The 144,179-nt window shown below is 41.4% G+C and overlaps 1 long non-coding RNA gene across 8 annotated transcripts; it reads right to left on the bottom strand.

Annotated features, from left to right (window-relative positions):
- Positions 1-10,403: 10,403 nt before the first annotated feature.
- Positions 10,404-67,880, bottom strand: LOC140725709 (uncharacterized). 8 transcript variants are annotated; one of them, XR_012098426.1, is made up of 7 exons: positions 67,661-67,872; positions 67,140-67,329; positions 42,508-42,673; positions 39,649-39,810; positions 31,231-31,410; positions 23,114-23,300; positions 10,404-12,858 (listed from the first exon to the last, which is right to left on the bottom strand). It is a non-coding gene; the product is annotated as an uncharacterized lncRNA (long non-coding RNA). The 8 variants fall into 8 exon arrangements; XR_012098427.1 differs by lacking the exon at positions 42,508-42,673; XR_012098430.1 differs by lacking the exon at positions 31,231-31,410 and having other exon boundaries at positions 23,114-23,297.
- Positions 67,881-144,179: the final 76,299 nt, after the last annotated feature.

Genomic DNA, 144,179 nt, shown 5'->3' on the forward strand with positions numbered 1-144,179 from the left:
AGTGAAGAGCATATATTTGATTGTGGCATTCAGTCAGTTGTAACTTTAATAAAGCACTACTTGTTTGCTAATGTGGTTTGTATTGTACTATGAAACCAAAACACCATGACTTCAGGAAATACACAAGAAAAAACACTTGGTTACTGTTTATGGGCCTGTCCACATTGTGGAATAACCATTGTCCAAGTCGAAAATTAAAGTCAAGTTTATTGTCATATGCACAAGTGAAAGAATACTCAGCTGCCACTTTTATTAAGGTATTTTTGCTGTTGTAGCCCAACCACTTCAGGATTTGACGTGTTGTGTGTTCAGAGATGCTCTCCTGAAAATTGTTGTTGTAACGCGTGTTTATTTGAGTTACTGTCACCTTCCTGTCAGGTTGAATCAGTCCGGCCGTTCTCCTCTGACCTCTCTTGTTAACAAGGCATTTTTGTCTGTAGAAGTGCCACTCACTGGATGTTTATTGTTTTCACACCACTCTCTGAATATTTGAGAAATTGCTGAGTGTGACAATCCTTGGCGATCAACAGTTTCTGAGTTACTCAAATCACCCCATCTGGCACCAACAATCGTTCCATAGTCAAATTCACTAAGATCACATTTCTTCTGTTTTCTGATGTTTAGTTTGGACAACAGTTGCACCTCTTGACCATGTCTACATGCTTTTATGCACTGAGTTGGTGCCTTATGATTGACTGAGTAGATATTTGCATTAACGAGCCAGTGTATATGTGTACCTAATAAAGTGGCCACCATGTGTATGCACAGGTGCAATGTAAAAATTACCTGCAGCACCATCACAGGCGTATAGCACCATATAAGCAGCAATCATAAGAAAAGCAAAAAGTGAGACTAATTAGTACAGACTTTTTTCAAAGAAAGTACATAATTAAAACAAAAATACTTACCAATTTTAATTCAAATTGATCAAAATGATCATAGCACTGCTAAACTCTAGTGATTCAAGAAACAAAGGGAAGTAGTTATCCTTGAAGCTGGTGGTGTGGTAACGCAGGCTTCTCTATCTCTTGCCTGTTGGTAACAGCGAGAAGATAGCATTGTCCATGTGGAGGGGATCTTTGATGATGGACAATAGCCAAGATGGTCGGGACCTTTGCTGATGAATGTTGCCTTCTTGAGGCAGTGTCTCCTTGTAGATACTAATGATGGGTGGGAGGGATGTGCCTGTGATGTATTGGGGTGAGTCCACTGCTCTGCAGCTTCTTATCTCCATGCATGTTCAGATTGCTGGACTAGACCACGATGCAACCAGTCAGGATAATATAAGGAGGTCAGCAGGATGCTGGGAATGGCAGAGCTGTGGAAGTAAGGGTAACAATGGCTGTTCCACAAAGCCTGCCCTTGCTGCAATCCCATTGTTGAAAACTTCTAAAGCAGAAGCTCCTCAAATATTTCTATTGTGCACCCACTTTCAGATTTACCATACGCCCACTGACGTACAATCTATTTCTTTACTCCTTAAATGCTAATTATTATTATAGTTTTTAAAAAATGTAATGATTGATGCATTTTTCTTCCAATCAACATCATTTAATAAATAACAGAAATATTTTATCTGCTGTGTAGTCAATTGCACTGAAGAAAATAACTTAAGGGAACTATATGTGCTCTCTCCCAATCGAATGAGAACAACATCTAATTCATTCTTCATTATAGTTTTATTCTTTTAAGTTAGGTCCAGATGCAGTTTTGTTGTTCAGATTTGTCTGAGTGTTGGTTTTAAAAATAGTGTGCTCTGTACTTCCACAAATACAGGCTTTATTGTAGAACATAGATCACCACAGCACAGTATAGACAGATAGACAGACATATTTTATTGATCCCGAGGGAAATTGGGTTTCGTTACAGCCGCACCAACCAAGAATAGTGTAGAAATATAACAATATAAAACCATAAATAATTAAATAATAATAAGTAAGTTATTCCAAGTGGAAATAAGTCCAGGAACAGCCTATTTGCTCAGGGTGTCTGACACTCTGAGGGAGGAGTTGTTAAGTTTGATGGCTACAGGCAGAAATGACTTCCTATGATGCTCAGTGTTGCATTTCGGTGGAATGAGTCTCTGGCTGAACATACTCCTGTGCCTAACCAGTACGTTATGGAGTGGATGGGAGACATTGTCCAAGATGGCATGCAACTTGGACAGCATCCTCTTTTCAGACACCACTGTCAGAGAGTCCAGTTCCACTCCCACAACATCACTGGCCTTACGAATGAGTTTGTTGATTCTGTTGGTGTCTGCCACCCTCAGCCTGCTGCCCCAGCACACAACAGCAAACATGATAGCACTGGCCACCACAGACTCGTAGAACATCCTCAGCATCGTCTGGCAGATGTTAAAAGGACCTCAGTCTCCTCAGGAAGTAGAGATGGCTCTGACCCTTCTTGTAGACAGCCTCAGTGTTCTTTGACCAGTCCAGTTTATTGTCAATTCGTATCCCCAGGTATTTGTAATCCTCCACCATGTCCACACTGACCCCTTGGATGGAAACAGGGGTCACCGGTGCCTTAGCCCTCCTCAGGTCCACCACCAGCTCCTTAGTCTTTTTCACATTAAGCTGCAGATGATTCTGCTCACACCATGTGACAAAGTTTCCCACCGTAGCACGGTACTCCACCTCATCTCCCTCACTGATGCATCCAACTATGGCAGAGTCATCATAAAACTTCTGAAGATGGCAAGACTCTGTGCAGTAGTTGAAGTCCGAGGTGTAGATGGTGAAGAGAAAGGGAGACAGGACAGTCCCCTGTGGAGCCCCAGTGATGCTGACCACTCTGTCTGACACACAGTGTTGCAAGCGCACGTATTGTGGTCTGCCAGTCAGGTAATCAATAATCCATGACACCAGGGAAGCATCCACCTGCATCACTAGACCCTTCAGCTGATAAACTGGCAACATTTTAATCTGCTCTAAGATCATTTTAACCCTTCCCTCCGAAATATTTTTCATCCTACCATCATCCATCATCCATGTGCCTATTGAAGAGTCTCTGCAATGCCCTGATGTATCTGTCTCTACCATCAAGCCTGGTAGAACACTCCATTCACTCACCACTCTCTGTATATACAATGTAGCTCTGACATCCCCCCACGTGCATTCCTCCAGTCACTCTAAAATTACATCTCCTTGTATATTCAATTTCCGCACTGTGAAAAAGTCTCTGGCTATCCCTCTTATCATCATATAAACCTCTATCCAGTCACCTTTCAGCCTCCTTCAGTCCAAAGAGTAAACCGTAGCTTGCTCAACCTATCCTCATAAAATATGCTTTCTAATCTAGGCATCATCCTGGTAAATCTCCTCTGCACCCTCTTTTAAAGCTTCCACATCCTTCCTATATTGAAGTAACCAGAAACAAACACAATATTCTATGTGTGGTCTAACCAGGGTTTGTTTTATAAAGCTGCAACATTACCTTGTGGATTTTGAACTTGTTCTTCCAACTACTGACGGCAAACACACTATACACCTTGCTAACCCCAGGTATTCACGTACTCCTATTAGGATGTGTACTGCATTTCAGATATTTGCTCAGCTTAGTTGGATCCACACTCAACTCCAGCTGCAGTTAGTAAGGGGTCCATTCAACTCAAGATTTGACATGTAAAAAGAATTAGACTGGTACGGCACTTTAGAACCATACTGATCAAATACTGTACTGTCAGAATGTAAAAACGAGGAAATCTGCAGATGCTGGAAATTCAAGCAACACACACAAAATGCTGGTGGAACGCAACAGGCCAGGCAGCATCTATAGGAAGAAGCACTGTCGACGTTTCAGGCCGAGACCCTTTGTCAGAACTAACTGAAAGAAAAGATAGTAAGAGATTTGAAAGTGAGAGGGGGAAGGGGGAAATCCAAAATGATAGGAGAAGACAGGAGGGGGTGGGGTGAAGCTAAGAGCTGGAAATGTGATTAGCAAAAGGGATACAGAGCTGAAGAAGGGAAAGGATCATGGGATGGGGGGCCTAGGGAGAAAGAAAGGGGGAGGGGAGCACCAGAGGGAGTTGGAGAACTGGCAAGGATGATGGGCAGAGAGAAAAAAATAGGAGGGGGGAAATAAATATATCAGGGATGGGGTAAGAAGGGGAAGAGGGGCATTAACAGAAGTTAGAGAAATCAATGTTCATGCCATCAGGTTGGAGGCTACCCAGACAGAATATAAGGTGTTGTTCCTCCAACCTGAGTGTGGCTTCATCTTGACAGTAGAGGAGGCCATGGATAGACATTAGACTGGGAGACCATTTCGCTGAACACCTATGCTCTGTCCACCAGAGAAGGCAGGATCTCCCAATAGCCACACATTTTAATTCCATGTCCCATTCCCATTCTGATATGTCTATCCATGGCCTCCTCTACTGTCAAGATGAAGTCACATTCAGGTTTGGAGGAACAACACCTTATATTCCATGTGGGTAGCCTCCAACCTGATGGCATGAACATTGATTTCTCTAACTTCCATTAATGCCCCTCCTCCCCTTCTTACCCCATCCCTGATTTATTTATTTCCCCCCTCCTTTTTTTTCTCTCTCTGCCCATCACTCTGCCTGTTCTCCATCTACCTCTGGTGCTCCCCTCCGCCTTTCTTTCTCCCTAGGTCTCCCATCCCATGATCCTTTCCCTTCTCCAGATCTGTATTCCTTTTGCCAATCACCTTTCCATTTCTTAGCTTCACCCCACCCTCTCCTGTCTTCTCCTATCATTTCGGATTTCCCCCTTCCCCCTCCTACTTTCAAATCTCTTACTATCTTTTCTTTCAGTTAGTCCTGACAAAAGGTCTCGGCCCGAAACATCGACAGTGCCCCTTCCTATAGATGCTGCCTGGCCTGCGGCGTTCCACCAGCATTTTGCATGTGTTGCTGTCAGAATGTGCTGTCTTTGATCAGGATTCATGATCAATCATCTTTCAGGTGGATGTTAGAGATCCCAAGGCAGAAGAGAAGAGAAGTTCCCCCTGAAGTTCTGGCCAATATTTATCCATCAATCAACACAGCTGAAAGAGATTGTTTGTACGATATCACATTGGGATTTGCTACGTGTAAATTGGCTGCCCTTATAACTGTGATTACATCGCCAAATGGTTTTCATTCATTAAATGCTTTGGGATGACTGGAGTCCCTAAAATGCACACCATTAATGCAGGTCTTTCTTTCTTTTATTTTGTTAAACTATGGTTAATCAACACAAATGGCAGTGACGTACACCCACAAAGTTATGGCACAAATATCTGTGGTGGTTGGATGCTGGTACTCCACTGCCAGAGTTGTCAGAGCTTTGTCCATATTATGTCTGATAAAAATAGGCTTAAAACATAAAGTGATCCTCTCATGGACACATGCAGACCATAAATTGTACACGGCGCTTTATGCTCTCTGAAGTTTTTTTTTTGGTGATTTATCATTCATGCTTTGCTTGTTCTCCCACCTCCGCCCCCAGAACCTGCCAATCTTTGTGTCTCCCTCCTGCAGACCCCTGTCAATGACATGCTGAATATGTTAAGACTTGTTACAACAAAGAAGGTTGTTAAGAAGTTAATGCAAGTTTTAACATGTAACATGCTGTACAATTCTGGTGAATTGAATGGAGACTTAAATAACTTTGCAGAGCAACTTACTTACATTTAGCAATTTAGCCAGCATCGAATTTATTTACAGCTATTTTAACATCAGCAACTATCTTCACACATGGACACATGCATGCACATATGTGCACAACACATACATGCCAGAACACTGCTCAAGTACACACACAAAAAACACTTATACAGAGGATTAAATGCAAAGCAATATTCTATCACCTGTCACATCAGCAACAACATGAACTGTTATAGAAAGAGACTTGCAGTCAGCACTTACTTTTAACAAACGTCAATACAATTAGCTGAACTTGACCTAATCCCAGGTTATTCCTGGTGTGCTAGTGTAGGACAGCTGCCTTTACTAACACTGGCTTCCCTGCTATGCAGTCTGCTGGGGTTCTGACACGTTACCATGATTCCTACCCTCTGACTCAATCAGAGATTCCAGCCTCCCTTCTTGCCCCATGCAACCACACAATTAATGAACTCTGCACGTGACTTAAAGATGTCAGCATGGAGCAAGTCTTAAACCCTACTGTGAAAAGCTCCATTGTTTCTATCACTTTGATTGACCCTTTGTACCTTTGAACTCCAAAATCAATATGGTTACCTAGGAACCATCTTTTATTAATATTTCTTAGAACACAATTGCCTAAATACCTTTAGTCTCCTAAATGACTTCAATTAATAACTATAATGCTATTCAGTACTGCCCGAAACAAGGATTTAGTTGAAAATTCCCCTGATGGAAATTGCTACAATTACTCAAACTGCAGGGTCAAATATATCTTTCATCAAGTTACCCATGGTTTAATTTTAAACTAAAATGTTTTATACCTGCTTCACATTTATCTCATCCACTCTTCAAATTTTATTTCTCAAAGAGCATCAGTATTCAATTGCTTTGTGTATTTGTGAATAATATTGTGAATCTGAGATAAGAAATACAGAAATTTGAAGTAACAGCCAAGAAAAAACATTGTCTGAATTCAATTCTAAGAATCATGGGCAATTTTGCAATCTGCAAAGGTATTTTGTTATGTTTAGAGTAATTTTGATTGTGGTTGATGATGTAAGATAGGTGATGTGACACCTTAGGCATGTCATACATCTCAACCACCTTCCATTTCCATTTGCCAAATCAGAATGGATATACCATGGTGAGTATTCTAACTGGTTGCATCACCATCCGGTAAGGGTGATGGGGGAGGGTGTGCTATTGCACAATATCAAAATAAGCTGCAGAGCGTTGTAAACTTAGTCAGATCCATCATTGCACTAGCCTCCATAGTATCCTCACGGAGTGGTGCCTCAAAAAGGTGGTGTCCATCATTAAAGATGCCTACCACCCAGAATGTGCTCTCTTCTAATTGTTCCCATCAGGAAGGAGGCACACACACAACAATTCAGGAGCAGCTTCTTCCCATCTGCCATCCGATTTCTGAATGGACATGACCGTTACGTCACTACATTTTTAAATTTATGTTTTGCACTACTTATTTAATTTACCCTTTTAATATATATACATTTACTGTAATTCACAGTTTTTTTTTCTGTATGATTATGAATTGCATTGCACTGCTGATGCAAAGTTAACAAATCTTACGACATATGCCGGTGATATGTGGGTTTTTCTGTTAAATGATATGGTTTACAATTGTTCAGAAAAACAATGTGAATAATTATGCTTTAACACACGAGGCAAAGTTGAGATGTGAACATTGAAAGTTCTGAAGAAACATTGAGTGTGGGTCTTTTGTCTCCTGTACCTATGAGAGGAGGACATGTCCAAGATGATGAGAATCCTTAATGATGGATGTCACCCTCCTGAGGCACGACATCACTTTCTGAATATGTCCCCGATGGTGGGCAAGCTGGTGCCTGTGATACAGCACTCCACAGTCTCCATACCAGACAGTGATGCATCCAGTCAGAATATTCTCCATGGTACATCTGTAAAAATTTGCGATAGTATTTGTTGACATCCCAGAAATATGGACTGAGAAATCTTTCTAAAGAAGATCGAAGAGGAGGAGTTAAGTACAGCCCTACATGGAATTGTTCTAGATATTGTTGATAATCTTGTTGGGTGGGCTGCTCACAGACATGATCTACACTTTTCGCCATCTCCACTTGGGGTACATTATGGGCATTGGTCCTTAACATCTTATTTATGTTTTATTTATTCACTCAATGATCATCTGACTGATCTATCCTCAGTTATCAGCGAATGGAGTGATTGTTAGGCCATTGTAAGGGGGGGAGTTAGAAGCTGTTGTGGGATCTGGAGCGTTACATGGGCTACACCAATTAAGGATGACAAACTTCCTTTGTTGAAAGATTACAAAACTAAGTGAAATTTTGCAATTAACAATTTGAGAGACATCAAATTCATTATCATGTGCATAAGTATGGTGTGATATCTGCACAACAAGAAGCTTCCTTGCAGCAGCATCACACATACTGCAGGTTCAGGCAATGTGCAGAATATAAATTATACAATGCAGCGAAGAAGTAAATAAAAAATGGTGCATAATTAAGTCCTTGAATGCAAATAAAAGACAATTAGAGAGCATTGTCTCCATGGTAGTGCAAGAATTGGTCTATACTTTCCATTGCTGGAGAAAATCAGCAGGTCAGATCTAAAAAGGGAAATGATTAGTCAATGAGACCCTTCACCAGAACTGGAAAGGAAGTGGGAGTGGGCAGGAGCTGAAACGAAAGTGTGCAGGGTGTGGGAGGGGCATGATCTGGCACTGGGGGGGTGGGGGTAGGTGAATCTAGATGAAGGAGGAAGGTGATTAGGGACAGGATTGCAGGAAAGTGGGAAAGATGTGGGAAGCGGGAGGTGATAGGTGAAAGAAGAAAAGTGCTGATAAAGATGGAATCTGATAGGAGAGGAGAGTGGACCATGGAATAAAGAGAAAGAGATGATGAATCAGAGAGAGAAATGTCTGGGTGCTGGGCAGGTCATAAGGGTAGGCAAGTGGAAAGGTAAGACCATAAGACATAGGAGCAGAATTAGGCCATTTGGCCCATCATGCCAGCTCCACCATTTCATCACGTCTGATCCAATTTTCCTTTCAGCCCCAATCTTCTGCCTTCTCTCCGTATCCATTCATGCTCTGTCCAATCAAGAATCTATCAATCTCTACCTTAAATATACATAAAGACTTAGCATCTGCAGCTGCCTGTGGCAAACAATTCCACAGATTCACCACTCTCTGGCTAAAAATATTCCTCCTTATCTCCATTCTAAAGGGACATCCCTTTATTCTGAGGCTGTGTCCTCTGGTCTTAGACTCTCCCACCATAGGAAACACCTTATCCATATCCACTCTATTAAGGCCTTTTACCATTCGATAGGTTTTAATTAGGTCACCCCTCATTCTTCTGAATGGAGTGAGGGCAGATGTGCAGAATATAGAGGAGATGCTGGTGAAGGTTGCGTTGATAGCAGAGGCAGGGAAATCCCCAATTTTTCTGGAAAACAGAGGAACTCTTGGATGTCCTGGGATGAAAAGTCTCAACCTGAGAACTAGGGAGTAGAAAGGTAGCCTGACCGTGTGGGATCTCAGGCTTCTGTACCTCCTGCCCTGATCGCAGCAGCAAGGAGAAGCCATTACTCGGATGGTGGGGATCATTGACGAATGCTGCTACCTTCTTGGTCAGCGCCTCCTATAGGTGGAAGGCTATGCTTGTAATGGACCAGGTTGTGACTAATAAATTCAGCATCCTGTTGTGTTCCTGTGTGTTATTGTATCAGGCTGTGACACAATCTCTACTTCTATATCACTATTGCTTTACTTTCTTAACCTAGATTTACTTAGTTATTTGAATTTAAACTCCATGGTTGTCTTGGTGTGATTTGAACTCATGCCCCTAAATCAATGGCCCAGGTCTCCAATCATTAAATTAGCATCTTACCCAATATGCCGCTGTATCTTGAGTATCCTGAGTACTTTCCTATATTTCTCATTTGCCCTTCCCCAAGTAGAAGATAATTCCATCAAATTTCTATTTGACAGAAGACTGAGTTCCTACGGACTGAGCATCAGGACTGGAAAAATCAAGGAAATTACAGAAGTGTTTTGGCTTGTGATTCTGATCAAGTTAATCCTCTTCACATTGGCTGTTATTGGCTTCAGCATATCTTTTGACTAACTTAATCAGAAATCATTTGGAGTTTATTTTAGTGAAGACAGTGAAGAAATTGATAATGTTACAATTTTACCCAGAAGGAAGTATTTTAATTGCCCATGAGCCACAACATACAGACTGTAGATAAATTCAGGGGTATCTTACATGAATTAAACAAGCAACGCACACAAAATGCTGGAGAAACTCAGCAGGCCAGGCAGCATCTATGGAAAAGAATACAGTCGACGTTTCGGGCCGAGACCCTTCAGCAGGATCTGGGGAGAAAAGATGAGGAGTAGAGTTAGAAGGTGGCGGGAGGGGAGGGAGCAACACGAGGCGATAGGTGAAACTGTGATGGGGAGGGGTGAAGTAAAGAGCTGGGGAGTTAATTGGTGAAAGAGATACAGGGCTGGAGAAGGGGGAGTCTGATAGGTGGGGATAGAAGGCAATGGAAGAAAGAAAAGGGGGAAGGAGCACCAGAGGGAGGAAATGGGCAGGCAAGGAGATAAGGCAAGAGAGGGAATGGGGAATGGTGAGGGGGTGATGTACCATTACCAGAAATTTCCTAGTTCTTTACTTCACCTCTCCCCCTCCCAGGTTCACCTATCACCTTATGTATCTCCCTCCCCTACACCCACCTTTTAACTCTACTCCTCACCTTTTTTTCTCTCCTGCCGAAGGGTCTCAGCCCGAAATGTCGACTGTACTCCTCCATAGGTGCAATCTGGCCTGCTGAGTTCCTCCAGCATTTCGTGTGTGTTGCCTGGATTTCTAGTATCTGTAAATTTTCCCTTGTTTGTGATTGGAATTAAACAGTTGATCTTTTAAAGTTAGCTCTAAGCGTAATATAACATCAACAAATATAACTTCCATTTATTTGCAGTAACATTTCTTAGTCACAAATTACTAGCTAATTATCATTTCACAATAGCAAAAGTCACTTGCATGAAAATACAGCAGGACAAGCTATATATATGTTTTTAGTCAAATGTGACATAGGTAATGGCAAGATGGATATCTACTGTTGGGTAAGGCTGAAGAATGACTTGGAAATTAACTAAAACTTTTCACTTTGCATTCAAGCATAAGATAATAGGATGGGCACAATGGAACAGCAAGTAGAGTGGCTCCTTCACAATTCGGAGACCTGGGGGCAATCCTTTCTTGGCATGTTCTCCGTGTCAAGTTTGTAGATTCTCCCTGTGGCCACGTGGGTTTCAAAGGTATCTAGCTTGGTAGGTTAATCGGCCATTGTAACTTGCTCCTGGTTTGTAGATTACTCATAGAATCTAGGGGGAGTGTGAGAGAATGTGGGAAGAGTAACAAATGGAAATTAATGTAGGATTAGTGTTGGTACGGATTCAGTGGGCTGAAGGGACTGTTGGCATGCTGTGTCTCAGTATGATTCTATAACACTATCTCATATTAAAAAGTAATAAAGGGAATATGAACAATATTTTCCAGTGTTCATAAACATGAAACCAATGAATATTGATCTGATGTATTACATATAAAATATAGTCATATGGTAAAAAGCAGAGCTGTGTGTGTGTGTGCCTCTTCCATTAGTGCTTTCCATATTATGAAATGTAGCATCAGTGAATATTGTCCTTTTGTTCTAGGCACAAGTTTTTGTCCCTTTAATCTTCACTCTTGTCATCTCACGTCCTGAAGCGGCCCGCATCCTGCTGGTTGGCCGAGTGGTAGCCTCCCACTGGGACTTTTATGCTGCCAGGTGTCATCGCTTCCACATTGAGCTGATAAACACTAAGTATTACTTGTCAGGAAGAGCATTTGCATTACGGCCTTTGCCTCTGAATCAAAAGGTATTACAAAGATGTCAAAGACAAGTACCTAATAGTGACTAAGCAGTTTCCACATTTCATCATTTCTGTCTTGACTTCTAGGCTGGTTGTATTGGCCTCCTGCAGGTAAGTGTAATAATTTCAGCTTCAGAGCCAGGATCATTCCACACCTTTTTATCATAAAAGGTGGGATTGGCCATTGTCTCTGATTGTCCATCAGGTCTAATCCCTACTCTGCATGAGGTATTTTAGCATAATTGCAGTGAAAGGAATGAAATGTGCATTGTGCTGTTCCAAAATGATGCAGCCCCTTCTTGATATAAAAAAAAGATGGCCTTATTTAATGCATTAATTCAGTAGTTACATGTTTCTCTAAAGAAAAATACATTAAGCCAGTAGTCTTTTCATCCTTTGTGGTGTATTAGATGCTATTGCTCCTTCACTCACTGAGCTCCGAGTGGCACTGTAATATGCACCATTAGTATTAACTCGCATCAAAGGACAAGCAACTAATACCGGTGGCTGGTACAAAGGAAACTTTTAGCTTTTCCCACCCTGCTGTTTCCCAGATAATGTCATGTGAACAGAGCAGCTCTTTTAATGCATGTATTTCAGAAGGGGGGGAAAAAAATAAAGTTCACGCAGCAGATAATAGAGAAATGTGTTTTGTTGATTTTTCAATGGCCCTTGCAGGACCGGAATATTGCCAGGATGCATTACATTAAACGTGAGACAGACTGCAGTGGGAGAAATAGAGAGGGAGTGATTGGGACTGAGAGAGAGAGAGAGAGAGAGAGGGGGGCTTAAGAGAGGAGGAATGAATAAAGAATGAAGGATTGAGAGAGAAGGAGAGAGTGGAGAGAGAGAATGGGAGGGATAAAGAGAGAGAGAGTAGGTTAGAGAGAAAGAGTGAGTCTGGAGAAGAAAGGAAATGAGAGAGGATGATAAGCTGATGAAAGAAAATCATATGAAATGTAAGGATTTACGATGAAAAGCCATTAATCTGAAATACTGGGATAACATTGATAGGGAATGCTTGCAGTGTCAATCTGCATGCTGCTGACATTTGTACCTCCACACCATACTCTACCAGGACATTTTTTTAAAAAATCCTCTCCTCCTCCAAGCAATGAATGGGAAAGTCCCAGAGTTGTTCGTCGAGCTTCATTGGCAATATCACGACAAAGCCCAGTGGCAGATGATGAACTCACTGAGTCTCCCAGCAGTTATTCTGGGGTATCTGCCCATGAACTTGAAACAGGTTAGATCTGACACAGGAAGGGTGAGTATATTCACGACTTGATAGAACCAGCTGAGAGAGAATCAGGGTAAGAAAAGAGAAAAAATGAACATTTTGAAATTATTGGCTGCAATTTATTCCTTTTTACTATAATGCATTTGTTTTATTTAAATTATTTTATTATTTTAGGTTAATAGATAATTGTGGCTATGTTTTTATTGTTCAGTTAATTTTTAACAGTTTTTGATTCTAATCTTCATCCCTATTGCTTCAGAAAAAAGTAAAATTACTCTGATCTGGTCAAAAAGCAGATGTACATGCAAAATATATGTATACTACAAAATGCTGTATGTATTTCTTAAGAGAAAATTTGGATTCATAACTGTAGCACTAAGGATTAATTTGCATGAGGAAGAAATCCACTTTTGTCAGGCTGGCAGTCCAGTACCCACATCTAGTTCCTTTCCAAGTGTGCTGACTGCTGGAGTATTGGACTGAAAGCAATGAAAACCTTACCAAGGTGAGGAGAATTGCCCTGCAACCATTTAACTACCAGTTGGTCATCAATGTGTCATCAGAGTGATTTGTGCAGGGAACAAGACACTTCCTAGATGTCTGTTGGCACGTGGCCAAGTGGTTAAGGCGTTTGTCTAGTGATCTGAAGTTCGCTAGTTCGAGCCTTGGCTGAGGCTTGAGTGCGTGTCCTTGAGCAGGGCACTTAACCACACATTGCTCTGCGACGACACCAGTGCCAAGATGTATGGGTCCTAATGCCCTTCCCTTGGACAACATTGGTGGTGTGGAGAGGGGAGACTTGCAGCTTGGGCAACTGCCGGTCTTCCATAAAAAAACCCTGGAAACTTTCCAAGGTGAGACTAACGGAGGACACATTTGGAAAGAGGTGAAATCATCGGACAAAGTCAGCATGGATTTGTGAAAGGAAAATCATGTCTGACGAATCTTATAGAATTTTTTGAAGATGTAACTAGTAGAGTGGATAGGGGAGAGCCAGTAGATGTGGTATATTTAGATTTTCAAAAGGCTTTTGACAAGGTCCCACACAGGAGATTAATGTGCAAACTTAAAGCACACGGTATTGGGGGTATGGTATTGATGTGGATAGAGAATTCGTTGGCAGACAGGAAGCAAAGAGTGGGAGTAAACGGGACCTTTTCAGAATGGCAGGCAGTGACTAGTGGGGTACCGCAAGGCTCAGTGCTGGGACCCCAGTTGTTTACAATATATATTAATGATTTAGATGAGGGAATTAAATGCAGCATCTCCAAGTTTGCGGATGACACGAAGCTGGGCGGCGGTGTTAGCTGTGAGGAGGATGCTAAGAGGATGCAGGGTGACTTGGATAGGTTAGGTGAGTGGGCAAATTCATGGCAGATGCAATTTAATGTGGATAAATGTGAGGTTATCCACTTTGGTTGCAAGAACAGGAAAACAGATTATTATCTGAACGGTGGCCGATTAGGAAAAGGGGAGATGCAATGAGACCTGGGTGTCATTGTACACCAGCCATTGAAGGTGGGCATGCAGGTACAGCAGGCGGTGAAAAAGGCAAATGGCATTCATAGCAAAAGGATTTGAGTACAGGAGCAGGGAGGTTCTACTGCAGTTGTACAAGGCCTTGGTGAGACCGCACCTAGAATATTGTGTGCAGTTTTGGTCCCCTAATCTGAGGAAAGACATTCTTGCCATAGAGGGAGTACAGAGAAGGTTCACCAGATTGATTCCTGGGATGGCAGGACTTTCATATGAAGAAAGACTGGATCGACTAGGCTTATACTCACTGGAATTTAGAAGATTGAGGGGGGATCTTATTGAAATGTATAAAATTCTAAAGGGATTGGACAGGCTAGATGCAGGAAGATTGTTTCTGATGTTGGGGAAGTCCAGAACAAGGGGTCACAGTTTAAGGATAAAGGGGAAACCTTTTAGGACTGAGATGAGGAAAAAGTTCTTCACACAGAGAGTGGTGAATCTGTGGAATTCTCTGCCACAGGAAACAGTTGAGGCCGGTTCATTGGCTATATTTAAGAGGAAGTTAGATATGGCCCTTGTGGCTAAAGGGATAGGGGGTATGGAGAGAAAGCAGGTACAGGGTGCTGAGTTGGATGATCAGCCATGATCATACTGAATGGTGGTGCAGGCTCAAAGGGCCAAATGGCCTACTCCTGCACCTATTTTCTATGCTTCTATGTTTCTACTAATTATGTTGGACTTGTGGTAAACAAATAACCTGTTTACCACAAGAGAATATTGTAGTCGTTTTTGTTTGTCCAGCCTCTGGATGGATGCCAATAAACTGGGAAGAATGCAGAGGAGATTTACCAGGATTTTGTCAAGCTTTGGGGGACTGAGGTGAGGATATGTTGAGCAGTATGGGACATCCTTCAGAGAAGCATAGAAGAATGAGGGGTGATCTTATAGAGACATATAACATCATGAGGGACATGGATCAGGTGAATGCACACAGTTTTTTGCCCGGGGCTGGGGAACCAAGAATTAGAGGGCATAAGGTTAAGGTGAGAAAAGAAGAATTTAATAGAAACCTGAGAGGCAACTGTATCAACCAGAGGATGGTCAGTAAATGAATGAACCTGCAAAAGAAATGGTTGAGACAGGTATGATAACAAAATTTAAATTGTGCTTAGACAGGTACATGGATAAGAAAGGTTTAGACGAATATAGGGCAAACGTGAAAAAGTGGGATTAGTTTATATGGGAATCTGGGTCAGCATGGACCACTTGGGCTGAAGGGCTGTATGGCTCAATGGCTCTATGGTGCAAGTTTAGGTGTTCACCTCTTTAACACGAGCATAGTGTTCCATCAGAATGAATGGATCAAATTAAAGTATTAGAACACACAATTCATAATTTCAGAGAAAGCTGACACCAACTGAACTAAAATGGTGCTCACAGAATTTGTTTCTCCGCTTTTGAAATGGGAAGTTCAAAGTTGTAAAGGGAACTTGAAGCCCATCCTTTCCAACACTGAAGCGGTGGTCAGGTCAACTTCCATTCTTGCAAAGTTAGTTACGCTGATGCGCATAATAACTGAGATCTCTATTCCCTCTGGGTCCAGACAAGAGTCAGCCAATCTCTGAATGAAACAGGGTTCCATGCAAATCTTGACATCTGCCATTGAGGATGTGGATCCAGAATTCAACAGTGCTTTAAAGCTGTTTTAAAACATACCAGCCATTAGCCCTTAATTATCCATGAGCACTTGGCCCATGAACTTCAATTGGTTATCCATCTTCAAGAGGATACTGCTATAATCCCACCCCTGCCACTTTACAAGAGCCTATTTATGGCTGGTCAACCTGTTAACCAGCCCATTGTCCTCATAGCATTTCAAAGCATTTTTTTCTCCATCCCAAACTTGCCAAAAGTCAACCTACAGGATCAGGGGACAGGGGAGCAACTTTTTGCTAATCGTTATTGTCACCAAGGAATTGTTGCTTAGTAGTTACAGGGTAGTAGAGGTCACTGGAAGACTGGAATTATGTGTTTACACGAGGCTGATTTGTCAGTCTACTGTTGATATTAATCCCATGTTTTATTCTCTCCATCTTTATCAGATTGATCTTGGAGTAGATTAAAAGGTTGGCACAATATGATGGGCTGAAGGGCCTGTATTGTTCATTCTCTTCACTTCCCCCCCTGGAATCCATCACTCATTTGCACATTAGGAGCAACTTACAGTGCCCCTACCAGGCCAATCATCTTTAGTGTGTACGATAAAACACGTGTGGTCTTGGGGAGAACGTGCAACCTTCACACACAGGACTGAACATGGGTCTCTGACTCCGTGGGGTTGCAGCAACAAGCCCAAATTAATAATGGAGTTGATCAGCAATGGAGACTTGGGTTTATTTTCATTCATATTCCCCAATGGGGCCATTGACGTATCAGTCTTTCACAGTCATTGCTACTTGTCTTGGAGAAGATGATAAGACGCCGATTACTCTTGTACTTGAGATCTGGTGGTGAAGACCCAAACAGACAGACCTGGCTAAGCTCATCATGTGAGGATGGAGTGTGAATGAGTGCTCATGCAGCTGCTCTTATTAGATGGTAAAAGCCAGGCTTTTGAACTCTTCTCGGGCTTCCAGCTGGGTACGTGAATAGATTATAGCCAATTTTTCAGTTAGCAAACTCTGGCATCTTCATCCCTGATGAAGATAGCAGAGTTTATCATCATTGACATCGTTAGTATACATCATCATTGGTTCCTTAAGGTTGTTATAGCTGTGGGGGTTAGCAGTGATCAGCTCCCACTATCTACTAAATGCTCCCAATGGTGTGCATCTCATATAGCCTCTGGCCTTCACTTGTAGATCAGCTACTAAGCCCAGCAGAGCTATTTCTGCTGACAGGAGAAGGGGCAAAGGCAGGTTACTGGCATCTGAAAACCAGTTGCTCCGGAAAGATAGGGCTCATTACCTGTGCTTGGTAGCTCACCCAGGAGAAGGAAAACTCCCAATCCTCTGTGTGCTGCCTTGCGGCTACACCCATTCATGGGAAAGGCTTTGGGAGTAAACCCAAAGAAAAAAATCCAGAGCTGGACTCCCTAAGGCTGTCCAATGTTAAGTTCAATGCTGATTGGCAACTCCCCACGATGCCACTGTATCAGCCTCGGTCATTCCTTGGGATTCATCAGCCTGGTGAAGGGACGGGCCTGCTCCATGGGCTCTCTATATTATACTACAATGGTTTGCATATCACATAGGCAGCTAGTATTCAGTATCCATGATCACAGTTATGAAAATACATTCAATACTGACTATGGCAGTGAACCCTCATGTCAAAAGTGAATATCAGTTTTCTGTCAATCTGAGGTAATTACAGACCTCAGGTCAAGGTGGCACCTGTGTACAATGCTCCCTCAGTCAGCATCTTCTGGATAGACCATGAGTCTTCTTTTACATTTGTTTTTCATCTTGACTGTGATTCTGGATGTGATTTGCAGTTCGGAGATCTTTTGGGTGTTCCTGCGCTCTGCAGTCTCTGAGAGGATTTCGGGAGACAGAGGCAGCGTGTAGGAACTTTTTGGCAAAAAGACTGCGGGATGGGGCACTAGCCGATGTTCTACTCCACTTTGCCGATTAAAGCTTCCATCATTCACAGATTAAAGTGACGAAGGAGATAGAAACTTCAAAGTGAATGAGGAAGGTGAGTGCCGGCTGCCTGCCTTTTGATCACTGGTGGGATCACTCTGCTCTGGAGAGGGGAGACTGCCTTTTGATCACTGGTGGGATCACTCTGCTCTGGAGAGGGGAGACTGCCTTTTGATCACTGGTGGAAATACTCTGCTTCTGAGAGGGGAGACTGCCTTTTGATCACTGGTGGGATCACTCTGCTCTGGAGAGGGGAGACTGCCTTTTGATCACTGGGGGAAATACTCTGCTACGGAGAGGGGAGACTGCCTTTTGATCACTGGGGGAAATACTCTGCTACGGAGAGGGGAGACTGCCTTTTGATCACTGGTGGGATCACTCTGCTCTGGAGAGGGGAGACTGCCTTTTGATCACTGGTGGAAATACTCTGCTTCTGAGAGGGGAGACTGCCTTTTGATCACTGGTGGGATCACTCTGCTCTGGAGAGGGGAGACTGCCTTTTGATCACTGGTGGAAATACTCTGCTTCTGAGAGGGGAGACTGCCTTTTGATCACTGGTGGGATCACTCTGCTCTGGAGAGGGGAGACTGCCTTTTGATCACTGGGGGAAATACTCTGCTACGGAGAGGGGAGACTGCCTTTTGATCACTGGGGGAAATACTCTGCTACGGAGAGGGGAGACTGCCTTTTGATCACTGGTGGGATCACTCTGCTCTGGAGAGGGGAGACTGCCTTTTGATCACTGGTGGGATCGCTCTGCTACGGAGAGGGGAGACTGTCTTTTGATCACTGGTGGGATCACTCTGCTACAGAGAGGGGAGACTGTCTTTTGATCACTGGTGGAAATACTCTGCTTCTGAGAGGGGAGACTGCCTTTTGATCACTGGTGGAAATACTCTGCTACGGAGAGGGGAGACTGCCTTTTGATCACTGGTGGGACCACTCTGCTATGGAGAGGGGAGACTGCCTTTTGATCACTGGTGGAAATACTCTGCTACAGAGAGGGGAGACTGTCTTTTGATCACTGGTGGAAATACTCTGCTACGGAGAGGGGAGACTGCCTTTTGATCACTGGGGGAAATACTCTGCTACGGAGAGGGGAGACTGCCTTTTGATCACTGGTGGGATCACTCTGCTACGGAGAGCGGAGACTGCCTTTTGATCACTGGTGGGATCGCTCTGCTATGGAGAGGGGAGACTGCCTTTTGATCACTGGTGGGATCGCTCTGCTATGGAGAGGGGAGACTGCCTTTTGATCACTGGTGGGATCGCTCTGCTAAGGAGAGGGGAGACTGCCTTTTGATCACTGGTGGGATCACTCTGCTACGGAGAGGGGAGACTGCCTTTTGATCACTGGTGGGATCGCTCTGCTATGGAGAGGGGAGACTGCCTTTTGATCACTGGTGGGATCGCTCTGCTATGGAGAGGGGAGACTGCCTTTTGATCACTGGTGGAAATACTCTGCTACGGAGAGGGGAGACTACCTTTTGATCGCTGATGGGATCGCTCTGCTAAGGAGAGGGGAGACTGCCTTTTGATCACTGGTGGGATCACTCTGCTATGGAGAGGGGAGACTACCTTTTGATCGCTGATGGGATCGCTCTGCTATGGAGAGGGGAGACTGCCTTTTGATCACTGGTGGGATCGCTCTGCTAAGGAGAGGGGAGACTGCCTTTTGATCACTGGTGGAAGTACTCTGCTACGGAGAGGGGAGACTACCTTTTGATCGCTGGTGGGATCGCTCTGCTAAGGAGAGGGGAGACTGCCTTTTGATCACTGGTGGGATCGCTCTGCTACGGAGAGGGGAGACTGCCTTTTGATCACTGGTGGGATCGCTCTGCTACGGAGAGGGGAGACTGCTTTTTGATCACTGGTGGGATCGCTCTGCTATGGAGAGGGGAGACTGTCTTTTGATCACTGGTGGGATCACTCTGCTACGGAGAGGGGAGACTGCCTTTTGATCGCTGGTGGGATCGCTCTGCTATGGAGAGGGGAGACTGCCTTTTGATCGCTGGTGGGATCGCTCTGCTATGGAGAGAGGAAAGCCTGACACTGTGCCTGGAAAATGCTATCCAGTTTTTCTGTGCTTTGGATGTGGACTTGGACTATAGCCTTTTCTCAGTCTTACATTTTTTTTTATTCTACGTTTTTCGCCTGAACTTTCTTGCTTTTTTGGTGTACAGGGGAGAGGGATTTGGGGACCAATGTGCCTGTACCATTTTTGTTTGCTTTTTTAATGCAGGGAGGAGGGATTTGGCATTTGATGATCATGCTGCCATTCTTTTGGTTCTTAGTTTCATGGCTATCTGGAGAAGAAGAATTTCAGAGTTATACACTTTGATAATAAATTAACCTTTGAAAGTAGTTCTGCGGTCAACTAGTGCCAGTGGGATGGAGACTTTGATGTAAATACTTCTGAATGTTGAACTTGGTGACAGACTCCTGTCAATGGACTCTACTGCAGAGGACGTTCACTAAGTTTAGACTAAATGTAAGAGTATGTTACTTCTCTAGAAATTACTTGCACTTCCAATGATACTTTCACTTATTTATAGTGTAATTGTTACAGTTTTTTTTTGCAGAATTGCTTGTTTTACTTCTTAAACTTTAAGATTGTTGTTGAATTTCAGGGAAATTGAGAAGCATTCAAAATATTTGACAGCCTAGACCGATGGTGTGGCTTCACTGTTAGTCAAAAATTTACATTACTTGATCGTGCCCTCCAGATTGTGCAGAGTTTTGTCTACCCAGTTGTAGGGGGGACATCATTAAGTTGGAAAGAGTGCACAGGAGATTTACAAGGATGTTGCCGGGATTTGAAGGCCTCGGATATAGGGAGGGGTTGGGTAAGCTTGGACTTTTAGTTCGTGGAATCCAGAAGACAGCCGTAACCTTAGAGAGATGCATAAAATCATGAGTGGCCGAATAGGGTGAATGCACAGCCTTTTATACAGCCTTGGGGAATCAAACACTAGAGAGCAGAAGTTTAAAATGAGATGGGAAAGATTTAAAAGATGCCCGTTGGGCGAATTCTTCATACAGAGGGTGGTGTGTATATAGAACAAGCTGTCGGAGGAAATGGTTGAAGCAGGTACAATAACAACATCTAAAAGTTCCTTGGGCAGGTACACGGGACGTGGGCCAAATGCAAGCAAGTGAGACTAGCTTAGACAGGCACTTTGGTTGGAATGGGCAAGTTGGACAGAGGACCTGATTCCATGATACACTCTGACTCTGTGACACAGGGGGCTCAATGGGGCCAGAAGCTTTAGCGTAAGATGTTCATCTTCAGTGCATACTCACAAGGTGAGTATAGGAGAGTTATGTATTTTGGAGGCGAGTCCCATTCAGCAAAATACTGCTGATGCATTTGGAGCTGCACCAAGTCTGTAAGGAAGAGTCCTGTTTGTATTTGGTGCTTCTCACACTCAAATAAACCTGCAGGGTTCTCAAGGGGTCCGATGGACTGGGCAGGTGGGGCAATTGTTATAGTTTCATGTATTCCCACTGCTGTCTGTAAGGAGTCTGTACATTCTCCCCGTGACCATGTGAGTTTCCTCCCACAGTCCAAAGATGTACCGGTTAACAGGTTAATTAGTCATTGTAAACTGTCCTGTGATTAGGCCAGAGTTAAATCGGTGGTTGCAGGTTAGCATGGCTCGAAGGTCAGACAGGGCCTATCCTGTATCGCACCTCAATAAATAAATAAACCCAATTCTCACAATGCATCAGGTTCATTTTACACCGCCTCTTCAGAGAGGGCATCTGAATTCACCAACAGCCTACGGTGCACAATCCTGTGTGCGTTGAACTGCACAGTTCACGAGTTAGGGTAAACTGGCTGCGATGGATCACGATTTCATCACAAATTCAAAGGCGTAGCAGCAAATGTGGGTGGCAGGATGGAGATTCCTCCCTACCAAAGGGGGTATAAGATGCTCCTTCCCTTCGCTAGACTGACGATCACCCTTGGACAAGGTGTAGCCTGCTTGGCCCCCCACACCCCCTCCAAATCAGGGTCAGGTGAAGCCACAGAAGCAGGTTCTGGAGGATCGTATGAGCAGCTGGTGCATATCACAAGTCCTGCTTATGTGACCACAGATACCAGGCAGACAATCTCTGAAGAGTATTTATAATGGCTGGAGTCACCCATCTTGGAAAGACACTGCCCAGAAGAAGGCAATGGCAAATCACTTCAGTAGAAATATTTGCCAAAAACAGTCATGGAGACCATTTATGCCCATGTCTTACGACACGGCACATGATGGTGTTGATAACGGGCAGCAAATGAGAGGGGTTTTCCAGGCTTTGAGATCAGCTGGACACAAATGATAATTCCACCCAAATGAAGATCAGTATTTAATAACTTGCTAGTGCCTGTTTGATACCCTCCGCACAGTGGACTGGGAATGACTTGCCCTCGCAGTCGGTACTTAGCGATTTTGCCGACGAGCACGAGACTTTCCTGTAATCCGTCAGGACCATGCTGGTGCTGCAGGCTTGCCTGACCCAAGTTCATTTTCCAGCAACATTTCAATTCAATATTAAAATTAGCTTTACATTAACAAATGTAATGAGCCTGCATTAATCATGTGGCTCTCCTGTGTAATCTGACAGAGAATTTGACAGGAAACCAGCAGTACCATACGGTATATTGACATTCAGTCTTTTACTGCATGCTACATAATTAACAACCTGAAGTCAAATGTCGTGTCCCTAGAAAATGTCATTTTAAACTCTTCAGCATACTCCTAACAGTATTGACTATATTTTTAACATTTCTCCGAACAAAATGTCACACCTGATGGTTTAATCACTAATTGACTGGAACATCCCTTAAGGAGCAGTGACGTTAACCTTGTGAACTAATGAGACCCAGAGGGACGGCCTGCTTGTTAGTTCACAAGCTTTTGTCTGCTGCAGCGGGTGAAAATCCTGTCCCCACCTCAGGGAGCTCGGCTAAGCCAATAACCAAAATCTTTTGCAAATGCGGCTTCACTCCCCAGCCCCCAATCGGAAGTGCCTTTCAATCTGAGGCGGCTCAGGACTGAAGGGAATTGTTTTTTGGGTGTCTCGCTTGATTGAACTGCTCAAAACAATGCCAGCTGGTCTCTCTAGGTCCAGCGCTCTGTAGGGCACACAATTCCTGCCTGACAGATGTGTTTCTCCCTGTAGCTAACACCTCTGCTGCTTACCTCATTTGTTGTGGCCCTGCTTTTGACGTGGCAAGGCCCACGCAAGGTTGGCATTACGTCGCCAGTGTCTCCTCGACGCACGAGCTGTCCTCTGACACAATGGTAGATGAGTCTTTTGCCGGGGCCTCGGCAACAGTGTTACGCTGTGCTGGTGAAACTATCGCTCGTCTGAAGCAGGTCTGACCTGCTGAGTGTGAACAGAATATTTTGTATTTGTTTTGGATTTCCAGCATCTGCAGTTCCCTTGTCATTTTTGCCCCTCCCCCCGCCCCATCCCATTCCATTCCCTTGAGCTGACACAGAGTTTAATACTCCCTTATTGTCCAGCCTTGGAAGTGTGTGTCTTACAGTCGGATGGTCTTAGTACACAGATACTGGTCCTTTGGCCCAGCTCCCAATTACATTCCCACTTACCAACACTTGGATGTTATATTTTATTGCCTGGCCAATTCAAGTGTTCCACGATATTTCTGCAATTTTATGAGAGTACCTGCCTCCACTGTCCCCAAAGGTTCTGCATTGCAGAAAGCAACTACTCTCTTCAGAAGGTTTGCTCCTTTGCTGTCAATTCTCAGCTGCGTAGGTAAAAGTTCTCTGCCTACTTTTGTTCAGTCCCCAAGGGAGGGCGAATCAGAATCAGGTTTATTATAAGACCATAAGACAATAAGTCATAGGAGCAGAATTAGGCCATTTGGCCCATCAAGTCTGCTCTGCCATTTCATCATGGCAGATTTATTATCCCTCTCATCTCCATTCTCTTGCCTTCTCCCTGTAAACTTTACTGAACTTACTAATCAACGAACTATCAACCTCCGCTTTAAATATACCCAATAACTTGGCCTCCAAGTCATCTGTGGCAATGAATTCCACAGAATCACCATCATCTGGCTAAAGAAATTCCTCCTCAACTCTGTTCTAAAGGGACATCCTGATATTCTGAGGCTGTGCTCTCTGATCCTAATAACGTATTCTCCCCATACCCACTCTATCTAGGACTTCCAATATTCAGTCAGTTTCAAGGAGATTACTCCCTCCCCATTCTTTTATATAATTTATTCATAATGAGAGATTCCATCCAGCCGGGACATTTCCTCTTCACCTATCTGCAGTCAGGTTAAGAATGTACCACCAGGCTCAAAGACTGCTTTCTACTTCACTGATATAAGACCATTAAATAGTTCTCTAGTACTGTACATGAAGTTGGATGCAACCCAACAATCTACCTGCACCTTACTGTTCACCTGCAATGCACCCTCTCCGGAGATGCCACCCCCACCCCCCCCCCCCCCACTATTGTACTACCCTGTGCCACCCAAAGCATCATGGAATGAACCGATTGGTATGTACAGTATACAACAAAATTATTTTTCTGCATTTTGATATTGTGACAATGAAAAAAAAAACAATTCCAATCTTATTCTCCCCATAGTCCGTTAGTGACCTGCTCACAACACACACACTGTCACTTGAGGGCACACTTCAAGTGCGAGGTAGTCCCAGCATTAATCACATTTGAGATTAGTTACTTTGTGAGATCAGGAGCCGCATATTGCCACCTTTACTGCACCAATTTGTTCTGTGCAAGGTGGTCAATCTGTTCACTGGATATGAACGACTCGATGACAACCTTTTGACCCCCTCCCCCCCCCCCCCGACACACATCCCACATGCCTCAGGGAGGTGGCACAGCCTCCTCCCCCACACCTGAGAGCTGCTGTCAACATCACCCACCCCACACTCCACAAACCGCTGTCACCCCCAACTCCCACCACCACAGAGCACCTCCCTCACCTCTTTCCTCAGGTCACACCGTACTCCACCTCTGATTCTCCTGGACTCCCGCCCCACCATCGGACTTCTCACTATCTCCACATATTTACCAGTTAGTCGACTGGTGTCACAGCAACAACCGTGCACTCAACGTCAGCAAGACCAATGACCTGATTGTGGACTTCAGAAAGCTAAGATGAGGGAACACGAACTCATCCTCACAGAGGGATCAGAAATGTAGAGAGTGAGCAACTTCAAGCACCTTGGTGTCAATATCTCTGAGGACCTAATTGATGCAGCTACAAAGAAGGCAAGATAGAGGCTATATTTCATTAGGAGTTTGTGGAGATCTGGTTTGTCAACTAAAACACTTGAAAACTTCAACAAGAGAGCAGTCTGACTGGCTACACCACTGTTTGGCTTAGGAGGGGGGGCATTGCACAAGATCAAAGTAAGTTGCAGAAACTTGTAAGATTAGTCAGCTTCATCATGGGTACAAGCGTCTGTAGTATTCACAACATCTTCGACCAGCGATGCCTTAGGAAGGAGGCGTCCATCATTAAGGACCCCAATCACCCAGGACATCAGAAAGGAGGTACAGAGGCCTGAAGATACACACTCAGTGATTCAGGAACAGCTTCTTCCCCTCTGTCATCTGATTTCTAAATGGACATTGAATCCATGAACATTACCTCACCATTTCTTTATTTCTGTTATTTTTTGCACTACTTAACTATTTAATAGACATATATATTACTGTAATTCAAGTTTTTTGTTCTCTATATTTATTTATCATGTATTTCATTGTACTGATGCTGTAAAATTAACAAATTTTACAACATATGCCGGTGATATTAAACCTGGTTCTGGTTCTGATTCCTTCATCATCTGCTTGGCAGACTCATCACTGACACATGTCATAAAATTGATCATTTTGCAGCAGCAGTACGGTGAGAAACACATAAAAAATTACAAACACACGAGATTCTGAAGATGCTAAGAATCCATAGTAACACGTGCAAAATGCTGGAGGAACTCAGCAGATTGGTCAGCATTTTATGGAGAGGAATAAACAGTCGACATTTCAGGCTGACATATAAGGGCCTTCATAAAAATTGCTATAAGTTACAAGGAGAAAAAAAATTCTAAACAAAAATTAAGGAAGTACAGGAGTGTGATCGATCAGCTGGTTGAGTGGTGTCGCAACAACAACCTTGCACTGAACCTCAGTTAAGACCAAGGAATTGATCGTGGACGTTAGGAAGGAGAAGTCAAGGGATCACATGCCAGTCCTTATCAAGGGATCAGAAGTGGAAAGGGTGAACATTTTCAAGTTCCTGAGTATCAATATCACTGAGGATCTATCCTGGGCTCAACACTGATGCAGCTATAAAGATACAACAGCGGATATATTTCAATTGGAGTTTGAGGGGAGCTGGTATGTAAACAAACACTCTAGCAAATTTCTACAGATGTACTGTAGAGAGTAATCTAATTGGTTGCATCACTGTCTGATTTGGAGAGGCCACTGCACAGGACCAGAAAACTGCATAATGTTGCAAACCCAGCCACCTCCAGCAAGGGCACCAGCCCTCCCAGCATCAAAAGGTGATGCCTCAGAAAGGCTGCATCCATCATTAAGGATCCCGATCAGTCAGCCATTCCCTCTTCTCATTGCTACCAAGAAGTTGGAAATACAGGAACATTTGAAGACACACACTTAATGTTTTAGGATCAGCTTCTTACCCTCCAGTAGCAGACCTCCAAATGAATATAAATACTCCTGTACCTCCTCGCTCATGGTAACAATGAGAAGAGGGCAAGTCCTGAACGGCTGCCAACTTCTTGAGGCCCAGCTTATTGAAGATGTTCGTGTTAGTGGGGAGGCAAGTGACCATGACAGAACTGGCCAATTTTACAAGACTCTGCAGCTTCTCATTCTGGGCATTTGCACTTCCAGTCAAAATGCTCTCCACAGTGCCCTTAGCATTTCCTTTTTTTCCAGAATTGATTAGAGAGCTTAAGGTAAAAGAACCCTTCAGGGAAGTGACCATAATATGACTGAATTCACCCTGAAATTTGAGGAGAAGCTAAAGTCAAATGCATCTGTATAACAGTGGAATAAATGGAATTACAGAGGCATGACTGAAGACTTGGCCAGAATTACTTACAAACATTTGTAGAAAAGAACATTAGAAAGGATGGCAGCAGAGCAGCGAAGGCTGTAATTTCTGGAAGCAATTCAGAAGGCTCAGGATATATCAATACCAAAGAGGAAGAAGTATTCTAAAGGAAAGATACGCAACCATGGCTAACTAGAGAAGTCAAAGCCAACATAAAAGCCAAAGTGAGGGCTTATAATAGAGCAAAAAATAGTGAGAAGTTAGAGTATTGGGAAGCTTTTAAAAACCAACAGATGGCAACTCAAAAAACCATTAAGCAGGTAAAGATAGAATACAAAAGCAACTAGCAAAAGTTTCTTCAGATACGTAAAATGTAAAAGAGAGAGGTGAGAGTGGATATCGGACACCTGGAAAACGATGCTAGAGAGGTAATAATGGAGGACAACAAAATGGCAGAGGAACTGAATAAGTATTTTGCATCAGTCATCACTGGTACTAGCAGAATGATGGGAGTTCCAGGTGTCAGGGGTGATGAAGTGTAAGAAATTACCATTACTAGAGAGAAGGTTCTTGGGGAAACTGAAGAGTCTGAAGGTAGATAATCACCTGGACCAAACATAGTACAACCCGGAGTTCTGAAAGAGGTGTCTGAAGATATTGTGGAGGCATTAATAATGACCTTTCAAGAATCACTACATACTGGAATGATTCTGGAAGACTGGAAAACTGCAAACGTCATCCCACACTTCAAGAATGAAGAAAGGCAAAAGAAAGGAAACTATAGACCTGTTAGTCTAACTTCAGTGGTTGGGAAGATGTTGGAGTCGATTATTAAGAATGAGGTCTCAGGGTATTTGGAAGCACAGGATAAAATACGCCATAGTCAGCATAGTTTCCTCAAAGGAAAGTCTTGTCTGCCAAACCTGCTGGAATTCTTCGAAGAAACAACACGCAGGATAGACAAAGAAGAATCCGTTGCTGTTGTGTATTTGGATTTTCAGAAGGCCTTTGACAGGGTACCATTCATGAGGTTGCTAACCAAGCTATGAGCCCATGGCATTACAGGAAAGATTCTAGAAGGGAAAAAGCAGTGGCTGATAGGCAGGAGGCAAAGAGTGGGAATAAACAAAGCCTTTTCTGGCTGGCTGCCAGTGGCTAGTAGTGTTTCACAGGGGTCTGTGTTGGGACCAATTCTTTTTACGTTATGTGTCAATGATTTGGATGATGGAATTGATACTTTGTTGCAAAGAATGCAGATGACATGAAGATAGGTGGAGGGGTAGTTAGTTTTGAGGAATTAGAGGGGGAACAGAAGCACAGATGGATTAGGACGATGGTCAAAAAAATGGCATATGGAATATTGTGTCATGAAGGGTACTGTCGCACTTTGGTAGAAGAAATGAAAGGGTTGGCTATTTTCTAGATAGAGAGAATTAAAAAAAAAAAGAGGTGCAGAGAGTTGGGAGTCCTTGTGCAGAATTCTATAAAGGTTAATTTGCAGGTTTTGTCTGTGGTGAGGAAAGCAAGTGCAATGTTAGAATTCCTTTTAAGAGGACTAGAATATAAAAGCAAGGATGTGATGTTGAAACTTTATAAAGCACTGGTGAGGCCTCACTTAGAATTTGTGAGCAGGTTTGTGCTCCTAATCTTAGAAAGGATGTGCTGAAACTGGAGAGGGTTCAAAGGAGGCTCATTAAAATGATTCCAGGATTGAATGGCTTGTCATATGAGGAACATTTGATGGATCTGGGCCTGTATTCACTAGAATTCAGAAGAATGAGGGGTGGCCTCATTGAAACCTATTGAATGGTGAAAGGCCTTGATAGACTGGGTGTGGAGTGGATGTTTCCTTTGGAGAGTCTAAGACTAGTAGATACAGCCTCAGATTAGAGGGACATCCTTTTAGAATGGAGATGAAGAAGAATTTCTTTAGTCAAACAGTGATGAATCTGTGGAATTCTTCGCCACAGGCAATTGTTGAGACCAAGTCTTTATGTACATTTAAGGCAGAGCTGGATAGATTCTTGATTGGTCAGGACATGAAGGGATTCGGGTGGAAGGCAGGATATTGGGGCAGAGAGGAATAATGTTCAAAGAATCGGTCCCAGCACAGACCCCTGTGGAGCACCGCTAGTCACAAGCAGCAGGTCAGAAAAGGCTCCTCTTATTCCCACACTTTGCCTCCTGCCGATCAGCCACTACATTATCAATACTAAATTCTTTCCTGTAATACCATGGGCTTGCTGGCGAACGTGCAGTCTCTGGTGAATAAAATCGATGATCTCAGAGCCAGGGTGCTGAATCAGAAAGACACTAGGACCACGTGTGTCCTTTGTTACACGGAATCCTGGTTAACCCCTTCCATACTGGATGCAGTGATTCAGATTGATGGGTTTACTATACATCGTCAGGATGGATCTATAGAGTTTCTCAAAAGCAGAGGTGGAGGAGTATGCCTCATGATCAACTCTTCTTGGTGCACAAATATATCAGTGCTGCCCCAATCCTGCTCACCAGACCTGGAATATCTAGCTGTAAAGTGTCATCCTTTTTACCTATCACAGGACTTCTCTGGGGTCATTCTAGTAGCTGTGTACATTCCACCTCAGGCCAATGTCAAGCAGGCTTTAGATGATCTGAGTAATGGGATCAACATGCACGAAACAGCACACCCTAAAGCCTTCACCATCGTTTTGGGAGATTTTAACAAGGCCAGTCTGAAAAAATCACTAAGCAGTTTACCATCAACAGATCACTTGCAATACCAGAGGAAACAACACATTCGACCATTGTTACACCACCATCAAGAATGCCTACCGTGCTATTCCACGCCCTCACTTCGGGAAGTCTGATCACCCGGCTGTATCTCTACTCCCTGAGTATAGGCAGAGACTGAAGACTGCAGCACCAGCAGTGAGGACTAAGAGGGTATGGACAAGGGAAGCACAGGAGTGCCTACAGGACTGCTTTGAATCTGTAGACTGGACTGTATTCAGGGATTCATCTTTGAATCTGGATGAGTATGCTGCAGTTGTGTGGTGAACTACATATACCTGTCTGGACAAGCCCCCTGCTGACTGCTCCTGTGGCTCCTCCCACAGACCCCTGCTGGCAGCTCCTGTGGCTCCTCCCACAGACCCCTGCTGACAGCTCCTGCTGACTCCTCCCACAGACCCACTGCTCCTGTGGCTCCTCCCACAGACCCCTGCTGGCAGCTCCTGTGGCTCCTCCCACATACCCCCTGCTGACTGCTCCTGTGGCTCCTCCCACAGACCCCTGCTGGCAGCTCCTGTGGCTCCTCCCACATACCCCCTGCTGGCAGCTCCTGTGGCTCCTCCCACATACCCCCTGCTGACTGCTCCTGTGGCTCCTCCCACATACCCCCTGCTGACTGCTCCTGTGGCTCCTCCCACAGACCCCTGCTGACTGCTCCTGTGGCTCCTCCCACAGACCCCGATATAAAGGCGATTGAGGCCTGAGCCCGGCCTCTCAGTCTCCAGGATGTAGTATGGTGGTCAACCACTGCTTGTTCCTTCTTCCAGTCAATAAAAGCCGATATCTCGCCTTTACGTCTCAGAGAGAGTTATTGATGGTGCATCAAGTTGTTACCAACTTCATTAAAACCTGTGTGGATGAGTGTGTGCCTACAAAGACTTACTGTACATTCCCAAACCAAAAGCCGAGGATGAACCAGGAGATATGTCATCTGCTGAAGGCTAGATCTATGGCATTCAAGTCTGGCGACCCAAACCAGTACCACATAACCAGGTGTGATTCACAGAGGGCTATTTCAAGGGCAAAGAGACAATTTTGAACAAGGTTGGAGGTGATATCAGATGCACGGCAACTCTGGCAGGGACTGCAAGACATTACTTCCAACAAAGCGAAACCCAGTAGTATGAGTGGCAGCAATGCTTCACTATCAAATGAACTCAACACCTACGCACACTTTGAAAGGCAGAACACAGCTACGGCTGTGAAGATCCTGCTACACCTGATGACCCTGTGACCTCCATCTCAGAGGCTGAAGTTTGACTGTCTTTAAAGAGAGTGAACCCTGAAGGTCCCGATGGAGTACCTGGTAAGGCTCTGAAAACCTGTGCCAACCAACTAGCGGGAGTATTCAAGGACATTTTCAACCTCTCACTGCTACGGACAAAAATTCCCACTTGCTTCAAAAAGGCAACAATTATACCAGTGCCAAAGAAGAATAATGTGGGCTACCTTAATGACTATCGCCCGGTAGCACTCACATCGACAGTGATGAAATGCTTTGAGAGGTTGGTTATGACTAGACTGAACTCCCGCCTCAGCAAGGACCTGGACCCATTTCAATTTGCCTATTTCCACAATAGGTCAAAGGCAGATGCAATCTCAATGGCTCTCCACGTGGCTTTAGATCACCTGGAAAACACAAACACCTATGTCAGGATGCTGTTCATCAACTATAGCTCAGCATTTAATACCATCATTCCCACAGTCCTGATTGAGAAGTTGCAGAACCTGAGCCTCTGTACTTCCCTGCGCAATTGGATCCTCAGCTTCCTAACAGTCTGTGCGGATTGGTGATAACATATCCTCCTTGCTGACAATCAACACTGGCGCACCTCAGGGGTGTGTGCTTAGCCCAAGATCTACTCTGTGTATGCACATGACTGTGTGGCTAGGCCTCAAATACCATCTATAAATTTGCTGACAATAGAACCATTGTTGGTAGGATCTCAGATGGTGACGAGAGGATGTACAGGAATGAGATATGCCAACTAGTGGAGTGGTGCCGCAGCAACAACCTGGCATTCAATGTCAGTAAGACGAAAGAGCTGATTGTAGACTTCAGGAAAGGTAAGACGAAGGAACACATACCAATTTTCATAGAGGGATCAGAAGTGGAGAGAGTGAGCAGCTTCAAGTTGCTGGGTGTCAAGATCTCTGAGGATCTAGCCTGGTCCCAATATATTGATGCAGTCATAAAGAAGGCAAGACAGCAGCTATATTTTATTAGGAGTGTGAAGAGATTTGGTATGTCAACAAATATACTCAAAAACTTCTATAGTTGTACCATGCAGAGCATTCTGACAGGCTGCATCACCATCTAATATGGAGGGGCTACTGCACAGGACCGAAAGAAGCTGCAGAGGGTTGTAAATCTAGTCAGCTTCATCTTGGGCACTAGCTTACAAAGTACCTGGGACATCCTTAGGGAGCGGTGTCTCAGAAAGGCAGCGTTCATTATTAAGGATCTCCAGTACCCCAGGGCATGCCCTTTTCTTACTGTTACCAGCAGGTAGGAGATACAGAAACCTGAAGACACACACTCAGTGATTCAGGAACAGCTTCTTCCCCTTTGCCATCTGATTCCTAAATGGACATTGAAGCTTTGGACACTACACTTTTTTAAAATATACAGTATTTCTGTTTTTGCACATTAAAAAAATCTATTCAATATACATAATTGATATACTTGTTTATTTATTATTTATTATGTTTTATTTTTTTATTATGTTTTATTTTATTTATTATTTTTTATTTTATTTACTATTTTTTTCCTCTCTCTGTTAGATTATTTATAGCATTGAACTGCTGCTGCTAAATTCACAAATTTCATATCACATGCCAGTGATAATAAACCTGATTCTAATTGTAGCTAATTTAGCAGCTGATGTGTGGCACCTTGTCAAAGGCCTTCTGAAAATCCAAGTACACAACATTGACTGATTCTCCTTTGTCTAGGCTGCTTGTCAATTCTTCAAAGAATTCCAACTGATTTGTCAGGGAAGATTTTTCCTTGAGGAAACCATGCTGACTAGCAGTAGGCAGCTTTCACTCCTAGGGGATCATGGGTTTGCGCCGCTGGTGGACTGTGTCCAAGCCTGGACGGGAAGATTTGGAGAACCAGCTGTTGCCCATGCAGCGGGTTCCCCCTCTCCACGTCACAGATGTAGTCCAAGGGAAGGGCAAGCGCCTACACAGCTTGGCACCAGTGTCATCGCAGAGGTTGCCAGAGTGAAGTTGTAAACATCAAACTGCCTTAGGGACCCCAGCTCTAGATTTCTTTCTCGGGGTTTATTCCCAAAGCCTTTCCCATGGGTGAGTATGGTTGCAAGGTAGTGGATGTTTAAAATCAGAGTTTTCCTTTCCTGGGCAGGCTGCTGTCCAAGGCTGACGAGCCCCTCCCGCTCGAACATGCTGAAGATGGCTTATTTTGTCATGTGCTTCCAGGTACCCTGATACCTCATCCTTAATAATCAACTGCAACATCTTCCCAACCACTGAGATCAGACTCACTGGCCTGTAGTTTCCTTTCTTCTGCCTCTCTCCCTTCTTGAAGTGTGGAGTTACTTCTATCTGTTGCAGAACTGTGAAGGTCTGTTCAGGGGAATGCAGGAATAAAGGAAGGGTAAGAGCTGACTGGCACTTCTATAGCTAAGTCTGCTTTCTCAAGTTGTGGGCATCACTGGAAGGGGGATGTTTATTGTCTTTCCCTTGTAGTCCATATTCTTTTCAGTGATCTTGATATAACCCAATAAATTGTTAATCCATCATAAAGGGGAATCAAGTTGGAATAGAAATTGGAATCAGTTTGGGTCAGAATTTTGTCTTCTTAATTGCTCAAGCATCAACAGCAAGACCAGCATTTATCACTTATCAGAAGGTAGGTATGAGCCACCATCTTGAAAAGCCACAGTCTTTCTGCTGAAGGTATTCTCACAGTGCTATTACAGAGAGAGCTCCAGGACTGGAGTCAATGATAATGAACGTTTGGCAATTTATTTCCAAGGCACAAGCGACGGTAACCCTGCAGGTACGCAAGGCTTCAAGACTGGAATTTGAGGCCTAGCGTTTGGGGTCCCATCATCAGAAAGTTTGGCGTTCGAGGTCCCGGCCATCGGGGAGTCCACCATTCATGTACTGGAATTCATCGTTCTCAACCAGGATCCTCATTCATTGTCATTGGCAAGTCCTGGGGTTGAAACTAAAGATCGAAGTTTGAAGGTCAATCGGAAGTCCTGAAGTCGAGGCTTGATGGACAGAGCCCAGAATCTATGGTGAGTCCACCTGGAGAAGATGAGGACTAATGTCTTTGAGTCCACTGGAGAAGATGAGGCCCAATATCTGTGAGTCCATAAGTCCACTGGAGGCTGGCAGCCAAAGAAGGACTTGCCTAGAGTTGGAGGACTGTCTATGTGTGTTGGGAAGGAGGAACAGGGCTTGTTTTGTGGTTGTTTCATTGCTTATTATGCTCTGTGTTGTTCTGCCAAACATTGTGGGCATGCTATGTTAGTATCTGAATGTGTGTACACATATGTGGGCTGACCCCAGCATATCCTTATGCAGTGTTGCTTGTTAATGCAAATGGCATATTTCACTGGGGTTTTCATTGTGATGTACATATAAACTGAAGTCTGGATGGAGTCTGACTCTGAATCTGAAGTGAGGAGGGAGTGATGTTCCCATATGTCTGCTGTGCTTGTGCTTCTTTATGGTAGAGTTTAATGTTGTGGGAGGTGTTATCAGAAAAGACTCAATGAATAACTTCTGTGCATTTTGTTTCTAGTACACAGTGCACTCAGTTTGAGTGGGTGGTGGAGCAATTGCTTAGGGTAGTTAACGTGATGCCAATCAATGGATGGTCTGACCTGCGTAGCTGGTGCTGTTGGAGCTACATTTATCCAGCTAAATCCAAGGCACTCTTTCACACTCCTGCAATTTGTGGAAGTGATGCCCATGTTACTGGAGAGGTTTAGACTTGTACCAGAGGTCATTCACTTGGCATGGGGTAACCAGTCACAGATCTGTTGTGGTAAACAAAGTACTAATGTGTCTGGTCCAGTTGAGTTTCTGATCAACGGTGATCCCTTGATGTTAAGTGTGGCAAAACAAACAATGATGAAGTCATTGAATGTCACAGGTTAGTTGTTCGACTCTGACATGTTGGAGATAGTCATTTGCCTGATTGTTCACGTGTGCCATAAATATTACTTACAACTTCTCAGCCCACGGCTGCATGTTGTCAAAGACTTGCTGTATGCAGACTGGATATCCTCATTATCTGAGAGCTCGAATGGAGATGAGCATTGTCAAATTGTTGACAAGTATTCCACTTTTGACAATATGATGAAGCAGATGAAGATGTTTGGGCCAACACTTCCGTGCCAAACTCTTGCAATGATGTTCTCTGTAGAGATTTGGAAGGATTGACCTCTGGGTTAACAGTCATTTTCCTCTGTGAGGCTATTGGAGTGTTTTCCCTTGATGCCCATTGAATTCAGTTTCAGCAGCCAGTCAACACGGTGAGTTTGTAATGAACAATGTAACGTTTACTGATACCACTTTTATAGTTTCCAGACAGTGTCCTCAATCTGCTGTGTGGAGTTTGAACCACTGTTCTCTGGACTGTGGCTCCTTCACATCTTGACCATTGAGTGCCATGATGTGGAAATGTGATTTCTTGGCTTAAAGATCAAGAAAAGATGATTTGGAAATCCCAATAGACTTAAAAAATTTGGTACTGACATAAAATAGATAATCTGCAGATGATCTCCTCGTTTTCAGATTTTATCATCTCCCTTTTATAAACCTGTTCAACATTTCTTAAGATGTACCTGCTCATTATTTTACATCATTAGTATGAGAATACTGTAGTTACTGGAATGCAGGAAAAAGTAAGAATTTTTTAAAACACTGGATAGATTAAGTTTTGTTCACAATGGACAGATTTGCTTATTCACTCTGATGAATTGAAGAATTTATAGAGAGGCTACAGCTATGACTGATGCAATAAATTTTCATCCCAAAGGTGCCTTTTTTCACATTTTTACTGGAAGTATTGTATAGCTCGACATCAAGAGCAGTAAAGATGTTTTCAGCTAATGAATAACAGTTTTAACAGAGCAGGAAGAACCCTCCCTCTGAGAGTAGCAGTAATGTAGTGAAATTCATCTCTCTTCCGTGGTCTTTCTCTTTAAGTGGGCTTCTTGATTGTGTGAGGGGGAAACCAGCAATAATATACATCCTGTTTAGAGGAAGATACACTTTATAATATGAATAGCTGACCAGCCCATGACCTTATCCTTCGGGGAGGGGGTGGGGGTAGAAAAGTCTGTGGTAATCTGAAGCAGGCACTGTGCCCTTGATTGAAAGGACATGTGTGAGCACAGGGTTTATCACTGTGTTGCATAATGCACAAGTCATTTCAGGATGATGTTACTATTGCTTCTATAGTCTGGTAAAAACAGGCATTACCATGTTGGTCAACAACGTTGTGAAGGCAGATACTGAAATACTTATATAATGTAGACCATAAGACGTAAAAGCAGAATTAGGCCACTCGGCCCATTGAGTCTGCTCTGTCATTTGATCATGCTTGATTTATTATCATCTGAACCCTGTTCTCCTGTCATCTCCCCTTAATCTTCAATGCCCTTACTAATCAAGAACCTAACAACCTCTGCTTTACATATACCCATTGACTTGGCCTTCACAGCCATCTGCAGCAATGAATTCCACAGGTTCACCACCATCTGGTTAAAGAAACTCCTCCTCATCTATAACGTAGTACCTTATTAAGCAGTGCACTAGTTGTCATAACGTAATGGTTAAGTTAATGGGTTAGCACCCTCAGACATAGGTATTGATACAGAAACATGAGGACAGCATAAGTCAGCAGAGAATTTAAAATCTTAATTTTAATAACATTGAACTTACAAAGTGTCAGTAAAGTTTGGGTGCTGGTGTGGAGATATGTCTTAACCAAAGGAGGCATAAGATAATCCTTTCCTCCACCAGCCTGCAAGACACCCTTGGTGTAGCACCTGATTAGCCCCCCACCCCCCGCAGTCAGGGTCACGTGAAGCCATGGGAGCAGGCTGTGGATGGTTGTATGAGCAGTTGGTGCACATCACAAGTCTTGGTCATGCAACCACCGATGCCAGGCAGACAGTCTCTGAAGAGTATTGATAATGGCTGGGGTCACCCACCTTATAAAGACACTGCCCAGAAGAAGCCAATAGTAAACCACTTCTGGAGAAAAATTTGCCAAGAACAATCATGGTCAAAGGCCATAATCGCCCATGTCATAAGACGTGACACATAATGAAGATGATGATGATCGGTAAAGTTGACCATGAAATTGCCAGTTCTCATTCAGACCCAACTGGTTCCTGTTGGAAAGGAGGTCTGCTGTCCTCATCAAGATGTCTGTGACAATGAGGTCGACATCATACTCCTAGGTTCAGTAGCAGTTACTGAAGATACTAATACTGGAAACACCAGCAATATCCATGTCCAGTGAGTAAAAAATAAAATACAGGAGCTGGGCAGCAATACCACTCATTCCTTTTTGCCTTTGGGGAGCAGATACTTTTCACTTTATAACAAGCTGTGTTTGTTTTATAATTATTAAAAAATAGGTAAACATTACAATTTTTCAGCTGATCATTAAGGATACAGGCATGATAAAAGAGATAGCAAGACCAAATTTTCTGATTTGCTGAACCAAGTTCCAATAGGTCATACTTATATGAATCCCTCACATCAGAGAACCCCTATATCCTTCAGAAGAAACAGTTAAGCATGATAATCCTAGACTTCAGTGCAAATTTTATCTTGACCAGACAATTTGCTGGAAAGTAGCAATAACAGGCAACAACATGATTCATACATTGAGAGTAGAGACACCCGATCAGGTTGGTGATCTAAGAATATACCATATGTAGATGGGTACAGAGCTATGTACCCAAGTTTGGTAATGACAAAACAATAATTTGCTACGATTTAAACTCATGTCTCTGGATCAATGATCCAGGACTGAGTGTGCCGAGGTTTAAACTTTACCATTACGCTGTCACAATAAACCTGGTGCACAGTTTACAGACAGACAGACAGCCAGCCAGACATACTTTATTGATCCCGAGGGAAACTAGGTTTTGTTACAATTGCACCAACCAAGAATAGTGTAGAAATATAGCAATATAAAACCATAAATAATTAAATAATAATAATAAGTAAATAATGCCAAGTGGAAATTAGTCCAGGACCAGCCTATTGGCTCAGGGTGTCTGACACTCCAAGGGAGGAGTTGTAAAGTTTGATGGCCACAGGCAGGAATGACTTCCTATGACGCTCAGTGTTGCATCTCGATGGAATGAGTCTCTGGCTGAACGTACTCCTGTGCCTAACCAGTACATTATGGAGTGGATGGGAGTCATTGTGCAAGATGGCATTCAACTTGGACAGCGTCCTGTTTTCAGACACCACCGTCAGAGAGTCCACTTCCACCCCCACAACAACACTGGCCTTACGAATGAGTTTGTTGATTCTGTTGGTGTCTGCTATCCTCAGCCTGCTGCCCCAGCACACAACAGCAAACATGATAGCACTGGCCACCACAGACTCGTAGAACATCCTCAGCATCGTCTGGCAGATGTTAAAAGGACCTCAGTCTCCTCAGGAAGTAGAGACGGCTCTGACCCTTCTTGTAGACAGCCTCAGTGTTCTTTGACCAGTCCAGTTTATTGTCAATTCGTATCCCCAGGTATTTGTAATCCTCCACCGTGTCCACACTGACCCCTTGGATGGAAACAGGGGTCACCGGTGCCTTAGCCCTCCTCAGGTCCACCACCAGCTCCTTATGGTACGCTATAATACACTATATGGTACGCTAGCTAATTATACAAATACATATTTGCAAGCAGAATTAATAGAAGTTTTAAATGTCAAGGAAATATTAATAGATTAAATGAATGTACAACAAATTGGCAAATGAATTTACATATTGGCAAGTATGAGGTTAATACATTGTCCTTGGAGAAAATGCAGCATAATTTACTAAAATCATATTATGTGTCCCAATTCTGAGGAAAGATTACTGCAGATGGGTTTGAATTCCCAGGTACTTAGAACATTAAGAACTGGTTTGATCAACATTTTCAAGATATTAGAGGGCTAATTATGACAGAGAGCAAAACAACAAGTATTTCTGCTTTCAATAAACACAAAATACACTGCAGATGCTGGGGTCAAAGCAACAGGCACAACACGCTGGAGGAACTCAGCAGGTCGGGCAGCATCCGTGGAAATGAACAGTCAAAATGTTGACTGTTCATTTCCACGGATGCTGCCCGACCTGCTGAGATCCTCCAGCATCTCTGCTGTCAATGTGCTTAAGAGTCGGGTGAATAACCAGGAACTGTAAGGCAGCTCTTTCAAGTCTTAATTTGATCTAAATATAGTCACAAAAAATAATACTGGAAGTAAAGTAGGAATAACAGATTTCTATGGTGCAGAATGACTGAGAAAAAATCTATTATATCCTGAACTGTCTGAAAAGTTAACTGCAATATATCTAAAATCAAATGTCAAAGAATTTTTTAGTATTTGCAGTATAATAATTTAATAATTTAAATTTAATAATTTGATGGCAGCAATGACTGGCTTTGTGGCTGTGGACTCACTTTTGTGAACTTTAGTTTTGATATTATTTGCTGACTTTTATTGTAAGCATGAACTTTTTTCTGCACTTTGGATGTCTGAGTCTTCTTTTTTAATGGGTTCTTTTGGGTTGCTTTGTTTTGTGATTGCCTGTTAGGAGAGAGGCAAATCTCAAGGTGGCATATTGTATACAAACTTTGAAAATAAATGTACCTTGAACTTTGAGTTATGTAGTCCACTTAAAACTCTTGAAATTACAACGCTGTTTTAAACCAGCTTCATTATTCCTTTATGCTGGAAAATAAAGTTGAATACATCCTGTCCTTTCCCAGAGGGAGAGAAGGGGAAAATCAGGCACAAAGATGGTGAAGGGTTCTGAAATTGAGAAAAGAATGGTTTTAGTTGAACTGTAATGCTGTGAAGAAAGGATACAATGTTCTCCACGTAGAGTTAGGTGGGATGCAGCTGGTTTAGTTTGGGAATGGCATTCATAATGTGACTGAATTCCAACAAGATTTTTGTTGGATACAGCATCAATACAGAGCCGAGGGGAACCCGCAGATATGCATTATTTTGGTTGACTGAATGATTCCAAGAGAACTAAATTCAAATGGCAATTGTCCTTCATTTTTGGTCTTTTTTTTTTGTTAGGTAAAAACAAGAACAAGAAATCTTTCGCTCACCAATCTACAATAAATCAGAATTTGGGCAGTGTGGCTTGCTGAAATCACTGTTCCCTCTAAGCTGCATGGTGCAAAGCCACGCAGTAACCGCAATGCTCCCGTGCACTTAGCCTTTGTTGCCGCACAGCTGGAATTTTCTCAAAATTTAAACATTTAATGTGTCGCGCATTTTGCAGGCCCTGTGAAAATATCCTGCTCAAAGTCCATGTGACTGTAAAAGAGAATTAGAAGGAACATTGGCTGGGATAGTCTATTTTTAAAGACAATTATTAAGCAAATGAACCTGGAGAATATACACGCAACTACTAATCTATTATTGCTACTGAACTATAACTGATTGAATGCATATGTGTTCATTATTATTTGGAATAATTAGCTTGAAACTTTCCAATATTTAACTGAAGAACCGAAGCCCTCTCTGGTAGAAATAAAACATCTTCCACTGCACTATTTTAAACTGCTCAGGATTTCCCTTTCATGTCTACACTTCCAACAAATTGTCATTGGAAGTCACTTGGTTATTTATTTAATTTCTCTTGTGAGAGCCTGCTGTCAGTAAATTGATTGCCTATGTTTCTTACATTCAGAAGTAATTGCTCCTCAGATTATTTCACTGGTTACAAACGATTTGATCTGTTCCAGCAACATGAAAGATACTTTCTCAGCTCCAAACTTTATTTTGCCTTTTTTGCCATTTTCTCTGCGCCAGGAATTGAAGTTTACAGATGCAATCAGAGCCACTGATCCTCTCAGACAATGAAGGCAACATTTTGCAACATATTTTACATCACTGCAACGCAACTGCTGATCTTACGGTCCACGCGGTTTACACAAAGCTTTGCAGCAGCCAGCTGTAAGATCGGAGCTCAGTTCCTGCTACCATCTGTAAGAGGTTGGCATGTTCCCCCACCCCCATGACCTCTTGGGTTTCTACCAGATGCTCCAGTTTCCTTTCACTCTCCAAAAATGCACTGTAGGGGTTAAGGTTAGAAAGTTGTGGGTATGCTATGTTGGTGCTGGAAGAATGGCAACTTTGTGGGCCCCCTAACACAATCCTCACTGATTAGATTTGATGCTAATGATGCATTTCACTGTATGCTTCAACATGTAGTGTAGTACAGCGTGATCACTCGAGTCGAGTGTGATGTTCTCCTAACAGTTATCTATTGGTGGGTCCTCAGGTGGCTGTAGGAGCTGATCTATTATCCACGTGTTGTACAGAGTGGGAAAGGGTAAGTGGTGGCTGTGGTTAGTGGTTGGGTTTTTCGGTTATTCAGTCTGTTTCAATGTACATGTGACAAACAAAGATCATCTTTAACTCTTTAGGCACAGGGTGATAAACTTTTCGGACTTCTCTCACGTCGCTGGAAGTAATTCTAGCTTTATCCTCCACAAAAGGTCATTACATCAAGCCCCTGCCCCACTCAAATTTACACTAACTGACATCAGCATGTCTTTCCAGAGAGTGGGTCTCATAACAGACAGCTTCCCAGCATTTACAGAAATGATAAACAGGCAGACGTGCCAAGAGAAAGGCTGGAACTAGGCAAGAAGGTGTTTCACAAGGTCAGTGGGGACAAGCCGGAAAAGCTTTGGTGATTATTGGGTTTTCACCAGAAATCATCTCTTTCAACAGGTTCGACGAACAAGGTAACATTTTTGCCTCAAAATGAATCCTTTTAAATTACATTATTTTCTTGTGAGTCTTTCTGGGAAGTAACAGAGTGATTATCAAGTGGGAAATAGAATGAACTAACTGATTGTGATCAGGATTAGAGACTGTTGTTAAGCTAGGACAGAAGCCTGCTAATAACTGTATTTAATGTGGAGCAATTTGGTGAAGATACTCTGGGGCAAAAATTGAAATTTTGAACCTGATCACAAATCGACGCTAATGACCGAAATCAGTGGAAAACTAAAAATCCAGGACCCTCCTCTGAGTTGTTTCAACTTTAATGAGCAGTGCACCAGATTCACTTAGTTCTAACAATGGAAGAGTAGCTCAGAGGAACAGTACTATAGACAAACTTGAGAAGAATAGTCCTGCCAAAGGGTCTAAGCCCGAAACGTCGACTGTAATATTTTCCATAGTTGCTGTCTGACCTGCTGAGTTCCTCCAGCACTGTGTGTGTGCTGCTTGGATTTCCAGCAGCTGCATATTTTCTCTTGTTTAGAGAAGAGCAGTTATTGACATATTCTTAAGTGAAATATGTCTTTTTAACAGATCAAAGAATGCATTAGGCAGATTAACTTCAAATGAAAATGCACTGGCATTTAGCAGTGAGGTTTCATCGTGCATTGGGAATTGACTTGCAAAAAAAAAAAAAGTTCCATCTAATCAATCTGTGACAGGCTCTGATATAATGAAGCTCGGGTTTATTACAATCACCTGAACCCGGATGTTCCTCTCCAACTCCCTGTTCAAGCCACTCGGAAGTTGACTTATAGGAGAGGGACCTCTTGAGTTGTAAAACTGATGAATGAAGAATGTAGCCCACATAAGCTGTCTTGCTGTAAACTAGGCTCCATGGGGGGAAATTGTATCCATGTGCTGCCTGCAATAAAATGGTAAAGCCATTCTTTATCACCGAGTAAAGCTTGCCTGTACGGCAACCAGATAAAATATGACAATTGCTACAAAAATTTGATATTGAGTTTACTACTAAACTTTAAAGGTTATAGACGGTGGTAGCTTGCCATATACTGTACTTAATGCATATAAACATGGCAAAAAATACACTGTAGATTGAATATAGTGTTTCTGGTTACTGAGAATGAATACAGAATTTTTCATGCATCTGTTGCGTTGAATAAAAATTCTCTTTTTTTAAAAAATGCCGGAAGAGGAATGCAGAATATTAGTGCTAAAATTTAATGCTTCAATATCTTTTAATATAGATTCAGATTCAGATATATTCATTACCCGCACATTGAAACATACAGTGAAATGTGTTATTTGTGTTAACAACCAACACACCCAAGGATGTGCTGGGGGGATCCCGCACACACATTCCAGCACTGACATTGCATGCCCACCACGCAATGTCCAGCAGAAACACACAAACAACAACAACAGGAAAATAAGCTCCTTTCCCACCCTCCTCCTCGCATATGCAGACACAAAGAGGCCCCCAACCCTAGGACAGGCCACCTCTGGGCAGCCTGGGTCTTAAAAGTTTTAAGATGTTTGAACACAAATATGCCAAACTGTCTTAGTTGCTGGTTTTTTATTTCAAGTGCTGTAAGATTAGAAGATGGAAACTGAAGTGTACACTTTCTTCTTGAATGACAACTTCCTTTGAAGTTTATTTCTGATATCAATATAATTAGCCATTTCTTATGTTTTTCTTATTAAATCAGGACAGTGATCATCTCCCTTGTTGCTCCAATACAAAACCAATTTTCATGAATCCCTGTGAAAAGTAATGCCTTGGCTTCACTTCCCTAATCATTCTTGATGTCTTAGATGTGAGATTAACAGTTCACTCTGTAGAAATAAAGGATATGAATCTCAAATCTAACTCTTGGTGACACAAGTTGTAGATTTATTTTAAGAGGACAATGGTGTATTTTTATATTCAACTATCAGTTAACACCTGACATCATGCCTTATCTTCTCCAAAGGCAGTAGATTAAAATAATTCCCAAAAAGGAGTAAGTAACAGATAGCTGACAACAACTCAATCTCAAGTGTAACCCTTGGTTCAGCTAGCAGCTTAATCTAAGGGATGATAGCCCCCGGCTTGGCCAATCTTAAGAAATCTCATTTGGGTGGATGCTGTGCCATATGTTCCCTATTACAAATCAGTACCATGAAATAACAAACAGTACACAATATGCGATTAAATGACTGAGCTTTATAATTCTTAATTTGACTATATGGTTAGTAACGAAACAAAAAGAAGGGCCCTATTCATGAAACAGTCTAATGCGCAAACGTTGGAGCTTGTAGTGTCGTCTAGTTTTTCCTGTTGTCCTCCTGCAAACACAGCCGACCCTCGGACCCTCACTCCTCAGTCCACTCCGTCCGGTGGTCTACCAACTCTCTCCATTTGCGTCCTCTCTCTTCATCTCTCCCTGACAAAAGACCGTAAAAATCCCTCTTCCAGACCCACAAGAACAACACTACTCTCATTGGCTAACATACATTCAAAAGTCCCCGTTATCTCTAGTCGTAACCCAAACATTTGGCTAGAGAGAAACCCTTACCTTAGCCTTAGCAGTGAAACATTGCAGAGAGGCCATTACATTAGCAGTGAAACCTTACAGCATGTTATACAAGCATTTAAAGTCCACTTGAGTATAGCTAGCTCAATCTCTGATGTAATTCAAACCAATAATTGTGCTGCAAATCACTTTATGTCAAAGAAAGGCCTCTTGGTACACAGGATGGACCAAACTGTTGATTGGAAAAGGCAAAAGGTGGCGTTAGTGTTTCATGATAAGCTCTTTCTGGTGCTCAGACATAGTGATCTTGGTCTTGTTACTGTCTATTCCTCCAACCTAGAATATCTAATGAGTAAGAGCCGACTAGTTTACTAACCAAGAGAGTTCTACTTTGTGATTCTGATCACAGTTTATATACTCCCCAATATTCCCCAATGCCATTAGGCTTTATAATTCTACCGCCAGGACTTAAGAACTTTTTAAAAGCTATTATTAATGCTTTTTGAGATAGTGATTAGATGCATATCATATTTTTTTTTACTGAGTTAAGTATTGTATGTAATTAGTTTTGCTACAACAAGTGTATGGGACATTGGAAAAAAGTTGAATTTCCCCATGGGGATGAATAAAGTATCTATCTATCTATCTATCTACTGCTAAAAGCTGACGTTAATCAGACACTCAAAATATTAAATGGTGCCATTATCAAACACGAAATGCCCACCCCGACGCATTTCAAATCAATTAGGCTTAATTGAAGAAATCCCTGCTGAATTAGCATCAGCTTATAACCTGCAGCACCAGGGTCCCAACACATTTGACCACTGCTACAGTATGATTACGAATGCCTACCATTTCGTGCCTAGACCAGATTTTGGGAAATCTGATGACTTGGCATACAGGTAAAGCCTAAAGGGAAAGACTCCAGAGATAAGGACAACAAAGAGGAAGCTGCAGGATGGACAGGAGCAGCCACAAGATTGCTTCAAGCTGGTGGACTGGACCACATGCAAGGCTTCATCAGAGGATCTGAATGAATACACCACATTTTTCATGGATTTTATAAAAAGAATCATAGATGAGTGTGTCCCAATAGATGAACGAGTTGGGATTCAGCCTCCCCAACCAGAAGCCCTAGATGAAACACGAGATCCGCAATTTGCTGGGGGCCAGATCAGTGGCTTCCAGTTCTGGTGACCAAGTAAGATATAAGGGGTCCAGGAACGATCTCCAGAAAACCATCTCACGTGTGAAGTGGAAATTCTGGACCAAACTAGAATCACTAAAGGATGCTCAACAATTGTGGCAGGGCTTGAATGATATCACCTCCTACAAGTATCAGTTCCTGCCTGAGAAGTGACTTGAATTCATTCCAGTTTGCCTACCAGCACAACAGGTCCACAGCAGATGTCATTGGCTTTTCACTTAACCCTGTAAAATCTGGACAGCAAAGATGCAAACATCAGCATCCTCTTTATTGACTACAGCTCAGCATTCAACACTAGCATTCCCTCAAAACTAACCTATAAGCTTCAAGACCTTGGCCTCAGTATCTCCCTGTGCAATTGGATCCTTGACTTTCTCACATGCAGACCCTAATCAGTTCGGATTGGCAACAACATCTCCTCCACAATCTCCAGCACAGTTGCACCACAAGACTGTGTACATAGTCCCCTGCTGTACCTTTGACTGTAAGGCCTAGCACTGCTCTAATACATATTTAAGTTTGCTGATTACACTGTTGTTGTTGGCAAAATCAAAGGTGGTGACAAATCGGCATATAAGCGGGAGATTGAAAATCTGGCTGAGTGGAGCCGTGTGAACAGCTTCTCACTCAATGTCAGTAAGACCATGGAGATTGACTTCAGGAGGAGGAAACTGGGGCTTTGTGAGCCAGACCTCATCGGGGATCAGAGGTGGAGAGGATCAGCATCTTTGAATTCCTCAGATTTATAACTTCAGAGGACCTGTCCTGGGCCCAGCACATAAGTGTTGTAACAAATTCACCACAGCAGTGCCTTTACTTCCTTAGAAATTTGCAAACATTGGCATGACATCTATAATTTTGAAAAACTTATTTAGATGTCTGATGGAGAGTATATTGACTGAACGTATAGAAACACTCATGCCCTTGAATGAAAAATATGACAAAATTAGTGGGTACAGCACAGTCCGTTACAGATAAAGCCATTCCCAAAATTGGGTACATCCACACAGAGCAGGAAGGCTGCATCAATAATCAAGGACTCCCACCACTCAGGCCATGTACTCTTTTAAGTGCTGCCATCAAGAAGATGATACAGGATCTTCAGGACACACATTATCAGGTTCAGGAATTTTATGTTTTGTAACTCCAAAACTAATTGAAAGAAAAGCGTGGGAGACCGGGAATAAGGCCATTCACATACTTTTACATAAAACCCATAATGAATTGTGCAAACAATTATGTAAATCAAAAAATAATACTCAAGTATTACTGGAATATTAAATGCACATCAATCCTCCCTGCTTAGCTATAAGTTCCAATGCAATACTGAATGCATCTCAGCTTATGTACTGTACATACACACACACACACACAAATTTCACGACACATGTCGGTGATAATAAACCTGATTCTGAAATGTGACAAGTCCTTTGGCCTTGGGGCATCCACCACTGCTTGAATTTTCTCAGCACATTTTCTTCTGCATCAATGGTGTGACTAGAGTAAGTGATGCTTGGTTTAAAGAATTCACAAGTGTTGCTTTGTGCTCTGAGCTCATAATCTTCTCATCTTTTTAACAATGTCTTGAGATTTTGGGGATGTTCCTTGTCATCCTTGCTGGTAATACTGAGTGCCTGGGCAGCTTTGCAGCAGCTGGACCATAGCTTTCAGCCAGAGTGCAGGTGCAGATGCCACTCCAAAATAGGTCTTTTGTAGTGATAAAACCTTTTGAGAGTGGCTATGGAGAGAAACATTTTGGACTCTTCTTCCATTTCCATCTGTATGTAGGCCTCAGCCAAGTCCACTTTGCTGAAGTGTTTCCCTCCAGAAAGGTTTGCAAAGATATCCGCTATCCTGGGCAAAGGGTAGTGATCTACTTTCAGTATTAGGTGGATGGTGACCTTAAAATCACTATAGATCCTGAAAGACCCATCCTTTTTGGCTTCTTGGACCACTGGCATTGCCCATGGGATCCACTCAGTCTTGCGAAGAATGGGATCTAACTCACTGGCTACTTTATCATGGATGGTATAAGGAACTGGATGGGCTTTGTAAAACTTGGGTGTGATAATCTCACTTAACACTATTTTACTCTTGATGTGTTTGAGTTTACCAATGCCATCCTTGTCAGTGCTGTGGCACGATCCAGTAAGTTTCTTAATTCAGTTTCAGTTGACTGTATTTCAGGGGATGTGGCATGCAAATAGGGGATGGATCTCCAATCAATTCATAGTTGTCTCGGCCAATCATGTCTCCACAATGTTGCTTTACCACATACAAGCTCAATGTGGCTTGTCAGTTGTTGTATTTCACTGTAAAGATGTCATTCCCACAGGAGATATCTTGTCTCCAGTATGAGCGCTTAGCTGGCCATCTGCAGACATCAGTTCAGTGTCTTTGAAATGCCATTCAAACTCATTTTGTGGAATGACTAAAATAGCTGAGCTTGCGTCCTACTCCATTTTAATTAATTTGCCATTCACTTCTGGTATAACCCATATCGCTTGTCTCCTGCTAGTTCGCACATTGTAAATTGCAAGGCTACTTAGTCCTTTGTCATTCTCATCATTATCAATTTTTTTCTTAATCAGCATTCAGATTAGTGCTCTTTTTGAAACTGCATCCTTTTTACTTTTTCTCTGCTCTGTGCATTCCTTTCATTTTGTTTGCCAGACATACTCTTTGTATGTGTCCTACTTTGTTGCATTTTCTGCAATTTTCACATTTAAACCTGCGTTGGTCTGGTGTATTTGAGCCCCTGCCACAACAGTAACAAAATATGTCCAGCTAGGCAGTTTTCTGTTTAGACCTTGAAATTCTGATCACTCATTCCTGACTGCAACTCAACTATGTCTGTGACTGCTGCTTCCATTGATACAACATTTTCAACTGTTCTCAGCTTGTTTCACTTAGGAGTCATTTTTGAACGCTTTCTTGTAAGATTCTACAAAATAAATAATCTCTCAGTGCCATCACTGAACTGGCAGTGCTCTCCCAATCTCTTCAATACAGCCACAAAAGCTGAAGTGACTTCCGTTCCTTATAATTTCAATTATGAAACTTAAAACATTCTGCAATCAACAATGGCTTTGGTTCTTAATGCATTACTTTCATGATATCAACAAAACTCATTTTGGCTGGTTTGATTGGAGCAGCTAAACTTCTGTGCAAACTGCACTTTTTCCACCAACAGCATTCAGCAAACCTGGCACTCATTTCCCATTGGCTATTCCATCTACTTTAAAATACTGCTCAATTTGTTCAGTAAGCATTAGCTGTGAGATACCTGTTGTGCAATTGAACATGTTTATCTTTCTGAAGTAGCGAGCCATTTCTTATTTTGCTTTGTATTTATTAATACTATCACCAAATACTCACTGTTTATGAACCTGTGATTTTATCCAATTTCTGCCTTTTTTAGCTCAACTGTCTCTCTATATTTTCTGAAAAAAAAACGTGTTCTGTGGTTTTTGTTAAGTCGAGGGTCTCGCTGCACTATTTTTTAACTCGAACATTTCTTTTCCCTTTAAAAGAAATAAATGTGCTGTGCTTCAGCAGTTAGGTAGCTGTCATGAGTTTCTCTTAAAACCCCTTGTTATCACCGTTATGTTTTTTTGTAACTCCAAAACTAATCAAAAGAAAAACACGGGTGTCCGGAAATAGCATGTCTATTTTGTTCTTACCTTATTGAGGCGTGCACTTATGATCTGGTGAATTGATGACCTCTGCCGTTCTAGTACTTTTCCACACAATGAATTATGAAGTCAGAACTAGTTATCCCACATTTAACATCTAATGTCTCTACTCATGCCCGACAGATGAAGGCCAGTATCCCAAAATTCTTCTTCACCACCCTGTCTAACCATGACTCAACTTTCATGCACTTGTCCTCCAGGTCCTCTGTTCTATGATGCTCTCCAGGGCTCCACCATTCACTATGAAATCCTACCATCATTTGTCTTCCCAGAATGCAACACCTCCTGCATGTAGTGCATTCGCAAACAGTGCAAATGAAATGCTAAAATGACAATAATGGCATAACTGAAAGGGCTAGAATTAAAGTAGACTATATACTAAAATAGTTATGTATCTTTAATAGGTTACCCTTCCTAAATCCTGTTCCCTTGGAATGGCAGGATGTTAGTGAAGTGATGGTTAATAGTATTATTCCTAAGCCACTCAGTTAGCCACTCCTACATGGGAGGAGCTCACATACTGTACAAGATGGGTTATCAATAAAGTTCATTTGAGTATCCTGCATGCTGGCATCCTGGTGTGCTCTGCACTCTCCCTCAATAATGAACACAACAGTTGGCAAGGTCCAAAGGCAGAATTAATTATAGCTTAAATTTAGTTAATATATTCAACTATTTAATTAGGGATGTGCATTTATTTAGGGATATTCATTTAGTGAAGGAATTACCTGACACAAGATCTGAAATAGAACTTTTCTGGCTGTTAGAATGAAATTAGATGTGTGGGGGAAGGAAGGGTTGCATACAGTCTAAAGAATACGATACTTATTACACACTGATGCATGACATTTTCTGGTTCTATCACTTATTGGCTTTTGGTTGGCTGAACTATTTAATCCGACAAAATCATTGACCTTTTGCTGAAGTGATTTTGTTAGATTTTATTATAAACACTTCAGGTTGAAACTCAGCAAATTTTAACCAAGGGCAGCTCGACAGGAAATGCTGTTAATCTATTAAGTGAATAAAGATTTAAAAAGAAAGCTAATCATGAAGTCTTTTGCCCATTGGGTGCCTCAAAAAAATAATATATATACGGTTTTCTTCCTGGTTTAGCAATGAAATGGAAGAAAGTGTGTAGAGTCATGGAGACACAATGAACTACAGCATAGTAACAGGCCTCTCAAACCATCTAGTCACACTGAACTATTATTCTGCCTTGTCCCATGGACCTGGACCTGAACCATAGCCCTCACGTATCTCTCCCATCCATGTACTTATCCGAACTTTTCTTAAATGTTGCAATTGAACCAGCATCCACCACTTTCGCTGGCAGCTTGTACTACACTTACACCACCCTCTGAATGATGAACGTCACCCTCGTTTCCCTTAAATATTTCACCTCACACCCTTATCTATGCTGGCCAGTGGTGTATTGGCACCAGCACTGGACTTTGAGGCTTTGAATCTGGCCAGCCCATTGCATGCTTTCCACCCGTGCTGGGTTGAGCATCAATCTAGCAACTTGGCCTCGTAAAAAACAGACAAGTAGTAGAGAAATAGCAAAAAGTGCTGCCAATGTGCCACAAGGTGTGGAAAGGAACAACAACCCTTACCTATGATGTCTAGTCCTAGTCTCACCCAATCTCAATGGAAAAGTCTTGTTGCATTAACCCTACCTATACTACTTTTGTATACCTTTATCAATTTTCCCACCACCACCACCCCCCCCCCCCCCCCCACTCATTCTCCTACACTCCAAGGAATAAAGTCCTAACCTATGTAACCTTTCTCTCTAACTCAGGTCTTCAAATCCCAGCAACACCTTGTAAATTTTCTCTGTATCCATCAACGTTATTGATATCGCTCCTGTAAATAGGTGACCAGAACTGCACACAATACTCCAAATTTGGCCTCATCAACAATTTCAACATGCATCAAATGCAGTAATGAGATTATGGTTCTGACATAAATACACGCTGCACATAATTAAATATACCATGAGCAGGACCACGTTTGACAGAGATCATAGGGACATGGAAGTCTAGGAAAACAAGCCTTTCAGTCCACTGACTCCCTTTGCAAGTAAACCCGAGCAACGCATATAAAATGCCTCGGCCCGAAACGTCGACTGTACTCTTTTCCATAAAATCCAGCATCTGCAGGTTTTCCCTTGTTTCTACTCTTAACCCATTTTATATTTTCCATAACCCCATCAATATGATCACCCTCCACCCCAGATTCTATTGGCATTAGTGCTCTCGTGTGCATACTGGTTTAATTTACCATGGCCAATTAACATAACAGCCTGAATGCCTTTGGCGTGTAAGGAGGAAGCAGGAGCGTCTGGAGCTGTGAGGCAATTAACTGCTTCCCCAAAGGTAATTCAGGGAGGGTCAAGGGGGACGGGCAGGCAGTGCCCCCTACATTTAATTGTCTGAACAGGACAAGAAAGGTCTTCCTTACTCTATGTCTAAATGATTTTTTTCTTCCAGAAATTACAATGCTCTTATCAGGTTTTGACAGGGAAAATCCTTCCCGTGCAGAGGCATCTGGAAACCTGAGTCACGGATCAAAGGGTCAGTCATTCATAAATAACATGAGAAGGAATTCCTATACCCAGCAAGTAACCATTCATGGCAGTACTCTTCCTAAGATGGCTCAGATATTCTAATATTCATAGATGTATTGGATGTTAAGAGAAATGAGAGATTTGACGTTACTACAGGAAGGAGAGTCTCTCCATTAAAGATCAACCATGATCTTATTGAGTACCAGAGCAGGCAGGAGGATTAAATGGTATACTCCTGCTTCTACTTTTGCATATTTTCCACCATCTTGTGATGGCTGCTTTTTAAGGGCCATCAATTTGGCAGAGTCAATGGGTTACACAGTATAGAAGCAGGCTCTCGGGCCTAAGTGGTCCATGCCAAGAAAAATGTCTTCCTGACCTAATTCTGTAAGTCTGTATTGAGCCCATATCCATCTAGACTTTTCCTATCCATGAACCTGTCCAAATGTCTTCGAAACTTGGCTCTATCATCTCCTTTAGTAGGTTGCTCTTTATGCCCACCATTGTCTTTGTGAAAAATATTCCTCTCATATCTCCTTCATATTTTTCCATTCTCACCTTTTGTCCTCTAGTTTTAGACTCTCCTACCATGTGAATCAGACTATCCACCCTATTTCTGTCCTTCATGATTTTATAAACTTTTATAAGGTCACCCCTCAGAATCAGAATTATTATCACTGGCATTTGTCGTGAAATTTGTTAACTTAGCAGCAGCAGTGCAATGCAATTCATAATGTAGAAGAAAATAATTAAAAATAAATAAATAAATAAATTGCAGTATACATGTACTGAATAGATTTAAAAATCATGCAAAAACAGAAATGCTATATATTAAAAAGTGAGGTAGTGTTCACGGGTTCAATGTCAGAGGGGAAGAAGCTGTTCCTGAATTGCTGAGTGTGTGCCTTCAGGCTTCTCTACCTCCTACCTGATGGTAACAGTGAGAATCCTCATCCACTCCAGGAAAGCAATTCCACTTGATCCACTCTCCAGTCTCAGCAACATCCTTGTGAATCTTTTCTTGCTTAATCACATCTTTTCTATAGCATAGCAAGCAGAACTTCACAAAATGCTCCAGGTGTGGCCTCACCAACATTCTACGCAGCAGCCAATTCATTGTAAGATTGTCAGTTAATCATTGTATGCTTTGAAGTACATGTGACAAGCAAAGCTAACCTTTATCCCCATCTTTAAATGAATTGTTTGAAACCAAAGGAGATTATTTTTTAAGTTTGAACTGTTTACACGTATTTTCTGCCTAGAAAATACACACAATCCAGTTTCTGGATCCCACTTCCTGGAATGACATTGGTTCAATACTTCCTGAATAATAAGAACTAGGTGCAAAATTAGGCCATTCAGCCCATCAAGTCTCCTCCACAATTTCATCATGGCTGATTTATTTCCTCCTCAACCCCATTTTCTTGCTTTGCCCCTGTAACTTTTCATGCCCTAATGTAGAAGGTTGCTTCTCCCTTTAAGGAAATCCTGGATTCACTCTTTTACTCATAGGATTAATATTCTACACTATATGAAGCAGAATACATTAATCTTTAACAATTTGCACTGTACAGGAACTCTTACAAAATCTGCAAAGGTTCTTCACAGTAAAGTTATTAAGCAAAATTTGACACTGAGCCGCTTGAGGAGATATTAGAATCATTAAAAAGCGTTTCATCAAAGTGGTAGATTTTGAGCACATACTAAAAGAGAAGAGATAGAAAACTTTAGGAAGGGAGATTCAGTGCCCAGAACACAAATTGCTTAAGGCACAGCTGCCAGACACTGAATAAGTACATCAAGGCTGCTCAAAATTTAAGAAACTTTGTGGTGGAGCATTTGTTTAAGAGTAGGAATAAACTTGGGACATTGGAAACCACCATTAAAATTCTCACAGAAAGTGAGAATTTTAAAAAGTCATCAGTCAGACTGAGAAGCAAAGTAGGCCTCGCATACTAGGCGAATAGGTGAATGGAACCTAGTGTTCATGACAGTATTTATTTGGCATTCTAAAACAAAAGAATACAGCAGGCCCTTAATGGTTGTTTACAACAGTCCAGAAACTACTTTTGCATGCAGACGTTTTTCATCATGAGGTGCAAGACTGAACGCCTGAGCTGACTACTTTTAAACTATTTGCTCCTTTCTTTCTTCCTGTGTTCAGAGGAGTGCTGAGGTGATTTGGTTTCCTACCTGAGTACAGGAAAATGCAGTGATTCAGCTGAGGCATAGTGTTTGGGAGCTGCAATGAAACTCAGTGATGACATTAGACATAATTTCATATGCTTATTAGTTCACAAAAAATCAGTCCTAAGTCACAGAACAACACTCCAGCAAAAAAACAGGGCCTTTGGCCCATCTGGTCAATGCCAAACTATTATTCTGACAAGTCGCATTGCCCTGCACCCGAACCATAGCCCTCCGTACCCCTCACCCATCCATGTACCGATCCAAATTACACTGAAACGTTGAAATCAAACCTCCGCCCACCACTTCCTTTGACAAATTGTTCTACGCCCCCGTCACCCTCTGCATGAAGAAGTCTTAGTAGTAGGCAGTTGTCGATCCCAGAAGATCATGGGTTTGCACCTCTGGTGGACTGTGTCCTCTCCAGGGCAAGCAAGCCTGGACGGGAAGATTTAAAGAACCGGCTGTGCCCATGCAATGGTTCCCCCTCTGCACGTCACTGACATAGTCTAAGGGAAAGACAAGTGCCGATACAGCTTGGCACCAGTGTTCTCACAGAGGTTCCCGGAGTGAAGTTGATAACAACATCAAACTGCCTTAGGGACCCGGGCTCCAGATTTCTTCCTCGGGGTTTACTCCCGAAGCCTTTCCCATGGGTGGGTTTGGCCGCAAGGCAGTGGAGGTTTAAAATCAGAGTTTTCCTTCTCCGAGGCGGGCTGCTGTGCAAGGCTGACGAGCCCCACCTGCCCGAGAAGAAGTCATATTTATTTTGTTTAGAGATACAATGAGGAACAGATCCTTCCAGCCCAACGAGCTGCATGACCCAGCAACCCACCGATTTAACCCTAGACTAATCACAGGACAATTTACAATGACAAATTAACCTACAAACTGGGACATATTTGGACTGTGGGAGAAACCCATGCATTCACAGGGATGACATACAAGCTCCTTACAGAGGTTGTCGGAATTGACTTTTGACATCTGAAACGCTCCAAATTGTAATAGCGCCACACTACCTGCTATGCTACCATGGCCCCCAAGGGAATAAAGTTCCTTTTCATGCTCCTCTTAAATATTTCACCTCTCATCCTTAACCTGTGACCTCTAGTTCTAGTCTCACTCAGCCTCAGTGGAAATGCCTGTTTGCGTTCATGCGGTATAACTTTGTATTCATTGAGATTTACAGGAAGATGTTTCCTGCTCAGCATTGCTGCCTGCCATACCCACAATAGCGCCCTTAGGTCAGCTTCAGGGTCATCAGCCAGCGACTATTCACCGATGTTTTGCTCCCTTAAACTTCATTGAACTTCACACAATGTCTCATTTTAGTGCGATCCACACAGTAGGCTTATTCAGAAAGTCAGAAGGCATGGGATCCAGGGAGGTTTGGCCAGGTGGATTCAGAATTGGCTTGCCTGCAGAAGGCAGAGGGTCGTGGTGGAGGGAGTACATTCAGATTGGAGGGTTGTGACTAGTGGTGTCCCATGAGGATCGGTTCTGGGACCTCTACTTTTTGTGATTTTTATTAACGACTTGGATGTGGGGATAGAAAGGTGGGTTGGCAAGTCTGCAGACGACACAAAGGTTGGTGGTGTTGTGGATAGTGTTGAGGATTGTCAAAGATTGCAGAGAGACATTGAAAGGATGCAGAAGTGGGCTGAGAAGTGGCAGATGGATTTCAACCCAGAGAAGTGTGAGGTGGTACACTTTGGAAGGACAAACTCCAAGGCAGAGTGCAAAGTAAATGGCAGGATACTTGGAAGTGTGGAGGAACAGAGGGATCTGGGGGGTACATGTCCACAGATCCCTGAAAGTTGCCTCACAGGTAGATAGGGTAGTTAAGAAAGCTTATGGGGTGTTAGCTTTCATAAGTCGAGGGATAGAGTTTAAGAGTCGCGAGGTAATGATGCAGCTCTATAAAACTCTAGTTAGGCCACACTTGGAGTTCTGTGTCCAGTTCTGGTCGCCTCACTATAGGAAGGATGTGGAAGCATTGGAAAGGGTACAGAGGAGATTTACCAGGATGCTGCCTGGTTTAGAGAGTATGCATTATGATCAGAGATTAAGGGAGCTAGGGCTTTACTCTTTGGAGAGAAGGAGGATAAGAGAAGACATGATAGAGGTATACAAGATATTAAGAGGAATAGACAGAGTGGACAGCCAGCGTCTCTTTCCCAGGGCACCACTGCTCAGTACAAGAGGACATGGCTTTAAGTTAAGGGGAGGAAAGTTCAAGGGAGATATTAGAGGAAGGTTTTTCACTCAGAGAGTGGTTGGTGTGTGGAATGCACTGCCTGAGTCAGTGGTGGATGCAGATACATTAGTGAAGTTTAAGAGACTACTAGACAGGTATATGGAGGAATTTAAGGTGGGGGGTTATATGGGAGGCAGGGTTTAAGGGTTGGCACAACATTGTGGGCTGAAAGGCCTGTACTGTGCTGTATTTTTCTATTTTCTATGTTGTATTCCCAAATGGTATCATTCGTGAATGCCATTTTGCTCTTTGCAGAAAAGTTATGATTCTGGCTACTGAGTCATGCAATGCCCTCTCTGAACAAGTGAGTATAAGGTATCCTAAGCACTCAGCTCCTCAACTTGACTGGTGATGTGAGGCCTGCAAGTATCTAAAGAAACATAGCAAACATGCTACCATTTGTAGAATAGTGGACTGTAAATGATTAGTTTCATCTCATGCCACATGACATCATCAGCCTATGAATTATTTATAGCAGTTCAGTTGTAATGAGCTTTGTGTCTTATTTAGGAGCTCCATCATTGCTTAACATAAAAGATGTTCAAGCAATTTACCACCACTTGCAATTGAAATATACTTGCTAATAAAATTAAAAGCCAAATGTGCTTCTTACTAAATATTCTAAAACTAAACAATTTACTCTGCATAGCCTCATATATTTTCCCTATTCCATATCATGGGTTAGGTATACCAGATTCCGTTAAGTTCAAGTTTAAATATCATTCAATCATACATGAATATCCATGAATACAGCCAAATGAAACAGCGTTCCACTGGGGCCAAGGTACAAAACATAATACCAACAGTCACACACAGCACAAGGCAGACATAGCACATAAATATAGCAGTAAACATACAGTCACACAAAAAATAATTAACATAGCCCAACCAAGTTTGAGTGACACGTCCTGCTAGATTGACGGTGCATGGATGATTGTCGGCAAGGACAAGCCCTCTGCCGTCCGTAGGCAAATGCATGCAATCTACCTTGTCTTCCACCAAACGGACACTGGAAAGCAGCACTGATGGGAGGGCCTGCTCCCAATCCAGCAAGGACACTGGGCCACAGTGCCTCCAGCATGTCCTCTCCTGGGTGACTACATCAGGCGAGCCCGCGGCATGAAGGCCTAGACCGTGCTATAAACAGGGCCAGGCAGCTCCCCTTTCGTCATTCTCACCAATAAACCTGTGAACTGGACATGCAGTATTCTATCTTAACCATGTTCAACAGGGTCTCGCAATCGCACGAAAATGTCCAAGATAATCACTTGCTGTCAGATTGCACACTGCCTTCGCACGCCGACTCCAATGCCTTCCTGTAGCAGGCTGCAACATAGCCCACATCAACTCCAGCTCCTCTGCTATTGAGCAACTCGCTGATGGTGTGGGCCTGCAGTACCTGAAGTTCTTAATGTCCAGCAGTGTCTTGCGATCATAAAAAATGTTTCAGGAAAGACAAATACACCTTTGGTTAGGCCCGGAGAGGATGCTGCATATGACCATGCTGCCATCTTACTGAAAGTTTTAAGTTATAAGTTTTGTATAGATTTTATTTAATATTATGAACTATGATCTTTCCACTTACAGGAAAAGTCAAACAGATGAGGTAAAAACCTTTAAAGACAGAAACCCTTGTAGAACATTTTAGATATTAAGCAATGATTAAATGGCTTCAAGGATTTTGCAAAAGTAAACAGAGATCAGGACAGTTACTTGCAAGGATCATTACAGACCCTGCAGTGAGCTGGAGGACAGTGCTGCACTATTGGATTTGTCAGCATAAGACATGGGAGCTGAGTCAGGCCATTCGGCCCATCGAGTCTGCTCTGCTATTTTATCATGGCTGATCTATTTGCCTTTCAACCACATTCACCTGCCTTCTCACCTTCAACATCACCTTTCACACGAGAAATTCAACCATGGCCCTGCTGGGCTTTACTGAAGGTCAATGACGCACTAAATAAAGAAGAGCAGACAAATTATGTAATTCATCCTCCAGTCAATGTAACATGATTAAAATTATTTTATATTCAGATTTTAACACGCTTTAGTGGTTTAGATTAGTTTAATTATGCTTTTTTAGTGTGCAGAATAATCTCCACTAGAAAATCAGAACTCCAAGAACGATAGATTATTGGTTAGTTTGATTCACTTTTCTTCTTTTCAAAATATTCATATTTTTATAGCTCATTCTTAAATTTTTAAACAGAAATGTTCAAAGTGATTTTGACAGCAGGTTATCCCCAGGGTATGCCTTAGACAGCTGTCAAAGACTTTTTCCATTATTTTCAAGGGTAGGGCTTGTTCTTCTTTTTCTGAATGCGTTGGAACTTCCACCCACATAGCTTGACTGCCATGAAACAGCTCACCACCGAGGAGGGGGCTGATTTCTTCCATCAACTAGGTCTTGGGGAAATTGCATGAGGCAAGTACTAACCGCTTCATGGATCACTTGTGAGCTTGCCACTGACTATAAAATCTACACCATTAGTGTTTCTAGAGCCTCCTCATGTGAAAATTGGTTACTGCATTTCCTACAGTGACCACGTTTAACAAGAAACCTTCAACGGTAGTAAAAGACTGATGAAAGCCTCTTTATAAATTGTGTAGTTACCATAGTAATTCTTTGGAAGTTATACTTCGCACAGAATAACTGTTGACTGTCAAAGGGTACCAAGTAATCAAAAGGAATTACAGAATATTGTTTTTTTATTAAATAGAGCAAAGGAGGAATGGACTGCCTCTGCCCCAAATTAGTGTTTTGTAATTTATTCTGTGAATATTGCCATGACTTGGGTATGCTCCTGATAGTGGGCATGTTTTGCTACTGTTCAATGGGAGCCTGTTTGCTGGTGATTTCTGAAAACAGGCTTATGTTTGTTTCTCAGAGAAACACCCTGATGGTGTACAGGAGGAAACTGATTTCTTCAGCACTCTAGAAACATTGGTATTTGGTCTTGAAGTATAAACATGAAAGAGTAGAATCACGCCATAGAGTTTTCTTTGAAGATGTTCAAAAACTGTACTCCTTGGGAATTGCTTTTTTTTCTGCACTAAGGAATTAAATACATGATAACTGAAAGTTGAGATTTTCAGTAGTAAGCAGAAGTCAGTCCAATGTGAGCCTACTTATACTTTATTGGCTTGTTATTGTCACATGCACCAAGATACAGAGAAAAAATTGGATGAAATCCAAGACGATCATGTCATAAATCAGTTCATTGAGATAATAAAAAGAAAACAGAATGCAAGTCAAGTCAAGTTACTTCTATTGTCAGTTCAACCATAACTGCTGGTATAGTACTTAGTAAAAATGAGACAACGTTTTCTCAGGACCATGGTGTTACAGGGCACAGTACAAAAACTAGACTGAACTATGTAAAAAAACAACACAGAAATTAACTACACTAGACTACAGATCTAACCAGGACTGCATAAAAAGCACAAAACAGTGCAGGCATTACAATAAATAATAAACAGGACAATAGGGCAGTAAGGTGTCAGTCCAGGCTCTGGGTATTGAGGAGTCTGATAGTTTGGGGGAAAGAAACTGTTACATAGTCTTGTCGTGAGAGCCTGAAAGCTTTGCTGCCTTTTCCCAGACAGCAGGAGGGAGAAGAGTTTGTATGAGGGGTGTGTAGGGTCCTTCATAATGCTGTTTGCTTTGTGGATGCAGCGTGTAGTGTAAAATATAGTTTTGCACCTGCATTGCAGTTAAACAAATAAAGCACAAGACTGGCCAAAGATGTAGCAAAATATTGGCAAAGTCTTTACTGAAAAGGAGTATAAAGGTGTAATAATAGTGAACTAATCTACATGTTATTACCATCTTTTGGCTTTCTATGTCCACTTATCTGCAAGATACATTAAGACAAAAATACAACGCATTTGCAAGAAATTGCTTTGATATTTGATATGTTGGTAAAAAAATCCCATTGCCTACAACATAAGCAAAGATATTAACAGGGTGATATTTCTATTAAAACATAGAACATTTAACATGGTTTTTGTGAAATTAAATTTAGGTGTGTTGTGCTGTTTCAGTATTATTAACATGGAATTACTTTACAGATTATGCTGATAAGCAATCACAAGTTAATAACGTAAATGTTTACCTGTGGCTTCCAAACTCAAGAATATAATTGGGATGACTATGTTCAAGGTCATCCGTGGAAAGTTCAGCATGAACATAACAATAACATTAACATTATGACTTCAGTACGTGAAGGAAAAAGAAAAAAAAATCAAGATGGCACCTTTCACAATATCAGGATTGCCCAAAATATCCTAGAATTATCTTAGCAAGTTTTGAAGAGCCATCATTGCTGTATTATAGAAAACATGGCACATACCAAGCACTCTAATGAAGAAATAATCCATTCTGGAAAGTTGAGCTTAATAATATATATCGGCATTGGTTTGTTCCACTAAAGACGTGTTTATAAAGAAAGGTTGTATCCTTTCTGCTGGGTTATGTCGAAAAATTGTCTGGGGGTGGGCCTGGAAGAATGAGCAAAGAACAAAGCTTTACATCCTCAAGGCAGATCTAACAGAATTGTTGGATGAGGTGAGGGCTTCCAACATAGTCACCTTGCCATAATCATTACTTGCCCAATACTTTACCAGAACTTGCCAACAAGCATCAACTAGTGGAAAGAGGGGGCCCTCCCAGTAATATCCTTCCAGTACAGTCAGAGTATCATCCCCAATGTATGCTCAGTGGGGAGGAGATGTTCACCCACCTCTTTGCAGATTGTAGATTTGCTAAGTGGGTTTGGAGAAGTATGTAATGCTCCTCGTTTATCCTAAGCAACTCTGCATTAGTGGATGCTCTGACCCTTTGGCTATTTCTAGGGTCACATACAAAGACAAACACAAAGTGCTGCTGGAAGGTAATTAACTCAGTGAAAGACGCTCATTAGGCTACCTGAAACGTCTTGGTCTTCCAGCACAGCGAGATGCCCAGAAGTGAATGACATATTCTATGTGGAGGACTGCATACTGAGGGGATGCACTGAAGCTCGGTGCAGCTAGTGCAATGGATCTCTGGTGGGGAAGAACCACCGTCTAGGGCCCTTCTGGTACTGGACATGGTGAGGCTGAGTAAGGTGGGTAAGACCCTCCATCACCACAGGGAGCCACATGAATGGCAATGAATGTCTTAAAACATCTTAAAACTACTGAATATATTGAACATAGGACATAAGAATGTAAAATAGCTTTGGATTGAATTTATAGTAGATATTAAAAAAAGTTGATTTTTAATATAAAATTAATACATATTCTATATTTCTCACCTGCGTTCCAACAGCTCTTTATCCAAATTATATCCACTTTTCCTGACTCTCACTATCTGCAGTGCAAGTAGAATTCTTACACCTATGTGGTCCCTTCCAAATGAGCAGACTACTAACTCTTATCTGTGCAAGGGGTACACAGTGAACATCTACAAGAGGATGAATCAGACTAGGGGTGCAGCGGGCTGCCTCTTCTTAATTTTGCAGCCTGGACAGCAATTACATTACTTGTCTCCTTGTGTTAGAGGGGTTCATTGATCCTTTACCCAGCCTCTTTCATGGAAAATGATAAATGCATCTAGTTAACCTGACTATATTGTATGGTAATTCATGCAATCTGCAGCTGTCCTATTCATCAGAGTTGTCATAAGTACTATTCTTTTCTGGGTTGTTCCCAATAGATTGTTGCCACTGTGCAATCAACCTCAGCAGCTAAAATTGTTTCAGATACCATATTTCATTTCTGGACCTGAGTCACATCTCATACCTTGCATTCCAATGGATGTGTTAACGTTTGAGCCAGCTCCTTAATTAAAATGGCGGCTGCTGGGAATGGGTGCAGACATTTGGGAGGGGCGGGCAGGTTTATAGTGGTTAATGAAGAACTAATGAAAGAAAGACTTAAAGGATTTGCGACTGTCCTACAAAAGTCAGAGTCATAAAATATACTACTGATAACAAACTCAGGTACTGACTAATCTGACAAGAAGAGGAGTTAGTGAAGTTGTACTTAGGGAAACAATAGGGTGCCCCTCCCAATAATATAATCACAATAATTATTTTGAGGCTGATAAATATCAGGATGTTTTTGAATGAAGGGCAACATCTATAGTGCAACAACATATTTATCAGGGAGCACCTACTGAGAAAAGTGCTTATCTAGTGCGTTAAGGATATAAGATATTCTCTCAAAGAGATGGCAAAGTTTCTTAAAGGGAATATCTTACCTTGCTGGTAAGGTTTCTTTTGCTAATACTCTCACATTGCTCTGGAAAAAACAGGCACTGCAAATTGAGATTAAACAGGTAAATGCTGCAACAGATGACAACTGTCAGAAGATGTGACAAGTCAAACAGCTCTTAATTCTAGACCTATTTTCTTTCTCAGACAAATCACAGTCAATTCAAAATACAGGCTCACTAAAACAAATCCAAGTAAATATTTTTTAACAAACATTGCTGACAGCAAATAAATGACTAATTATTTTAATCAAATATGTGGTGTGGGTCTGAAACAATCAGAGTATCACAGTGGTCTGGGAGCCAGAAATTTAGTGAAGAAAAATCACTAAATTAATCACAGGTGGTATATATCTCTATTTTACAATGATTGCTCTCTAGAACTTGAAAAAAAATATCAAGCTGAACAAATCATTTCAACCTTTCTTCCTTGTTAAAACATTAACTCATCAAGATTCAAAAGACATTATATCAAATTTCATCATCAGCCATTCATGCTTGATGAAAGGTTGATTTATCAATTTGATTCCCTTCTTATGCTGTTGTTCTATATTTATCAGTGAACCACGCAGGCTTCTCCCAAGATTCAAAAGAGCCGATGGAAATGGTTCCTTTGGAGAACAATTTGTGAATAACAGAACAAGGCGTGAAATTTTTAGTTTATATTGTTCCATTTTATTCACGTGCATCTTCAGGCAGGAGACAACAAAATGCAATTCATTCTTTTCACTAGAGTGCATTAGGCATTCAGGCACATTGATGTGCCTTGTCTTACAATAGGTGAGATCATAGGCTCAATTACTGTGTGAATGACAAGTTGCGGAGGCTCTAGCATAGTTGCAAAAGGACTATACATGTGAATTCCAAATTTACTTAAGTGATAAATGTCTATGTATTTTAAATATGTGGCAATATAAAATAACACACATTTCCCTAAAGGTGTAGATATTGGAGTGACTTTACTAACAGTGCTGAATGAGCAGGACAGTCATCCAAAGGAAGGCTTTGTTCTCCTCAAAGATTCAACCGTGAATAAGAGCAATGCTCTGATTACCTGCTGGAACCTATTCAAAGGAGGTTCCAGGTATCAATCAAAAGCAAAGCACAGGTAAAGCTTGTTCTGACAGATGCTCCACAATCATCTCCTAAAGGCAACACTCCAGAAAATATAAATCCCAATCCTTGGCATAAACTGAAAAAGAAACCCATCAAGGAAAACATCTTCTGCTTGGAAAGCAAGGACAATTTCCCCTATCTCTTGTAACTTATTCACCACTAGGGTTAATTCATACACCTAGCCTATGATTCTGAGAATTTCCATGAAAAGGCCTAACTGGAGTTATGGTTTGAAGAATGAAAGCAGCGATGATTATTAATACCCAAGGTATTGAGCTGGTGTGATGCTGCAAATTGTGAATGCATGGATTTAGAGATATAATACAGTCTAGAGGGAAGCTGAGGTGTCTCAGTTGTAATTGCATACTATTCCCAGCAGGCTTGGAATAATTATAAATATTGTGTACTGGATTAATTATGAGATGCAATCAATTATTTGTTGCAAAACTTGACATTTTAATTGTTCTCCTCCCTTATCTAAAAGGTTCCCATTCCTATTTTGTTTAGACCATTTACCAATGTAAAAAAACAGTAGACAGCAGCTGTTTGTAGGTCAGTGGTGCTAATTATACATAAAATTGTGAAGTGGCACAAAATTCATTAAGGATATTGATGGTAGACTAACTGGAGGGGTAACCATTTTATATGTGTTTGTGTGTCTGAATTGAAACAGTGGCTATATGAGGCTAATATAGCACAAAGGGAGTGAATTGGAGAGAGTGAAGAGTTGGACATCTGGCCATTAACAGTTGTGTAACATCTGATTGAATTTGATCTCATAGGATGTGAATAGAGTGAGACCTACTTAAAGAGAAGGGGCGCTGTGTATGGTACCTCAGTTGGCAGCATCTGCTTCAGTTATTTTCACACTAATTTATGTAACATGAAAAAATGTGCTAAATTAAATATTTCAAATGTGTACAAAATATGTTAAGCGATGATGTTTTTGTTCATTTGCCGTGATAATAGCTTGAATGGGCTTGAAGTGTTATTTTCAAAAATGTTTCTTAGGCGGAGATCCTTAGTGCATGTGTTGGGTTCTGTATGATGCTGTTTGAAAATTCACCATTGGATGGCAGTAGAATACTTCAAGCCATTGACCAGTTTGGCACTTCAGTAGTCCCTGCCTTGTGTGAACTTTATTGATTTTAGGTGTAGCAAAATGTTTTGCATTCAAGTTAGTGTTTTAATGAGATGAATTGAGGACAAAAGTAACTATTTTTTTCCATGGTTGCATCAATATGAAGTATTTTATTTAAGTTATAGATGTAAGAATTGAAGAAAGTGTATGTGTTAACAATGTTAACACAATGGGAGTCAAAACTTTGGTTGCAATTAAAAATTCATGAATGGTATCCTCTTTGTGTTACTGTTTGAGTAAAACAAGGAATGACGTGAAATTTAACCAGGGATATTAAATTATGCTTTTGAATAGAACTAAGAATTTACCTTTTGGTAATTATTTGAGACACTTCCCCCATTTTGACAATGATTACTTAAAATCAATCTAGCAAATAAAACTGCCTATATTTATAATTTTAAATTATGCAGCTTCCTTAATAAATAAACGGTAGCCTTGCACACGTCGAAATTGACCCAAGTGTTCTACATCCAAAGACAGTAAGCAGAGAGGTGGCCATTTTGTTTGATTTATATCACACCAGGCTCTTTTCGAGGGACTGCTATAGTTTCTTACTGTGACACGGCAGTGTTACCAACAGGTAGGAGTACGGAATTGTCATCAGCAATTAATCTAGGGAGCTTCACAAAGAGGGTGAATGTGCTTCAATGGTCAGTCGAGGAGAAACCCCCTCATAAATGTTTAGAGGTGTACCGTGATGAAAAGCCTCAATGAGACCATTGTAGTTTGGGTGTTCTTTCTTCAAAGTCAGATGCCTCATGCCAAATTTTGTTTTTAAGTTCTTGACAATAATGGTAGAATATTGGAACTTATTGCTTACTTATGAAATCTACTATTTACAAAACAAGCTTATTAATATTATTCCATAAAGTATGCTTACTTTGCCCACAGGTAAGTAGATTATGTAAACACAGCTTGCATGAGTGGAGTGAACTAGCATACAGTATCTGGCAGACTTGACATTTTTGCTTCTCTACACAACAGTTGGAGGAAGATTAAGATAAAGGTTATTATTGTTGTTTCTGTTGGATTACATTAAGGAAAATGATCAAAATGAAATAAGTTGGAGCAGATCTACCTGGACATTAACAGTGTTTGTCAGCTTTCTGAGGAGCTGTCTAATTTCAACTCTGCGTGTTACCAAATTCTTTGGCTTCAGCTAAACCCTTGAAAGGGCTCTCTCATTTGAAGGTCAAGGACATTGTAGCATAACAGAGACCTTTCTTGAACTAATACTTAATAAATAAAGACACTTACTTTCTCTTATTTTCTTTGAAACAGAATTGAGTCTTCACAGCTTTCAAAGCAATCCCATCCATCCCTGTACCCTATAACCTATCCTCACCCCAATGTCCATAAACTACTGCTCCCCCCTGTCTGATTCAACTGTGGAAGTGGCCAATTAACATGACACAAACTGTCATATGGTTGTGATGTGGGAGAGAAGTGGAGGAGACACCCCCTACTCCACCAGTCACAGAAAGAATGTGCACTCTCCATTTACCGTATCTTTCTTGTGCATTACCACTACCCCAAAGTCAATGAGTCAAACCCAGTTTAATGTCATATACACAAATGTGATGAAGTGCAGACATAATTAAGAACCTGCTGAAGTGATGAAATATATTCACAAATATATCCACTTCTGCTATGTATATGTAACATGGCGTTTACCAGAATAAATTATTTCCAATGCGTAATCTTAGATTTGCAAGAATTCCAAAACCTGCAAATGAAAACAATTGAAATAGAGCTAGATACCTTATTTATAACTCCATCAGGGGACTGAGACATAATTTCTAGAGTGCTCAAGCTTATTTGTCAAAAGAAACAGTCCTACATGGAAAGCTAACTGAATATGACGATGACTATGACAATAGAGTTTAAAGCAGGTGGTTTAAAAACATAGTTAGCCTTAAATTGACTAGCTCCCCAATTTATACACGAAAACAACATATCTAATGTAATAAAACATATTGAAAAAAACACATATGCTCCATCTGTTAGAGAGTGTCAGAATTTGATTACGTCTTGCATGATCAAAGCCCCTGACTTCCATTCTTTTTCACGTCTGCCGCCGTCAATGGCATAGGGGGGGGAGGGGTGGGGGGAGTAGATAGTTTAAATGCCCGGAAACGCGAGAGCGCAAAGATCTCGGGACAGGGCGACGAATTTCGGAGTTACCGCAATTCAGCAGATGGGTCGGTCACCTTCCAGTAAAAGAGAAATCAATTGGAAGGCACGTTCAGCGCTAAAATGGCATAGAGTAGGGTGTGGATTTTGTATTATTGGACTGCAGACTGTGCATCAATTACTCCATAAACACATGCATGTGAAAGGAAGCAGCGTGTAACTCGGTTATTGGAGATCACACATAAAGAAGGAAATATGCTCAGAACATTAAACTAAATTATATTACCCACCATTATCCCTTCACAGTGGTCCCTGTGATTGAACGCTGAGCTTCCATCTTAGAGATGTGCTTATTCGAATCACTGACTCAGCTAACATCTTGTGTTTAGCATTCCAGGCTGAATGACTAATCCAAAATACTTCGGAGAGCGATCCATCTCGAGCGAGTACTGGAAGACTTCGCCTCGAGTTTAGCTTCCTCTGTAAAAGGAAGGTACAATTGGATATTAAGTGGCACACACGCTGCGTTCACAACTTTGGTTAACTATGTGAAGTTACATACTCTCCGCTGTCACTCGCGCCAAATCATTGTGTCCCTAATCATCCGCTCATCAGGCATAATTAGGATTCAGATTTCCAGCATTCGCTATTTTGACTCTTTTTCGGTGAAATTGGGAAATATGTTTTGCAGAGTGCATTGTGTTTCGACCTTGTAATTTCTACAGCCACTGCACGGTAGACTTCAGAATGGAGGCGAGTTTACAAAGCCTGCGGTGGCAACCCCCCCCCCCCCCACCCTTGTTAGTTTTACCTTCAGTTGCACAGATGCGATTGTCTCGATCTGTTTCTCCTGAACAATTAAATGGAGATAGCTGATTTTTTAAGCGCTATGAACTCAATCGCCCACCAACTTTCAAAGAGCTTACTTTTAGCTCTGTAGGCTGTGTTCAGCAGGTGGCTCACTTAAGGTTGGAAATGATCAGAACAGACGGTTGTTCCATGGTATAATTATGACACTTCTCCGCTCAGAAGCATTGGCTTTGTCAGAGAGGGGGTTCTCAGTGCTCACGTGATTTTTATCGAGTTAATAATAAATGGTTATAATTGCACTGTGTGTTCAGATGCAATTGAAGAATGGAGAGTCAATTATTTGTAAGTTTAGACTGAGTAACTTGAGCGCTACGGAAACACCAAAGGCCGTTTGGTTGACTTTCCCACTAGATGCTGATTGTTTTATCTTGCTTCCAATCGTTTGCAATCAGTGTTTATAACATCATCGGATGCCATTGTCCATAAAATCACAATGAAACTCATACATCATAAAGTGACCACTTTGTTAGTTACCTCCTGTACCTAATAAAGTGGCCACTGGGTGTTACTGCTGCAGTAACTCATCCACTTCAATGTTGAATGTTGTGTATTCAGAGATGCACTATTGTAACACGTGGTTATTTGAGTTTACAGTCACCTTCCTGTCCAATTGAACCGTTTTGGCTATTCTCCTCTGACCTCTCTCATTAACAAGGTGCTCTCAGCCCTCAGAACTGCCACTCACTGGATTTTTTTTTTTTGCTTTTTGCACTACACTCTGTAAACTCTAGAGCAGAGAGGGGTCCCAACCCTTTTTATGGCATGGACCCCAACCATTAGCCGAGGGATCCATGAACCCCCGGTTGTGAACCCCTGCTCTAACGACCGTTGTGCGTGAAAATCCCAGGAGATCAGTAGTTTCTGAGATACTCAAACCACCCCATCTGGCATCAACAATCATTCCACGGTCAAAGTCACTTAGTTCACATTTCTTCCCCATTCTGAACAATAACGGACCTCTTGACCATATCTGCATGCTTTTATGCATTGAGTTGCTGCCACATGATTAGCATATTTGCACTAATGAGCAGGTTGTCTGAATAAAGTGGCCACAGAGTGTAAATGTAAAGAAGTCTGGTGTGGTAAAAGAACCAGATATTACTTAGCAGTATGAAGCAGTCAAGTCAAGATTCACCTAGGTTAGTTATAAATCTTAGGCTGGGCTTTCAGAGACTGAAGGACCAATATTATATATAGTCCCCAACGAGAAGGATGTGAAATTGCAAATAGCTGCAAAATATGTAACTTTTATAAGCTCTTGAACTTGCCTTTATGAGATTTTATGAATTCATTTGCAAGACTGTCATGAAATACAGGTCAGGCAGCAACTATGGAAGGAAAAAAAAACAAGTTAATCTTTCAAGTTACAAACAAGGGAGAATCTGCAGATGCTGGAAATCCAAGCAACACACACAAAATGCTGGAGGAACTCAGCAGGTCAGGAAGTATCCATGGAAGAGAGTACAGTTGATGTTTCAGGCCGAGACCCTTCTCCAGTCCTGCTGAAGGGTCTCGGCCTGAAACTTTGACTGTGTTTTTTTCCATGGATGCTGCCTGGCCTGCTGAGTTCCTCCAGCACTTTGCGTGTGTTGCTTTAATCTTTCAAGTTGAAGACTTTTCATCTGGACTACAAAAGTGAGAATACAAGTTAGTTTTAAGTTACAGAATGGGCAGGTGAGGAATCTGTAGCAAGAAGGGAATGTGTCTGATGGAGTAAGGCCAGGGATTTCCTGCGGCTAATGGGTTGATAAAGCTAATCCATCTCACAAGATTGCAGTCCTAATTTTTGACAGGGTATTTAAATGCAACAAATAAAGCAGACTATCACAGCAGAGTTTTAATAATGATATCCAAACTAATTTGACTATTAAGCTTAAAGAAGTTGAAAATGGAATGTTGGACCATGGCTCTTCTACCTCCTCCCCTATGGCAGGCAGAGGGAAAGGACATGTCTAGGATAGTGAGGGTCTTTAATGATGGATATTGCTTTCTTGTGGCACCATATCCTGAAGATATCCTCGATGGCAGGAAGGATTATGTCCGTGACTGAAGTGGCTGAGTTTAGTGAACTTGTGAATCCTGTACAATCCTGTGAATCAAGTTTTAGCCACAAGGTCTGGAAATGTTTTTAACTGTAATTGTGAACTGGACAAGTTGTTGACTTCAGAAACGACAATAGAAAACGATGGAAGAGCTCAACATGTCAGTCAGCGCTGGTGAAAGGCCACAGGCCTTTGACAGTTTCTCTTTGCTTCGATGTTGCCTGATCTGCAGAGTTTTCCAGCACTTTTTGCTTTTGCTTTGGATATCCAGCAGCTGCAGTAATTTTTTCTTTCAGGTATACTCAGCGAGCAATGTCCTCTCAAGGCACAAAGAAGGCAACAAAATGTTTTAGTATATCATTAGTAGGTTTGCAGTACCTCATGAAGTGAGTGACCTGAGATATGGAAAGGCACGATAATACCAGCCCTAATCTTATATCTATTGTACTAATGTCCCGCTTGGTGTCACAATAATATCAGCGCCGGCCTCCGGAGCAAAGATTCCCGAGGTCAAATCCAAGTTGGTTTGAGTGTCGAGCTAGCAACTCAGCCTCGTAAAAACAAGAATAGCTTGCTACAGAAACACCATGAAAAGACAGTGCCCTGATAACTCCACTGCCGAGATAAGGGCTATTCTTTTCTTTCTTAACAGTACTAATGTCACACTTAGATAGATAGATAGATAGATAGATACTTTATTCATCCCCATGGGGAAATTCAACATTTTTTCCAATGTCCCATACACTTGTTGTAGCAAAACTAATTACATACAATACTTAACTCAGTAAAAATATGATATGCATCTAAATCACTCTCTCAAAAAGCATTAATAATAGCTTTTAAAAAGTTCTTAAGTAGTTTATTTAAATACATTAAATACAATCAACCCCGGCACTTTAACTTATCTTACTCCTGGCAGTTGAATTGTAAAGCCTAATGGCATTGGGGAGTATTGACCTCTTCATCCTGTCTGAGGAGCATTGCATCGATAGCAACCTGTCGCTGAAACTGCTTCTCTGTCTCTGGATGGTGCTATGTAGAGGATGTTCAGGGTTTTCCATAATTGACCGTAGCCTACTCAGCGCCCTTCGCTCAGCTACCGATGTTATACTCTCCAGTACTTTGCCCACGACAGAGCCCGCCTTCCTTACCAGCTTATTAAGACGTGAGGCGTCCCTCTTCTTAATGCTGCCTCCCCAACACGCCACCACAAAGAAGAGGGCGCTCTCCACAACTGACCTATAGAACATCTTCAGCATCTCACTACAGACATTGAATGACGCCAACCTTCTAAGGAAGTACAGTCGACTCTGTGCCTTCCTGCACAAGGCATCTGTGTTGGCAGTCCAGTCTAGCTTCTCGTCTAACTGTACTCCCAGATACTTGTAGGTCTTAACCTGCTCCACACATTCTCCATTAATGATCACTGGCTCCATATGAGGCCTAGATCTCCTAAAGTCCACCACCATCTCCTTCTCTATTAGGATTTTATGCTGGGCACTGAATCCACATTGCTTCTGAAGAAAAGCCTCCCATATTAACTATGATCTCACATTCCAACTGTTCTTGATGGTCATGATTTGTTTAATATGGTATGTCTGAACCTCTCTAATTTATGCCTCTGCATTAACAGAATTACACATTGAGCAGTTTTGTTGCACTATAAATGTCCTCCTAAAGCCAACAGTCCTTTCATTCCAACTTCTCACAATATTGAATGGAGCAATGAGATGACAATTTTAATCTGTGAATGCCCGCAAGAAAAAGAATCTCAAGGTAGTACATGGTGAAATATACAGTACATACATTGATAGTAAATGTACTTTGAACTTTGGACTCTGAACTTTGAAGAAAGTCTGCAATTTCTCCAAGAATGAAAACACAGAAGCTTCTCTGGTGCAGAGTATTATATGAACTATTTTCAAGGTGCTGGAGACATTGGGTAGGGAAATCCTTTTCCACACTCTTCAGTATTCCCCCACATTTTACACCTTAATAATATTTTTTGAGCCAAGGAACATCTGCCTACAGTGATAGTATGAAGAGCAATATTCATGAGATATGACAGCAGATCTGTTCCAGCTGACTAGCTTGGGGGTTGATGAAAACCATAGGCCATCAAAAGTAGGAAAATTAACTTTATTTTAATAGGAAATAGATTAAAAGCATAGGTGTGTGTGTATGTATAAACTGTATCTTCAAGGTACAAGGTAGTTCAATTGCAATGCAATCTGGAAGTGGCGATTGTGCTATGTTGGCAAACAATTTGTATACAACCCAATCTTTATGAACTTTATTTGTCACATGTTCATCAAAGCATAGAAACATCCAGTGAAATGATTCATTTGCATCAAGACCAACACAGACAGAATATGTGTTGAGGGTCAGCCTGCAAGTGTTGCCATGCTTACAGGGCCAACATAGCACGCCGACAACTTAATACATCTTTGGAATGTGGGAGGATCCGGAACGCTCGGAGAAAACCCACGTGGTTACGGAGGGAGCATACAAACTCCTCACAGAGAGCAGTGAGAAGTGAGCCTTGATTGCTGATCGCTGGCACTGTAAGAGCATTACACTATCCAGTATGTTGCCATACCACACAATCTAATGAAGTACAATAAGATTAATGAACAGACATTTAAAAAAATAAAATGTTGTTTATTGAGGGGGGCTTGAACCCAAATTTCATACTGCCATGGGTTTTAGTCATACTGAAGCAGAAAAATTCTCTTCCAGGTAAAAGTAATATTCAGAGTTTTTCTTAGGTCTGTGCCCATGAATCTTGAGGCGTAGTGTACTTCAGGAAATTAGGTAGCTTTGGCATGTCTGCTTATAAAGGAACTAGTCCGATCCACACATATTGGAATTGGGTGAGGATAACCATTTGACTTCATTTACAGAAATATGCTTCAACACAAAAAAGATTCCTAAGTTTCTTACACCTTAGCGATAGGATTGTCTGTGCTCCGATCATGAAGAATGGACCATTTTAGTTTATCAGAAACCTTTATTTCAGAACATTTGATCTTATGTAATGCCCTCATGAAATTTGTTGTTTTGTGGCATAAAAGTAATCGTTCGTTCATTATGTGCCGTATCATATGACGTAGGCGATCATCGTCATTCCATGACAATTCACCACCTACTCCCATAGCTTCACGTGACCCTGATCAGAGGTGGTGGGGGAGGGGGCAGGTATCTAAGCAGGTGCTACGCCTTGCCCAAGGGTGACCTGCAGGCTAGAGGAGGGAAGGGGCACCTTACACCTCCAACCAAATAGAATCATAATGTTACAAAAATAAATGAATAATGAGCAAACATTCATGGCTCATGGACCATTCAGAAATCAGACGGCAGAGAGGAAGAAGCTGTTCCTAAAATGTTGAATGTATATTTTCGTACTCTTCTACCTCTTCTTGAATTGTTGTAATAGGAATAGGGCATGACCTGGATGGTGAGGGTCTTTAATAATGGATACTGCCTTCTGGAGGCACCACCTCTTAAAGATGTCCTCAATGGTGGGAAGGGTTGTGCATCTAATGGATTTAAAGAATGTTTGAATGAGTTAAACATCAATACCACCATTTTAAACATAGTTCATTAATTAGCAAAAGCTTGCTAATTATAATTCTGCTCCTAAGTCTTATGGTCCTGTGGTCTTATAAAATTGGGACAGGGCTGATAAGAAGCAAATAATATTTGAGCAAGACAAACCCAATAATGACCACCTCTAACAAGAGAGTCAGATCATCTGCTCTTGATATTCAGGCCCCTAGATATGATTAGATTAGTTTATTGTCATATACACCAGGTGCAATGGATGTCTTTGTATTAAAATCGAGGAGAAAGTAGTATGCATGGTAATAATAAATACAATGTGTACAAAACAGCAGAATAGTACAATTGTGATAAAGAGTCTTGGCCTGAAACATCAACTCTTTATTCCTTTCCATTGATGTTGGCTGACCTGCTGAGTTCCTCCAGTATTTTGTGGGTGTCTGGATTTCCAACGTCTACCAAATGTGTTTATGAGTACAAAAAAATAGTACTACAAGACCATAAGACTATAAAATATAGGAGCAGAATTAGGCCATTTGGCCCATCAAGTCCGCTCCGTCATTTCATCATGGCTGATCCAATTCCCTCTCAGCCCTAATCTCCTGCCTTCTCCCTGTATCCCTTCATGTCCTGACTAATCAACGACTCTATCAACCTCGGGCTTAAATATATCCAATGAGATGGCCTCCACAGTCATCTGTGGCAACAAATTCCACAGATTCATAACTCTCTAAAGAAATTTTATTCTGAATGGACGTCTTTCTATTCTGAAGCTGCGTCCTCTGAACTTAGACTCCCCCACCATAGGAAACATCCACTCTATTGAGGCCTCTCACCATTTGATAGGTTTCAATGAGAGTCCCCCCTCATTCTTCTGAAATCCAGTGAATAGAGCCCCAGAGCTTTTAAACATAGAAACATAGAAAACCTACAGCACATTACAGGCCCTTCGGCCCACAAAGCTGTGCCGAACATGTCCCTGCCCTTTTAAATGTTCCTCATATGAAAAGCCTTTCAATAAAGTGATAATAATGAAATAACAGAGTGGTAGCATCACTCATTTTCTATCATTTCTTTGAAATCACCATGACCTGAAGCTCAGCTGGGCAAACCACATACAAAGTTTGTAAATATAAGAGCAGGTCAGACACCTTCCGAACACACCACAGCCTTTCCACTGTCTTTAAGGCACAAGTCAGGGATTCTCCCCACGTGAGTGTAGGTCCAACGCTCAAGAAGTCCAGCAGCTTCCAATACAAAACAGACTGCTTGAACAGGATCCCATCTGCCACCCAAAACCTTCCTTCCCTCTGCCACCATCACACTGTGTCTATGGTGCACACCATCCCTGAAATACTCTGTTACTACCACTTTGCTGACTGCCCTGACAGCATCTCCTAAATCTGTTATATCTGGCAATCAAGGGCAGCAGGCCTATGGATGCACCACCTTCGGCAGATTCTCTCCTTCCCTCTCATCTACATATATTATCATATGTGATAATAAATGATCATATATTATTCCTTAAGCATATATTTCTGTTCGTTCATCATGACTAAGTCTAAATGGAGCTCCCTATGGACAGAATAGTATAGTTCCTTTATCAGAGGCACAGCTGTAGTTCCACCTTCACAAGGACAGCTGGCAAAAAGAGAATGGTGGTGAGGCTCTTATCTTGAGAAATGAATGAAAAAGGTATCATGTTCTGTAAAACTGCCTGAAGAGTTGCCTCTGTGATTCAGAAAAGAAATATCAAATAAACCGCTTAAGGATGCTCCCGCAATGTGGAGGCCGGCTGTTGACAGTGTGCTGGGAAGAGAACAGATAATGCAAGCTTCCAAAAGTTGAATAGAGGTTTTTAAGCCACTAAGTCATAAAGTTGCTATCTTTGGCTCAAGAAGAAGGACTTTAGTTATAAGTTGGTTAGGTTGCATCAAATCTGGATGATTTCCATTGTTAGAAGTGAAGTTGCACGAGGATTGTAAAATTGCCATTGACCTTCAGGGAGATGTTTCAGTTGTAATTTATTGAGGATATTGATACTAAAATGGATGAGCCACTCTGACACATGGGTCAGTCTGATCTCTGGTTGTAGCACCAATCCTTTTGATACCTTCCCATTAACCAAATTATTTTTTTATGTTCTTCAATATTCTGAAGGCATAGTTATCTGGCTCCCACTCAATGTGGGGCTTTCCCAACGCAGTGAGTGAGGCATCAGTAAGGCATGAAGGGCAACTGACTTCAGACAGCATGGACTGTCGCCCTGCCTTCAGGCCCTTCATATTGTTCCCACATTCCACTGATGCTCAGAAGCATTTGTAACAGATGGAAAATGTGAAATTAAAATTGCAAGTTTAAAATAATTAAAGAATACTCTTGAAATGTAGTTAACTTATATAAGTGAATGTAGTGAGGACTCAAAGTCCTGTGTTATAGAAGGAGGATAGGGAGGCTGGGTCTTTATTCTTCAGATCATTGGAATCTGAATAGTGGCTTGTATAAAATCATGAGGGGCTTAGAGAGGGTGAATTCAGATAGTCTTTTTTCCTAAGGGAAATGACTCAAAATGCATGGGCTTAAGATGAGAGGGTAAAGATTTGAAAGGAATCTCTGGGATGATTTCTTCACTCAAGGCATGCACAATAGCAACATTTAAGAGACATTTGGATAAGTACAAGGATAGGAAATGTTTAGAGTGTTATATACCCCTAGCGTTTATTTTTTCTGTGGACCATCATTTTAAAACGCCGGGAGAATGAGACTGATTTTGGACACTGTTTGAGCTGCTCCAGAGGGAGAAGAGAGGAGAGGAGAGGAAGATTTGAAACAGAAGAAACCTAGTGACGAAGAGATCACTGTTTGGACTCTCTCTCTAAGTAGCCCGTGAGGGTGAGTTTGTTTCCACTCATCTACGAAAGTGTGTTTATCACATAGTTAACCCACAAGGGTGGGTTCTCTGGTGAGGGGGAAAACCTTTGTGAATACCACGTGTGTGTTTACCCTTTGTCTGGGTGTGGTAGTTCACTGAAGAAAAGCACCCCTGTGGCAAATCACTGTTGAAGTTATTTTGTATGTCATGGAACTGAATAAGTGGCCATCACGTTGTGTGTGATTGGGGTAACCTTGTGGAATCTACCAGTGTACCGACCCTTGCCTGCGTGGTGGTTCCTTGAAGATGGTCCCCTTTGTGATAAGCTACTGTTGGTGATATTTTGTGTGAGGATTTGGAGGACAACAGGAAGATCGACGACACCTGCTTGTTTGGATTACAAATATCTCTCTCTCACTTCAAATCCCATGAACTGAACAGAACTTTTTTTTTAAAAACACACCATTGTAAGGCTGTATCACTTACCACCTAAGCTTGAAGAAGTTTGGGGATTTATACACTTACACCTATATATGCATAACACCATTAACTCTTGATTTACCTGGTTTAAGTTGCTATGACGTAGTTACTAATAAAATAGTGTTTTGTTAACAGCAAAACCAGACTCCAGGTGTGTTCTGTTGGTGATGATACTGTTACAAGGTTGTGTGTACGTAACAAGAGGGATACAGAATGTTTCAATTAGTTTAGGTTCATAGAGTCATACAGCATGGAAGCAGGTTCCTCAGCCCAACACACCTCTGCTGACTATAGAATAAATGCATGGAAGTTGGATGAGCTTAGATTAGCACTTTGATCTATATAGATGCGTTGAGTTGAAGGACCTGTTTCTGTGCTGTGTAACTCTATGAATCTAAATTAATTTAATTCTTATTATTAGCAAAAATCGAGCAAAAAACATCTAAGCCACTTATCTTAGTGAAAGTGACAACATTTAAGTTGCTCAAATACAGGTTCTACCAGCCCTCAGCTCAGGTTGTTAGGGAATGTCCTAGGACTCAATGGTCAGTCTTGGACAAAGCAGCAGTTCCAATGCACCACATCTGAGCTACAGTATGGCTAATACTGCCGTGCTTCACTGTGCGGGCATGGAAATCCGGACCTTCCGATAGAGGTGTGGCGGTCGGTTAGCATTTTTCCACCAACTCATCAGCGAGTTGTCTATGTGACCCAGCCCAGTGTTATTTGTTCACATTAACTTGTGTGATTGCATAGTCTGGCTTTTCAAAATTATTACCCTTTCAGAGATTTGACAAGGTATTGCTTATAAAATAATTTTACCAATTGGCCACTGTTATAAACAGCAATCAGTTTTTGCCAGCACAGTTTACATCAATGAGCTGAATTGTCCCATTACATTTGGTTTTATGAATTAAATCAATACTTCAAATATTGTTATTCAACTACATGGTTTTTAAAGGATTTATGCATGTTAATGAAACTCTGTCTGCTCGACTTTAATCTCAAGAGAGCAGTTTGAACCAGATTTGGTATTTTTCATCCAGGGATCTATCTAATAAAAGGAATTCCTTATAATTATTGAATGTTGTTGTAGGTCATACCAAAACACAACAGCAAATTCCTAATATATATCAATGTATAATATGAATAAAATTGATCCTAGATCATTGATCCTTGGTTCTTTAGCTGGGAGTTTCTGGAAAAGTTCCTGGCCATCAAATATTCCACCGCCATTTTACTTGCTCAATCTTATCATTCACTGACCTTCCATCCAATTATTACTCTAATATCCCTTCTGATCCACTGTGGCCAAAAAAACACACTGGCCTTCTTACCTGACAGTGTCACACCTTGAACTGGCTACCAAAAGGAGCCAGAGATGAGACCTTCCTGCTCACCAGAAATTAGGGTCATTATTGGTTCATTGTTATCACTTGTGCCTTGTTTGTAACCCTTTATAAGTGGCCTGTCCCTTCTTTCCTTACTCAGTCTTTGAAACATCTTAAGTGGAGTTGGGTTTTTGTTTGAGGGAGTGGCTAGTTTCTGATCTGCTGGTTGAGTTTTTTTTAATGGATTTTGAGTTAGTCTGTGAGTTTTTCTGGTCTCCTTTCCTGCACCTTGCCTGCCAAGGAATCTAGTAAAGTCTTGTTGGATCTTTTCCTCTAATTTTATGCGACTTTTCTCTGGAATTGGGTTCACCACTATTTGGTGTGAGGGACGTTAATAGTGAAGAAGGTACCTCGTCACTTGTGACAAGTGAAGCTACTCAGTCAGTTTTCCCAATAATATTTTAGAAATGATTCAACTTTCTTGTTTTTCATTCTCATGGAGAGTCATTGAAAGACATTGGGTGGGGGGAAAAAGCCCCCTGGTCTTCGAAGTCCATGCTGACCACCCACTTACACTGAACCCACTTGATTCTCCACATATTCCCATGAGCTGCCATCCACCTGCACACAGATATCAATTAATCTGCCAACTCTTGTGTCTTTGGAACATAGATGAAAACAGGAGCAGTTGGTGGAAATGCACACAATTGTAGGGAGAACGGGCAAGCTTCACAGAGCACCACTGGAGATTGGGAAATAACCTGGATCCACTGGAACTGTAAGAGCGCAGCTTTAATAAATGCACCATTGTGCTGCCTCTGAGAGGAATGATCCTGCATCGTGGAAGATATTTTTTGAGTCAGCTTCAAAAGCTGTCAGGTATTTTTACAGCTCTACACAACTCTGATTAGACTGGACTTGGAATAGTGTGTTCAGTTCTGGTCACTTCATGATGTTACGTTCCCCAGTAACCGGGTAGTTTTCCAGCAAAGATAGATGGAGCACCGAAGCCTGATGCTACTATTTTCAAACGTTTTTATTTATAAAGGGGCACAAACGTATGGTTAATACAAAACATTCAGATCATATACGTCGTCACAACTCAATCTAAAGCACAGGTATAGTAATAATCAATCAGAAATAAGCTCTACAGTTGTCTAGGGGTAATGTAGATATATATTGTTTACTGGATATTCAAAAGTCTTTTTGCGGTCACTGCAGTTCCACCCGCTGCCGTTGTCGTGATGTCGCGTTGGTGCACTTTTGTTAGAAAGAGAGAGAGAGAATGAAACATTTACCCAACAGTTTTTCCAACCTGTAGGAGGTAGTCGGAAGTCTCGTTGGGGAATGGACTCTCATCTGTGGCTTCCCCTGTAGCTAGGCCGTTCTTCCATGGTGATGTCGCCAATCCCAGGCAAGGGAAGGACGCACACGAACCCCACCACCAGCTGTCGCTCTCTAAACGCAGTCGCAGGAGTTCTCGCGCATCTTCTGGTGCGTCTGGCGCCCCGCCTCGGCAGCCCACCTTTTATCTGGACTGGCAGGGTTGTAGATGTCCATCAGGGTGGGGGGGGCGAGGCAATCCTTCCCCCATCACCCATCTCACATTGCCCTGAGATTTTGCACGTAGGCCAGTTCCTTATCTCACAAAGGTGTCTCCCAAGACAATGGCTATGTCCGAGGTTTTTGTCTTGTTGAGCGACCAGCCCACTTTGCCTGAGGGCTTTACACGTGGTCTTCATGAGACAATAGTCAAAGAGTCGCTTTATTCTGCTTCCCGGGGGAACGTGGTCTTCAGCACGTCTCCCTCTCTCTCTTGGGTCATTTGACCCCCCCTTGTCTAGGGCTCTTGCGAATCTCACAAAGGAGGGGGCTGGGGTCATAACAATGATAAGATGGGTGCAGAGGAGACTTACCAGGATGCTGCTTGGACTGGATAACATATTTTGAGGATAGGTTGAGTGAGCTGGGGCTTTTGTTTTTGGAGTGAAGTAGGATGAGAGGTGACTTGATAGAGCTGTGAAAAATGATGAGTCATAGATCACGTTGAGAGTCAGTTTTTCTCAAGGTAGATATGACTGATACGAGGGGGTACAATTTTAAGGTGATTGGAGGAAAAATAAAGGGGGTGGGGAATTTTGGAGGTAAGTTTTTAATAGAGTGATGGGTATGTGGAATGCTCAGCTGGGGTAATTGTTGTAGCAGATGTACTTGCAACATTTAAGATTCTCTTATTTAGGTAAATGTGTGATAGAAAAATTGAGAGCAGTGTGGGAAGGAAGAGTTAGATTGAAATTGGAGTACGTTGAAAGATTGGCACAAAATCCTAGGCAAAGGGCCTGGACTGTGCTGTAATGTTCTGTTCTATTTTCATGTGCTATTGAGTTGTACATCATGAGATTGTTGAAGTAGATGTCTTTGATCCACTGTGTACGGACCTGATAAACCATCATTACGGCCACTAGTTAATGCCATGGGCAATGTCTCCTTGTAATTCGTATCTTGCACCCATCATCAAAGATCCTCAATATCCAGACCATGCTCTTCTCTCACTGCTGCTATCAGGTAGAAAGTACAAGAGCCTCAGGACTCGTACCACCAGATTCAAGAACAGTTACTACCCCTCAACCATCAGGCTCTTGAAATAAAGGGGATAACTACACTCATTTAAGGACTCTTTTAGCTTGTTTATTTATATCCATTATAGAAACATAGAAAATAGGTGCAGGAGTAGGCCATTCGGCCCTTCGAGCCTGCACCGCCATTCTGTATGATCATGGCTGATCATCCAACTCAGAACCTTGTACCTGCTTTCTCTCCATACCTCCTGATCCCTTTAGCCACAAGGGCCATATCTAACTTATTTGTTGCCATTTATTTATTATCTGCATTTGCAGTTTGTTTACAGTTTCTGATATTTACAGTTTATAGATCCTGTTCATCATTACTGTTCTATTTATTTGGTATGTATGCCCACAGAAATAGAATCTCAGTTGTATGTGGTGACATGTATGTACTCTGATAATAAATTTTACTTTGTCCTTCAAACTTTATCAGTCACTGAAGAAAACTTTCACTTGCTAAATAACTAGGTAACCAGATAAATCCAAAGGGCATCAAGTACCAGAGTTGGGATGTCATGTTACAGCTGTACTGGATGTTGGTGAAACCACACTTAGCATATTTTGTGCAGTTCCTGTCATCTAGCTATAGGAAGAATATCATTAGGTTGGAAAAGGTGAAGAAATGATTCATGTTACCGGCACTGGAGGACTTAAATTATTAAGAGATACTGTGTAGGGTGCGTCCTTTCTCTATGGGGCATAAGGAGCTGAGGGGTACCTTATGTAGGTATATATAGTACTGTGCAAAAGTCTTAGGCACACATACTCTATATAGCTAGGATGCCTAAGACTGCACAGTACTGTATTTGACAATGTAGAGCTGAGAGTAAGTTTTTTAATTCAGCATGCGCAAAGGGTGTTGGGATTAGCGAGGGTAGAGCACTGTGGGAGGGGTGTGGGACTAGGTGGCAGAGAAGGAGTGCCAGGGATGGGGATGGTGTGGGTGCAGACATACACAGCCCTGAGACACCAGTCAAGGTCATTTGATTCCAAACTATTGGTTTATTGATCATTGTAGGACATCTCTCTGTTCTTTTCCCTCTCCCTGCCCCATTTCCCAACCATGACTCCCCTCTCCCTGCCCTTTTCTCATTTTCGGTCCACAATGGAGACCCATGTCAGAATCAGGTTTATCATCACTCACATATATCATGAAATTTGCTTTTTTTGTGTGGTAGCAGTACAGTGCAGTACTTAAAATTATGACAGTACTGTGCAAAGGTCTTAGCCACGCTAGCTATATATGTATGTGCCCAAGACTTCTGCACAGTACTGTAAATCTTGAGGAACAAAGATAAGGTGAATGTTCACAGTCTGTTTCCAAGGGTGGGGTAGTCTAAACTGGAGGACATAGTTTTAAGGTGAAAGGGGAAAGTTTTAAATGAGACCTGAGGAGCAATTTTTCTTCACAATGATAATGGTAGATATATTGAATGAACTGCCAGAGGATGTGGTAGAGGCAGGGGCAATTATGATAATTAACAGACATTTCGACAGGTGTATTGACAAGAAAGGTTCAGGTGGATTTGGAGCTCGCTCAGGTATGCACATGGTTAGCATGGATGGTTCTGACTGAAGGCCTTTTTCCATTATGAACAACCGACTGCGGTAAACTTCAGCATCGAGCAAACATAAGTTAGAGTGATTCATGAGGCTGTCATGAAAGGACAAATCTCGTTATTAGATCAATGATATGCCATAGTCCAGCACTTGCTGGCTGCCAGCATCCCAACAGGGGAGAGAGCACTTCATAAATTATGGATGGTATCAAAATAAGAATCATCTTCCAAAACGCTTGAACGTGGCCTCATAAAAAAACACGTGAATTAGGAGCGGATAGCAGGCATACAGCATCTCAGTCTTGCTCTGCCAGCCACTATGATCATGGCTGATCTGAACATTAACCTCAGCATTACTTCTTTTTTTGCAGTCCCATAAGCCTGGATTCCACTATATTTCAGAATCTATCTGTTCCTTTGACAAATATAACTTAATAACTCCATAACTATGATTGCCTGGCATATAAATATTAAAGGATTTACCACCATTAAGCAATTTCCTTCTCAATTCAGCCTTGAATTGGTATTCCATTATTTTGAGGCTCCACCCTAGTTTAGTTTGGCTTGCCCTAGTTATGAAAATATTGTCACAATAACTACCCTGTAAGGTCAATTCGGAATCATCAATGACTCAATAATGACATCTCTCATCCTTTTAGACTCAGTCATCTCCACCTTTCCCCACAGGGGAAAAAAATATTCTGTGTAGGAATCAATTGAGTGAACTTTCTCTACACTCCCTCCAGGGAAAGTTTATCTGTCTTTAAACAAGAAAAACAAAATTGCACTTGGCACCTCAGTTATGGTCTCAGCATCGAGTGTAAAGTTGCTGCAAGACTTCTCTTTTACTTGTACTCCCTCCCTCGTTCATTATGGCCAACATTCCCTTTCTCTTCCCAGTTACTTATTATACCCACATGCTGCTCTTCTGTGCTAAGAACTAGGAAACAGTGTGCAGTATTTCATGTCTCACATGTAAGCATAAACGCCACCAAGAATACTCAGTAATTTACTGAATCAACTGCTGAAGCATAATGAATTTATCTTCCAAATAGATTCAGAATAAATAAGATAGTTGAGAAGTTATCCAGTTCACTAATAAAACTACTTCATTCTTAGGGCTAGAGCAATAACAATATAAATCTCTCTTTATTAATTGAACAGAACGGTGATACTGGATTATTACATTGCAATTTATATGTTTTCAAGTAAATCGGTTAATAGAGATGTCAGATTTGGACAAAATTATCTGCAGCAATAGAAGATTTTCATCAAGAATGGATTGCTTCAGAACTGAAATTAAACTTTTCCTTACAACTAAAGTTTGTTGCTTGATCTGTGAAGTAACATATAGAGGTTGAGAAATTAACAAATCATAGAACAAGTGTGAGATCTATTGCTTGTAGACTAAAGGATGAATAAATTATAATTTAGAGAATCAAATTAAATTCTACCTTTCAGTATTTCAGATCTGAGGATAGATACTTGAGGGCAGAAGTCTATACAGTGATGGGGGAGTTTGAGATAAAACCTGTTCCTGCTCATGCTTTCCATTTACAGCCTATAATCGTTTCCTCGTGTGTAGCTGGGTAGCTCCCAGTTTCTTAAGCAGACTACAATTGGACTACAGTATTGGCATACTGAAGAGTTGGTTAGGCAGATACCAAAGGACTCATGATGTACATACATTTTTGGCAAAAGTCAAAGTTGAAAGTATTGTCATGTGCACGATTAGATGTATACACATGTACAATGCCAAATCTTGCTGCAGCTTCTCTGGCACAGAGCATCATATAGGCAGCTTTCACATGAAAAATGTAAATTAAACATAATATATGCACACCTTTTACAAGAAAAAAACACAATTAGAACAAGAAAGGAGTCCATTGAAGTACAAACTATTCAACATCATCATAGTGTTGCTAAACCATATATTGAGTTTTGCCATTTGGTTTAAGAACCGAATAGTCCTGTCTCCCTTTCTCTTCACCATCTACACCTCGGACTTCAACTACTGCAGAGTCTTGCCATCTTCAGAAGTTTTCTGATGACTCTGCCATAGTTGGATGCATCAGTGAGGGAGATGAGGCGGAGTACAGGGCTACGGTGGGAAACTTTGTCACATGGTGCGAGCAGAATCATCTGCAGCTTAATGTGAAAAAGACTAAGGAGCTGGTGGTGGACCTGAGGAGGGCTAAGGCACCGGTGACCCCTGTTTCCATTCAAGGGGTCAGTGTGGACATGGTGGAGGATTACAAATACCTGGGGATACGAATTGACAACAAACTGGACTGGGCAAAGAACACTGAGGCTGTCTACAGGAAGGGTCAGAGCCGTCTCTACTTCCTGAGGAGACTGAGGTCCTTTAACAACTGCTGGACGATGCTGAGGATGTTCTACGAGTCTGTGGTGGCCAGTGCTATCATGTTTGCTGTTGTGTGCTGGGGCAGCAGGTTGAGGGTAGCAGACACCAACAGAATCAACAAACTCATTCATAAGGTCAGTGATGTTGTGGGGGTGGAACTGGAGTCTCTGATGGTGGTGCCTGAAAAGAGGATGCTGTCCAAGTTGCATGCCATCTAGGACAATGTCTCCTATCCACTCCATAATATACTGGTTAGGCACAGGAGTATGTTCAGCCAGAGACTCATTCCACCCAGATGCAACACTGAGCGTCATAGGAAGTCATTCCTGTCTGTGGCCATCAAACTTTACAACTCCCCCCTCGGAGTGTCAGACATCCTGAGCCAATAGGCTGATCCTGGACTTATTTCCACTTGGAATAATTTACTTATTATTATTTGATTATTTATGGTTTTATATTGCTATATTTCTACACTATTCTTGGTTGGTGCGATTGTAACGAAACTCAATTTCCCTCGGGATCAATAAAGTACGTCTGTCTGTCTGTCTGTCTGTCTGTCTGTAGTCATTGATGAACACACTTACCATATGACCAAATACCCGTTCATGTACGAGTAATTTATTGCATTTTGGTAAGGCAGCAAGGGAACACCATTAAAATAAAGAGTCCGTATTCTCAAACTCAGGGCAGTTGAACTTCTGCCACCCATTGCTACTGAATTACAAGATGATGCTTTGAATTCCAAAGGGTCCAGTTGGTGGGAGCCTCAGTACTGAGTTTCCTGGCATCAACTAAATTTGGAATGAAGTCAAAGCAAGAGCAAATAGACAGATGAAAATCCAACTTCATTGCAAATTCAGGCAATATAACCTCAAGACAGCAAGTTCTGGAGAATGAGCTGTAGAATAGAAATGCATGCCAAGGAGCTTTGCACCATGAATGTCTAAAAAATGCTTGTTTTATCTACCAATCTGGCCATTAATCTAGTTGCATGTCTTTTAAACAGACACTTAAACACCTAGGGAATTGATACCAGCATTACTATTTTAAGATCATGTTTTTATTAAGGTCAGGGATGGGGCTTGTGGATGTTACAGTTTAAGGCTCATTTCAGGGTTAAGGTAAAGATTTTATTAAGTTATGTCTTAAATTTCTGTGTATTCTTAAAATGTGTTTATGAGTCTTCATCCACATTTGAAAACCAGACATAATAGATGAGAAAAGATATTGTAATGGGTAGAAGATTGGTTGATTTGCAGTAGGCAGAGTCAGAATAAAGAGGACTTATTCTGGTTGGGTGACAGTGATAAGTGGTGTTCTGCAATGATTGACATTGGAACCACTTGTTTTCTTGCTATATTTCAATGATTTGGATGATGAAATTGATGGCTTTGTGGCCAGGTTTGCAGATGATACAAGGACAGGTGGAGGACAGGTAGTTTTGAGGAAGCAGAGAGTCTACAGCAGTCGGAAAGTTTGTGAGAATGGGCAAAAAAGAGGCAGATGGAAAATAGTGTAAGGGAAGTGTATGGTCATGCACTTTGGCTGAAGGAATAAAGGCGCAGACTATTTTCTAAATAGGGAGAAAATTCAAAAGTTAGAAGTGCAAAGGGACTTGAGAGTCCTTATGCAGGATTCCCTAAAGGTTAACTTGCAGGTTGAGTCAGCGGTAAGGAAGCCAAATGCAATGTCAACATTCATTTTGAGAAGACTGGGTTATAAAAGCAAGGATGTAATGCTGAGGCATTATATGGCATTGGTCAGACTGAACTTGGAGTATTGTGAGCAGTTTTGGGCCCCTTAACAAAGAAAAGATGGAGAAGGTCCAGACGAGGTTCAAGTGATGATGTTCGGAATTAAAGGATTAATGTATGAAGAGTATTGGATGACTCTGGGCCTGTACTTGCTGGAGTTTAGAAGAATTAGGTTTCAATCTTATTGAAACCAATTGAGTTTGTAATACTTAATGGCCTAGAACGAGTGTATGTGGAGAGGATGTTTCCTAGAGTGGGGGAGTCTTGGACCAGAAGGCACAGCCTCAGAATAGAGGGACATCCATTTAGAACAGGAATAAGAAGTTATTTCTTTAACCAGAGGGTGTTGAAACTGTGGAATTAATTGCAATGGATGGCTGTGGAAGCCAAGTCATTGAGTATATTTAAAGCAGAGGTTGATAGGTTCTTCATTACCCAGGGCATTAAAGTTTATGGAGATAAGGTAAGAGAACGGTGTGGAGAGGGATAATACATCAGCATGATGGAATGGTGGAGAGACTCAGTGGATGAGTGGCCTAATTTTGCTCCCATGTCTTATGGTCTTATTGTCTTATGCTTAATATTTATATTTTAGTTGGATGTGTCAGATTTATCTGAGAGCCAATAATGGGGTAACACAAGACAGGCTCGTGGAAACCAGTAGGTGTTGAAGGGAGAGGGTGCAGGCTGGTGGAGGATGCTACTGATCATGCAAATGTGTCAGGTAGACACTGCAAAAGTCTGAGAATTATCAATCCAACGATGGATGCATCAAGGAGACAAAGTCCAAGTTGCCTTTTATATTCTAATAGGAATGTTTTATTAGATGTGATATCATCCTTCATATCTCTGCATGAAAGATATATCAGGGTTGTAAGGGTGAATTGTATGAATTAAATTTTGAGACATATGCCTTAAACTTTTCACCCTCTTGGCTGAATTTTGGAGACTTATGTGCCTGTGGAATAACATGACTTCATGATTTTCTTATTGTATATCCATTTACTGTCACACTATATGATATCCTAGAAGTAATTAACACAATTACACATGTGGTCACCCAGAGAACTCAAAAAGCAGCCCATCAAAGATAGGAAATCCAAAAACACTCTTCTAAAGTGCTGTGGAACATAAGTTGTGAGAATGTCAAACATTACCTTATGACATGTTGACAAACATTCAGAGAAATCAATGGGTCAGGCAGCATCTAATGGAAGCAAAATGCCAGTTGATGTTTCAAGTCCAGACCTTCCATCTGGACCAGATACAAATTATTAACTATTCATTTCACTCCATAGATGCTGCCTGACTCATTGGGTTCCTCTAGTTCTAAGTTCTTCCAGCTCTCCTCACCATTGAGCACATTCACAGGGAGGGCTGCCACAAGAAAGCAGCATCCATCATCAAGGACCCGCCACCATCCAGGCCATGCTCTCTTCTCACTACTATATCAGGTAGGAAATGCAGGAGCCTTAGATTCCACACAATCAGGTTCAGAAGCAGTTATTATCCTACAACAATCAGGCTTCTGCACCACCATGGATAACTTCACTCACCTCAACACTGAACTGATTCAACAACCTACAGCCTTCCTTTCCAGGACTTTACAACTTATGGTCTCAGTATTATTTATTTACATTTTTGTCATTATTTATTCTGCATTATGTGCATAATTTGTCTTTTGCAGATTGGTTGTTTGTCTGTCTTTGTTTATGTATAGATTTAATATATTCTTTTATAGTTCTTTAGGAAGTGTATCTCCGGGTCATATATGGTGATATATACATACTTCAGTAATTAATTTGTTTTGATTTTGTGTGCTGCTCCAGTTTCCAGCATCTGTAGTTTCTTGTGTCTCCATGTTGACAATTATTGCTTGTCTGGTGGGAAAGGTTTTGATGATATGTTCTTGAAAAGTAAAAAAAAAAAATTGGGCATTTTCCAATAAAGTGTAATCTATGGTGAAGAATGCACAATAGGAATTGTATTCTAAATTGCTTCACATAGAATGGATGATGACTTCATAATCCAATCTTCAGTGTTGAATGGTTCCATTTAATATCAGAGAAATGTATACAGTATACATCCTGAAATTCCTGTTCTCCGCAGACATCCACGAAAACAGAAGATTGCCCCAAAGAGTGAATAACAGTAAAAACATTAGAAACCCAAACCCCCCCCACTCCCCCTCCTACACACAAGCAGCAACAAAGCAATAACCCTACTCTCCTCTAATTACTGTAGCAAGAAAAAGCATCAGCACCCTCACCCACCAAACAAGCAATAGCAACACTCCCAAGAAAGACCATGATCTTCACTAATCATTCACCCGACAATTTGACATACCACAGACTCTCTCACCCCTATAAAGGGAGAGAGAGGTGTCACCCTTTCACAACAAGAGGGGAGACGGAACAAAACAACTTGCTACGTCGCTTCTTTCCAAGTTCTCCAACTCGAGAATCAGTAACAAACACTCCCCCAACAAGCGAGAGAGAGAACATGATTTGCTGAGTACAGAGCCCCATAACAGCTGATCCACTGTTTCTGATGTTCCATTTTCTCCCACATCGCTTCAGTTGGCGGCAGTGGCAAAGAATTAGCCCGACCACTGGGCCGCAAAGCCTCAGAACCCTGAAGGTGCACTCGTCTCCTAGGTCGCGTCCTTGGGGTTTTGAAAAGTGACTGAGTTGACCAATGACACATTATACTACAGTACCTTTAATGCCTAGCTCTGAGCCAAAGTAGAAAGGAAGGGCAACATTACATAACTATGCATTAAATCTATCTACAGCAGTCTTTGTAACCGAGTCACTTCCAAGTGCATAAGAATAATCTTTAAGTCCTTCATAGCTTTTAAGTTTTAGTGCTAACCCAGTAACCTCAAGGGTGCTTAACACTCTATAGAGTCCTGAATGCAGTGCTTAGTTCCATCAACATCTGTGTGGGTCCCAATTAGCAGCCGGAGCAATGGAACGCCAGCTCTCCTGGATCCAGGCACAATCTCTAAATTGCATATGGGACAACCAAGGCTTATACATGGGTGTATCCCCCTAAAAGTGTAAATGTGTAAATGCCTCTATTTGCAGTGAGGATGGGTTATGGGATTCATCTCGGTAATAACAGGAAATTCAGCATAATTTTTTTTTACTTAGTTGAGCAGTAGATATATGGAGAGGTGTTTAATAATATAGTCAAAGGCCCTAAGGATAAGTACTGATTTAAATACACTGTGGAACTTGATAGTTGCCATGTGACTAGGCTCATGGAAATGCCATCTGTGAAATGCATCTGGTCAAGGCAATATATTGGAGGTTGTAATGTCAGATTAATATCCTGGAGGTTTGCTGCTTTACTTCAGGGACTGAGGGAGAAATTTTTAGTGAGTTTCATATCCTACAAGGTTTCACATGCCTTCCCAAGGAGATTTGTATAAGTCAGGTAGAATTCATACCAACGCAAGTGATCCAACTTCGGCAAGAGAATCAAACTGAGGTATCAGATGGCCGCTTAGATTTTCATGTTTTCGGCAAATCAGCTAAAAGCATTTTAATGAAAATAAAAGGATTGTGACCTGTATCGGTCAGTGTACGATTGCCGCTTGCGTGAGATTGCTGTGCGCAAATCAGTCATGTTTCAAGAGCGATTACACTTCAAGAGTAAATCACTGTTTGTAAAGTAAGTGGTAACTCTGAAATATTGGCGCTATATAAATACAAGTGTTTTTCTTATTCCACCATGGAATGTAGATAACTTAAAAATTATGAACATTGCATGCAGACCTAGCACATGATGAATTGTCTTTGACAAAATAATGCAAGTGAGAATCTTGTGAGTTTCTTTAGCTGAAAATAAGTGGAGTTCCTTCGGTCGTGTGATGTGACAACAGTTTTATTACCTGGCATTTAGAGAAAGACCTAAAATGGTGTCTCAAGATCATGAGGGAAAGAAAGTGTATGATGAATTACTCACCCAGAACACAATCCCTGCAATTACATGGCTTAGAATCTGTGGCATTAGCCCCATAAACTTAATCACAATACTCCTTTGCACATAAACACTCCAAAGATAAACGCAATTGAAGAGGGGCTGCTGCGCCAGTAATACACAACAACATTAACCATAATCAGTGCTTCAGTTTATAGTACGTACCATCTGTGTATGACAGCCAGACAATTCTGTATTTATTAAATACTTTCTCAACAGTGTCACTTGCTCCAACTTCTTGAAATAGGTATATCAAAGCCACATGTTTGAGAGTGAAAAGCTGGCCGAAGGCCAACCTCTCAGTTGCCCCTTCTTTGGCTAGATTTGACTATTGTGTTACGGATACTGTGAACGATACCTAATGCGAATGCGTCAGCTGTTCATTGTAAGGCAGCGTTTTGCCCAGACACTAATTCATACTCCAAATTCTCTGATGTACAGTGGCCTATTGAAGTAGAGCAACTGCTGTTGAGTTATGGATACAGAGCTAAACAACGGGCAATTAACCAAACTGAATGTGTTGATATTACACCGCCTAATGAATCTCATAGCATGTTTGTGTGCAGCTCCTTCCAATACTGTTTAATAGAGGTGAAACATATTTAACAGCTTAGCACCAAACTTCTCGTGCTCATGACCCCCAAAGTAATTTCCGACATATTTGATGAGTGAATTACCCCATTATATCCTGTGGGAAATGCAAAATCTGCATTCACAAAGGGAATCAATCATGGGCAGAGAGCAGTGATGGATTCTGGTGTTTAAATCCAAGGTGAATTTAGAAGTCGGATACAAAGCACAAAACTTGTTGCTTCACATTTTCCTCTCCTATCAGATTCCTCCTTCTCCAGCCCTTGACCTTTCCCACCCACCTGGCTTCACCTACCACCTTCCAGCTGGCCTCCTACCCCTCCCCCCACTTTTATTCTGGCATCTTACCCCTTCCTTCTCAGTCCTGAAGAAGGTTCTTGGGCTGTTAATTTCCATGAATGCTAATTCTCCAGCATTTATACGTGTGTTGCTTTAGATTTCCAGCATCTGAAGAGTTTCTCATGTTTATGCTTCACGATCATTTTAGTAACAGTTGATAGAACAAAGAAAAAATGAAACAGATCGTGATAAGTGTCTACTTGTTGAAGAACAGAGAAACTAAAGATGGGGCCAAGCATAAAATAGCTATTTTTATACTACTGGGATAAGGAAATTCTATTCAAATCTTTAGATAAGTGACAACCAATTACAAAGTACTTACTCAAATAGAACAGTATCAAGTTAACCAATGAGAAATCACTTATTCACTTAACGCAGAACAACAAAACTTCCAGAGCTTTCCAGAATTATACTTTGTATAGCCACTGGAGGCATATAGTATGTGCCTACTATAGCCACCATGAATCATAGTAAGCAGTTACTTGCTTGTAAGTATTTATATAAAGTACAAGCAGATAATTAATTGTTAAACTGCAAAGAAATTAACAATTAAGCAGTCTAATCTAAGAATTAACCAGACAGATCCAATGCAATAATGATGGACATTTGCCCCTTGCATCACCTTAATGTATCACAAGGATCAAGTGACTCACACCACAGCATGTGAGACCTTGTAAAACTGTGGAGACTTATCAGATTTCCTATCTTTCAAGAGGCTGGGCATTCCACTCTGTTTTGTGTACATGTTGGATTGCATTGGGGATAAGTTATAGTCCCTGTTAATGATCTAAAAATGCAATTCGTTTCAGGGACTGTCAGACAAAATACCTTAACTTGTGCTTTGGTCTGATGTGGCTCCCATTCCACTAGTGGTTCAAAGTTCAATGTTCAAAGTAAACTTATTATCAAAGTACGTACTGTACGATCACCATATACTACCTTGAAATTCATTTTCTTGCAGGTATTTACAGGAAGATAAAGAAATAAAATAGAATTTATGAAAAACTAAAGATTACAAAAGCTGACAAACAACGTGTAAAAGAAGACAAATAACAATTAAAAAAAAGTAAATAAATAAAACTGAGAATATGAGTTGTAGAGTCCTTGAAAGTGAGTCTATAGGTGTGTAGTCAGTTCATTGTTGAGGTGAGTGAAGCTACTCATGCTGGTTCAGGAGCATGATGGTTGAGGGGTAATAACTGTTCCTGAACCTGGTGGTGTAGGACCCAAGGTTCCTTTACATCTTGCCCAATGGCAGCAGCAAGAAGAGAGCATGGCCTAGATGATGGGGGGTGTTCCTGATGATGAATAGCTGCTTTCTTGTGTCAGTGCTCTTGTAAATGATAAAATGCTAATATTTTATCTGATGTTTTGGCATCCTATTCATGTTTCACTATTTTTAAAAAAAATATTGAGCATATCATGCAAGTCTAATGCTTTAAGCAAAAGTGAAGAGAAACTGTTGCCTGGCGATAGTTCACTCAACACTGTCACTCTGTATGATGAACATTAGTTTGGATTTTCTTTAAATAATCAAAGCCAATAAGTACAAGATGTCACAAAATCTCAAGCTCTAACATAATAAATTTAGCAGAAGGAGTTCAGTCGATTCATTTCATACTCTCATGTATGCTAATGCAAACCAGTTGTTAGACAAACATAATAGGTACTTTCCACTTGCTGGGGGGCTTCTTGAGTTTACTAAAGTACTGAAGGGCAAACAGCAGAGTGCTACAGCACAGAAGGAGGCCAGTCAATCCAATATACATCTGTGGGCTAACCTGGGCAGGATCCAATAAAACTCAATCCGCCAGCCTTCCCCAAAGCCCTCTGTATATTTGTTGCTTTATGTAGTTATTCAAGTCCAATCAGTTTGTTCCAATTGAATTGCTTCACTGTCAGGCCAAAGCATTCCCTGTTTTCTATGTAATGGAATGATTCTCTTGCTGCTCGTTTCTTTTACCAATCATCTTATTTCTGTGTTCTCCGGTTCCCAAACCATCTGCCAATGGTTCTCATTTGTTTCATGATTTATATAGAAACAGGGTCAGGCTACTTATCTATTCAAACGTGTTTTGGCTTTCAGTGGGAACATGAATAATCTGTGATGAAGTTCTATATACCACCTTTTCTCCTTATCCGTTGTTAACAAAACAAAAGCCTTGGCCTCAGGCATAACGTTTGAAAAAATAGCTGAATTGTGCTCTCTAAAAATGGCAGTTCTGCCTCAAATCACTACCTTGCAACCATGTGGAAGTTCAGGTCTCCCCTGTGAGAGCAGATATTATGATTGGGTGTGTGTGAATGATTGCTGCTTCATTGTGTCTACACCCCTCTGGTGTCCAGCAGCTAGAGCACAAACTCCCTGCAGTTTCCCAGCGTTTATGCTGGGAAATTTGCCTGTGAGCACGCGCCCGCTGAACCCAGGCATGATCAGTAGGTGGGTGACGAGTGAGCAAAATTGACCAGTAGTTTTGCAGGACTTTCAGGCCGTTCATCACTAATGCAATTGCGCTCAGTTTTAAGGTGATTGGAGGAAAGTGTAAGGGGAATGTCAGATATAAGGACCTTACACAGAGAATGAATGGTAGGTGTGTGGTGGTAGAGGCAGATACATTCGAGGCATTTAAGAAACTCTTAGATAGCCATATGGCTGATAGAAAGATAGAAGGTCATGTAGGAGGGAAGGTTTAGATTGATCTTAGAATGGGTTAAAATACTGTGAGCTGAAGGACTTGTGCTGTGCTATATCTATTCAGCCAATCACGTGGCAGCAAGTCAATGTATAAAAGTATGCAGACATGGTCATAGGTTCAGTTGTTCAAGACTAAACATCAGAGTGGGGAACAAATGTCACAGTGATGATGGAACATTTGTTTGTTGCAGATGGGATGGTTGGAGTACCTCAGACACTGCTGATCTTCTGGAAATTTCATTAACAGCAGAATCTAGAGTTTACAGCAAATGGTGTGAAAAACAATGTGCGTCCAGTAGCCTGCATTTCTATGGCTGAAAAAGCCTCGCTAATGAGAAACGCCAGAGGAGAATGGCCAGAGTGGGTCAAGTTTTTCAAGGGGTGACAGTAACTCAAATAGCCATGTATTACAACAGTGGTGTACTGATGAACATCTCTGAATGTGAAGTAAGCCAAAGTGGATGGGCTACAGCAGCAGAAGACAACAAATATATACTGAGTGGCCATTTATTAGGTAATGGAGGTATGTGCAAACTCTAGAGACAGTTGGATGTGAAAATCAAGCCCTGTTCTTATAAGCCGGCACTATAAAGCCATTGTGCTAACCATTCATTACACTATCATACCACTATAGCAGAGATGCTTATACTTTTGCTTTCCTAAGAGACTGAATTACAGCTTCAACTTGAATATGGGAATTTAGACTGTCATTCCAGTAAGGTACAGGGGGAACATCAGAGATTCTGCCTCTCAGTTAAAATAGAGTTATAGAGTCATAGGAAACTACAGAATAGAAACAGGACCTTCAGTCTGTCTCATCCATGCCAATCCATTCAAATTGCCTAGTCCCATCAACTTGCAGCTGGACCATAACCCTTCATATCTCTCCTATTCATGTATCTATCCAAACTTCTCTTAAACAGTAATGTAATGTTAAAAGCAAAGATGTAATGTTGAGACTTTATAAAGCACTGATCAGGGCTCATGGAGTATTGTGAGCAGTTGTGGGCCCCTTGTCGTAGAAAGGATGTGCTGAAGCTGGAGAGGCTCAAAAGAGGTTCATGAAAGTAATTCCTGGGTTGAATGGCTTGTCATATGAAGAGTGTTTGATGGCTCTGGACCCGTGTCACCAGAACTCAGAAGAATGAGGGGTGACCTCATTGAAATCTATCGAATGGTGAAAGGCCTTGTTAGAGTGGATGTGGAGAGGATGTTTTCTATGATGGGAGAGTCTATGACCAGAGGACACAGTTTCAGAATAGAGGGGAGTCCTTTTATAGCGAAGGCAGGAGGAATTTCTTTAGCCAGACAGTTGTGAATCTGTGGAATTCTTTCCCACAGGCAGCTCTGGAGGCCAAATCTTTAAGTATATTTAAGACAGGGATTAATAGATTCTTGATTGGTCAGGGCATGAAAGGAAATGGGGATTGGAACTGAGGAGAATTGAATCAGCTGTGATGAAATGGCAAAGCAGACTCAATTGGACAAATGGTCTAATTCTGCTCCTATATCTTATGGTCTTAATCATTGAAATTGCATCCACCACTTGTGCTGGTAACTCATTCGCTACTCTCACCACCCTCTGAGTGAAGAAGTTTCCCCTCATGTTTCCCCTTAAACATTTCACCTTTCATCCTTAACCCATGACCTCAAGTTGCAGTCCCACCCAACCTCAGCTGAAACAGCCTACATGCATTTGTCCTAGCTATATCTCTCATAATTTTGTATACCTCCATCAAATCCCTTCTCAATCTTCGACCTTCTGAGGAATAAAGTCCTAACCTAGTCAATCTTTTCTTATAACTCAGGTCTTCAGGTCTTAGCAATATCCTTGTAAATTTTCTCTGTATGCTTTCAAATTTATTTACATCTTTCCTGTAGGTAGGTGACCAAAACTACACACTATACTCCAAATTAGGCCTCACCGATGTCTTATACAATTTCAGCATAACATCCCGTCTTCTGTACTCAGTGAATGCAATGTGCCAAAGCTTTCCTTATAACACTATCTGCCTATGACACTACTTTCAGTGAATTATGGACCTATATTCCCAGATCCCTTTGTCCTGCCACACCCCCCAGTGTCTACTTTTCACTGTGTAAGACCTACCCTGGTGGGTCCTACCAAAGTGCAAAACCTCGTACTTGTCTACATTAAATTCCATCTGCCATTTTTCAGCCTATTATTTTCGCTGATACAGACCCTCTACAAGCCATGATAGTCTTCCACACTGTCCACTACACCCCCAATCTTGGTGTCATCCAACATTTTCTGATCCAGTTAGCCACATTATCATCCAGATTATTGATATAGATCAAAAACCATGAAGGACCAAGCACTGATCCCTACAGCACACCATTTGTCACAGTCCTTCGATCAGAGAGGCAACCATCTACTACTATTCTCTGGCTTCTCCCACAAACCATTGTCTACTCTATGTCACAAACGTTACTGAATCCATGCAGACAACATCCACTGCCTTGGCTTCATCAACTTTCCTGGTAACATCCTCAAAAAACTCTATGAGATTGGTTATATGCAATCTACCATGTCCAAGTCCATGCTGATATTCCCTAATCAATCCCTGTCTATACAAATACTCATATATTTAGTTCCTTACAATGCCTTCCAATTACTTTCCCATTACTGATTGTAAGCTCTTTCTGAGCCTGAGGCCTCCATTGGTCAGAGCTGACCATGGATGTTGCATCCTAGCTGTCTAGATATGTAAGCCTGAGCAGTACAATACGAAGAGCAAGCTGTTGCCCAGGTAGCAAGCTCCTCCTCTCCTCGCAACTGATGAACTCAAAGGAACAGCAGAGATCAATACTGTTTGGTACCAGCAGCATCGGAGGAGTTGCCAGTCAGCATTGAACTCAATGTAGGACTGCCTTAGGGACTCCAGCTCTGGATCTTTCCCTTGGGGTTTCCTCCCAAAACCTTCCCCAAGAGTGGGTGAAGCCGCAAGGCAGCGGACGTTCGAGGTCAGTGTTTTCCTTCTCCTAGATGAGCTGCCAACTATGGCTGACGTGCCCCATCTGCCCAAAGCAACTGTTTTTAAGGTGCCAGTAGCCACCCCTTCTCCTGTCTGTAGATACGGTTCCACTGGGCTTAGCAGCTAAGCCACACAGGAGCTGGATTTGGTTATCAGAAGCTATTTGAGTCACACGCCATTGGGAGCATTTAATAGGTAGTGAGAGTTGTCCCCATTACCACCTCTGGCAATAACAACCTTAAGGAACAGACCTATAATTTCCTGGTTTATTCTTAGAGCCTTTCTTAAACAGCAGAGCAACATTAGCTACTCTCCAATCTGCTGTTGCCTCACCTGTTGCTAAGGATGATTTAAATATCTCTGCTATGGCCCCTGCAATTTTAGCACCAGCATCCCACAGGGTCCGAGGGAATACCCTATCAGGCCCTAGGGATATGTCCAACCTGATTAGTCTCAAGCACCAAACACCTCCTCCTCCATAATCTGCATAGGGTCCATGACCTTGCTGTTGCTTTGCCTCACTTCCATGGACTCTGTGTCCGTCTCTCAAATAAATACAGATTTAAGAAATCCATTTGAGATCTCCCCCATTTCTTTTAGCTCCATGCATAGATTACCATTCTGATCTTCCAGAGGGCCAATTTTGTCCCTTGCAGTCCCTTTGCTTTTAACATATCTACAGAAGCCCTAAAGATTCTCCTTCACCTTGACTGCTAGACCAACTTCATGCCTCCTCTTCATCCTCCTGATTTTCTTCTTAAGTGTTCTCTTGCATTTCTTATACTCCTCAAGTAATTCATTTGTTCTCACCTGCCTATACCTGCGATGCATCTCCTTTGTTTTCTTAACGAGACGTCAATAACGTCAAAATTTCTATTTCAAGAAAGCCAAGGTGTCCTAAATCTGTTGTCCTTGCCTTTTATTCTAATAGGCACATACAAGCTTTGTACTCTCAAAATGTCACTTTTGAAGGGCTCCCACTTACCAAGTACACCTTTAACAGAAAACGGTTTGTCCCAATCCAAACTTGCCAGATCCTTTCTGCTACCATCAAAATTGTTAACAAAGTCCTTAGATGCTCCCTTAGCTAGTCTTAATGGCTCAAAGGATCAGTAGGCTTTGCAAATGCTTGACACAACACGAATCTTAAAAATGACAAAGCCTTTGAAAGTCATACCCTACACAAATCGGATACAGTTTGGTACAGTATGGACTCAAGCAGAGCAAAGAGGATTCATGTTCAAGAAAATCAAAAAATGAAGTTAAAAGGGAAATCGCTGGAACCACTCAGCAGTTTCAGACAGCATTTTAGAAATGAGATTCAGGATGAAAGCTCTGTGACCTGAGCCATTAACTTCATGGACCTGCTGAGTTTTTCCTGCACTTTGTCTTTGTATCGGATTAAAGTTCAAGTCTGAATTTTTAGTGACTAGATTGATGTCGAATGAAGTGGCAACAGCAGTATCATCATAAGATCATAAGACATCAGAGACAGAATCAGGTTTAATATCACCGACATATGTCATGAGATTTGTTAACTTTAAGGCAGCAGTACAATGAAATTCTTGACAAATAAATATAGAGAAAAAAACTGAGGTACATGAAGTTTATATACGTCTATTAAACAGTTCTTTCAAGTAAGTAGTGCAAAAAAAAACAAATAAAAAAAAGTAGTGCAGTTGTGTTCATGGGTTCAATGTCCATTTAGAAATTAGATGGCAGAGGGGAAGAAACTGCTCCTGAATCGCTGAGAGTGCGCCTTCAGAATTCTGTACCTCCTTCCTGAAAGGAACAATGAGAAGAGGGTTTGTCCTGGGTGGTGGGGATTCCAAAGGCACTGCTCCTTGAAGATGTCTTAGATACTATGGAGACTAGCACCTATGATGGAGCTGACTACTTTTACAAGTTTCTGCAGCTTACTTTAAACTTGTGCAGTAGCCCCACCCATAAGACCACAAGACAAAGGAGCAGAAGTCGGCCATTCGGCCCATCGAGTCTGCTCCATCATTTCATCATGAACTGATCCAATCTCCCCTTTAGTCCCATTCCCCCGCTTCCACCATTATCTTTGATGCCCTGACTATTCAGATACCTATCAATCTCTGCCTTAAGTACACCCAATGATTTGGCCTCCACTGCCGCCCATGGCAACAAATTCCATAGATTCACCACCCTCTGGCTAAAAAAATTCTTTCGCATCTCTGTTCTGAATGGGCGCCCTGCAATCCTCAAGTCATGTCCTCTCATACTAGACTCCCCCACCATGGGAAACAACTTTGCCATATCCACTCTATCCGTGCCTTTCAACATTTGAACTGTTTTTATGAGGTCCCCCCTCATTCTTCCAAACTCCATGGAGTACAGTCCAAGAGCGGTCAAATGTTCCTCATATGTTAACCCTCTCATTCCCGGAATCATTCTAGTGAATCTTCTCTGAACCCTCTCCAATGTCAGCACATCCTTTCTTAAATAAGGAGCCCAAAACTGCACACAGTATTCCAAGTGAGGTCTTACCAGTGCCTTATAGAGCCTCAACATCACATCCCTGCTCCTATACTCTATTCCTCTAGAAATGAATACCAACATTGCATTCGCCTTCTTCACCACTAACTCAACCTGGAGGTTAACCTTAAGGGTATACTGCATGAGGACTCCCAAGTCCCGTTGCATCTCAGAACTTTGAATTCTCTCCCCATTTAAGTAATAGTCTGCCCGTTTCTTTCTTCTACCAAAGTGCATGACTGTACACTTTCCGACATCGTAATTCATTTGCCACTTGTTTGCCCATTCCCCCAATCTATCCAAGTCTCTCTGCAGACTCTCTGTTTCCTCAGCACTACCGGCCCCTCCACCTATCTTTGTATCATCAGCAAACTTAGCCCCAAAGCCATCTATTCCATAATCCAAATCATTGATATACAACGTAAAAAGAAGCAGCCCCAACACGGACCCTTGTGGAACACCACTGGTAACCGGCAGCCAACCAGAATGGGATCCCTTTATTCCCACTCTGTTTACTACCAATCAACCAACACTCTATCCACGTATGTAACTTTCCCCTAATTCCATGGGCTCTTATCTTGTATAGCAGCCTCATGTGCGACACCTTGTCAAAGACCTTCTGAAAATCCAAATACACGACATCCATTGCATCTCCCTTGTCTAGCCTACTTGTAATTTTCTCAAACAATTGCACTAGGTTTGTCAGGCAGGATTTTCCTTTAAGGAAACCATGCTGAGTTCTGCCTATTTTGTCTGATGCCTCCAGGTACTCCGTAACCTCATCCTTGACAATCGACTTCAACAACTTCCAACCACTGATGTCAAGCTAGCAGGTCTATAATTTCCTTTTTGCTTCCTTGCCCCCTTCTTAAATAGTGGAGTGACATTTGCAATCTTCCAGTCCTCCGGAACCAGGCCAGAATCTATCGACTTTTGAAAGATCATCGCTAATGCCTCCACAATCTCCACTGCTACTTCCTTCAGAACACGAGGGTGCATTCCATCTGGTCCAGGAGATTTATCTACCCTTAGACTATTCAGCTTCCTGAGTACTTTCTCTGTCATAATTGTGACTGTGCATATTTCTCTTCCCTGACACCCTTGAATGTCCGGTATATTGCTGATGTCTTCCTCAGTGAAGACTGATGCAAAATACTCGTTCAGATCCTCCGCCATCTCCTTATCTCCCATTACAATTTCTCCAGCATCATTTTCTATCGGTCCTATATCTACTCTCACCTGTCTTTTATTCTTTATATACTTGAAAAAGCTTTCAGTATCCTCTTTGATATTATTTGCTAGCTTCCTTTCATAGTTCATCTCTTCCCTCTTAATGACCTTCTTAGTTTCCTTTTGTTAGCTTTTAAAAACTTCCCAATCCTCTGTCTTCCCACTAATTTTTGCTTCCTTGTATGCCCTCTGCTTTGCTTTTACTTTGGCTTTGACTTCTCTTGTCAGCCATGGCTGCATCCTTTTTCCATTCAAAGATTTCTTCTTCTTTGGAATATATCTGTCATGCACCTTCCTCGCTTCTCGCATAAACTCCAGCCACTGCTGCTCTGCCGTCCTTCCTGCTAGTGTCCTTTACCAGTCAACCTTGGCCAGTTCCTTTCTCATACCACTGTAATTTGCTTTACTCCACTGAAATACCAACACATCGGATTTCGGCTTCTCTTTCTCAAATTTCGCAGTGAATTCAATCATGTTGTGATCCCTGCCTCCTAAGGGTTCCTTCACTTCCATCTCTCTAATCACCTCTGGTTCATTACACAATACCCAATCCAGTACAGCCGATCCCCTAGTGGGCTCAACAACAAGCTGTTCTAAAAAGCCATCTCGTAGACATTCTACAAATTCTCTCTCTTGAGATCCAGTGCCGACCTGATTTTCCCAATCCACTCGCATGTTAAAATCCCCTACAATTATCATAACACTGGCAAGCCTTTTCTTTTTCCTGTTGCAATTTGTAGTCCACATCACTGCAGCTGTTTGGAGGGCTGTAGATAACTGCCATCAGGATCCTTTTACCCCTGCGATTTCTTAGCTCAACTCATAAAGATTCATATCAGATGGTGATGGTATCTGGAGAGCCTATCAGAATGCTCCCCATGGTACATTTGTAGAAGGTTTTGAGTGTTTTAGGTGTCAAACAAAATCTCCTCAAACTACTAATGAAATATAGTTGCTGTCTTGCCTTCTTTATAGCTGCATCGACATGTTGCATCCAGGTTTGGTCCTCAGAGATATTGGCATCCAGGAATTTGAAATTGCTCACTCTCTCTACTTCATAGGAGCAGAATTAGACTATTTGGTCCAATGAGTGTGCTCTGTCATCTGATCACATTTACCTTCTTTTTCCTTCTTAATTCCATTTTACTGCCTTTGCCCTGTAAACCTTTGACCATCTATTGATTTCACTTTAGATGTACACAATCACTTGGCTCCACAGCCGTCTGTGGAAATGAATTCCGTGGATTTGCAATGCACTTTATTTTGTGCCTTGCGTCCAATGATGTTTGGTGAGTGGCCACTGCAAGGGTGTGATTCACTTTCTTAAACACTTGTACCCAAGCATCCCACTTCTGGGCCCACCCTACTCAACTCACTTCCTGAGATAAGTCAACTAGCAGCAAATGACATCAGCAGCTTCTGAGGTAGTTAAGTGCTCCTGAGTGGTTAGGGATGCAAGACATATGCTGGTGGGTGTTCCTGCTTATGGTAAGTGCGGTCTTGATTGCCTTTAATCTCAACCTGTTCAGATCTGTTTGATTCTGAGAATCTGTTAACTGGTTTCCAGTTGCATGCCTTAATAGCCGCAGATGCCTTACTAAATGTGATCTTAAAACATATACATGTTATGTTGTTTCCATCATAGTCATCAGAATGTATATAGATCTATGCCATTCCATTTCCATTCCCTAAATAATTCAATCAGGAATGTATTATTACCTGTTTTTTTTCTGTTAACTTGTATTTTTTTGCAGTATATCTGAATAAATTAGAAATGAAATTTAATAGTAATCTATAGGTTTTTTATAAGATTGGAGTCGAGTAGAAGCAGGCTGCAACAATAAAACCTTCATTATGTATGTGTGAGGGTCACGGGATCTATGTATGCAGTTGAACTGTGTGTATTACACTGCCGAAGATGGTGATGCCTTTCTTTGCTTCTGTTAAGCCCATACACAATGTGTAGCTGTAAGCTGCTTTCTACAGAGATTCATTCAGATCCTTGAAAATAAAGAGGCTTTTGCAGCCCTCTGATGCGGGCTGTACATCAGAGAATAGTACTTCATGTAGATGTACGGGTCAAGCAGCATAAACCTGCTGCATTAATGAAGCACATTTCAACGAGCAAGTACACGCACTCCAATGGGTGTCACACAATCCAAATGCAGTTCAGACCACTAATCTCACCTCTTTACAACTCGACTAATGTTCTAGAAACAGTGAAAGCCTCTTGTCCCATTTTCAGAAAGCTTATTTTTGCTTCTTTCCCTGCTTGAAGCTGTCCACCTTCTTTTCAAGATTCCCCGTAGAAAAGCCAGCAGTGCTTCTGTCCAAATTACAGTGTTGACCAGAATTTTCACATGATACACTGCTTAAATGGATTCCATTATGGACAACAGAACTGGGTAAGCTTAAACACACAAGTACAAAGAATCAACAGCTAAATTCCCATTAAATTTCAGGCATAAAGGCACTTTTTTCTATTTAGCTCCAGAAGCAACTGCAAAATTTCATAGGTTTGCAAACCTTTCTTACTGAAGTATCCCTGTGAATATGCTGAATTATGAAAAAAAAATACAATCCAAAGAAAGCCATCCAGCCCATCACCAATATGAAACTGATTGCATTCCCATATTGCAGTTTCTTGCATGTACCTTCATAAGTTATGGTATATAATCTTTTGAACGTAGTGAGAATTACATTTCTTTTTCCCTTTCATACAGCGACTTTCAGTCTCCCACCAACTCTTGTGTGAAAAATGTTTTCTTTATCTCCTCTCTAGTCTATTACCTGAAACTTATGATCTTGCTGCTGAGGGAAATAGCTCCCCCTATTCACTCAATTCTGGCTTCCTATAATTTTATAGATCACAATTCAATGTCATTTCAACTGCTGCTCTTTTTAACGAAAACTTCAACAGTCCAGACAATCTTTTGTCCCAACTATCTTCTTTGTGCCTGACACTGTTGTCATAAGTATCTGCTGAATTCTCTTTAGTGTTGTTACTATGTTCTTTCAGAGAGGACAACCAAGCCATGAACATTCCTTTGAAATTTGGCTCAAACTATGTTTTATATCATTGACACTAACCTAACCAAAACCCTCTGCTGCAATAAGACCAGTAAAGACAAACTCTAACTATATTTTCTGTCTAGCTAGAGACCTTCAGCGATTTGCGATCATATGTTTCCTGAGTCAATCTGATTCCTGACATTAGTTTGTGTCTTGTGGCTTGTTTGCCCTGCCCACCTGTGGTACCAGCACTTTACTTACTTACCTACTGTGACACAGAACAAAGCCATTCAATTCATTATATCCATGCTAGCCCTAGTCTTCTCCTCCCTATTTCCTTGTACCCTGTAGCTTGCACAGAGCGGTCACTTTATTAAGTACTCATGTTAATCCAAATTAATACAAATATCGAATCTGATAATCATGTGGCAGCAACTCAATGCATAAATGCATGCAGACATGGTTAAGATGTTGCTCAGAGCAACTATCAGACTGAGGAAGAAATATGATCTAAGTGACTTTAATTGTGGATTGATTGTTGGTGCCAGATGGGGTGGTTTGGGTACCCCAGAAGTTGATGATCTTCTGGAATTTTCAGGCACAACAGTCTCTAGAATTTACAGGGAATGGTGCAAAAACAAACAAAAAAAACTAACATCCACATTTTTTGCTCTGTGGGCAAAAAAAGCCTGATTAATGAGAGGGATCAGAGGAGAATGGCCAGACTGGTTCAAGCTGACAGAAGGCGACAGTAAATCAAATAACCACACGTTACAACAATGGTGTGCAGAGGATCATCTCTGAACGCACAACGTGTAGGACCTTGAAGTGGATGGACTACAGCTGCTGAAGACCACAAAGATGTGTTCTTTCACACACGCCCATCAACTCCCTATTGATCCTTATGCAACTTGTATACACTAGCAGGTATTTTGCATTGCCAAGCAGCCTGCCAGCACATCATTAGAATATGGGAGGAAACTAGACCGCCGAATAGAAACTAGAACACCCAGGCAGGATTTACAAACTACACCTGGATCAATCTGGGTTTATGGTATTATTGAAACTGCAGCACTAACTGCTACACCTTTGTGCTGCCAACTTTCTCTGGAATGTACTGTATTCTACCTATCCACTTCAGCAGTCCATGATGTCCACCACTGATTTCCTCATGATCAACTATACCTGCATTTTTTGTATCAATAGTTCAATAGTTCCATTTAATATCAGAGAAATGTATACAATATATACCCTGAAATATTTTTCTTCACAGACAGCCATGAAAATAGAAGAGTGCTCCAAAGAATGAATGCCAATAAAAATGTTAGAACCCCAAAGCCCATGTTATTAACCACACTTTCTATTTCATAGCTTAAATCATCGATAAATGCCTCAAAATGCAAGTGTCAAAACATGCAAAATCCCAACATGTTAAATGTTGGTGAGTAGCAATTTGGCACAGATAAGTTAGATAGAAGGACGTGCTTCCATGCTAAATAACTATCTAACCATGCAGAATAACTGTCAAATCCATTACAGTACTGTACCAAAGTATTAGGCACAAATGTATAACTTTTGCAGAGTACTGTAATAACTTTATGTATTTTACTCTACTGCTGCCACAAAAAAAAACAAATTTCATGGCATATGTAACTGGTGATAAACCTGGTTCTGATCCGGGTCTCTTTTGTGGACCGAGAGTGGGAAGGGGAGAGGGAGAATCATGATTAGGAAAAGGGGAAGGGGGAGTGGGAAGCACCAGATAGACATTCTGTAATGATCTATAAACCAATAGCTTGGAATCAAATGACCTGCCTGGTGTCTCAGTGCTAGGTCTGGCTGCACCCGCACCACACCCTTCTTTAATACCTGTTCCATACCCCTCCTGTGGCACTCCTTTCCCAACATCCTTTGTTCCCTCCAGATATACTAACTCGCTTTTGGCTCTACGTTGACAAATACAGTACTGTGCAAATGTTTTCGGCACTCTAGCTATATATATGTGCCTGAGGTTTTTGCACAGTACTGTAGTTTTCCCATATCACATCAACCATGATATTATCAAATAGTGGAACAAATCTAAGAGGCTGAATAGCTTCCTTCTGTGCCTCATTCAAATGTTCTTATTTTCATCTAACACAAATTAAGGAGGATTTTAATGGTTCTCCACCAAGTTGATTCAGCATCAACTTACTCAACATTTGAACTTGAATAGTTTCTGCTCTGTATGAATTAATATTGTACCTGATGGTATAACAATGATCTGTGGTATGAACTACATAGGGCTTAGACTGGTGTCAGGATCTGTAAAGGATCAGTTAATCTATCAATTCACATACAGAATGTTGGAAGAACTCAACAGGTCAAGCCACATCTGTGGAGGCAAAAGGTAAAAGCTAACATTTCAGGTTGAGGCCCTGCATTAGGGCAGAGCAGGGTCTTGACTCAAAATGCCAATTTATACCTTTGGCTTCCCCAAATGCTGCTTGACCCATTGAGTTCTTCCAATGTTCTGTTTTTGATCCAGATTCCTGCATCTGCAGCCTCTTCGATACATACTGATGATTGTAGATAATGTATCCATGAACAAATGTAGTAAGATTGCCTGAAGTAGAATGAATTAAGAAATTTCTCAGAAATCTCCTCCTGTTCTTTTGAGAAGTGATCTCTCTCTATCTCTTCCTGTAGTTATATGAGTAACATTACTCACATTCTTTTGCTAATGATATATTAAAATCTAATCTTGAATGACCCTAAGAAACTATAAAGGAAAATTGCTTGGCCAAATATTCCAACAGCTAGCTTTGTCTGTGATTGAAAACATTATTTTTTAATGAAATATAGTTACATGATTAGTATTATTTCTCAAGTCTACATTGAAATGTTGAAACAAAGAGTGAACTGTGTCATTTGCCTCAAATCAAATCAGCAAGTAATGAGCTGGCAGGCTGAAAGGTGTTGCATGTTGCTGCCAGCATAACATGCCCATAATTCACTAACCCTAAATGTATGAAAGAAGACTTCATATATCTGATGGACCAAAGCCGAGGGTCAGAAGCTTAGTATTACAGGTTTTTGAAAAGGTTCAAGCCTTCTACTGAAGGATCAGAATGGTCAGTAATTAATGTGTTTGGTGAGGGTCAATTGAGTTCAGAGAATCAGGTCTTTGGCTGAGGGTGGAGTCAATTTTGGAGGGGAAGGATTAACATATTAGAAGAGTAAATGTAGGAAGAAACTGGAGCACCCAAAGGAAACCCACCAGGTCATGGGAAGAATGTACAAACTCTTTGTGGTTAGTGTTGGGAATTGAACCCCAGTTGGTGAAATCTGGTGCTGTAAAGCAATGCAATAACCATTAAGCTATCAGCTAATTTTGGGTTCTTTCACATTGATCTATAATGACAATCGATGAGGAGGGACGCTTATGTGAGAATGCTGTTCTTGGACTGCAGTTCAGCATTCAATGCCATAATTCTCTCCAGGCTCGACAAGAAGCTCAGAGACCTCGTCATTCATCCTGCCTTGTGCAGCTGGATCCTGGACTGCCTGTCAAGTTGCTGGCAGGTGGTAAGAGTGGACTCCCTCACCACTGCCCCTCTGACCCTCAACACAGGTGCCCCTCAAAGCTGTGTCCTAAGCCCCCTCCTTTACTCTCTGTACACCACTGACTGTGTCACCACCCACAGCTCCAATCTTCTGATTAAATTTGCAGATGATTATACATTGACTGGCCTTATCTCAAATAATAATGAAGCAGCCTACAGAGAAGTCACCACCCTGACACAGTGGTGTCAAGGAAACAACCTCTCCTTCAATGTGGCAAAAAATAAAGGAGCTGGTTGTGGACTACAGGAGGAACTGACAGGTTCACCCCTATTGACATCAATGGATCTGGGGTTGAGAGGATGAACAGCTTCAAGTTCCTCGGTATACACATCACTGAGGATCTCATTTGCTCTGTACATACCGGTTGTGTGGTGAAAAAAGCACAACAGCACCTCTTTCACCTCAGACTGTTGAAGAAGTTCAGCATGAGTCCCCCAATCCTAAGGATTTTCTATAGGGGCACATATGAGAACATCCTGACTGGTTGTACCACTGCCTGGTATGGGAACTGTACTTCCCTCAATCTCAGGACTCTGCAGAGAGTGGTGCGGACAGCACAGCGCATCTGTGAATGTGAACTTCCCACTATTCAGGATATTTACAAAGACAGGTGTGTAAAAAGGACCCAAAGGATCATTGGGGACCTGAGTCACCCCAATCACAAACTGTTCTAGCTGCTACCATCTGGGAAACTGTACCACAGCATAAAAACCAGGACCATCAGGCTCCGGGACATCTTCTTCCACTAGGCTATCAGACTTATTAATTCAAACTGACACAATTATATTTCTAAGTTATATTGACTGTTCTGTTGTATATGTTACTGTACATACTATTTATTACAAATTACTATAATTTGTGCATTGCACATTCAGGCGGAGATGTAACGTTAAGATTTTTACTCCTCATGTATGTGAAGGATGTAAGAAATAAAGTAAATTCAGTTTAATTGGGACTGAGGCTTCCTGATGTGATTTTCATAGCAAGCACACCTTAAGTGGTATTGTTGATCATGTATTTCTATCTGTTCCTGGACAATCCCATTAATCCCAACTTTTTCATTACATGTGACTGGAATGAACTGGGTTTCATTATTTCCCTTATAATTCTTTGATTCATCCTCTCCAATATTGACTCTACCCTCAACCAAAGGTCTTAATCACTGACCTCAATTGACCCCAGCCCAACCCCTAAATCACTAACCACTCTGATCCTTCAGTGGGGGACTTGACCATCCTCCAACACATGTATTACAAAGCCCCAAGCCTCAGTTTTGATCCATCAGAATTCCTTTTTTAGCCCTAGCTAAAATCTTCAGTGACCAATACCACAACCATCATCCTATCTCCAGTGCAATCCATGGATCACCTCCAATAATATCTGATGACTTACCTCACCCTCTTCCACTGATGTGCCTGTTAATCTCTTTCCTTAACTACTTCTGGATTAGGTCACAGACCTGGATAACACACTTCCCCTTGCAAACTCTGCCTAATGCAATTGTAAAGGCCTGGTGTTGATTTAGTAGCTTACTGGGTCTCAAGTATAAGGCATTAGTGAATTTAGCAGCTACAGGCCAAATACCAAAACAGTTGTTGGCATGCCATATGTGACTGAGTACTACATTTTCTGCTCATATTAATAATATACCCAAAGAAATTAATAATTATACTTAATGTTGAATTTAACTAGCGCTTCTTTTGTTTTTCTGGGCATTCTCTCAGAGCAATTTCAACAACTTGGCTTAAGCAACACCAAGATTTGTAGGATTTCAAGCACAAGTTAGATTCTGTGCAAATGGAGCCTGTTTTTTTTTAAACTAATCTTTATGAAAAGAGACTTGATGTAGAAATCAGTTCCATTAGAAAAAAAATTGGCTGCCCCATCAGTCAAGTTCATCACAATTATTTGCACCTGTTTTGTGAGCTGCAAGGTTTTGATGTTGTATGTTTTAAATTACTTTACTTAAGAACTGACTACTGTACACCAAAATAACTAGTAAATGGTTCTGTCATTTTCAGCTATTTATAATCAAGTTACTCACAGGTGGTGGACTAGATATTGTGATTAATATTTGTATCTTTTTGTGATTAACCCATTTTCAGCTACATTAATAAAACTGTATCACGCTACCCATCCTAAATATGTTAAGTATTTTTTTAAACCGCATTGTGAAACGTTGTCCAATTGCACTGGTTCAAGGCAGATTTTAGGTTCAATGATTTGTGATTGAGTTTAAGTAGAAACTGAAGGAAGAAACACTTCTTAAAATGAGAGTAATTTTGACTGCAATTTGCTTTGCACGGTATCATCAGTCACCAGAGTGGAAACTATTAGTCCTAACTTTAGCTAATGCAAATATCTGTTGTACAAATCCATTTGATTCATTTGTTATTTGCTGGTAAGAGAAGGAACAGCTCAGGAAAAAATGACAAAATATGACATCTTTTTGTCAAGAAAGCAATACTTCTTGATAGTAACATCTCGAAAGGCAGATGATTCAAATCCTATCAATGTTTAGCACAATCAGTTAGTCAGGTTTATACACTGATTAGAACATCTAGTGGAGGACTATAATGCAGTTTAGCAGACTCCACAATGGTTAGAATCAAAGAAAGTGAATATCCGAATTTAGTTTTTGTTGAAACTGGATTATGGATCAGGATTTCTGTGAACTCTATGCCCCAAAATTTGCTGCAAATTGTGATCCGGGCAGTCAGAAGATTCAAAACATTGTTTCCTGTTTACCTCCCCAGATTACAGCTCTGACAGAATCCATTCTCAGCTAGGATCTTGATTGGCACTCAGGGAATGAAAGTTGATTACATTCAGAGAATGCAATTCTCGTTTTGTTCCTTCTTTTGTATGGTTCATCCACCAGGATGTCCATGTTGGAGTTCTTTAAAGATAATGTCATGCTCCCTCCCCTCTGTCTATCATGGAGCCGGTACATCTGTTGTGATAGTGGTTTGTTAAATATACCTGCTGGTGTAAACTGCTTACAGCTTGTAGAAGTACAAGAAGCATTGGAACCCACAAAGTTTCCCTTATATGGAAGCGATGACAAAAAATAATGTTAATACTGTCACACTAGAACTGAGATCAAAAGGCATGATACTCATTGGGAAAAGTGCTTTGCACCAAAGAGTCACACAATAACGTTTTAATCCTAATAGATTTCAAGGTCTTTGTATTTTAAAGCTCTTAAATTCTAGTTATTATTACTTTATTATGTTTAACATTGTGATAAAAATTATTTAAAGCTACCTCAGTTCAGTTTGTGGTGATCCTTGCTTCAGTATCTAAACTCCTAGTTTACGGAAGGCAAAAGAGAAGTTATTTCAAAAGGCCAACTTTTGGGAATAATTTGCAAGAAGTCCTGTTCTATTGAGGACTGTCTTGTATTTTTGTTCAAGATTTACGATTGTTTATTTATATACTTCAGCACACAAATATAAATCACAACATGATTTTTACTCTGGATCTGATGCAGCATAAAAAACACAATAGGCATAACAAATGCAATAAAAAAACAAAAAAAACCCAAAATAAATATTAATATACAAGCAATACTATAAAACAGACAGTACGAGTAAATGCTATGGTCAAGACAGATTGTATGTACATAAAGTGATGTGCTTGTAGTGGTGATGATGGGGGGTAATTCAGTGGATTAATGGGTGGAGGTGTTGGGATCATGTTGTACAATATTACCACTTTGCATCTGTGGAGAATTTATAGTTTGGTTATGATAGACATGAAAACCATTTGGCCTAACAAGTCCTTGCCAACGCCCATCAGAGCAACCTCATTTATCTCATACCATCTCATCTTATTTGCCTTCAGTTCACTAACTTATTCGTGTTCATTTAATCGTAAACTTTCCTAGGATTGTGTTGCCCTTTACCTACAGTAAGGGCTATATAAACTGGCCAAGTACCTTATAAATGTGTGTTTTGGAGGAAACCAAAGCTTGGGGAATCCAGGTTAGACCATAAGACATAGGAGCAGAAATAGGCCATTTGGCCCATCGAGTCTGCTCTACCATTCAATCATGGCTGATCCTTTTTTCCCCTCCTCAGCCCAACTCCCCGACCTTCTCTCCTTAACCTTTGATACCATGTTCAAACAAGAACCTATCAAGCTCTGCCTTAAATACATTCAATGACCTGAGCCTCTAAGCTGCCTGTGTAACAAATTCCACAAACTCACCACCCTCTGGCTGAAGAGTTTTCTCCGCATCTCTGTTTTAAATGGACACCCCTCTATCCTGAGGCTCTGCCTTCTTGTGCCATGGGAAACATCTTTTCCACATCTACTCTAGGCCTTTCATTCCCAGAATCATCCTTGTGAACCTCCTCTGAACCCTCTCCAATGCCTGCACAACTACTCTTAGATGAGGAGCCCAGAACTGTTCACAATGCTCAAGGTGAGGTCTCACCAGTGCCTTATAAAGCCTCAGCATCACATCCTTGCTCTTGCATTCTAGACCTCTTGAAATGAATGCTAATATTACCTTTGCTTTCCTCATCACTGACTACCTACAAGTTAACCTTTAGGGTGTTCCACACAAGGACTCCCAAGTCTCTTTGCATCTCAGGATTTTGGATTTTCTCCCTGTTTAGAAATTAGTCTGCACATTTATTTCTACTACCAAAGTGTATGGCCATGCATTTTCCATCATTGTATTTCATTTGCCACTTTCTTGCCCATTCTCCTAATCTATCTAAGTCTTTCTGCAGCCTTCCTGTTTCCTCAACACTACCTGCCCCTCCACCAATTTTCGTATCATCTGAAAACTTGGGGAAAAACTCATCTATTCCATTATCTAAATCATTGACATACAGCATAAAAAGAAGTGGTCCCAACACCGACCCCTGTGGAACACCATTGGTCACTGGCAGCCAACCAGAAAAGGATCCTTTTTTTCCCCACTCGCTGCCTCCTACCAATCAGCTAATGTATGCCAGTATGCCAGTAATGATGCTGTAATGCCATGGTCTCTTAACTTGGTAAGCAGCCTCATATATGGCACCTTGCCAAAGGCCTTCAAAAAGTCCAAATATACAACATCTACTGCATCTTCTTTATCCTTTTTACTTTTTATCTCCTCAAAGAATTCCAATAGGTTCGTCAGACAATATTTTCCCTTAAGGAAATCATGCTGACTTTGTCCTATTTTGTCCTGTGTCACCAAGCTTTCTTCAAGATGGCGACGCGACGCAGCGCACAGCGGCCACTCCAGGAATGAATATCTGTTATCTGTAAGTAGGGGCCGTGTACAATCCTGATTTGATGGAGACCGATGTGCGAAGCACAGGGGAACATCTGGTGGAACTTTTGAAATGCCTGTTTCGCTGCTGCTGCTACTATGCGATCGGAGAAATCTCTGGGAGGAAGGCCCCAAATCCTCGGCTTTGCCTGTTGCTTGGCGGCTGTTGCCAGGGTTGAAGCGCTTGGCAGAGATGGTGCTTGGTGTCGGAGGGCTGGTCGGAGGCTCGAAGTTTTCGGACGGACTTGGAGTTGGCTGTGGTCGGGGCTCCCAGAGTGCTGTATCGGCAAGCTGCAGCACTGGAGGTTCATGGCAGGAAGAGTTTTTCTTCCTTCTACCGTCTGCGTGAGATGATGGGCTGTCGGGACTTTGAGACTTTCTTTTAACCCGTGCATGGACTGCTCTTTATCAGATTACGGTATTGCTTTGCACTGTTGAAACTATGTATTATAATTATGTGGTCTTTGTCAGTTAGTCTTTTATCAATTATGGTATCGTCTGCACTGTTGAAACTATATGTTAACTATAACTATATGTAACTATGTGGTTTTGTGTAGGTCTTGTAGCTTTAGGTTTGTCTGATGGGTTTGGAGTTCCTTTCTGGGGAACGTGCTAAGACGGTAGCGCGATATCGATACGCAGCAGCCTCTCCGGACTCTGGATTGGGGATTATCAAACGTTATGTGGTTTTTGTTGTGTGGTCTGTTTTGTGCCTTTTCGTGATATCATTCCGAAGAACGTTGTCTCATTTTTTAACTGCATTGTATTTGTGGTTTATAAATGACAATAAACTGAATCTGAATCTGAAGTACTCCATAACCTCATCCTTAACAACTTACTCCAACATCTTCCCAACCACTGAGTTCAGGTTAAGTGGTCTATAATTTCCTTTCTGCTGTCTTCCTCCTTTCTTAAAGAGGTCAGGCTTACTGGTATAATTTACTTTCTTCCTTTCTTAAAGAGTGGAGTGATATTTGCAATTTTTGAGCTCTTTGGAACCATGCCAGTCCAATGGTTTTTGGAAGTTCATTACTAATGCCACCACTATCTCTACCACTACCTCTTTCAGAACTCTATGGTGCAGTTCATCTGAACTGGGTGATTTATGTACTCTTAAGCCTTTCAGCTTTTTTGACACTTTTTTCCTTGTAATAGTATACCACACTCACTTCTCTTCTCTCACACCCTTCAACATCTGCCACACTGCTAGTGTCTTCAAGGAAAAGACTGATGCAAAATACTCATTAAGTTCATCTGCCATCTTTTTGTTCCCTGTTGTTATTTCTCCAGCCTCATTTTCTAACAGTCCTATATCCACTCTCATCTCTTTTTTATAATTTAACATATGTGAAAAAGCTTTTGCTATCCATTTTGATATTGTTTGCAAGCTTGCTTTTACATTTAATCTTTTCCCTCCTAATGATTCTTTTTGTTGCTCTCTGTAGATTTTTAAAAATTGCCCGATCCTCAATCTTCCGGCAAAATTTTGCTTTGATGTATGTCCTGTCTTTTGCTTTTACATTAGCTTTGACTTGCCTTCCTATCCTGCACCTTCCTCACTTTTCCCAGAAACTCAAGCCATTGCTGCTCCGTTGTCATCCCTGCCAGCATCTCCTTCCATTTTACTTTGGCCACTCCTCTCTAATTTCCCTTACTCCACTGAGCTACAGCTACGTCAGACTTTACTTCTCCCTATCAATTTTTAAGTTGAACTCAATCATATTGTGATCATGCTTCCTAAGGGTTCTTTTACCTTAAGATCCCTAAACATCTCCGGTTCTTTACAAAACACTCAATTCAGTGTAGCTAATCTAGTAGGCTCAGTGACAAACTGCTCTAAAAAGCCACCTCACAGGCATTCAACAAATATACTCTCTTGAGATCCATTGTAAAACTAATCTTCGCAATTGACCTGCATGTTGAAATCTCTCATGACTATCATAACATTGCCCTTTTGACTCAACCTTTCTATTTCCTGTTGTAATCTGTGGTTCACATTTCAGCTACTGTTGGGGGGCCTGTATATAATTGCCATCAAAGTCCTTTTACCGTTGCAGTGTTTTAACTCAACCCACAAGATTCAACATCTTCCAATCCTGATCACATCTTTCTAATGATTTGATGCCTTTCTTTACCAGCAGAGCCACGCCACCCCCTCTGCCTACCTCCCTATCCCTCCGATACAATGTGTAACCTTGGATATTCAGCTCTCAACTACAAATATCCTTCAGCCACAATTCAGTGACGGCCATTGAATCTGTAATACCGCAATGAGATCATCCACCTTATTTCTTATACTCCATGCATTGAGATATAACACTTTGTGTACTGTATTTGCTACCCTTTTTGCTTCTGGATCCCTAATGCACTGGGACTCACCCTGCTAGCTGCAATTATGTCTTATCATCTGCTTGCTCTTCCTGACAGTCTGACAGCACGCTATCTTTGCTTTTTTACCATCCATCCTATCCTGAGTCCCTTCACTCCAATTCCCACACCCCTGCCAAAGTAGTTTAAACCCTCCCCATCTTTTTGCTTTTCCTTCCTATGTCATTGGTACCAATATGTACCAAGATACCCAGCTGCTCTCCCTCCTCCTCCAAAATGCTATCGACGCAATCCAAGACATTCCTCACCCTGGTACCTGGGAGGGAACATACCATTTGGGTGTCCCATTCACATCCACAGGAACTCCTGTCTGTTCCCCTGAGTCCCCTATCACTCCCGCTCCCCTCTTCTATGTCTTTCCCTTCTGCACCATGATCCCATGCTCAGTGTCAGTAACCCGGTCTCCAGTGCTTTCCCCTGGGAAGTCATCTCCCAGAGCAGATTCCAAAACAGTACGCTTATTATTGAGGGGAATGGCCACAGGGGTGCTCTGCACTAACTGCCTATTCACATTTCAATTTCTCCTGACAATCTCCCAGCTACTTGTCTCCAGGGTGACTACTTCCCTGTGATTCTGATCAATTATCTCCTCACTCTCCCATACAAGCTGAAGGTCATTCAGCTGCTGCCCCAGATCCCTAACACGGTCTCCAAGGAGCTGCAGCTGGATGCACTTCATGCAGATGTAGTTCCCTGGGAGACTCTGGGTCTCCCAGTTCTCCAACATCCGGCATGAAGAGCACACAACATTTATTTACTACACTATGTACTGCAAGAGAGAACAAAAAGGAACCTGAACAGAAACTTACCCAAAGCCAATGCCTCTTTCAAGCTGAAACCTTCTTTGAGCCAAAGCCTGACACTCTTTCTCTCACCACAAGCCTAATGGCAACAATGGCCGCCCCTCTTGTCACTTCTGTACTTTTAAACAAGCGTCGCCAACCTGCGAGAAACCTCATCACTGTGGCTCGCTCCCACCACTGATTGGGCCGGCAGAATCATACGGAGAATGTGCCAACGCCCCACAGACAGCACACAATGTCAGGATTGAACTTGGGTCATGGGACATGGTGTTGAATGGGTATAATGAATGCTTTGCTCATACAGGGGTGAGATTAGTGATTTGTGCACCACCCCTGTGGAACTTCATGGAAAAAGTACTAAGGCCAGAATTGATGGGTATATACATATTATTGTTACAGTACTGAAGGAAGTAAACTGGGAGAATTATTGTACAATGGGGTTGAGGCAGCTCCCTCCCCATTGGTCATGCATCAGAGCAATTGACCACACAGAGGAGTTGATGCCATAGGCAGGAATTATTGGGAGCATAAGGCAAGCACACAATCTGCCCTGATCTTACTCTGAGCTTACAGGTGGGTGCCCAGAACCACAGGATAACACAGTTCCATTTATTTAGGGGCTGAGATGCAACAATAGTTTACTTGCATGAGAACATTCTACATATTCTTACACTGTAATAAAAGTACAACAGTTACTTTAGAACATCGAACATATGACAATACAGTTTAAAACCGGCCCCTTGGCCCACGATATTGTGCCAAAGTAATTACATGAGTAATCTTAGCCAACTAATCCAATCCCTTCTGCCGACACAATCACAAACAAGAGAAAATCTGCAGATCCTACACAAAGTTTTTATCTCTCCATTCTTGGCATATACATGTGTGCCTCAAAGAGTTTCTTGAATGCCTCTGTCATATTTGTCACTGCTACTACCCCTGGCAGCGCAAGTCAAGTGCCCACCATTCTTTGTATGAGAAAGCTTGCCCTGCACATCACTTTTGATGTGTGCCTTCTAGGATTAGACATTTCAGTTTTGGAGAAGGGTGATGGCTATCTACCTATTCCTCTCATTATCTTATAAACCTCATTCAGCACCATCGCAGGAACTCAGTGCAGGTGGACCAAAGTATAGGGCTCCTCTGCTACTGGACAGGGAAGGACTGGATTGGGTGAGGAAGCCCCTCAATTATTCTAGTAGTCTCCCACCCCAGGGGGCTATATGTGCGGCAACAGTGCTATTGGTTTGAAGAAATTCAATTGAACACTACTGAACATATTGTTTATGAATGAAAGAATGAGAAGGAAAATGCATGGTATATTCTTGGAAACATTTTTTATTATGAATAACGATGATTTTGGTTTAAAAATAAACTACTATCAGATCTCCCCTTAAACCCTACTGCTCCAGAGAAGACAACCCAAGGTTTGTCCAAACTCTCCTATTGCACATGTCATCTAATTCAGTCAGTATCCTAGTTACCCTTTCCTGCTTCCTCTGCAAAGCCTCTGCATCCTTCCTATAATTAAGTGCAATAATTAAATTGCCACCACCAACTGAATGGTTCTGTAAACCCCTGGTGTACCCGTATAGCAGTTCTGGAAACTCTGCTCACATATTTAAAGCATGCCAAATTATAAGCAGAATTGGTCTATCATGAAGTCATTGGCCAGGGTAGGTCCCTGAAATAGGAATAAATAACTTTCACTGTCACCTTCTTCACACAAATTTCACAGCAATCGATACGGATGCATCAAATACAAGCATGTAACAGGAACAGACCATTCGTTCCTTTAAGGCATTTATTACGATGATGGCTGCTCCTTTGTCTCAGTACAGTTGTGGCAAGCAGATTCTGTGGAGTATAACAGAATAAGATTCTCATTGATCAATAGGACCTGAAAATTGTGGAGGCACTTTCAAAACAAAAAGGGGACCAGATTTTATTTAAAAATAGTAATTGGAAGATGCTTTTCTCCTGTACTTACAACATTGGCAAAATGAAGATCAGTGGGAATCTCGGTCTTGCTGCTTGTCAACTCTAATCATGGTCTGTGAATGGATATTGAGAGGTACACTACAGCAGCCTGTGTAACTTTTAATTTTCTTTCCTCCCATGTGGGGAGCAACTGACATCCAATTAGGACTTCATGAAACCAACACAGCTAGGATCTGTATATCACAATGATGTAAATCTTAAATTGCCACTGAATTAAAATCCTGCCTCACTGTGCTAACAATATTAAAGCAGGAGGGAAGAAATGTAACAGCCGGTGTCTGGACTGTTTTTGGAATGACTGACATTTAGGTCAGAGATACCTGGTGTATGCTTCAATGCCATTGGAAATTTATGAATTGGGAGTAAACAAAGATTTTCTTAGACATCTCTTTGGGATTGAGAATGATTTGTTTCATCTATTTTCTGGGTTTTCAGTTAAAAATTGATGCCTATGTTGGAACCTCAGACTATTCCACAGATGGGTCAGATAGAGGGTTTCTTGTGATTGATATATTTCTTTTGCCATTTATATTGGGTTACATTGTGCTCCTGATCCATAAATTTAAGCATGTCTTTTCAATCCTGAATGTTCCTTCCCCACTTCAGGCAATTATAGGTCAAAGGCTCCCAAAAATCACTAGGGATGTTACATTTTATTCAGCAGACCTTAAGGATGTCTTGAAGAAATTAGCCTCAGGGAAAATGAAGTGCTTGCAAAACATGCCAAAAGGGAAAATGAGTAAAGGAAGAGGCTGTACCAGTTCAGAATTACTGATCAGAGATCGGCTTCTAGCAAAGGCATGAGGAGCAACCTGATAGTATATTTCAGACCATGAGAGGGTCGGACGGGGTTGACATGCTTGCTGTCATGGAGGAATATCAACAGTAAGTATCATAAATGCCAATTGGTCCAACAGATCAGTTAGAGAATTCTGGTGTAACTTCCTTACCAAGAGAATGCATAGAAAGATACAGCTGATGAGTTCACAGCACTTTAAGGAGAAACATGGTTCATCTGTAAGGGGGAATGGAGTAAAAAATATCTGAACTGATGACACAAAGAGGAAAGGAAGGAGTCTGAGGCGGAACGTAGGTACTGCCATGGTTGACGTAGATCTGTGTATTGCCCTGCATCATGGAAGAGGTATGCCTGGTGACTGTCAAAATAAAGCTTCTGTGACTTCCACTAAACTAATTACCTTTCTGGTTACGCAATTGGTCATGAAGTCATTTCACTCAAAATTTTAAAAATGCAGTTGTCCTCCATGTTTTCTCCTATTGGCCAAGTTCATGCCCAACGTCTATGTATGTGACTCCACACACATATTGCTATCAGAGTAGTAACATACCTTGTGGAACTTAGGTGGAGAGCTGCATTCAGTTCTGGTCACCAAGGTATTGGAAAATTATGATCTGCAACTAATGATCTCGGTGTTATTTATTTATTTACTGATTTGCACATTTGTTGTTTATCAGCTTATAGTTTTCATAAATTCTATTGTATTTCTTTATTTTCCAGTAAACAATTGCAAGGAAATGAATCTCAAGTTGCATCTGGTGACATATAAATATTTTGATAATCAACTTGACTTTGATGGTGCAGAAGAAATTCGCCAGAGTGTTGCCTGGGATCGACCAGTTCAGTTATGAGGAGGGACTGGGAAAGCTAGGTCTGTTCTCACTGGAGTAGAAGAGGTTAAGAGGGGACAAGGAGGAGACATAATATTAGAGGACATCCTTTTAAGGTGAGTGGAGGAATATTTTAGGGGGATATCAGAAGTAGTGTTGGTAGAGGCAGATACATTAGGGACATATAGGATTAAGGCTGGGCACATGGATTAAATAAAGAAAAAAGGTGTGGGCTATGTAGGAGGGGGAAAAGGGTTAGATTGATCATGGTGTAGGTTTATATAGGTTGCCAAAGCATTGTAGGCTAAAATGGCAGTACTGTGCTATATTGTTCCATGTTTTATGTTCTAAGACTTAGATATATAAAATGACATGGCTATAGATAGGGAAGACTGCAGGGAACTTTTCCCCATGTTCATCATCATCGTTATGGGCTGTGTTGAATGACATAGCGATCATGATCTTGGACAAGGATTGTTCTACATTAGTGGTTTGCCATTGCCTTCTTCTGGACAGTGTCCTTACAAGACATATAGCCCCTGCATTGTCAATACTCTTCAGAAATTGTCCACCTGGCATCAGTGATATTCACCACCTGCTCATTTGACCATCCACCACCTGCTCCTATGGCTTCACGTGACCCTGATTGGGGGGACTAAGCAGGAGTTACACCTTGCCCAAGGGTGACCTGTAGGCCAGCAGAGGGGTGGATGTCTTACACCTCCTTTGGTAAAGATGTACCTCCAGCTCATCAACCAATTCCCCATATTAGAGATAGATAAAACCGGAAGGTAAGGGTTTAGTGGAAGGGTGGAGATATCTAGAGGAGATATGAGGGGTAACCTCTTAACCCATGATGAGTAAGTACTTGAATACACTGCCAGCGAGAATGGTTGAAATTACGTTTGTAGATTGCTAACAGCTTTTAAAAAGTTTTAGATGAAGAATTGAATCTCTTAGTCATCGAGGGTGATTGATTAATGGGACTGATAGGAAGGGATGTTCACTGGTAGGCATGAAGGAGTAGAGTTGAATACCCTGCTTCCACAATTGTGATTCTGGGATTAAAGGAAGGCTTTCAAGTTTGACACACTGAGCTGCAGTACAGCAAACATCGGGCTTTCATTTTCATTCAGGTCAACAGCAAGGGCAGGAGTGCAGTCACAAGGTAATTGAAAGCTGAGAAGATCAAAGAACAGGCTGATGTAGTAACATCCAAAAGCATTGTTTACTGAAAACAAATAGTGGATCTCTTCTCTATAGTATAGAACCAACAGCACAGTTAAAGGCTTTTGAGCCCAAATGGTTCATTAATTGTTTATGGAATGAGGCATCATTCCATCAGCTCTGTGTGTGTATGTCATGAGCTCTCTTCCTTTTGGTTCTTCATTGTTTTTATGTCTCATTATCACAGTTGTAAATATGTGTCTGAAAGCACACAGTCAACTATACTTTGATTCTGTATTATTTAAAAGGTAAATTAATGTGAGCTGTCATTTATCAAGTGATATTTTTCATTTATTTTGCTGATTTTCTAACATTCTAGCGGTTCATAATAATTATTGCTTCTCTGTGATTTTCCTTCCAAACATAGTGCATAGTACAGTACATGCACAATACAGGCCATTCAGCTCGTAATGTTGTGCCAACCTTTTAACCTATTCCAAGGTAAATCTAACCCTTCCCTCCGATAAAGCCTTCCATCTTTTTCTTTCATCGATCTGCCTATCTAAGAGTCTCTATATGTCCCTATGTATCTGCCTGTACTAGGACCTTCAGCGGTGCGTTCCATGCACTTGCCACTCTTTATGCAAAAAACGACCTTTGGTGTCCCCTCTATACTTTTCCCCATTCACCTCCAAAGGGCTCTCATATTAGCCATTGCCCCATGGAAAAGGGTGTTGGCTGTGCACTCTATCCATGCCTCTTATCATCTTTTGCACCTCTATAAAGTTGCTTCTTATCCTCCTTCACTCCAAAGAGAAAAGCCCTAGCTCACTTAACCTCTTGTCATAAAACATCTTTTAATCCAGGCAGAATTCTGGTAAATCTTCTCTGTACCATCTCTAAAACTTCCACGTCCTTCCTATTATGGGATAGCCAGAACTGAATACAATATCGCAAGAGTGGCCTAACCAAAGTTTTACAGAGTTACAACATTACTGAGTTGAAAAGTAATTCAAACAGTCGAAAAAAAAATTCACAAGTATCAACCTCTTTAGAATAGGTATAGACAAGTCAATTAGGGGGTGATTGTAGGTAGAAAAAAATAAAAGGATTGGAGCGAAGCCTAAAACAGTCTCACTCCATAAGTGCCATCTTGAGACCTTGAGTTACAACATTACCTCATGGATATTGAACTCAGTCCCCAGATTAATGAAGATCAACACACCATATGCCTTCTTATGCACCCTATTAAGTTGTATGGTAATATTTAGGAATCTATGGACTTGGACCCGAAGATCCCTCTGTTCCTCCACAGTGCTAAGAATCCTACTATTAACCCTGTCTTCAAGTTGGACCTTCCAAAGTGTATCACTTCACACTTTTCTGGATTGAATTTCATCTGCCATTTCTCTGCCCAGCTCTGCATCCTGCCAATGCCCGGGAAATTTAGACCAGTGAGTCTTACTTCAGTGTTTGGTAAGTTGATGGAAAAGATCCTGAGAGGCAGGATATATTAACATTTGGAGAGGAATAATATGATTAGGAATAGTCAGCATGGCTTTGTCAAAGGCTTACGAACCTGACTGAATTTTTTGAGGATGTGACAAAACACATTGATGAAGGTAGAACAGTAGAAGTGGTGTATATGAATTTCAGCAAGGTATTTGATAAGGTACCCCATATAAGGCTTATTGAGAAAGTAAGGAGGCTTGGTATCCAAGGGGACCTCGCTTTGTGGATCCAGAATTGGCTTGCCCACAGAAGGTAAAGTGTGGCTGTAGCCAGGTCATATACTGTATGGAGGTCAGTGACCAGTGGTGTGCTTCAGCGATCTGTTCTGGGACCCCTTCTCTTCGTGATTTTTATAAATGACCTGGATGTGGAAGTGCAGGGATGGGTTTGAAAATTTGCTGATGACACAAAGGTTGGGGGTGTTGAGGACTGTCAGTGTGGAGAACTGTCAGAGATTACAGTGGGACATCGATAGGGTGCAGAACTGGGTTGAGAAGTGGCAGATAAGTGTGAGGTAGTTCATTTTGGTAGGTCAAATATGATGGCAGAATATAGTATTAATGATAAAACTCTTGGCAGTGTGGAGGATCAGAGGGATCTTGGGGTCAGAGTCCATAGGACACTCAAAGCTGCTGTGCAGGTTGACTCTGTGGTTAAGAAGGCATATGGTGCATTGGCCTTCATCAACCGTGGGATTGAGATTAAGAGCTGAGAGGTAATGTTACAGCTATATAGGACCCTGGTCAGACCACACTGTGTACTGAGCTCAGTTCTAACCACCTCACTACAGGAAGGATGTGGAAGCTATAGAAAGGGTGAAGAGGGGATTTACAAGGATGTTGTTGGGATTGGGGAGCATGCTTTATGAGAATAGGTTGAGTGAATTTGGCCTTTTCTCCTTGGAGCGATGGAGGATGAGAGGTGACCTGATAGAGGTGTATAAGGTGATGAGAGGCTTTAGTTGTGTGGATAGTGAGAGGCCTTTTCCCAGGGCTGAAATGGCTAATAAAAGAGGTCATAGTTTTAAGTTGCTTGGAAGCAGGTACAGAGGAGATGTCAGTGGTAAGTTTTTTACACAGAGAGTTGTAAGTGTGTGGAATGGGCTGCCGGCAACGGTGGTGGAGGTACATATGACAGAATCTTTTAAGAGTCTCTTGGATAGGTACATGGAGCTTAGAAAAATAGAGGGCTATGGGTAACCTTAGGTAATTTCTAATGTACATACATGTGCAGCACAGCATTTTGGGCTGAAGGGCCTGTATTGTGCTGTAGGTTTTCTATGTATCTATGTTTCTAGTGTCTTGTAGCAACCCATGACAACCTTCTACACTATCTACAACTCCACAAACTTTCATGCCATCTGCAAACTTACGAACCCATCCTTCCACTTCCTCATCTTAGTTATTTCTGAATATCATAAAGAGCAGGGGTGCCAGAACAGATCCCCTCAGAACACCAAAAGTTTGTACAGAATGCACTCCATTTGCTACCACCCTCTGCCTTCTATCGACAAGCCAATTCCAAATCCATGCAGTCAAGTTTCCCTAAATCCCATGCATCCTGCCATTCTGAATGAGCTTACCATGGGGAACTTTGATGAATGCCTTCCTTAGCTCCATATACCCCACCATCACTCCTCTACCTTAACCAATTGGTTTTAACCCTCCCCAGTTAAATGTTTTCACATGCCATCTGCTCCTACCTTTGTCCAAGTCTATAATTAAAGTCAGGGAGTTGTGGCTACTGTTTCTGAAATGCTCAACCATGAAGAGATCCGTCACCTGACCAGGTTCATTGCCTAGTACTAGATCCAATATGGGCTCTCTTCTGAATGGCTTGTCCACATGTATTGTGCCAGGAATGCTTCCTGAAGAATAACAAAATAGCGATACTGTTTTGATGCATTCAGATATTGACTGAGCTTTTGTGAGTTTGCAGGACTGTACTGGATTTTTAACAATCGCAGCTGAACCTGTTTCTATAATTAGTGAACGTTCCTCTCTAGTCAGTTGTACTTTTCAAGAAGTCATGACTGATACGACTGTAACCCCAACATTGCATTCTTGCACTCAGTAAAATAGGAGCTGGAGGACTTTACTTCAAGACTGCACTGCTATTTAGTATAATCTTTCCCTAGCCTGAACTCATCTTCTACTCAAAGTTCAAAGTACATTTAATATCAAAGTATGTATGCAGTTTACAACCCTGAGATTTGTCTTCCCACAGACAATCACAAAATAAGGAAGAACCATGGAACTAACCCATTCAGAGAAAAACATCAAACATTAATCCCCCCCCCATTGCCCCCCAATCCTTCAAACAGTCTCTTCTATAAATACCTCTTGAAACCTTGTCTTCACCTCACTGCAGGGTAGAGAATTTCAGAGATTCCACATAGTATTAACATTCCATACCTTTCCTTATCAAGAATAAATCTATCTCTTTCTTCAAGGACTCTACCTGCACTGTCTTTTGAGGAAAAGAACTCCAAAAACTCATGACCATCTGTGAGAGAAAGAAAAAATCTTGATTCCTCTCCATCCTGAATGGAGATCCTTTATTCAGATTGCACAGTTACCCTGGTGCTATACTAATGCTGGATCAAAATGAATTCTCTACAGCATTTTAAAATTAAATATCTTCTTTTCAATTGTTAATAAATATGCCCTTGTAAACCATGGCTAAGTGAATCTGACTGGTGGGTATTTCAAATGATAAATGTTGCCCTTCCAGCTCCACTTTGAATCTGTTGTTTGGCATAAAGCAAGGCTGTTAATTTTTTTTTTGTGTGTGACAAAATAGAAGCCCTTATCCTACTAAATCAATTATAGGCCTTTTTATTTCAGGTAGATCTATTGTAGATGATGTTTTAGTGCTGATGTACTTGATGCACAGTGGGTATACAGCGGTGGATAGAACTGCTTTCTTTCTCTGTATTCTTTAGGTGGCCGACTGGATAGATTGCATGACATCACTGGCAAAGCTGTGAATATAATGTAAAGGTCATTTGCTGCATTGATCTCAAGTCCTGATAAAACCTAAGCATTATGATCCAACCTCAGAGTGTTTTATACACACTAGGCGGTAGAAACTACTTACAAGTGAAGGTTTTATTGTCTTCTTATTCAGTCACAGTGATAACCATATTTGTACTTTGATGCTAGCTTAGCACAAAACACTTAGGAGTTTCTGACCTTTATTTAGAGCTGATTAAATCTATATTTGGTGGTTAAGTGGCAACAATGAAAAATATATGAAAACAAATATATATTACTTATGATTTACAGAAACAAGCACCCCCCAAGCACATTGAAAAATTAATTTATTAGTGGCTCTACCTCATGTTAATCATTTTCAGTAATTTAATTTTTTTCATTATTAATGACTGTATATGTTGTAAGGCTGAAATCAAAAGTGGGAACTACAGTGTTTAGGTCCAGGAGAACTGCATGCATCTCACTCACTTCCAACTGGGCTAGGCAAGTGGGAAGGAAGCTACAAGAATTCAATTACATAACCAAATCAATAATGACTGACAATATACCAGGTTTGGAAGAAATAGTTTATTGAAGATTAACATCCTTTTGTGCGTTGGTCTATGTAGCCTTTGCAATTTTTTGTTATATGGTTAATTGCACAATTTTTGTTTTGTCTCAACATAGTGCGATGCACCCATCGTAAGGAAAATTACACCCACGCATCCATAAATTTGTTCAAATAATTGTTTAGTTTTGAGACTTTTTTAGACTGGGCATCCTGTGGATCACATTTGCTGAACTGGCAACCTAGAATCAATCGGTATCAAATTAAGTCATATTCAGCATCTGTATTTTGAGGCACAGAGATGAAATAAACTCATTTCACCATGGTTCCATTAATACATTTGCTATCCTCTACTTTGAGAACCAAACAAATTTGCCTCAGTGCCTGATTATACCACTCCATGGGCTCTGATTCAAATGAAGTCTACAATGTGTATACAGCATCCAAAGCTAACTGAGGCTGGAGCAAACTTGGAGGGTGGCAATTAGCGTGTGAGGTTTTTTTTGGTGACGCAGTGTGAGGTTTAAAAAGAGCTCAGGTACTCTTGGCTTTTTTCCCCAATGGACAGCAATTGGCGCAGGACAAATAAAAAGATAGGAGGTGTAAGCAGAGCAACCATTGTTGGAGCGGCCATTTTGTGAGTGAACCATTGTTGTAGTGGGGCACTATTAGTGTGGTCTGGCTTTGACTTAGTAAACTTAAGCAAGAATAGGTCTAGGCAAGCACAGGCAGAGGTTCTAGGTAAGTAAGAACATTTTAGTATGTTTTTTTTCCCTGTTAGTACATAGCTAGTGTACTGAAAATGGATTTGGAATTAGTCGTATGTTCTTAGTGTGAGATGTGGGAACTCTGGAAGACCTCTTGTCTCCCTGATATCTACATCTGCACCAAGAGCACTGAACTACAGCTGGATGGCCTTCAGAAAATGAGGAGTTGATAAGATAGGAGCTACAGGGATGTAGTCACCCCTAAATTGCAGGAGGCAGGTACCTAGGTGATTGTCAGGAGAGGGAAATGGAATAGGCAGCCATTGCAGAGCAATAAGTATACTGCTTTGGATACTGTCCAGGAGGAAGATGAAGAAGTATTCCGGAGGAAGGATGCGACAACTGTGGCTGACAAGGGAAGTCAAACATAAAAACAAATAATATAGCAGAAATCAATGTGAAGTTAGAGGATTGAGGCCCTTTTAAAAGCCAACAGAAGGCAACTAAAAAAGCCACAAAGAGAGGAAGGATGAAATATAGCTAGGCAATAATATGAAAGAGGATACAGAACTTTTGTTCAGATACAGTATATCAGGAGACAAGAGTGGATATCATACCACTGGAGAATGAAGCTGGAGAGGTAGTAAAGGGGAACAAAGAAATGATGGAAGAACTTAATAACTATTGACATTAGTCTTTAATGTGGAAGACACCAGCAGAACAGATTGGTGGAATGAGCAAAGAAGTAGCAGAAGGAATATAATGTAGAGAAGTGTAGGATCATGTGCTTTGGCAAAAGGAGAGAGCCCAAAGAATGATCCCAGGAATTAAATGGCTAACATATGTTGGCTCTGAATGAGGAAGAATCTCATTGAAACTTATGATATAGTGAAAGGTTTATATAGAGTAGATGTCCAGAGGATGTTTCCTATAGTGAGAAAGCATATAACCAGGTGACATGGCCTCAGAACTGAAGAAATCTATTTAGAACAGAAATGAGGAAATATTGCTTTACCTCAAGAGTGGTGAATCTGATCAATTCTTTGCCACAGACAGTTGTGCAGGCCAATTATTGGATATATTGAAGGCAGATGTTGTTAGATCCTTCATTAAAGGTTAAGGGTAGAAGGAAGGAGAATGGGGTTGAGACAGAGACTAAATCAGCTATGATGGAATGGCTGAGCAGGGTCAATGGGCCAAACGGCCTTACTCTGCTCCTAGAGCCAATGGTCTAATGGCCAAACAAATCCATAATCACACCATGATCTTGTAATATATCGGTGACCATCTGCCTTCACCTATGTTGCACGTGCAGTTGGATCCCATTTTGAATGCAGAGCATGTCACGCAATGACATGATGTTGTTTAAGCTACCTTTGTGTTGCTGCATACCGATGTTACTGCTGGCTGCATTGAGAGGTGATTGGACTGCCTCATGTTTGTAAACATGAGGATGGGATAGGTTAGTTAGCACAACGATGGGACACCTTCATAAAAACCTGAGCCAGGATTGTCAGGTTCTGGTTACTAAATGTTTAGTTTGACCTAACTGTAAGAGAATAGAAGGTGGCATGCAGTTTTATGCAAATTCAGCAAGATTCCCACATTATTGACACAGAGGTGTGAGACTTAATATTAGTTGGCCAGCTGTAGGAGGAGTGAGGTGTGAATCTCAGCCACCAGGAGTTCTGTGTTCATATTGCCCTATTTATATCACGATGACTTTACCTGCATGGAGACACAAATTAGAACATAGAGTATAGATCATTACAGAACAGGACAGACTCTTTGGTCCACAATGTTGTGCCGACCATTTAAACTCCTTTAAGATCCTTCTAACCTTTCCTTCCTACAGAGCCTATTTTTCTAACATCCGTGTGTCTATCTAAGAACTTATTAAATGCTCCTAATGTATCTACCTCTACCAACACCCCTGACAGTGTGATCTGTCCACCCACCATTCAGTGTGAAGAACTTACCTCTGACACCACCCCCCCCCCCATACTTCCTTCCAATCACCTTAAAATTATAAACACAAGAAATTCTGCAGGTGCCGGAAATCCAAAGTAACGCACACAAAATGCTGGAGGAACTCAGCAGGCCAGGCACCATCCATGGAAATAAACAAATGTCACCCTTCTTCAGGACTCAAAATTGCCTTACCCTTAAAATTATGTTCCTTTTCTTTAGCGATTTCTGCCTGGGAGAAAGTCAGAGTCAGAATCAGAATCAGGTTTAATATTTCCCCTTCTCCAGCCCTTTATCTCTTTCACCAATCATCTTCCCAGTTCTTTATTTCACCCCCTCCTCCTCTCCGGGGTTCACGTATCACCTACTACCTTGTATTTCTTCATCTGATTTCTCATCTTTTTTCTCCAGTCTCGGCTCAGAACATCTCGACGTTTACTCTTTTCCATACATGTTGCCTGGCCTGCTGAGCTCCTCCAGCATTTTGTGTGTGTGGCAAAGTGATCTACCAGGATGCTGCTTGGACTGGGGGGCATGTCTTATGAGTTAGGTTGAGTGACCCAGTGCTTTTCTCTTTGGAGTGAAGGAGGATAAAGGTAGACTTGATAGAGGCGTATGAAATGATAAGGAGCACAGGCCTCTGCACAGGACCGGAAAAAGCTGCAGAAAGTTGCAAACTCAACCAGCTCCATCATGGGCATTAGCCTCCCCAGCACGGAGGACATCTTCAAAGGCGATGCCCCAAAAAGGTGGCATCTATCACCTAGAATATTCCCTCTTCTCATTGCTACTATCAAGTAGGAGTTACAGGAGCCTGAAGACACACACTCAATGTTTCAGGAAGTGATTCTTCCCTCTACCATAAGATTTCTGAATGGACAGTGAACCCTTGCACACTACCTGATTATTTTTTTTTCCTTTTTTTACTCTCTTTTGGCACTACTTACTTAATTTAATTTATATATCTATTTCTTATTGTAATTTATAGTTTATTATTATTATTTATTGCAATGTACTGCAGCTGTAAAGCAGCAAATTTCACAAAAATAAGCCAGAATAAGACCACAAAAGGCAATTTAGGTCATTCAGCCCATTGAGTCATCTCTACCATTCCATCATGGCTGGGTTAATAACCTTCTTCCTGTAACCTTTGACACTCTGGTTTATTGAGAACCTATCAACCTTCTCTTTAATTATACTCAGTGACTTAGCCTCCACAGATGCCTGTGGCAATCAATTCCACCAAGTCACTACCGTCTGGCTAAAGAAAATCTTTCTCATCTCTGTTCTAAATGGACATTCCCATGTAGTCTGAAGCTGTGCCCTCTGGTCCTAGACTCACCCACTAATGGAAACATCAGAATCAGAATCAGGTTTAATATCACCATCATATATCGTGAAATTTGTTAATTTTGTGGCAGCAGTACAATGAAATACATGATAATATAAAGCAAATAAATATGTAAATCAATTACAGTAAATATATATATATTTAAATAAATTAATTAAAAATAGTGCAGAAACAGAAATAATTTTTAAAAAGTGAGGTAGTGTTCCAGGGTTCAATGTCGATTTAGAAATCAGATGGCAAAAGGGAAGAAGCTGTTCCTGAATCATTGAGCAAGGTTACAGTACAAAGGGACATCAGAGATGGCTGTGCACTTCATTTTACAGAAACATGGTTCACTTCTGCCATTTTGGACGCAGCACGGCAGCCCCATGGCTTCACTATTCTCCACAAGGACAGGACAACTGAGTCTTTTAAAAGTAGAGGAGATGGAGGGTGTTTTGTGATTAACTCATTGTGGTGCGTAGACGTGGCGGTTCTGTCTCAATTTTGCTCACCTGACTGAGAACATCTAGTGGTCAAGTGTTGTGCATTTTATCTGCTGATGGTGGTCTACATTCCACCTCTGGCCAGTGTTGGACAGGCACTGGAGGAGTTGAGTGCCGTGATCAGCAGTCACGAGAAAGCACACCCGGGTGCCTATTCGATCATGAAGTGGATTTCAACCAGGCCAACTAGACTGCCACTAACATATCACCTGTGGAACCAGAGGAACCAACACTCATGACCACTCTTATACCACCATCAAGAGCACTTATCGTGCCATCCCAGGCCCACACTTTGGGAAGTCTGATCATTTGGCTGTACTTCTACTCCTGTCATAAAGGCAGAGACTAAAGACCTCAGCACCAGTGGTGAAGATCTAAAAGGTATGGTCAGGGAAGGTGGAGGAGGACTTAAAGGACTCCTTTGAATTAGTGGACTGGACAACATTCAGGGGTTCCTCTTCGAATCTGAATGAATGTGCCACAGTCGTAACTGACTACATCAGCACCTGTGTGGATGAGAACGTGCACAGTACCACTGATGTGAGGTGAGGTGAGGGCCTCTGTCGGTCAGGGTTGACCAGGGATATTGCATACTAGCAGTCTAAGTATGCAAGTCTGGGCTGTACGATATGGAGAGCGAGCTGTTGCCCATGTAGCAAGCTCCCCCTCTCCACACAACTGATGAACCCAAAGGAGCAGCAGAGACTGATACCGTTTGGTACCAGAAGTGTCACGGGAATTGCCGGACAGCATTGAACTCAATGTAGGACTGTCTTAGGGACTTCAGCTCTGGATTTTTTCCTCGGGCTTTACTCCCGGAACTTTCCACAAAGTAGCAAAGGTTTGAGATCAGAGTTTTCCTTCTCCTAGATGAGCTGCCAACCACAGCTGATGAGTCGCATCTACCCAAAGCAACTGGTTTTAAGGCACCAGTAACCCACCTTTGCTCCTTCTGTCAGTAGAAATGGTTCCACCAGATTTAGTAGCTAGGCCACACATGAAGGCTAGGTGCTGGACTTAGCTGTCAGAGGGGGTTTGAGGTGCACACTACTGGGAGCATTTAATAGGTATTGGGAGCTTGTTTCCACTACTATTCCTGGCTATAACAACCTTAAGGAACAGATGATGAAGACAGGAGTATGTTCAATACTGCCTTCATGAAGTCAATGACCAGTTCTTTTGTTTTGCTGACATTGAGGGAAACACTGTCATGACATCATGTAACTGTGCCCTCTTTCTCTTTCCCTTCCTCCAACTCATTGTTATTTTATATAAGGTCCACTATGAGGATTTCATCCACAAACTTGTAGATGAAGTTAGTGCAGAATCTGGCCATGTGGTCATGAGTGTACATGGATTAGAGCAGGGGGCTGAGGATGCAGCCTCGTGGACCTCAAGCCTTAAGAATAGTCACCAGAACCGGAATTGGAAATAGCTTTAATAGCACTGGCATATGTCATGAAATTTGTTCTCTTTTAGCACCACTACAATGCAGTACATAACAATGAAAAACTATAAATTACAAAAAGAAATAGATGTAATCATTAAACTTTAATAAGTACTACAATAAGTGAGGTTCATTGTTCATTTTGAAACCTGATGGCAGAGGAGAAGAAGCTGTTCCTCAGGTATTGAGTGTATGTCTTCAGACTCCTCTACTTCCTCCTTGATGGTAGCAATGCGAAGAAGGCATGCGTTGGGTGAAGGGGGTCCTTAATGATGGATGCCACCTTTTAGAGCCTTTGCATTTTGAAAACGTGTTCGATGCTGGAGTGGCTAGTGCCCATAATGGCATGGACTGAGTTTGCAACTTTCTAAGTCTTAATCCAATCCTGTACCGTGGACCCTCCATACTAGATGGTGATACAATTAGTTAGGAAACTCACCACAGTACATCCTTAGAAGTTTGTCTTTGGTGACCTGCCAAATCTTCTCAACCTTGCAATGAAATATAACCCCTGTCATGCCTTCTTTGTAATTGCATTAATATGTTGGGCCCAAGATAGATCTTCAGAAATGTTGACACCAAAAAACTGTGCTGAAGCTGCTCATCTTTTCCACTGCTGATCCCTCAATGAGGACTGGTCTGTGCTTCCTTGACTTGCTCTTCCTGAAATTATGGAAGAGGTGTTGCTGCCAATCCTTATTGATTGCAGTCTGTTGGTCAGCAAGTCAAGGATCTGGTTGCAGAGGGAGTTGTTGACTTCCGGGTCTAGGAGTTTGCTTGAAATTATGGTGTTGAGGTTGGAGGTGTAGGCAATTAGCAAAATCTAACATGTGTGTCTTTACTGTCCAAATATTCCAGAGAAGAGTGTGAACTGTAGTTGCTGCAGAGATTAGAAGAATAAGAATGCAATTATTTTGTCTGTCCAGTTTTTCTTCTTGTCTCAGAAAAGGCAAAGAAGTCACACCATAGAATAAGCACCGAAATAGGACCAAGAATCATGGGGCACGGATATTCCATCTGTAGACTTTGATTACAATGCATTCAATACATTAACGGCATGTTTCCAGTTCATTTGAAACAGTTCTAGATACAGACACCATTCTACTAATCTTGTTTCCCTATTCCTACTTCCACCTTATCAAACAAATTTCCAGATGACAACATTCTGCATTCCTCTCCTTCCTGCACATTTAATCCCTTTGGACATCCAAGAAGACCATAAATCCATACAACATAGGAGCAGAATTCAATCATGGCTGATTCTTTTTTTTCACCCTCCTTATCCCCACTCCCCGGCCTTTTCCCCATAACCTTTGATGCCATGTCCAATCAAGAACCCATCAATCTCTGCCTTAAATACACCCAATGACCACAGTTGCCTGTGGTAACAAATTCCACAAATTCACAACCTTCTGGCTAAGGGAATTCCTCTGCATCTCTGTTTTAAATGGATGCCCCTCTATCCCGAGGCTGTGCCCTCTTGTCCTAAACTCCCTTACCATGGGAAACATCCTTTCAATATCTAGTCAGTCTAGGGCTTTCAACATTCAAAAGGTTTCAATGAGAACCCCATCATCCTTCTAAATTCAAACGTTCCTCATATGATAACACTTTCAGTCCCGAATTCGTTCTTGTGAACCTCCTCTGGACCCTCTCCAATGCCAGCACATCTTTTCTTAGATAAGGAGCCCAAAATTGTTCACAATACTCAAGGTGAGGCCTTACCAGTGCCTTATAAAGCCTCAAGATTACATTCCTGCTCTTATATTCAAGACCTCTTGAAATGAATGCTAACGTTGCATTTGCCTTCTTCATCACCGACTCTACCTGCAAGTTAACCTTCAGGGTGTTCTGCCCAAGGTCTCCCTTTGCATCTCAGATATTTGGATTTCTCCCCATTTAGAAAATAGCCTGCACATTTAGTTTTTCTACCAAAGTGCATGACCATACATTTTCCAACATTGTATTTCATTTGCCACTTTCTTGCTCATTATCCTAATCTACATTAATCTTTCTGCAGCCTTCCCGTTTCTTAACACTACCTGCCCCTCCACCAATCTTCGTATTGTCTTTAAATTTGTCAGCAAAGCCATCTATTCCATTATTTAAATCATTAATATACAACCTAAAAAGAAGTGGTCCCAACACTGCCTCCTATGGAACACCACTAGTCACTGACAGCCAACCAGAAAAGGATCCTTTTATTCCCACTTGCTGCCTCCTACCAGTCAGCCAATGCTCTAACCATGTTTGTAACTTTTCTGTAACACCATAGGCTCTTAACTTGATAAGCACCCTCATCTGTGGCATCTTGTCAAAGGCCTTTTGAAAATCCAAATATACAACATCCACAGCATACCCTTAATCTATCCTATGTGTAATCTCCTCAAATAATTTCAACTGGTTTGTCAGGCAGGATTTTCCCTGAAGGAAACCATACTGACTTTGTCTTATCTTGCCCTGTGTCACCAAGTAATCCATAACTTCACCTTTAACAATTGACTCTAACATTTTCCCAACCACTGAGGGCAGGCTAACTGGTATCATTTACTTTCCTCCTTTCTAAAAGAGTGGAGTGACATTTCCAATTTTCCACCTCTCTGGAACCATGCCAGAGTCCAATGATTTTTGAAGGTTCATTACTAATGACACCACTATCTCCACTGCTACCTCTTTCTGAACCCTATGGTGCAGTTCATATGGTCCAGGTGATTTATGTCTTGTAGCTTTTTGAGCACCTTCTCCATTGTAATAGTAACTGCACTCAATTCTCTTCCCTCACACCCTTCAACACCTGGCATAATGCTAGAGTCTTCCATAGTAAAGACTGAAGCAAAATACTCATTTTGTTCACCTGCCATTGCCCTTGCCCTCTGTTATTATTTCTCCGGCCTTAATTTCTAGCAGTCTTATATCTACTCTCATCTCTCTTTTATTTTTCATATACTTGAAAAGGCCTTTCCTATCCACCTTGAAATTGTTTCCTAGCTTTCTTTCATATTTCATCTTTTCCTTTCTAATAATACTTCTAATTGCTTTCTGTAGGATTTTAAAAGCTCCCCATTCTTTTAACTTCTCACTAATTTTTGCTTTGCTGTATGCCCTCCCTTTTGCTTTTAAATTAACTTAAACATCCCATTTCAGCCACAGTTGTATTATTTTGCCATTTGAGCATTTCTTTATTTTTAGATTACATCTATCCTGCACTTACCGCAGTTTTCCCCAGAAATTCAACCCCTTACTGCTCTGCTGTCATCTCTACTTTGGCCAACTCATCTCTCATACCACTGTAATTTCCTTTACTCCACTGAATTACTGCTACCTGACACTACGTCCTCTCTATCAAATTTCAAGTTGAACTCAATCATATTGTGATCACCCTCTCCTAATGGTTCCTTTACCTTTAGCTCATTAATCGCCTCTAGTTCAATACATAACACCTAATCGAGCATAGCTGTTCCCCTGGTAGGTTCAACAAGAAACTGCTCTAAAAAGCCATCTTGTAGGCCTTCAACAAACTCAATCTCTTGGGATACATTTCCAACCTGATTTTCCCAATTGACCTGCATGTTGAAATCTCCAATGGCGATCATAACACTGCCCTTTTAACAGGCCTTTTCTATTTCCAGTTGTAATCTGTGGCCCACATCCCAGCTACTTTTGGGGGCCCTGTTTATAACTGCTATCAGGTCATTTTACTGTTGCAGCTTCTTAACTCAACCCACAAGGATTCAACATATTTCTAATGATTTGATGTCATTCTTCACCAGCAGCACCACAGCAACCCCTCTGCCGATTTTCCTATCCCTCCAATACAATGTGTAACCGTGGACATTCAGCTCCCAACTACAACCGTCCCTTAGCCACGATTCAGTGACAGCTGCAACATCATATCCAACAATCTGTAAAAGTGTAATAAGATCATCCACCTTATTTCTTATACTCCATGCATTGAGTTATAACACCTTGAGTACTGTATTTGCTTCCCTTTATGATTCTGCATCCCTAATACACTGATGTTCACCCTGCTGACTGCCTTTCCTGACAGTATGACTGCATGCTATCTTTGCTTTTTTACCATCCATCCTATCCTCAGTCCCTTCATTCCGGTTCGCATCCCCCTGCCAAATTAGTTTAACCCTCCCCAACAGCTCTAACAAACCTGCCCACGTGAATGTTGCCTTCTCTTAGGATCAGGTGCAGCCGTCACTTTTGTAGAGGTCATACTTCCCCAAGATGAGATCCCAATCATCGAAGAACCTAAAACCCTGCCCCCTGCACCAGCTTCTCAGCCACGCATCTATCTGCCAAATCGTCCTGTTTCTACCCTCACTGGCGCACGGCACGGGTAGCAATCCAGAAATTGCTACCTTGGAGGACCTGCCTCTCAGCTTTCTGCCTAACTCTCTAAATTCTCTCTTTCAGGCCTCTTTGCTTTTCCTTCCTATGTCATTGGTACCAATATGTACCAATGGTGCAACTGAAGGCAATGTGCAACTGAGTGGTGGGAAGCCATTTCATAAGGGCATTCATGGGCGTGGGAATGCAGTCACATACAGGCTGGGAAGATAAAAATGGCCCATTTCCCCAGCGAACCAAATGGATTTTTAAAGCAGTATGGTAGTTTTTTGTCACCATTGTTACTCCAAATTCCATATTATTAACTAAATTTAAATTCAGCAGTTGCTGTAGTGGGAATGGAACACAGGTCTCTGCATTGTCAGTCCAAGACTAGAAACTTAGTCTTGAAACTTGTAGCTGTAGTAACTTAACCACCGCATCACCACAGTATCCATACTCCTCGTCCCAGTTTTTCCTGTTTTATTTCATTTTGTTAGTCTCTTGGTATTTTCCATTTTGTGAAAGTAAGTGAACTGACTCTGATGCTGTGCATTCAGTAACTCAAGCCTCGCAAGTCTGCAGAATAAGTCAATTCAGCTTTAAGGGCTGAAGCTGCGGTGTGAACAGCCTGTAGGCTTTGTACAGGCTCTCAAAGAATGTTCAGCAGAAGACCATTGGGAGTTTATTGCTGGGCCTAATCTAATTAATCAGCATAATTTTCCGCAGGCTAAAGAGGCCAGTGCATGCTTGTGGTGCAGACTCAATCTGCAGTCACAGTGGAATTAAGACTGTGCAGCCCTACTTTCTGATCTTATGGGCTCTTCGTGCAGCTCCAAGAATGACGGTGGGGTTTCAGCAAGTCCCATATGTCAGCAGGACTTGCGCACTCTGCATCTCTCAGTAACCCAGTCTATTAACCAGCCATGGAACCAAGAGATCTGAATGAGAAAATGTGTCCTGTCACTTCTGGTCCTTCAGCTGTAGGCCAACTCAATGATAGGAACTTATGCACTACTAAAGAGTTTATTACTATTTAATCTGATTTTTTTACAGACAGTTCCAACTTCAATTTAACATTAACATTCAGGAGCATGTAAAAAATATTTCTCTCCACTTTATTATCCCATATATCAACGTACATTCAATCAATATTTGCTATTCAATTACATGGTGGTTAGCGTAAAGCTATTACGATCTCACACACACACAAAGCACTGGAGGAATTCAGCAGTTCAGGCAGTATCTATGGAAATGAATAAACAGCCGACATTCTGGGCTGAGACCCTTCTTCAGGACTGTTGTGCCGGCAGTTACAGTACCAGCTGTTTGATCGAGGTTCAATTCTTGCCACTGCCTGTAAGGATTTTTTACCTTCTCCCTGTGACTGTGTGGATTTCTTCCAGGTGCTCCAGTTTCCTTCCACATTCCAAAGGAGTTGTGGGTATTAATACTGGAAGCATGGCAATTATTGCAAGCTGGCCAGCCTAATCTTCACTGATCTGTTGTGACACAAACAACACAGTTTGTTGTATGTTTTAATGGCCATGTGACAAATAAAACTAATCTTTAAATCTATCTCTTTTTACTTTCCTTAAGAAAGTAAGTCCTGCAGAGAGGCATATTTTTGGTGCTGACACTCCCCCCTTCTATATTATCATCCATTATATGGATTTGTGAAAATTCTACCACACATTTTTACTATGCCTTGTTCCAGTATAGAGGCAGACCTAGAATGGCATTAAAAATATATCTTCCAATAAGGACAATTAATAGAGGGTGATCAATAGAGATATGAAAAGATTATGGGCATGGAACACTTGCGATTGTTTCTAGGGTTGATTCAATTCCAGAGCACTTCTGAGATATTTTAGAAATGTTGACTTCTGCTGTTAGCTGTTGAGTTGAAAGGGCATCGTCCACCACTGTCCTCAGGCTAGGAGAAAATTAAATTGTTGTGACTGGAACATGTGGGTGACATCTACTGATGAATATTTATGTCAGCAGTAAAACTACACACTTCTGTGAACACTATATTAAACATTTTTTTTACCATTAATTTATTCATCAACCTAACTGCTGGTCCTATGGGAAGTTCAATACTGCAAAATTCATCAAGTAATTTGTGTAATTAATTGATTAATTTTTAATAAAGAAGTTACTAATCTAAGAAATCTGATCAACTAATTAATATAAAGAGACAATGTTAAGGATATCAACAGTTCAGGCGACAGCTGTGGGGAGAGAAACAGAGCCAATGTTTCAGGTTTTCTCACCACAGATGCTGACCGATTTGATGTATACCTGTGATGTATCCTCAGCATTTTTGTTTTTACTTCAAATTTCAACCATCTGCTTCTTTTTGCTGACCAACTAATGTCCCTCTGGCTTGTGTGGCTCCACATAATAGACAAACATTACTGCCAGGCAAAATGTGTTTATGAAGTGTTCTTTCACTTCACAGACTGGACTCTGTAGTATACTTTATGATGTGTTTCTGGTTTCTGGTTGTTCCTTTTTTTGTTGCTATTTAGGGCCATTTAGATTGAAGCAGCCTGCAAATGACGAACAACATAGTGCTAGATTGAACTGAACTGATCCGTACTAATTACGCCTGGACTCTTTTGATTTTGTGTTTCACATCCTGTGTTTGCTGTTTGCATGATTTGTTTTTATTTTTGCAAATTGGGGGGTAAAGTCTTCGATGTTTTTCTTTCAACATGTTCCTTGGTTTTATTTTATGGCTGTCTGTGGAAAAATGAATTTGAGGGTTGTATACCGCATACATACTTTGATGATAAATGTGCTTTGAATTTTGAATCTTGTACAAGAAAGTGCTTTGGTCCACATTACAAAAAGGACAGGGACACATCGCAGGTCAGTGAAAGGAATGATTAAAAAAAAACTAAATTTAGGGAACTTAAGACTTGTGATCGGGTTTCTGGAGGCAGAGTTAAAGTGACAATTACAGTGAGAAGTTCAGAATGCAGGCGTACAAACTCCGAGCTAATGGGCAACTGTTGAGAATAATATCCACTGCTAGAAGACCAGAAGTTAGAATAGGGACTTTGCATGACTCATGTACTAAGAAAGATACTTGCAAACTTTATTTAATTATTTTTTTCTTGCAAGTGTTGTGTATATGATGGTGTGTGTGTGTGTGTGATGCTGTAAATATGTTTTTATTACAACACTGCATAAATGTAATTGTGCATATGGAAATAAAGTTGACTTTGACCTTGAAAACAACCACAAAACTTTTAGAAGAATGTGTTGATCCATGGAAGCAAATGAAGCTGTGGTGGTGTGTAGCGATGGTCAAGTGTCTGGAAGTTTGGCAGGAATTTGAGAAGGGTGGCACAATGCAGAAGATGCTCTCTTGACCTCACAGTTTCCCTCTACGTGGACTTGAATTTCATTGTCTACTTGCCCTGTATGTTTTGTGTAACTGCAACACTTTATTCTACATTGTGTTACTAGTTTTCCATGTACTACGTCAATGTACAGATGTGATGAAGTGATCTGTATGGATGTTAATCAAAGCAAAGTTTTTCTCTGTACCTCAATACATGTGAAAATAGTAAAGTTATTTATCAATGCTGCTGCAGTGACTTGAGTTTCATTTGGATCTCCAGTGTAATCTATTTGGAGTTTGCCCACTCTTCTTATGACCATGCAGGTTTCTTCTGAACGACCTGTTTTCCTGTCACATACCAAAAAAAAATGTTAATTGGTAAGCTAACTGCCTACTGTAAATCACCCCTAGTGTAGGTGGCTGGTGGGGAAGCAATGGCTGCTTGGACAGGAGGAGCAAATACTTGCAGTGATGGGAAGGTGAGCACCAGGTGCATCCCATTTGATCACTGGTAGGATCACTTTGTTGCCAGAGAGGGGAGGGCCTACAGCTGTGCCCGGAGAATGTTACCCAGGTATTCTGCATTTTGGACATGGATGTGGATATGGACTTTGACTTTAGTTTTCAGTCTTATAGCTTTTCATATTCTGTGCTTTTCACACAATCTTTCTCTTTCTTTGTGCAAGAGAGGGGATTTGGGGATTGATGCTCCTGTTCCGTTTTTGTTCATCTGTTTTTTTTTGTACAAGAGAGCAAGGATTTGGGGACTGATGATCCTGCTGCTATTCTTTTCTTTCTTGGTTTTGTGGGCTATCTGGAGAAGAAAAACTGCAAGTCGTATACTTTAAGAATAAATGAACCTTTGAAACTTTGATATACACCTTAGACTTGATCAGCCAAATGGTCTCCTTCTATATCAGGGGTTCCCAACCTTTTTTATGCCATTGACCAACGCCATTAGACAAGGGGTCCATGGACCCCAAGTGGGGAACTCTTGCTCTATATTGTTATGACATTTGGAAAGATCAAGTTCAAGTCTATCATTGCCAAAGCATACATATGCAGGGTATAAATGTCATTGAAATTAGCTTTTAGCAGCAGCAGCACAATACATTGCTAATATGACCAACATAAGTTAACATACTTTTAAATTAACATAAATTATGAATAAATTATAACATTAATTATATACAAATAATACAAGGTTGGCTTAGGCCATTTGTTTTACATAAAATACATTCTGACAATCCTGAGAAATAATCACCTGGAATTTTGGTGAAGATCATTCAACCAATTCTGCCCAAGGTTTCTCTAAAGGAACCACCCCTGGTTAGTTTCATGCTCCTAGTTTTCATCTGTAGACCCATAAATTCCTTATCCTCTGTTTAGAGTCCAGATGTATTGAGTGACGGATGCTGGCACTTCATTCACTGTACTCCATTTAATGGATTTCAGCTGTGGAATCGTTTCCCACTGGAGTTCCCAGTAATTATTAAATTGTTTGAATTTAAGCTCCCCAGTGGCTGGAGTGGGATTTGAAATCAGCCTGGCATTTGAAAGGAGATTCCAACCACTTCATTGGGACCCTTCAGGCTGGAGATTAATGGTTTTAATTGTGTTTTAGTTGTAATGCATTTTTAATTAATTTTGTTTTTTATATTTTAAATCATTTATTTTTAATGTAATCTACAGCAATTGCAATAGTTCTGAATATCAGGGATATGATATGAATGTTCTTCACAGTGACCCCAATGAAATGAAAATACAAGCACTTTCAAAAGGGCTTCATTGAGGCACCAGCTTACCAAATTAAAGTGCAATTAGTTTTCCCACATTAGTCATTCCCTCGGAGACAGGCATGACTTGAGGACATAGTCAGTGCGAGATTCCTCTGTGGCCATTCCCCTCAGCAACAAGTATGTTGAATACTATTGGTGGTGATGACCTATCAGGCCAGTGGCACTGGCTAGCTCTGACGCTCAGCAAGGAAGGGTAAGGTAAGGCAGACCAATAGTGATAGGAGACTCAATAATTAGAGGGACAGACAGGAGATTCTGTGGCCACAGGAGAAAACCAGGAAGGTGTTGTTGCCTCCCATGTGCTGGGTCTAGGAGGTCTCAGAGCAGCTGCAGAATATTCACAGGAGGGAGGGTGAGCAGTCCGAGGTCGTGCTGTACATTTTCACCAATGACACAGGTAGAAATGGGGAAGAGGTCCTGCACAGGGAGTTTTGGGAGTTAGGGAGAAGTCTGAAGAACAAGACCACCAAGATAGTAATCTCTGGATTACTCCCAGTGACACATGCTAGTCGGAGTAGGAATAAGATAAAGTGGTGCAGGGGACAGGATTTCAGATCTCGGGATCACTGGGATCTCTTCTAGGGAAGGTACAGTATGACCTGTACAAAAAGGATGGGATACACCTGAATCCGACTAGGACCAATATCCTTGCAGGCAGATTTGTTAGAGCTGCTGAGGAGAGATTAAATTAAGTTGGCAGGGTGGTGGGAAATGGAATGATAGGACTGAAGATGATGCAGCTGGTATACAAGACAATGTAGTGTGTAATGAGACTGAGATGGTGGACCGGCAGATGATAGGTCAGAATTGCAGTCAGTAGGGTGAAATTTAAAAAGAGTGATGAATACAATGTTGTATTTGAATGCACACGGTATACGGAATAAGGTCGATGATTTGCTAAGTCACTTAGAGATTGGAAGATATGACATTATAGGCACCACTGAGATATGGCTGAAAGAAGTTGGGAGCTGAAATTCAAGGATATACATTTTATCAAAATGACAGGTAGGTAGGCAGAAGAGGTAGAGTTGCTTTGTTGGTAAAAATTGAAATCAATTCCTTATAGAGAGGTGACATAGGATCCTTGTAGGTAGAGTTAAGGAACTGCAAGGGTAAAAAGACCCTGATGGGAATTACATACATGCCTCCAGACAGTAGCCAGGATGGGGATGTAAATTACAATGGGTGTTAGATAAGGCATGCAATAAAGCAATGTAATGAAAATCATAGTGATTGTTATGACAAAGGTTGGAGGCGTTGTGGATAGTGTGGAGGGCTGTCAGAGGTTACAGCGGGACATTGATAGGATGCAAAACTGGGCTGAGAAGTGGCAGATGGAGTTCAACCCAGATAAGGGTGAAGTGGTTCATTTTGGTAGGTCAAATATGATGGCAGAATATAGTATTAATGGTAAGACTCTTGGCAGCGTGGAGGATCAGAGAGATCTTGGGGTCTGAGTCCATAGGACGCTCATAGCAGCTGCGCAGGTTGACTCTATGGTTAAGAAGGCATACGGTGTATTGGCCTTCATCAATTGTGGAATTGAATTTAGGAGCCAAGAGGTAATGTTACAGCTATATAGGACCCTGGTCAGACCCCACTTGGAGTACTGTGCTCAGTTCTGGTCACCTCACTACAGAAAGGATGTGGAAGCCATAGAAAGGGTGTAGAGGAGATTTACTTGGATGTTGCCTGGATTGCGGAGCATGCCTGATGAGAACAGGTTGAGTGAACTCGGCCTTTTCTCCTTGGAGCGAAGGAGGATGAGAGGTGACCTGACAGAGGTGTACATGATGATGAGAGGCATTGATTGTGTGGATAGTCAGAGACCTTTTCCCTGGGCTGAAATGGTTGCCACAAGAGGACACAGGTTTAAGGTGCTGGGGAATAGGTACAGAGCAAATGTCAGGGGTAAGCTTTTTACTCAGAGAGTGGTGAGTGCGTGGAATGGGCTGCCAGCGACGGTGGTGGAGGTGGATACGTTAAGACATTTAAAAGGCTTTTAGATAGGTACATGGAGCTTAGTAAAATAGAGGGCTATAGGTAAGCCTAGTAATTTCTAAGGTAGGCACATCTTTGTGGGACAAAGGGCCTGTATTGTGCTGTAGATTTTCTATGTTTCTATGATATGCAGGTAGATTGGGAAAATCAAGTTGGTGCTGGATCACAAGACAGTGAATTTCTAGAATGCCTACAAGATAGTTTTTTAGAATAGCTTGTGGTTGATCCCAGTAGAGGAAAGAAATTCTGGATTGGGTGTTGTGTAATGAACCAGATTTGATTAGTGAGTTTAGGGTAAAGGAACTCTTCAGAGGCAGTGATCATAATGTATTAGAATTCACCTTGCAGTGTGAGAGAGAGAAGCTGAAGTCAGATGTATCAATATTGCAGTATAGTAAAAGGAATTACAGAAGCATGTGAGAGTAGCTGGCCAAAGTTGATTGAAAGGAGACACTAGCTGGGATGATGGCAGAACAGCAATGGCTGGAGTTTCTGGGGACAATTTGGAAGACGTAGGATAGATAAGTCTCAAATTTTAAGAGGTATGCTAAAGGCATGATAATGCAACCTTGAGTGACTAGGAAAATCAAAGATAGCATAAAAGCAAAAGAAAGGGTATATAATGTAGCAAAAATTAATGGGAAGTTAGGGGATTGGGAAGCTATTAAAAACCACCATAAGGCAACTAAAAAATCATGGAATGAAAAGATGAAATATGAAAATAAGCTAGCCAAAAATATCAATAAGGATACCAAAACGGTCAGATATTTAGAAAGCAAAAGAGAGATGAGAGTGGATATCATACCACTAGAAAATGATGCTGGAAAGATAGTAATGGGGGTTAAAAGAAATAGTGGATGAAACTAATAAATATTTAGTATCAGTCTTTACTGCAGAAGACACTAGCAGTATGCCATACATGAGGAAATCTGCAGATGCTGGAAATTCAAGCAACACACACAAAATGCTGCTGGAACGCAGCAGGCGAGGCAGCATCTATAGGGAGAAGCACTGTCGACGTTTCGGGCCAAGACCCTTCGTCAGGACTAACTGAAAGGAAAGATAGTAAGAGATCTCTTATGAAACTGATGGCCATAAGTATAAGATAGTCACCTGCAGATCTATCATGGAACTCAGGAGCAATCTTT

This window comes from Hemitrygon akajei, chromosome 3, assembly GCF_048418815.1.
Source record: "Hemitrygon akajei chromosome 3, sHemAka1.3, whole genome shotgun sequence".
NCBI classification, from domain to species: domain Eukaryota; kingdom Metazoa; phylum Chordata; class Chondrichthyes; order Myliobatiformes; family Dasyatidae; genus Hemitrygon; species Hemitrygon akajei.